Source organism: Hyperolius riggenbachi, chromosome 4 (genome assembly GCF_040937935.1).
Source record: "Hyperolius riggenbachi isolate aHypRig1 chromosome 4, aHypRig1.pri, whole genome shotgun sequence".
NCBI classification, from domain to species: domain Eukaryota; kingdom Metazoa; phylum Chordata; class Amphibia; order Anura; family Hyperoliidae; genus Hyperolius; species Hyperolius riggenbachi.
The window spans coordinates 295,817,359-295,961,537 of NC_090649.1; the positions used below are offsets into that span (position 1 = coordinate 295,817,359).

The following is a 144,179-nucleotide window of genomic DNA, read 5'->3' on the forward strand; positions in this document are numbered from 1 at the left end:
GGGAAGCTGGTCAGAGTTGATGGGAAGATGGATGGAGCCAAATACAGGGCAAACTTGGAAGAAAACCTCTTGGAGACTGCAAAAGACTTGAGACTGTGGCGGAGGTTCACCTTCCAGCAGGACAATGACCCTAAACATAAAGCCAGGGCAACAATGGAATGGTTTAAAGAGTAACTGTCAGGCAAAAACAAGTAATTTTGATCTATGTTCCCCTGTGTTAAACAGTGTGGAAGGAAGCCAAATATCAATACTGAAGTTAAAAAACTCTCTTACTTTATTGTGGGCTGAATAGCAGCCTTCCTTATCTCCAGGCTGTTTAGGAGGACGCATCAGACTGTAAAAGCCGCAGTCAGCCTGCAAAGCAGTATGGGAAGGTCTTACTTCCTCTCTACTGCCCTCCCTGCACCACCCCTTCATTTCCCTATCCAGCCCTGCTGCAGCCTCATTGGCTGGTCCCTCTCTCCTTCCCTCCCCATCCAGACACCCCGAGTGACAGCTGGGGGCAACCCCCCTAAATCCTACCCAACCCCCCCCCCCCCCCCCCCCGCGAGTGACACCCGCCCGCGATCGGCGGCATCCCCCCCGCGAGTGACACCCGCGATCGGCGACACCACACAACCGCGCCCCCCCCCCCCCGCGAGTGACACCCGCGATCGGCGGCACTTCCCACCCGCGAGTGGCACCGCGATCGGCGGCATCGACCCCCCCCCCACGAGTGACACCCGCGACCGGCGGCACCCCCCCCCAAACGACCGTCATCGCAATCGCTCGCAAAACCACCGACATCGCAAGCAAAACAACCGACATCGCAAGCAAAACGACCAACATCGCAATCGCAAGCAAAACGACTGACTTCACAATCGCAAGCAAAACGACTGAAATCGCAATCGCTCGCAAAACGACCAACATCGCAAGCAAAACGACTGACATCGCAATCGCAAGCAAAACGACTGACATCGCAATCGCAAGCAAAACGACTGACTTTGCAATCGCAAGCAAAACGACCGACATCGCAATCACTCGCAAAACGCCTGACATCGCAAGCAAAACGACCGACATTGCAATCGCAAGCAAAACGACCGACATTGCGATCGCTCGCAAAACGCCTGACATCGCAAGCAAAACGACCGACATTGCAATCGCAAGCAAAACGACCAACATTGCAATCGCAAGCAAAACGACCGACATCGCAATCGCTCGCAAAACGACCGACATCGCAAGCAAAACGACCGACATTGCAATCGCAAGCAAAACGACCGACATTGCAATCGCAAGCAAAACAACCGACATCGCAATCGCAAGCAAAATGACCGACATCGCAATCACAAGCAAAACGACTGACTTTGCAATCGCAAACAAAACGACCAACATTGCAATCGCAAGCAAAATGACTGACATCGCAAGCAAAACGACCGACATCGCAATCGCTCGCAAAACGCCCGACATCGCAACCGCCCGCAAATTGAATGACATCGCAATCATCCGCAAACCCCACCTGCGACTGACAACGCAATCGCTCGCACAGCTCCTCCCACCCCAACTGACAGCGAGATCGCACGCAACCCAGACATGATCGCTCCCCGCTGAGTGCCTAATGCACACGATGCGTTTTCCCGCTCGATTCGCGGGTCGATTAGATTATTTCCAACATGCTCGATTCGGATTTCGATCGTTCCTGCCGTCGATTTGGCATAATTAACATGTTGGAAATAATCGAATCGATCCCGATTGACCCACGGCGGCACAACCCCCCCCCCCGCGAGTGACACCCGCGATCGGCGGCTCCCCCCTCCCGCGAGTGACACCCGCGATCGGTGGCACCCCCCCCAAAGACCGTCATCGCAATCGCTCGCAAAACCACCGACATCGCAAGCAAAACAACCGACATCGCAAGCAAAACGACCGACATCGCAATCGCAAACAAAACAACTGACTTCGCAATCTCAAGCAAAACGACTGACATCGCAATCGCAAGCAAAACGACCGACATCGCAATCGCTCGCAAAACGACCGACATCGCAAGCAAAACGACCGACATCGCAACCGCAAGCAAAACGACTGACTTCGCAATCGCAAGCAAAACGACTGACATCGCAATCGCAAGCAAAACGACTGACATCGCAATCGCAAGCAAAACGACTGACATCGCAATCGCAAGCAAAACGACCGACATCACAATCGCTCGCAAAACGACCGGCATCGCAAGCAAAACGACCGACATTGCAATCGCAAGCAAAACGACTGACATCGCAATTGCAAGCAAAACGACCGACATCGCAAGCAAAACGACCGACATCGCAATCGCAAGCAAAACGACCGACATTGCAAGCAAAACGACCAACATCGCAAGCAAAACGACCAACATCGCAATCGCAAGCAAAACGACCGAAATCGCAAGCAAAACGACTGACTTCGCAATCGCAAGTAAAACGACTGACATCGCAATCGCAAGCAAAACGACCGACATCGCAATCGCAAGCAAAACGATCGACATCGCAATCGCAAGTAAAACGATCGACATCGCAATCGCAAGCAAAACGACTGACTTCGCAATCGCAAGTAAAACGACTGACATCGCAATCGCAAGCAAAACGACCGACATCGCAATCGCTCGCAAAACAACTGACATCGCAAGCAAAACGACTGACTTTGCAATCGCAAGCAAAACGACCGACATCGCAATCGCAAGCAAAACAATCGACATCGCAATCGCAAGCAAAACGACCGACATCGCAAGCAAAACGACTGACTTCGCAATCGCAAGCAAAATGACTGACATCGCAATCGCAAGCAAAACGACCGACATCGCAATCGCTCGCAAAACGACCGACATCGCAAGCAAAACGACTGACTTCGCAATCGCAAGCAAAACGACTGACTTCGCAATCGCAAGCAAAACGACCGACATCGCAAGCAAAACGACCGACATTGCAATCGCAAGCAAAACGACTGACTTCGCAATCGGCCGCAAAACGACCGACATCGCAATCGCAAGCAAAACGACTGACTTCGCAATCGCAAGCAAAACGACTGACATTGCAATCGCAAGCAAAATGACTGACATCGCAATCGCTCGCAAAACGACCGACATCGCAAGCAAAATGACCGACATTGCAATCACAAGCAAAACGACCGACATTGCAATCGCAAGCAAAACGACCGACATCGCAAGCAAAACGACCAACATCGCAATCGCAAGCAAAACGACTGACTTCACAATCGCAAGCAAAACGACTGAAATCGCAATCGCTCGCAAAACGACCAACATCGCAAGCAAAACTACTGACATCGCAATCGCAAGCAAAACGACTGACATCGCAATCGCAAGCAAAACGACTGACTTTGCAATCGCAAGCAAAACGACCGACATCGCAATCACTCGCAAAACGCCTGACATCGCAAGCAAAACGACCGACATTGCAATCGCAAGCAAAACGACCGACATTGCAATCGCTCGCAAAACGCCTGACATCGCAAGCAAAACGACCGACATTGCAATCGCAAGCAAAACGACCAACATTGCAATCGCAAGCAAAACGACCGACATCGCAATCGCTCGCAAAACGACCGACATCGCAAGCAAAACGACCGACATTGCAATCGCAAGCAAAACGACCGACATTGCAATCGCAAGCAAAACAACCGACATCGCAATCGCAAGCAAAATGACCGACATCGCAATCACAAGCAAAACGACTGACTTTGCAATCGCAAACAAAACGACCAACATTGCAATCGCAAGCAAAATGACTGACATCGCAAGCAAAACGACCGACATCGCAATCGCTCGCAAAACGCCCGACATCGCAACCGCCCGCAAATTGAATGACATCGCAATCATCCGCAAACCCCCCCTGCGACTGACAACGCAATCGCTCGCACAGCTCCTCCCACCCCAACTGACAGCGAGATCGCACGCAACCCAGACATGATCGCTCCCCGCTGAGTGCCTAATGCACACGATGCGTTTTCCCGCTCGATTCGCGGGTCGATTAGATTATTTCCAACATGCTCGATTCGGATTTCGATCGTTCCTGCCGTCGATTTGGCATAATTAACATGTTGGAAATAATCGAATCGATCCCGATTGACCCACGGCGGCACAACCCCCCCCCCCCCGCGAGTGACACCCGCGATCGGCGGCTCCCCCCTCCCCCCCCCCGCGAGTGACACCCGCGATCGGCGGCACCCCCCCAAAGACCGTCATCGCAATCGCTCGCAAAACCACCGACATCGCAAGCAAAACAACCGACATCGCAAGCAAAACGACCGACATCGCAATCGCAAGCAAAACAACTGACTTCGCAATCTCAAGCAAAACGACTGACATCGCAATCGTAAGCAAAACGACCGACATCGCAATCGCTCGCAAAACGACCGACATCGCAAGCAAAACGACCGACATCGCAACCGCAAGCAAAACGACTGACTTCGCAATCGCAAGCAAAACGACTGACATCGCAATCGCAAGCAAAACGACTGACATCGCAATCGCAAGCAAAACGACTGACATCGCAATCGCAAGCAAAACGACCGACATCACAATCGCTCGCAAAACGACCGGCATCGCAAGCAAAACGACCGACATTGCAATCGCAAGCAAAACGACCGACATCGCAATCGCTCGCAAAACAACTGACATCGCAAGCAAAACGACTGACTTCGCAATCGCAAGCAAAACGACCGACATCGCAATCGCAAGCAAAACAATCGACATCGCAATCGCAAGCAAAACGACCGACATCGCAAGCAAAACGACTGACTTCGCAATCGCAAGCAAAATGACTGACATCGCAATCGCAAGCAAAACGACCGACATCGCAATCGCTCGCAAAACGACCGACATCGCAAGCAAAACGACTGACTTCGCAATCGCAAGCAAAACGATTTACTTCGCAATCGCAAGCAAAACGACCGACATCGCAAGCAAAACGACCGACATTGCAATCGCAAGCAAAACGACTGACTTCGCAATCGGCCGCAAAACGACCGACATCGCAATCGCAAGCAAAACGACTGACTTCGCAATCGCAAGCAAAACGACTGACATTGCAATCGCAAGCAAAATGACTGACATCGCAATCGCTCGCAAAACGACCGACATCGCAAGCAAAATGACCGACATTGCAATCACAAGCAAAACGACCGACATTGCAATCGCAAGCAAAACGACCGACATCGCAATCGCTCGCAAAACGACCGACATCGCAAGCAAAACAACTGACTTCGCAATCTCAAGCAAAACGACTGACATCGCAATCGCAAGCAAAACGACCGACATCGCAATCGCTCGCAAAACGACCGACATCGCAAGCAAAACGACCGACATCGCAACCGCAAGCAAAACGACTGACTTCGCAATCGCAAGCAAAACGACTGACATCGCAATCGCAAGCAAAACGACTGACATCGCAATCGCAAGCAAAACGACTGACATCGCAATCGCAAGCAAAACGACAGACATCACAATCGCTCGCAAAACGACCGGCATCGCAAGCAAAACGACCGACATCGCAATCGCAAGCAAAACGACTGACATCGCAATTGCAAGCAAAACGACCGACATCGCAAGCAAAACGACCGACATCGCAATCGCAAGCAAAACGACCGACATTGCAAGCAAAACGACCAACATCGCAATCACAAGCAAAACGACCGACATTGCAAGCAAAACGACCAACATCGCAATCGCAAGCAAAACGACCGAAATCGCAAGCAAAACGATCGGCATCGCAATCGCAAGTAAAACGACCGACATCGCAATCGCAAGCAAAACGACCGACATCGCAAGCAAAACGACTGACTTCGCAATCGCAAGTAAAACGACTGACATCGCAATCGCAAGCAAAACGACCAACATCGCAATCGCAAGCAAAACGATCGACATCGCAATCGCAAGTAAAACGATCGACATCGCAATCGCAAGCAAAACGACTGACTTCGCAATCGCAAGTAAAACGACTGACATCGCAATCGCAAGCAAAACAACCAACATCGCAATCGCTCGCAAAACAACTGACATCGCAAGCAAAACGACTGACTTTGCAATCGCAAGCAAAACGACCGACATCGCAATCGCAAGCAAAACAATCGACATCGCAATCGCAAGCAAAACGACCGACATCGCAAGCAAAACGACTGACTTCGCAATCGCAAGCAAAATGACTGACATCGCAATCGCAAGCAAAACGACCGACATCGCAATCGCTCGCAAAACGACCGACATCACAAGCAAAACGACTGACTTCGCAATCGCAAGCAAAACGACTGACTTCGCAATCGCAAGCAAAATGACCGACATCGCAAGCAAAACGACCGACATTGCAATCGCAAGCAAAACGACTGACTTCGCAATCGGCCGCAAAACGACCGACATCGCAATCGCAAGCAAAACGACTGACTTCGCAATCGCAAGCAAAACGACTGACATTGCAATCGCAAGCAAAATGACTGACATCGCAATCGCTCGCAAAACGACCGACATCGCAAGCAAAATGACCGACATTGCAATCACAAGCAAAACGACCGACATTGCAATCGCAAGCAAAACGACCGACATCGCAATCGCTCGCAAAACGACCGACATCGCAAGCAAAACGACCGACATTGCAATCGCAAGCAAAACGACTGACATTGCAATCGCCAGCAAAATGACCGACATCGCAATCGCTCGCAAAACGACCGACATCGCAAGCAAAACGACCGACATCGCAATCGCAAGCAAAACGACTGACTTCGCAATCGGCCGCAAAGCGACTGACTTTGCAATCGCAAACAAAACGACCAACATTGCAATCGCAAGCAAAACGACTGATATCGCAAGCAAAACGACCGACATCGCAATCGCTCGCAAAACGCCTGACATCGCAAGCAAAAGACTGACATCGCAACCGCAAGCAAAACGACCGACATCGCAACCGCCCGCAAATTGAATGACATCGCAATCATCCGCAACCCCCCCCCCCCCCCCCCCCCGTGACTGACAACGCAATCGCTCGCACAGCTCCCCCCACCCCAACTGACAGCGAGATCGCACGCAGCCCAGACATGATCGCTCCCCGCTGAGTGCCTAATTCACACGATGCGTTTTCCCGCTCGATCCGCGGGTCGATTACATTATTTCCAACATGCTCGATTCGGATTTCGATCGTTCCTGCCGTCGATTTGGCATAATTAACATGTTGGAAATAATCGAATCGATCCCGATTGACCCGCGGATCGAGCGGGAAAACGCATCTTGTGTACCGAGCATAAGACCAGAGACTGGTAGGAGTGTCTGAGGGCTGGGACTTGGGAGGGCTAATGTATAATTAATCAGGAAGCAGGGTAAGTGAGGATATGACATCACAATTGGCTTCAGACAAGACAGACAAACATGGAACCTGCCATGAGCTGTCAGGAGCATCATTCTCTGCATATACTATATAAAAATTCTGTGAAATCCAAACGTGGACAGTGAAATGCATATGTAATGTAAGTACAGCCAGTATTTAGCTACTGATATATGTGTTTTTTTGTCTTTGAGACCCTATACCTAACAGCTCCTCTTTAAAACAAAACATATCCATGTGTTAGAATGGCCCAGTCAAAGTCCAGATCTAAATCCAATTGAGAATCTGTGGCAAGATCTGAAAACTGCTGTTCACAAACGCTGTCCATCTAATCTGACTGAGCTGGAGCTGTTTTGCAAAGAAGAATGGGCAAGGATTTCAGTCTCTAGATGTGCAAAGCTGGTAGAGACATACCCTAAAAGACTGGCAGCTGTAATTGCAGCAAAAGGTGGTTCTACAAAGTATTGACTCAGGGGGCCGAATAATTACGCACACCCCACTTTGCAGTTATTTATTTGTAAAAAATGTTTGGAATTATGTATGATTTTCGTTCCACTTCTCACATGTACACCACTTTGTATTGGTCTTTCACGTGGAATTCCAATAAAATTTATGCATGTTTGTGGCAGTAATGTGACAAAATGTGGAAAACTTCAAGGGGGCAGAATAGTTTTGCAACCCACTGTATTGCAGGTGCTCCTGCGCCACAGCCAACAGGCTTGTTGGCTGTGGTTCAGAGGAGCTAGCGCTGGAATGGAGGGAGAGAGGACGACGGGTAAGCCTTATTAGCATCCAGAGGCTGCCCCCTACCGAGGTAGTTATCCCCATGTGGGTTTCTATTTATTAGTGTCTCTTTAAGCAAAAGGGCTAGTGCAATGAATAACAGAGTACACTATTCTGTTTGGACTTGATAGACAGATGTCTTTTTTTTTCAACTAAACTAACTATGCAACTAGTAATAACTAATCAGCTAAGAAGTATTGACAGTACTTGATGGTGCAGGACCCATAGAGGTACAGTTTAAAAAGACCAGTTGAAAGTAGTCATAAATAACATGGTGAAAGAGGTACAATTCTATGAAGAATATCTCCCTAAACCATCAAAGAAGCACTTAAGCCACAAGGCCCAGGAAAACAAGAGAAAACGGAGTCTAAAAATTGCATTCCTGCAGACAGTTGCACACAGTGCTTAGAGAAAGAGTCCAAAAAACAAAACAAAAAAATGATCAGGAACTGCCAAATTTTTTGAACACATATACCATAAATGCCAAGAAATTCACAACAAGTTACAACTCAATCAGAGAAGAGCATAACAATGCTGGAGGCGCCCAGGTATGTGAAATAGTGTTTAAAAAAAGTGTTGGTCTTACCTTAAAGTGTACCCGAGGTGGATATTAATGTGTAAAATGGGACACAGAGACATGTTCACTTTCTAATGCCAGGCCTCTGTGTCCCCTCCGTGCCGCAGCTTGTCAGTAGATAATGGTGAAAGGGCATCCCTTGCAGTAGAGGCACTCCTGCGTAATGCCCCTTACCTGCCCCTCAGAGGCTTCTCACTGGCTCTCCTCCGCCCCCTTCCCTTCCACTCAGTGCTCTCGGAGGTGCAGCATCGTAACCTCGGGATCGTGGCCATATTTTTTTTTACAACGAAAAGAAACTGAAGTAAAATTTTAAAGGGTTTCATCAGACAAAGAGATTATGTTCAGGCAAAAGTTTCAAGTTGCAGCTGTCAGGATAGAAGTGGTTAGCAAAGGAGTTTAGGTTAAAACTATTCAAACTAAGTTGCTTTTAACAAAAGTTGTTTGTTTAATATGTGGTTTTATTCAGTTTTATGCAATCATTTATTTTTAGGCATTATTATGTACTGTAGTTGGCATTAAACACATTAAACGCAAAGCGTGCAACACAAGGAGTGCAAGTATTTTATGGTTTAGGCTGTTACCCGACTGTTACAGTTCTATTTTCAAGAATGTTTTCTCTGATGTGTTTCTTTTGCTTCTAATAATGCTTGTAAATGGGCAGCACCAGCCCACAATGATCCAAGTACATCTTTCTCAACCCTCAAAGCATCTTCCATTAACAATTCTCTTCCAGAGACCATCAATTTCTTCAGTGCTCTGGTCACCTCTGCTGCTCCTTTAGTGTATGATGATATCCATGTTTGTGCTTCCTCCAGTGCACCATCAGCACCACAAGATAAGACCTCATCAGCCAGGCCTATGTTTAACGCCAATTCAGGATGAAGTCTAACCGCTCCACTGAGTAGCTTCAGGGCATGTCTGCTCTCAATAAGCTGAGTAAATCTATTTGCTCCTCCCCAATCTGGAACCAGTTCCATGTGTTTATGCACAAATCGTATTTCACTTCCTTCTGTCATCAACCTGCAGAATAAAAACATTATAAACAGTATTTTTTATAATAAAATATTTCGAATTTTGAATACTTCAGTACTGTATTTTCACAAGTGTAACCATTAAAAGATCTCCGCATAAAAATGTATTACACTGTTACAAAGCAATAGTCCAAATGATAAAAATATCTTCATTTGTTAAACCTAAACTATGAGCAGATGTAAAATAAACCTTACTTTGCACACAACTTTATTTACACATAGCTGCAGCACAAATTCATGCCACAATTCAATTTTCCTATACAATTGTTAAATTGTATAGAAAAAAAAGGAAAATGGATCGATTTGGTTAAATCGTGTATGGTCACCAGAAGGCTACCACTATACTAATTATATATATGTAGCCCCTTGCCAGGGCCTTTATTGTTGCCTGCAACCCCTTGCAATTTCTGCAGAACCCTAAATAAGGGTACCCTCAGATGGTCTTCTACTTTTACCTAAGTGGTAAGGGGGGGGGGGGGGGGGGGGGCGCCATATGCATGTACCAGTAGAAATACTCAGCAGTAAATTCGAAAAACAAATTTCCCACTGGGGCTTTACTTGAATTTCCCTGCCGAATCAGTATTCCACATGATGTACAAACAGGAAGCAGCAGTGGAATTTTACATAAGCCACCAACAGGGCTCCTAATCAGTACCGTGGCGACAAACTGGCATGCAGCAGTCTGAAATTAAACTAGTAGAACAGAAGACTAGAAAATCCAAATGAATTGCGACGTATGGTTGCATGCATTTTTTGCTCAACACAGTGAGATTCCATTCATTATATATGGATCATAGGATCGCAACCACATCGGGGAGAATCACCTAGCAATGCAGTACCGTGCGATTCAAAGGCCAGTTGCGTTGCACCCAGTGCAGAATTGTAAATCAGCCCTTACAGTGGCTAGAGGAGTTTTGAATATCCTTATCACTTGCTTGAACTTGCTGAACCAACCCTAGATAGGAGGTACGTCTAAAGTTTTATGCAAAAAAAGAACAAAAAAAACCCCAAAAAAACCTTTTAAATCTCAGTGAACCTTTAATGATGAAAACGTGGAAGGTACCTGAAATCACATGCTACACATAACTCAGCACCTTCGGCCTCTGCTTTCCCTTCAACTAATGCAACAGTAATGATAGGCAACCTAGATAGAATAAAATCATGTTTTAGTACATATCCTTTCCATTAGCCTCTTCAGAAGCAGAACATTTTTGCACCACTTTCATTTTAACAAGAAATGTTAATTTATTGTTTGTTTGTGCTATACATCTGAATTTTTTTTCTGACCAATAGAGCATCCTTTCAGTAATAAAAGTATATGCAGAAAGTATATGTTTTCCATTACAGAGTTACAGACTACCCAGCAAGCTCATGGTTAACCAGAACTCCTAGAAGTGTGTAAGGGACTACAAAGGACCAAAAAGCCCTCTTACTAAAATGTTTGCCTTCTTAAAACAGAAGGTATATGCAATAATTCAGGTTGGAGTGAGTATATGATGTCTCCCACAATGCATCACTGCTGAATATACAAATCATCCTTTCTTGTCCATGTAAGCTAACCACACCTCCAGATCCGCTGGAATGCAATGATGTGTCAGCATGTTATTTGTACAGAGCCACAATAATCCAACATGCATATAGACTGTTTCGAATTGGTTGATCCTCATCAGTGCATGGCGTGGATTCATGTGGCTCTATGGAGTAGTCCTTGAAACACCCAGAGGTACAGAGTACCCAGCAAGGTCATGGTGAACCAGAACTCCTAGTGTGGTAGGGGCTGTTTTAAGAAGGCAAACTTTTGTTTTGCTTAACATTTTAGTAAGAAGGCTTTTTGGTCTTTTGCGCCTCTAAACACTCCTAGGAGTTCTGGTTCACCATGAGCTTGCTAGGTAGTCCTTAACTGTGGGTTTTTCAAGTCCTACTCCATAGAGCCACATAAATGGGCAGCTGAGGTGAGAGCGATATGAAGGCTGCCATATTTATTTCCTTTTAAGCAATCCCAGTTACCTGGCTGTCCTGCTAATTCTCTGCCTCTAATACTTTTAGCCATAAACCCTGGACAAGCATGCAGAAGATCAGGTGTTTCTGACATTATAGTCAGATCTGAAAGATTAGCTGCATGTTTGTTTCTGACATTATTTAGACACTACTGCATCCTAATAGACCAGCAGGACTGCCAGGCAACTGGTATTGTATAAAAGGAAATAAATATGGCAGCCTCCATATATTTCGCACTTCAGTTGTCCTTTAATTCATGCCATGCATTGATGAGGATCAACCAATTTGAAACAAAGTGCACAAGTGAAAAAAGAGCATTGTGATTTACATGTTAATCACGGTGCCTTGCAATCCGCAAATTGGAAACGCAGCTAGTGGAAAAGAGCACGTAGAAGTGTAACTTTAGCCAAACATTTTCATTTTCGCTTTGAATAGCGTGAGTCTCTGCAATGGGTTTTGTTTGGTGGAATCTCTTCTCAGTTTTTGCTACAGTTACACTATCAATGTGAATTAAATGAATATAAATGTATTCACTGGGGGGCAAAGAAAGCAATAAAAACATATTTAGTACTGTGGAAATGGGTAACATCAATAGTGTTCCCAACTAAAATGTTCTTCAGTTACAGTTTTGTCAATTAAAACGCACTTGAACTGTGAGGGCTATGGAGGCTGTCAAATTTATTTCCTTTTAAACAATGCCAGGCTGTCCTGCTGCACCCCTGACACTAATGCTGGGCATACACGGAACGTTCTTGTGCCGGTATCGAGCCAGCGGCTCGATGCCGCCGCGTCACCGCTCTTCCGCACGGATCGATTGCCGCTCGTCCCCGCGGAAGCGGCTAACGAGCCGCTCGTTTCTTGACATTGTTCTCCCCGCCGGTATCGAGCGCAGTATCATCAGGCTCGATTGATAAGCCTCCCTCCTAGAGAAATGGGGGGAGCAGGCATATAGCTAGAGAAATGGGGGGAGCAGGCGGCATATAGCTAGAGAAATGGGAGGAGCAGGCATATAGCTAGAGAAATGGGAGGAGGAAATGGGGGGAGCAGGCATATAGCTAGAGAAATGGGGGAAGCAGGCATATAGCTAGAGAAATGGGGGGAGCAGGCATATAGCTAGAGAAATGGGGGGAGCAGGCATATAGCTAGAGAAATGGGGGGAGCAGGCATATAGCTAGAGAAATGGGGGGAGCAGGCATATAGCTAGAGAAATGGGGGGAGCAGGCATATAGCTAGAGAAATGGGGGGAGCAGGCATATAGCTAGAGAAATGGGAGGAGCAGGCATATAGCTAGAGAAATGGGGGGAGCAGGCATATAGCTAGAGAAATGGGGGGAGCAGGCATATAGCTAGAGAAATGGGGGGAGCAGGCATATAGCTAGAGAAATGGGAGGAGCAAGCATATAGCTAGATAAATGGGGGGAGCAGGCATATAGCTAGAGAAATGGGAGGAGCAGGCATATAGCTAGAGAAATGGGGGGAGCAGGCATATAGCTAGAGAAATGGGGGGAGCAGGCATATAGCTAGAGAAATCGGGGGAGCAGGCATATAGCTAGAGAAATGAATGGGGGGAGCAGGCATATAGCTAGAGAAATGGGGGGAGCAGGCATATAGCTAGAGAAATGGGGGGAGCAGGCATATACTATCACCTGTGCAAATCAAAAAAAAAAAAAAAAGTGAGTGCACACCAATATTATGCCTGTAAGCCAGTAATTAAAAATAACAATAGCTTGTGAATACATTCACTATCCTGCGGTGCAACATCCAGATGAGAGACAACAGTTCATACATATATTCAAGTAGAAAGTAAATCCAGGAGCAACACGCTGGCTGTTATAAACACACTTCTCATAAGCTTTAATCAACACAACTTCCAAAGGCAAAAACAGCAATTAAAATCTATAACACTTATCGACAATGCAGATTGTAAGAGAGGTGTGGAGGAGGTCGATGGTTGTTTTGCCCTGCAATGTGGGCTTTTTTTAATTGCTGTTTGTGCCTTTGGAAGTTGTGTTGATTAAAGCTTATGAGAAGTGTGTTTATAACAGCCAGCGTGTTGCTCCTGGATTTACTTTCTACTAGATTATATAGACTATCACCTTTCCTGATGCCCACCGCTCCCCCCGTACTCCTCTCTGCCCCCACGGCTCACCTAAAAGCCCCCCAGCAGCCTCTTCTGGGTCGCAGAGGTCGGGCTTTACTGCGCAAGAAGCTGGCCGGGCTGCACGCACCCTGGCACTCACACCAGTGGCCGGGAGCACGCTGTGCATGCGTATGATGTTCTCTGCATGACGTAGTGACATCATACACATATGCAGAGCACCCAGTCAGTGCCAGAAATGAATATGGCAGCCTCCATAACCCTCAGTTCAGTTGTACTTTAAAGTGCTGCCAGATATAGTGCCCTATTGCTGTTCTTCCACCATAGTGTCCTCAGTAATAATGCCCCCCTCCTCCTTCCCATATAGGGCTTCCCCTTACAGTGCACCCAGGATAGTGCCCTAATTTGTCTGCCTTTATAGTGCCCCTTTTATAGCTCCCTCAATTACTGTGACCCCCTTATAGGTAAAAAAAACATGGTATTTCCCTCCCCATACTACCCCGTTTTAGTGTCGCCAGTGTCTTCCCCCACATATTGCTGCTGTTTTTGTGATCCCAGTTAGTGTCTCCGCCATGTAGTGACCACTGTTATTGTCTTCCCAGTTTCTTAACCCCCCCATAGCACCCACATTACAGTGGCCTCACCTTGGCCTGCAGAGCTCTTGTGAAGCATGTTGCTTACCTCCCAAGGTCATCCCTGATTGCAACCACCTTACTCAGAAGCAGCCACCAACAATCTTTCAAGTTCTAAGTGTGGCAGCTCTTCTGCTCCTTGTCACTGCTGTTATGCGTTACCATGATGCCAGGAGTGGGTAATTGAGTTGGTGCATCAGACTCAGAACTTAAAAGATCGCAGTTGGCTACATCTGTGCAAATTGCAACTAAGTAGGGACAGCTGAAGAAGGTATACATACATTCTGTTTTCCTGATAGCTATGCAGTCAGGAAGGCAGCCTGGGGCACCCAAACAATGATGCCAGTGGGTGTTACTGATCCTTACTGTGTGAGCATACAGCAGGGTGATTTGTGGTCAGCAAGGATAGTCCTGTTTTACAAACTATTTACAGTTACATAAAGGAGCCTGATGGAACTAATGCTTCACAAGAATTTTCAGTATAACAATAAATATAATATACTAATTAACTGGAGTAACTCTTATACAGTACTTTTTTTTTCCAGTAACAGTGGTACAAAGTGAACATCAGTAATACCTCTGCAGTCTTGTAAGAATGTCCTGCATTAGCATCCATATCTTCAACTCATCCTATAGAAACAACAAAAAAACACAGCTGTTGCATAAAAAGATAAAAGTAAATGTATGCCATTTTTAGGAATGCAGTGTAGTGGTAGAATGCAAAGTCCACAGCCCTACATCAGCAATCACATTTCATTTTAATGAAGTTGCATGCAAATACTGATTGGCGTCTGGAAAGTTTAAGATGGCCACAAGCAGACTTAAAGTATTCCTGAACTGAGAGGGAAATGGAGACTGCCATATTTATTGTTATTTATCATATTATTGCCTGGCAGTCCTGTTGATCTCTTTGGCTGCAGTAGTGTCTTAATCAGACTCCTGAAACAAGCATGCAGCTAATCCAGTCCGACTTCAAGGGAACCTGAATGAGAGGGATATGGAGGCTGGCATATTTATTCAATTTTAAACAATACCAGTTGCCTGGCAGCTCTGCTGATCCTCAACCTCTTATACTTTAAGCCACAGACCCTTAATAAGCATGCACATCAAATGTTTCTGACAAAATTAGCTGCATGCTTGTTTCAGGTGTGTGATTCAGACACTACTGATGCCAGAATGAGCTGCAGGATGGCCAGGCACCTGGTATTGTTTAAAGGGAAATGAATATGGCACCCTCCATATACCTCTTGCTTTAGGTCCACCTTATAGTGTACCAGAGATGAAAATAACAACATAACTGGGTCTTCTGCGCAGAAGGCCATGACTGACGCGGCTAATTCTGTTACTGGGGCTGATCACGGCTGAACGGCAGACCGCGGGACTCAGACTGAACGGCAATGGGGCTGGAGGAAGCCCCGGGTAAGTATTAAATCTTGCGTTATTTTCATCTCTAGGTCAATTTAAGGAGGCCATACACGAATAGATTTTTGCCCAATGTGGCAAACAGATCAATCTCGCTCTGATCTGATCTGTGAGGGATTGATTCCCCCATACACTGCACAGATTTTTACTTAGTACAAATAATTACTTAGTATTTATATAGTAAAACATCCTCTGCAGTGCTGTACAGAATACATTGTCTTGTCACTTAAAGGCCTGTACCCACGTCACGACCATCACAGCGGATCTGATCTTCAGCCACTTCTGGTTCCTGGACGTGGAGGCTTACATCCACACTAGCTGCTCTAAAGGTTGCTGGACGTGAGGCCCACGTCCAGCACTAAAAGCTGCCGCCGTGATCGTGCTTGTGCACACGCGCCCCCCCGTTGCTCGTGCAGTCTTCCAATATTGAAAGATTGCTGCTACCAGCCTCCATATACCTCTCGCTTCAGGTTCCCTTCAGGGCTCATTTCCACTATTGCGAATGCGCATGCATTTTTCGCATGCAAATTCGCATAGCAGTACAAGTGAATGGGACTGTTTCCACTTGTCAGGATTCCTTTGCGTTTTTCTGTGCAGAAAAAATTCGCATGGCAGAGCCATCAGAATTCGCATACCGCATACCGCTATGCGAATCGCATACAATTTATTTAATAGGAAATTCGGATGAGGTTTGGGTATGCGAATTTTCATGCGAATTCGCATAGAAACAATGGAAAAGCACACCAGCACTGCCATGGTTAAATTCGCATACATCGTCATCCATGCGAATTCGCACGCGAATTCGCATTAAAAATCGCCTTGTCCCGCATGCGAATTTCGCATCCGCATGCGAATTTTTACCGCGGCGATTCGCACCGCACAAGTGGAAATGCAGCCTAATAGGAAATTCGCATGAGGTTTGGGTATGCGAATTTTCGTGCGAATTTTCATGCAAATTTGCATAGAAACAATGGAAAAGCACACCAGCACTGCCATGGTTAAATTCGCATACATCGTCATCCATGCGAATTCGCATGAAAATTCGCATGGACCCGCATGCGAATTTCGCATCCGCATGCAAATTTTTACCGCGGCGATTCGCACCGCACAAGTGGAAATGCAGCCTCAAGCTTCATGCATTCACTGAAATATGTCACCCTAATGTTTGTTAGTAGATCGCCAAGGCAGCAGTTTGGGGAATGCATGTTGGGCAGTTACAGCTGAGCCATGTGTGCTGTTGCATGGAGAGAAAAAGAGGGATGATACTGAATATGCATGCATCATCCTGCCACTTGGGCAACAGGGAAGGCAATGTTGCACATTTGTCACTTGTTTTAAGATATGTATCTCTGCATTGTAAGGGAAAGTGATTATTATTCCATACAACACCCAACACATTATCTGCCAACTTTTGTATGTGATAGCAGGGCGTCATCCCGGATTTCACCTGGGGTGAATCTTCTTATGTCATCTCAGGATAGAGTAGATTGGTCTGGTGCTGCAATTGACCTATTTAATTGAGGGAGTGATAACTCTTTCATATTGGAAATTATTCTAAAGGAGAAGAGGTGCTCACAACTAAGGGTTAATCAGGAGGAGAAGGATTCAGCACCTTTCCATAGACCCCAGGATTGTAAGGGCTCGTTCCCACTATCGCGAATCCGCATGCGTCCAACGCATGCGGATTCGCACATGTAATGCAAGTGGATGGGCCTGTTTCCACTGTAGCATTGTTAAGGTGCGTTTTTTTCAGCGGTAAAAAAACGCACAAACGAGTCAACGAATTCGCCTGCGAGTGGAATGCATGCGAATCGCCGCTAATGTATTTAATAGGGAAATCGCATGCGGCTTTGTCATGCGGATTTCCCCGCGATTTCGCGTGCGATTTCGCATGCTTTGCTATAGAGCTTTACTCTGGCAGTGACATGGTTAAAATCGCCTGGCTCCTTGCCATGCGAAATCGCATGCGAAATCGCGGCTAAACCCGCATGTGGAAACGCAGCCGCATGCGATTTCTTCTGCGGTGGAATCCAGGCGATTCCGCACCGCTACAGTGGAAACAAGCCCTAAGTGGTTATCATTTGTCTGCCCTTATTTATCTAGGGGAAGGTGTGAATGTAATCAAGTGTGACTCTGTAAACTGTTTGACATTTCTCCCCTTTCTCCCTCCCCACCACTGATGAAACTTTTGTTTGCTCATTGCTACTGCTAATTATAGCAATCCTTATCTGGCGCCCACTGGCATGATTCAGATGTCCCCGGCTCTGTGTATCTGGGGGATCCACACAAGGATCTTTAGGCTGCTAAGTCCTCTGCCAATAGGTGGTTTCAACTCAGGCCCCTTTCACACTGGTGTGTTGCGTTACCTTGTTTTGCCGCAGGGTAATGCTTCACCAAAGAAAGTCTATGGGGCATTTCAAACCTGGCGCGATGTGATACGATCTGCCGGATATGCCCGAGTTAAAGCAAAAGCAACAGCGTGTTTTTGGGCAACATGCATGGTGACGGAAGTCATGTAAGTTAATGGAAATGCAGAAATTTGAAATGTTTTCACGTTCACGTTGTGGTTTACATGTGCAGAAGCGTATTTTTTCAATACACTTCCACGCAATTCTTCTTTAAGCCACAAGAAGTGAGCGCTAGAGAGCCTTAGTTCCTGCTTGGTTTGCAGCCAGAAGGAAGATTGCTGCGGCAATCCCCGTAGGCTATTTTTAGCATTGCAGTGTGATGCGATCATTGCACCACACCGCTCTTGTACCGCCAGTTACCAAGTGTGAAACCAGCATAAGAGGTAGGGTCTATTATTCCATTCAATGTTATATTTCAAAGTACCCCTGAACTAAGTTTATAGTTTTCCAGTTTGCCATGTATGTATGTCAGCGGTACTGTGGCACATGTGACACGCCCCTTTGTGGTGTAGTTTCCGCCCCTTCACTTGCTCCTGACATTAACGCTTCCCAGCTCTCACTGTGCACTGTGTCCCAGTGTGAGCACTAACTTCCAGTGTTGTCACCATTTTGGTCGTGACAGCGGAAAATTCGAACTGTGGCGGAACGGGATCTTGAACAGAGGAAGACAGCGAGGAGATTCAGCAGATTGCAAGTAATGCTGCAATTTTTTTACAGGTGGCATTCGATTCTTGATAGGGCGGGGGTTTCCTCAAATACCCCAGAAGCGCTGCAGACCCATCTCACACAGGGTCACTGACAAAGGGTGAGTGCCCCATCTTAAGGGGAAAGTGGTGGCTATTACCAATGGCAGTTTTATAGATGAATTAAGGGGATAGTTTCTTAGTTAATGGCCAACCTCCTATGAGCAGGGCCTTTACTGCAATGGTCTACTGGGTCCCCCAATGAGTTCATCAATAAAACAATTTTACAAAAATTACAAAAATCATATTATTTCATGTAATATGATAAAGAGCTTAATGTGATATGTAGGAAATAATCATGCGCTCCCCCTTGTCCACAATGATCACACTTTGGGGCGTGGCTTGAGTGACGTCAACTCGTACATGCGTAACGTGTGACACGTACGCCAGCAAGTGCAGCCGAGTGGCGTCACTGCTGTGATCCCCGGCGCGGCGTTTTAATCCATTAGCAGCGGCGTGGAGGGTAATCTTAGACGGCGGGAGGCAGCCACCCGGGAGCTAAGTCCTCTTAGCCTATATTCTTGTAATCCATCCCGCTGCCTTACGAACAGCTTGTTTTTAACTTTTCTATTGAAATAAAAAGAGGTAATGCACGAATAGAGGCGGGTCCTCTTTTTTGTTTTTATCTCCATATTTCACACGATTGGGAAGGAGAGCCCAGCGGAGCCCAGCAGAGGTTGGAGGATATCTAACAGCCAGAGAGGCGACGGGGGGGCCAACAACCCACGGAAGTGAGGCTTGGTCACTTGAGACCTTAGGATCTGGTGAGTCTGTACCCGCAAGGGGATCTGCACTTGTATATTTTATCGAATGTGATCATTGTGGACAAGGGGGAGCGCATGATTATTTCCTGCATAGACTATCACCAGAGCAACCTGGCATATCTTGCAGCACCCCCACAAGATTTATTTTGGAGTTGTCAATTAAGTGTAACCTGAACAGTATAGGCCCAGAGAGGTGTTTAACATTATCTGAGCTTATTTCTATTGTGAGCGCTGAATTTATTTTTTCCATTTAATGTGATATGTATCCAGGTGGTTGAAAAGTGGAACAACTGCAAACAATTAGAGCCCCTGCTTCATGTATCCACCAAATCCTAATTGGTTGCTCTGGACAACTGCTTTACATGTAGTTTTCTGTGAACCTGTCTTGATAAATCCGCCCCATCGTTAGAGACATTGCATATACAGTAGATGTTATCAATGTATCCAGTTTGTTTAGTGCTGGATTAATAGCATGAGCCAGATTATTAAAGCAAAACCTTCACATGTACACAAGCCTGCCCATCAGATAACCAGCAGACCAAGAGGCAAACAATAATAGCCTTGCCAATTCACTTAGCTAGAGACAAAACCAGATGTACTTTATCATTTGCATGCCATTAATGCCCAAATTGTCAGATGAACACATTGTAATTGTTCTTCATCAGCAGTTGCAATATCCTTATGTGGATAGATATTGTTACTGAGCATACCTGTGGGTTGGCAAGAATTTTAGCTAAATTGAAGTCTCTCCCAGAAGAGAAAGTGTTCTCTGATCCATAAATAATGAGTCCTTTTCCTTGTTCCCACTTCTCCAGATCTGAAATCCATTCTTCTAATGCTATTATCATTGTTCCTGTAACATACATTTAGCATCTGTTAAAAAAGCACCATGTATCACCAACAAGAAAAAGACAATAAAGGTTGTTACCTAATACAACATGGCTAAAAGCAGATATGACCATGAAACTTATAGTACAGGTCAAATTATGCAACTGTTATGTGAGAACAGGCTAGCAAAATTAGTTCAGGCTGAACCTGCTAATAGGACATTGTACATGACTATCTCCGTTACCAGTGGAGATTATATTGTGAGCGCTTCTGAGGGCTGGTTCACACTCAGGCACTTTTGGGGAGCTTTTCAGCACTTTGCTGATTGTTGGCAATCAGCAAAGCGCTGTGACTAGTGTATCCCCATGGAATCATTCTCACTGCAGCGTTTGCAATTTACATAAATCGCAAACGTGCAGCATGCAGCATTTTGGCAGTGACCGTGATGTGATTCATGGTCTCTTAAACGGGAATTGCAAATCATCTCATTGATGCCGGCGATCACAGGGACCTGAGGGGGAATGAATGGGAACGAAGTTCCCATTCATTCATCTAACGATCAGCAGTGGAAGCAGTGGTAACAAGTGAGTGGGAGGGAACGCGGCAGCACGATCGCTCCTGCATTTGAGAATGATCACTGTTTTTAAACAAAAATAGTGATCATTCTCACTGTACAAGCACGGATTGGCTCAGGAGACTTCTGTCCCCTGCCACAATCCCCGTCTCTGGGACCATCGCGATCGCGGGCTTCCGCCTGCACGATCACGCGCGCAGCCCCACAAACTGCACGGACATGAGTCTCGCATCCCTGTGGCTGTAGCCGCAACAGCCACGGATGTGAGACACATGTCCATGTGGCTGTAATGGTTAAAGGAAAACTGAAATGAAAGAACATGGACGCTGCCATATTTATTTCCTTTTAAGCAATACTAGTTGTCTGGCTGTCCTGCTGATCCTCTGCCTCTAATACTTTTAGCCATAGACCCTGAACTAGCATGCAGCAGATCAGGTGTTTCTGACATTATTGTCAGATCTGACAAGATTAGCTGCACGCTTGTTTCTGGTGTTATTCAGACTCTACTGCAGCCAAATAGATCAGCAGGGCTGCCAGACAACTGGTATTGTTTAAAAGGAAATACATATGGCAGCCTCATCTACCTCTCACTTCAATTGGCCTTTAATCTTTGTGAAAATGCCCATTGCATGCCTTTGGTGAAAATAAATTTTTGCATGGATGCCGATACAGTTTTACACATTTACTCATTTATGCGAAAATATGTTCAAAACACTTAGCAAATTCCATAAGATTAATTTGATGGATGCATGTCATTTTTCACTGGATAACTACAAAAATAATTTGTTAGTACCCATAATCTAACATTAAATAAATAATATGCTTGAATAAAGGTACATTTAATTTAAGTTAACAGCAGAAAGTGCTGCATGTGCATTTGCTTGCTACATACAGTAGATTAACCACTTAACATCTCAGTCGTTTTCAGCTTATGCATCCGAGCAATGTTCACCTCCCATTCATTAGCCTATAACTTTATCACTACTTATCACAATGAACTGATCTATAGCTTGTTTTTTCCGCCACCAATTAGGCTTTCTTTGGGGGGTACATTTTGCTAAGAGCCACTTTATTGTAAATGCATTTTAACAGGAAGAATAAGAAAAAAAATGAAAAAATTCATTATTTGTCAGTTTTCGGCCATTATAGTTTTAAAATAATACATGCCTCCATAATTAAAACCCACGTATTGTTATTGCCCATTTGTCACGGTTATTTCACCATTTAAATTATGTCCCTATCACAATGTATCGCGACAATATTTTATTTGGAAATAAAAGAGCATTTTTTCCGTTTTGCATACATCACTATTTACAAGCTTATAAAAAAAAAATAGAGAGAAATATTTCATCTTTACATAGATATTTAAAAAGTTTAGACCCTTAGGTAAATATTTATGTGTTTGTTTTTTTTTTTATAGTAATGTTTTTGTTTTTTTTTATTAAACATTTTATGTGGGCATTTTTGGGAGGGTGGGATATAAAAGTGTTTTATTTGGGGAAATATTGGTGTAGTGTAATCTTTTTGGGTATTTACTTGTAGTTTTACTTTTTGGCCACAAGATGGCAATCTCGATTTTTTTTACATGACGTCACTCTAAGCGTACAATGTACGCTTAGAGGGACACAGCTTCAGAAAGAGCGAAGCTTCCGAGAGAAGCTGTCGCTTTTTCAGCGGGGGAGAGGAATCAATGATCGGGCTCCCTAGCCCGATACATTGATTCCGTGGCTACCGACTCCGCGGCCGGGAGTGCGCGTGCACGCGCGCGATCGGCCGCGGGAGCGCGCCTGTCCTCCTTGACGGTTTTATACGTCAAGGAGGACAAAGTGGTTAAAGAGGAACTGTCGCAAAAATCTTAACATTTAAAACACATACAAATAAGAAGTACATTTCTTAGTGAGTAAAATGAGCCATAAATGACTTCTCTCCTATGTTGCTGTCACTTACAGTAAGTAGTAGAAAACTGACATTACCGACAGGTTTTGGGTTAGTCCATCTCTCCATAGGGGATTCTCAGCATGGCCATTAGTCTTTCTAAAGACGCTCCCTGAAAAAGATTTATACAAAGATGCTGGCCAGCCTTCCTGCTCACCGCACACTTTTTTGGCAGTTGGACAGAGCAACTGCCATTTACTAAGTGCATTTTGAAAATAAGGAAATCCCTGTGAACCCCCCATGAGGAGATGGGCTAGTCCAAAACTGGTTCGGTCAGTTTTCTACTACCTACTGTAAGTGACAGCAACATAGGAGAAAAGTAATTTTACTCTGGAAGAAATGTACTTCTTAATTGTGTATGTAGTTAATTAATGATCTAAATAAATAACATTGTGCTGATCAACAAGCTGTCCCAGCTCCATGTCTGCTGGACTTGCCCAGGGTTCAGAAGACATAGGACTGGGACAGCAAGTTGATCTGGCATTTGGAGTCCAAGGAGTGCAGCGATACCGGGATCGGCCAGACGGCCATCACACGGGGTTGAGCCCATTAAAATTCTGGGCGCATTTTTATTAGACCGAATGTGGTGGGCCTACCACATGGAGCAGATTTCATGCTCCCTGAAGTCTACTACCATACGATTTAACTGTATCTGGGCGGACTGTGGGTCCTCCCTCGCTAGTGGGGAAGGACCCAATAGTGCCTTCCATTTGCAGTTAATGTGGGGTATACATACCAATCCCAATCAACTCTTATTACAGTATATCCTTTTTCCCAAACTCCTGTGACAGTTATAAATGACCATACCAGAGAACGCATTCATTTGAACAGGATTATGTATGCACAACTCTGCAATTCCATTTTCTCTTTTCAAAAGTTTCACTGATCCTCCTGAGAACTGAGCAAGTTTCCTCTTGATTTCTTCACCATGAAAACCATGGCTGCTGTTATAGAGAGACAGCGATCTGTGGAGACTCAGTATGGCTGCTGCTCTGTTCAGCGTACATCTCCATATGGAAGCTGCCATGACTGCAAATAAACACATAGAAAATTGAAATATTAGGATCTGGGAGTTTTCGGTGAAGATAACACGTTAACATTTTGATTCATGTTGTGGTATAAAAAAAATGTATACATTTAAATTTACATGGGATACAAACTATTGATGACTGTGTACTTTTACTGCAATGCATGGCAGTGCATGGCCATTGTGTTTCTATAGAGTTGATTCACAAAACGTACCGTTATCTTACTTGTTTTTCATCTTATCTATAAATACATTGTCAGCACTTGCCAAACAGCAAAATCTCTAAAATGAGTTAACATTGATTATCTTAACTTAAATATTTCTTTCTCAACTCAATTTTATAGTCTCTTTTTTTGCTCCTTGGACATTAAAGTGGACCTGAACTCTTGCACCGTACAGAAGAAAAACACCCTGTAAACAGGGAAATGCACCCTGTAAGTATTTAGAGAATTTAGCCTCTCTAATTCCTCCCTCATCTGTGACTAATCAAAAGTTGTAATTTGATCACTCAGCTGTGTCATCTGGCTGCTACGGCAGAGAGCTAATTGGTACACACTGGATGTTATCAACATGTCTGCTTCCATGAAAGCAGGTGAAGTAGAAATACTGCAGATTTATTACAGAATTTGAATCAGCTGTAACAAAGAAATGTTTTTCTTTAAAGGTAAGTATGTTGTTTTTGGCCACTAGATGTCCCGCCACTTTGTCTTCCTGTGCATACTGTTAGTTAGCTAATAAGAAGTAATGTGTATGTTTTTACTTTCAATTGGTCAGTGACCACAGCATCTCATTGATACCGGTGGTCATTGATCACAGGCACTTAGATCAGTGAATAGGAACGGTGTTCCCATTCACTGATCTGTGTAATAACGGGCGGCAAAACTAAAGCGTGGGAGAGCATACACAGGTGGGTGATCGCGGGGGCACGGGAACTGAAGTCCTATGAGGCATAGATATACTGCCTCGGATGGCATAAGTAGTTAATGAAGAAAGGACTAATATAATAAATTAAAGTTCATAGGCTGTCCTGATGCATTTTGTGGTCACACACAAACATCTTCAGAGGAACAACAAGAGCAAGTTTAGTAATAAATATATATTAGATGGTCAATAACAACCAGTCAGCAGAGGCACCATTTCCATGATGACAGAGATAAAGCTCTGATTTATTTATCCTTAAATAGACAGAATTTTTTTTTATAAAAATGAATAAATAAAAAGGAAACACAGGAAGGTTCTAAGCAGAATTGGTACCTTATGCATTTGCACCTTATCTGCTACATGTTACTTCTGTGCCTCTTGACCCTGAAGAATGACATTAGGGTATGTAAAAATTCCATACAGAAATATAAAGGGGAAAAAAGACTGAATCTGGGTTTTATAGATGTTTTCAGAATTCTACTTGCCTGCCCACATAGTATCAATTGTAAAGTTTGGTGGTGGATGAATGTTTTGAGCTGTCTGTAATTGTTTGGGTTTTGCTCCTTAATTTTAGCAAAGTTGCTGATTTTGATAGATTCTCTTCCAGCTGTTCTTCCGGCACCAGCTAATGCATCAAAAACACGCAAAAAGGCCCAACAACGGCTGTTATTCCTGCACCATCTGAAAAAGTTTGGCATGTTTCGTGCCCGTCTGACTAACTTCTACTCTGCCTCCATCAAGTCGGTTCTCTGCTCCTCTATCATTGTATGGTACGTAGGCACCTCCTCTAGGGACAAGCACAAGCTACAGAGAGTCATCAAAGATGCAGAGAAGATCATCAGGACTCCTATCTCAAGACCTCCTGTAGGACTCCAGACTGCAATCCAGGGCAGTTAGGATTGTACATGATCCCTCCCACCCTGGTAACCACTTCCTCAACCTACTCCCATTGAGTTGTTGCTTTAGTACCATTTCCATCAGGACCTTCAGACAAAGGAACTCTTTCACCCCCCAAGCTATCCTGACCCTTAACTCAGCCCCTTTCCCCCCACCCAATTTCAGCATACCCCTCCCCGTGTAATGTAAAATGTAATGTACAATCTACAATGTAGACTACAATGTGTAATGTAAACTGTAATATGTGGCTATCCCACCTCCCTCTGTTATGTGTACCCATGTGTGTGTTTGCCTATGAAGGTCAGCTGTGCTGTCTGTGCCAACAACAATTTCTTGTACAATATCCTGTACGTACTTGGTGAATTATATTCCCTTCTGATTCTGATATCAACACAGCCCTGCCTCAACACTCCAGTATCACTGCTCCTAGGAATACTAATTCCCCCACTTCAGTATAATATACAGTAGGCTGTACTAGAAACCAATATGTAGACTTTAACATATTCATATGGGGTAGAAACAGTTATGCAAAGGTTTCAGCATTTGTGTAAGAGAGTCAATGATCCCACAACATGTTAGTGGAACAGGGAATATGATTCTTTGTCACAGTGAACAACTGAGGACATCTCCTTCATCTTATATCAGGTTAACTTTAGTGCTACAGTATTTGAGAGAACTGTATCCTGCCAACTTTGTTACAACAGCAGTCTGAAGATTATTTGCAGTTTCAATATAACAATGCTCCTATGTACATGAAGGTCAATCATAAATTGTCTATAAAAAAGTGGATGTAAATCCTTGCAATTGTGGACACACACCAGACAAACAACAGATGAGTGCAATGGTCAGACTGCCAGAGCACAGCAGGCAAACTTCAGTGTTTTGCAATCAACCAGTATTTCTACTCACAATAACCTGAAAAAAAAATCCATTTTATTCAGGGATGAAAAATTCATTTAAAGAGGAGCTGTCAGCCATACTATCTCAGAAAAAAAACACATATATAGGTAGATAAATACTTGCTCTACTTACAGAACATATGTATGGCACTGTCCACGTTTTGCGTTTTAGTGATTTTTCTACAGTAAAAAAAAGAAAATCCTTCTTAGCATTTCCCATTTTAAGTGTGGCTATTTTGAAGCCAATTCTGATGTCATTTTCTCCCTTAGTCTCCTCAGCCTGATTTGCCCGCCCTCCACTATAGAAAGTGCATTGTCTCAGTATGAGAAATATTGGCCAGTCAGAGAGGAACAGAGGCGTGGAAGGGGAAAACAAGAGGGAAAATGGCTTCAGCCAAATTCAGCCAATCAGGCTGCATTAGTTAAGTCTGAGGGGAAGTACAGAAGCAAAAAAGGACAACCCAGCATGTCCTGCAACCTCCTTTTTGTGTACCAAATTTTGTGTGTCCCAAATAAGAGTCAGTAAACTGGGGAATGATAGTTTATCAACAAGAAAAGTAATAGAGATTTTAACTTTTGGTTTGCCTGGTTAGAATCCTTATTACTTGTTTACCAGATAAAAATAAAGAATTGATTTTATGCCCAACAGTTACTCTTTGTAACTTCAGTGGTAAGCATGATGCAGTAAATAAATAATAGTACTCTTTAATTGTCTTCCATAAGTTAGTCCATAAGGATAGTCTTTGGAAGATTTGTTTTTAGGGAGGAAGCTGTATTTGATTATGTAGCAACCTATGAAAAGTATATTTATAGGCATCCCTTATTAGTTTAGTTAAAGAGAACCCAAGGTGGGTTTTAAGAATACCATTAGGACACAGAGGCTGGTTCTGCATACAATGACCAGCCTGTGTTACTATACTGTATCTCCTAAGCAATCCAATCAGACTGATGGGAATATCTCCTAACCAATCTAATCAGATTGATGGGATCAATCCGAAAATCTGATCGATTTCATTTAATCCAATCCGATTGGTTAGGAGATTTTCATCTATTAGAAGTCCCGAACAACTATTCATACAAATGATCGGAAACAAAAGATCGTTCGGCAAATTGTATCATTAGTGGCCACCTTAAAATCTCCAAAAAGAGACAAACTGCACTACTGACGCCATCAAATAAATGTAATGACACATATATGGGACAGAAGAGCTACAGCCTTTACTCAGACCGCAATGGCTGTTTAGACATATATACAAAGAAGAGGAAGCTATGCTCATTCTGCTTGGGGATCATGATTAATTAACATGATTAAACTTGTGTAAGAATGCATATTACAAACAATAATGAAATGCTCTGGGAAACAATGTTATAAAAAAAACAGCTACTCCTTGATAGTACAGGACGCACAGGAGAACAACTGAGGGTGATCTGTATTAGACAGTGCTGATAGACCTTTTTAGAAAGAAATCATTCTCAAGATGGGAAGACCTCCCTAAAGTCTCCCATACACTATTCAGATTTCAATAGATCAGGCAGACAATTGATATCTCCCAGAAATGGATGGTTTACCTGGACACCACAGATATTTAATAAGATTTCAGCAAAAACCTGTTCATTTGATGAAGTACAAAACTATATAGCTACAGCTCACCCCCACCAATCCATTAGCTTCAATGCTTTAAATACAACCAATTACAAACTAAACATCCAATAGTGTGTAGCAGTTATACCCCCTTCAAAAACTGGACATCTGAGTGGCTTACTTCTGCTGAAAGATCTTCTGCCACTGGCACAGTATGGAAAAGACGCACTGAATGTACCGATGACTCAGATATTCACAGTAGCCAATCTCCACATTAAACCTCAGGCTATGTGGAAAAAAAAAACAGACAAACCACCAGACAAAAGTAAAGTTAAAAGGCTGATCAAACCAGATTTTGGCTTACCTCTTGAAAAAAGTGTGACTGATCACTTGTTAACATGGGTGTTTTGTGGTAACAAACTAAATGCAGTGCGTTGGGATGCAGAAAAACATTAAGAAAATCTGTAAGAAAAAATCCCCCCCCACATCGGGGGATACTTACCTGAGGAGGGGAAAGCCTCTGGATCCTAATGAGGCAAACCCTGTCCTCCTCCAAGCCAGAGAAGGTAAATATTGCCAATGCAGTAGCGCTTGTGCCACAACTGACACCCTTGTCGGCTGTGGTTTTCGGGTGCTTCCAGTCCTGGATCGTAGGGACGGAGGAGGACGGGAAAGCCTCATTAAGATCTAGAGGCTTCCCCCTTCGGAGGTGTGTGTGTGTGGGGGGGTGTTCTATAGACTGCACCGGCCAAACTGTGAACACCGCATAGGTATTACATTGCAGTGGCGATGGTCCGCCCGTTACATCCCATCGCAATGCGCCACTCTGAATGTAGCCTACGGTTCAGTAGTGCCTCTTTCTGACATTGCTACTTCTTTGATGCAGATTTTCAAAACGATAAAGTGTACTGACCTACTCAGATTGGTCCATTAAGCTTCTATCCACAGGGTTTTTAAATACAAAAATGCAACTAGAAAAACTGTGCAATCAAAATTCTACCAAATTAATGTTTAGTTTTTTCAACACAATGATAAAAACTAATTCCTGAAATGGGTAAGGCATTCCATCTGTCACTGTCCACAGCACTGTACAAGTGATGTGGGAACCTAGACTGAAGCAGACCACAGACGTATCGATATCTGCCAGATCGAATCTGCTAAAAAGTTATAACACAATGAGCTGCATTAATCGGTTAGCAGCAAATATTGATAGATATTATGAATGTGTGGGTATTGGCGGCAGATTGGTGGCCCATAGGGTTACACTGTATCGATTCCATAGATTTTCAGTCTAAAAGTGTATTGCCACCTTTAATCATATGTGAGAAAGTGTAAACAGATGAAAAGCTGCAGTGTGTGCTATGTATGCTAAGCGTGGAAAGTTTTGCTTTCGGGGTCATAAAAAGAGGATTAGCATATTCAGTAGTGATGCATCATGGGAGAGCTTTCTTGCTCACTTAAAGCTAAATAATTGGAAATACCTTGTTTTAAAGAGACACTGAAGTGAGAAAAAAAATATGATTTAATGAATTGTATGTGTAGTACGGATAATTATTAGAACATTAGTAGCAAAGAAATTATTCTCATATTTTTTATTTTCAGTTTTATAGTTTTTTTTTTTATAACATTGCATCATTCTCTAATATTTGCAGTTTACACACTACTCAGCGTTCTAAATGCTTTTACAGAGCAGGCTAGTGAACTTTAGAACTGTCCTCTGCAGAATAAAAAAACAATACAGTGCCAGACACTTGAGATAATAAGCTTCAGAAGACAGAGCTCTATGCGACTTTTAAAGTCGTGCTCCACGACCTCAAGGCCTCCTTTGCATAGATAAGATAAGAACTGGAGTTTCTTAACTCTTCCTGTACTGGAAACAATATTAGACTTATAGTCTCTGCAGAAGGTAGCGCATACACAACAATCACTATACGGGCAATCTCTAGAGGTTAATGCTATCTTCAAAAGTCTATGATGTTCCACGTCTGCCAAAACAAGCAATATAATCTTCACAGGTTCTGTGCTGTCTTCCTACTACCTTCACCAACACCCTGTGAGCAGACACTCACCAGAATGAAAGACCTCCACTCAGGTCTATTTGCGCTTTGGGACACTTCGGGACACTTCGGGACATCCCCCACCACACCAGGATAATGCTTGTCACCACAGACCTTCTTTTCTTTGCTTGAAAAGCAGAGTGATCTCCGACTCCCTCATAAGTATGACCTCAAAACAAATGCCTCTCATAGTGTAAAACCATAAACAATTATTGTAATATAAAAATCGTTTGCACTCAGATTTCTTTCTTTAGTTTTCAGCACAGAGTTTGGTTACAGGCTCTCCACTCCTGCTGCAAGTCAGGACGCGGCTCGTTCGCCCTCCTGGATCCCAGCTCTCACTTCTGCATCCAAAACCCCGCCTTAAATGTTTATGGTTTTACACTATGAGAGGCATTTGTTTTGAGGTCATGCTTATAAGGGAGTTGGAGATTACTCTGCTTTAAAGCAAAGAAAGGAAGGTCTGTGGTGACAAGCATTATACTGGTGTGGTGGGGAACAGCCCTAAGTGTCCCAAAGCGCATATAGACCTGAGTGGAGGTCTTTAATTCCGGTGTCTGCTCACAGGGTGTTGGTGAAGGTAGTAGGAAGACAGCACAGAACCTGTGAAGATTATATTGCTTGTTTTGGCAGAGGTGGATCATCATAGACTTTTGAAGATAGCATTAACCTCTAGAGATTGCCCATATCGTGATAGTTGTGCATGCGCTACCTTCTGCAGAGACTATACATATTTTTATAGAAGGGGCAGCTCCGACTTATTATGTGCTTAAAGTCAGGGCTGCTCAAATCTGATCCGGGAGACATCCGGATAGTTCTATCCGGATACCTCCCAGTAAACCTGTGCGGGGTGGGCGGGGGGTTTCGATCTTACCTGTCTGACGTCTCCGGGTTGAAGGAGGAAGTGTTTGTAATCACGTGACACACATGAAGTGCATCGTGGGAGGAGCCGAGGGACGGACGAAGAAGACGTCAGACAGGTAAGATTGACCCCCCCAGCCCACCCCGCACAGGTTTACTGGGAGATATCCGGATAGCAACTATCCGCATATCTCCCGGATCCGGATTTGAGCAGCCCTACTTAACCACTTAAGGACCGCAGTCTTTTCACCCCTTAAGGACCAGAGCCTTTTTTCCATTCAGACCACTGCAGCTTTAATGGTTTATTGCTCAGTCATACAAGCTACCATCTAAATGAATTTTACCTCCTTTTCTTGTCAATAATACAGCTTTCTTTTGGTGCTATTTGATTGCTGCTGCGATTTTTACTTTTTATTATATTCATCAAAAAAGACATGAATTTTGGCAAAAAAATGATTTTTTTAACTTTCTGTGCTGCCATTTTTCAAATAAAGTAAAATTTCTGTATACATGCAGCGCGAAAAATGTGGACAGACATGTTTTTGATTAAAAAAAACCCCATTCAGTGTATATTTATTGGTTTGGGTAAAAGTTATAGCGTTTACAAACTATGGTGCAAAAATTTAATTTTCCCATTTTGAAGCATCTCTCTCATTTCTGAGCACCTGTCAGGTTTCATGAGGTGCTAGAATTCCAGGATAGTATAAATACCCCCCAAATGACCCCATTTTGGAAAGAAGACACCCCAAAGTATTCACTAAGAGGCATGGTGAGTTCATAGAAGATTTTATCTTTTGTCACAAGTTAGCGGAAAATGACACTTTGTGACAAAAAAAAATAAATAAAAAAAAGTTTCCATTTCTGCTAACTGGTGACAAAAAAAAATTAAATCTGCCACGGACTCACCATGCCCCTCTCTGAATACCTTGAAGTGTCTAGTTTCCAAAATGGGGTCATTTGTGGGGTGTGTTTACTGTCCTGGCATTTTGGGAGGTGCTAAATTGTAAGCACCCCTGTAAAGCCTAAAGGTGCTCATAGGACTTTGGGCCCCTTAGCGCACCTAGGCTGCAAAAGAAATGTCACACCTGTGGTATCGCCTTACTCAGGAGAAATAGCATAATGTGTTTTGGGGTGTATTTTTACACATACCCATGATGGGTGGGAGAAATATCTCTGTAAATGAGATTTCTTTTGATTTTTTTACACACAATTGTCCATTTACAGAGATATTTCTCCCACCCAGCATGGGTATGTGTAAAAATACACCCCAAAACACATTATACTACTTCTCCTGAGTACGGTGATACCACATGTGTGACACTTTTTTGCACCCTAACTGCGCTAAGGGGCCCAAAGTCCTATGAGTACCTTTAGGATTTCACAGGTCATTTTGAGGCATTTATTTTCTAGACTACTCCTCACGGTTTAGGGCCCCTAAAATGCCAGGACAGTATAGGAACCCTACAAGTGACCCCATTTTAGAAAGAAGACACCCCAAGGTATTCCGTTAGTAGTATGGGGAGTTCATAGAAGATTTCATTTTTTTTTCACAAGTTAACGGAAATTGATTTTTATTGTTTTTTTCACAAAGTGTCATTTTCCACTAACTTGTGACAAAAAATAAAATCTTCTATGAATTCCCCATACACCTAATGGAATACCTTGGGGTGTCTTCTTTCTAAAATGGGCTCATTTGTGGGGTTCCTATAATGCCCTGGCATTTTAGGGGCCCTAAACCGTGAGGAGTAGTCTAGAAACCAAATGCCTCAAAATGACCTGTTAAAATTCTAAAGGTACTCATAGGACGTTGGGCCTCTTAGCGCACCTAGGTTGCAAAAAAGTGTCACACATGTGGTATCGCCGTACTCAGGAGAAGTAGTATAATGTGTTTTGGGGTGTATTTTTACACATACCCATACTGGGTGGGAGAAATATCTCTGTAAATTAAAATGTTTTGATTTTTTTTACACACAATTGTCCCTTTACAGAGATATTTCTCCCACCCAGCATGGGTATGTGTAAAAATACACCCCAAAACACATCATACTACTTCTCCTGAGTACGGCGATATTACATGTGTGACACTTTTTTGCAGCCTAGGTGCGCTAAGGGGCCCAACGTCCTATTCACAGGTCATTTTGAGGCATTTGGTTTCTAGACTACTCCTCACGGTTTAGGGCCCCTAAAATGCCAGGGCAGTATAGAAACCCCACAAGTGACCCCATTTTAGAAAGAAGACACCCCAAGGTATTCCGTTAGGTGTATGGTGAGTTCATAGAAGATTTTATTTTTTTGTCACAAGTTAGTGGAAAATGACACTTTGTAAAAAAAACAATAAAAATCAATTTCCGCTAACTTTTGATAAAAAATAAAATCTTCTATGAACTCGTCATACACCTATTGGAATACTTTGGGGTGTCTTCTTTCTAAAATGGGGTCACTTGTGGAGTTCCTATACTGCCCTGGCATTTTAGGGGCCCAAAACCACGAGGAGTAGTCTGGAAACCAAATGCCTCAAAATGACTGTTCAGGGGTATAGGCATCTGCAAATTTTGATGACAGGTGGTCTATGAGGGGCCGAATTTTGTGGAACCGGTCATAAGCAGGGTGGCTTCTTAGATGACAGGTTGTATTGGCACTGAAGTGCAGGAATGTTCTCAAATCGTGACCTGGACATGGCAATTAAGTCGTACCAGCAGTGATCAGAAAAAAAAATTCTGTCACTGCAGTGGGGCGGGTGAGGGTTTTGCCGGGTGATCAGAAGCCCGCAGGGGGCATATTAGGGCCTGATCTGATTGGTAGCAGTGACAGGTGGTGACATGGGGTGACGGGGTGGTTGATAGGTGATCAGTAGGTGATTGCAGAGGAGAATATATACAAGCAATGCACTGGTGAGTTGATCAGAGGGGGTCTGGGGGGCTAATTGAGGGTTTGGGCGACTGATTGGGTGCCCGCAAGGGGCAGATTAGTGTCTGATCTGATGGGTAGCAGTGACAGGTGGTGACGGGGTGATTGATGGGTGATCAGTGGATGATTAGAGGGGAGAACAGATGTAAACAATGCACTTTCGGAGGTGATCTGAGGGTGGGTCTGCACGCAATCTGAGGGTGTGGGTGGGTGATCAGGTGCCCACAAAAGGCAGGTTAGGGTCTGATCTGATGGGTGGCAGTGACAGGTGGTGACAGGGGGTGATTGATGGGTGATTGACAGGTGATCAGTGGGTGATTATAGGGAAGAATAGATGTATACAGTACACAGGGGGGAGGGTCTAGGGAGGATCTGAGGGTGTGTGTGGGGGGGGTGTTCAGGAGCCCCCAGGGGGCAGTTTAGGACCTAATCTAAAAAATAGCGTTGAGATAGTGACAGGGAGTGATTAGGGGGGTGATTGGGTGCAAACAGGTGTCTGAGGGGTGGGCAGGGGGGGTCTGATGGGTGCAGTGGGCGATCAGGGGGCAGGATCAGTGTGCTTGGGTACTTACTAGGAGGGCTGCAACCTGCCCTGGTGGTCCCTCAATCACTGGGACCACCAGGGCAGGAGGCAGCCTGTATAATACGCTTTGTATACATTACAAAGCGTATTATCCGCTTTACATGCGGCAGATCGGGGGTTAACAACCCGCCGCCGCTGCTAATTGGCTGGCGGGTTGACGCCGCGGGTGGGCACATCCAGCGTGCGATCCCCGGCCAGCTAGTCCGCAACGAGCCTCCGCCGATCGGCGTATTGCGGTCGTTGCGGGCTCCACTTTGCCGCCACCCCTACCGGCAAGTGGTTAAAATCACAATCCAGTAAAATATATATATATATATATATATATATATATATATATATATATATATATATATATAGATATATAGATCTATCTATCTATCTATCTATCTATCTATCTATCTATATAGATCTATATATATATATATATATATATAGAGATCTATATATATATATATATATATAGATCTATATATATATATATATATAGGTCTGTATATATATATATATATATATATATATATATATATATATATATATATTATATATATATATATATATATATATATATATATATATATATATATATATATAGATCTATATATATATATATAGATCTATATATATATATAGATCTATATATATATATATATAGATATATATCTATCTATATATAGATCTATATATCTATCTATCTATATATATATATATATATATATATATATATATATATATATATATATATATAGGTGGTTGGGAGGGGATCAAGGGATACATGAGGTTAAAAAGTCTTTTTTTATACTAAAATCGCACAGCCTGTCACGGCTGCAGGCTGTGCGTCTCTCCCTGTCACACAAGATCCACAGTGACAGGGAGAGGGAGGCGGAGAGGGAGGCGGAACGGCAACTATGTTGCCTTTCGGAGGGTGATCGCTGTGATTGGCTCACAGCGATCACACGGCAGGGAGCCAATCAGTGACGGCTCCTGCCGATACCCGGAAGCCTTAGCTGTCATAAGACAGCTAAGTGCAGCCTGTTCGGTGCGCACGATCGCGGCGGGGAGCGGCGGCGCCGGTGATAGAGATCTACGCCCTGCCAGCCAGGAGCCCATCAAAACAAGGCGTAGATCTCTATCACCTCGGTCCTTAAGTGGTTAAAGTACCTATTTTTATAGTGTAGCGCTTTTCTCCTTATTTGTTTAATATTAGACTTATGTCTCTGTTCCTAATGTTTTATTTCTTAGCTGTACTACACATACAAATCATTATATCATATATTTTTTTTCACTTTGGTGTCTCTTTATGAAGGCAAATTTATATTTATCCGCTACCTCATTCATTTAGTAGACTCTGACTCTTTGTGATCATATGCACTTTTGCACGCCAGATGTGTCCATCAGTCACTACTTTTTTCAGCTGTTGCATAGGCATGTTCATAGCTTCAAATACTGTATGCTGTCTATCCATCTTAGCCTCTGTCTTCCTCTTCTTCTTTTGCCCTCGATTATTCCAAGCATCAAGAATTGCTCAAAGGAATCCAGTCTTCACATATTGTGACCAAAGTACTTGAGTTTTAATTTTAGTATCAACCCTTTTAGTGACCACTCTGGCCTTACTTCTTTAAGTATTAACTAGTTAGATCTTTTATCATTCCAAGGTACTCTCAGTAGCTTTCTCCACAATCCCAATTCAAAAGCATCAATTTTTCAACACATTATTTATAGTCCAACTGTCACAGCCATACATTACAACCGGGAAGACCGTAGCTGTAACTATCCTGATCTTTGTTGGTAAAGAAACATGTCTATCCTGCAGTATTCAATATTCAGTATGTCCAAATTTACCATAGCTCTCCTCCCAAGCAACAAGCCTTTCTTAATCTCATGGCTGCTTTCACCATCTGCCGAGATCTTAGTTTCAGCCATCAGAGTGGTATCATCAGCATATCACATATTGTTAATATTCATGCCGATTATATTCATAGTTTGTAGAAAATAAGTCACAAAGCACAGCTTCCCACATAGGCATCTTCCTTTTATTAAGAAACTAGCTGACCTAAGCCCGTTTAAAAATGGGCTCCAGGTCTTTCACTGTCTGCCCTGCACGAGCGCACCAGCCCGCCGTGAACGCTTGCACCCATTCACCATGTACGCGCAGCCCGCTCGGCCGGCCACCTCCTGCCCCATCCTGCGTCCTGTCCCAATGGCTGTATCGGTGCAGGACATGCGCAGTAGCGCAAAAGCACTGACACAGGACACAGGGGTTTTATATATAGAGATTCCATGAACAAAGCCAAGGCGTAGTGTGTGTTGTTAGTTGATGGGATTGTCACAACATGTGAAACAGTCTTGGTCACTGTATGTTGTAAGTGTTGGGATTTTTCTATAATGTGTACATGAGCATATTATCTCTCATAGGGGTTGATGTACAACATCACTCTAACACTGCCATGCACAGACAGCCCAAGGCAGTATTACCCTTATTTCAAGCAGCAAGTACCTGAGTAGCAAGTACCTCCGGAGCCAGTGCGCGTGACGTCATCACGTGCGGAAGTTTACGGCGGGGACGCTGGAGAAACTCGTGGGGGAGCTTGGCATTAACGGGGACCTTCTGTAGAGCGGGACGCTGCTGGGAAACCGTATGGGCTCCAGACGATCTTCAGCATTATCGTCTAGATAAGCTTACCTCTTTCTTCTAGTCTGTAAGTAGGCTATCGGCGCGAGAAGCGCAGATGTGGAATGTAATTGTGCTTACATACTGCGCAATGAGGAATTTTATTGTGTTTTGTTTTTAAAGTTTTTTATGAAGAATAAATGCATTTTTCTACTGAGCTGGAGGTTGTGATTCACTGAGGGCCCTGGTGAAACACAGTGCTGAGCCTGAGACCCACCTGATAACCGAGGTGGTCAGAATCTGGTGAGCCCCTTTGATGTTGGTGGAGGGTGCACGAGTGCAGGCACTTTGTTCACACATCTGGTTGGAATTAGGATTGTAAATTGGAAACTGGATTACGCGATGTGGAGTGTTTTCTTTGTTATAGGTCACAAAGGAGAGCGCAGTGGAATCATTATACATATCTGCTTCATATTGAGGATACCCCCACAGCGAACTCTGTTGTATAAACTGGTGCTATAAGGATTCTGGTATTTATGGACTTTGCTGGATAAGAGTGGCGCAGCCAGTTATATTATACATAAGCATTAGTTTATTGTTTGTATGCCTCATAGCCACTGGATATAGCACCCTGAGAGCCCCAAATCTCTGTCTGCTAGCATTATAACACATTGTTGTGGAAAAAAAGGCCAACTTTATTACTTGCCTAAGCTTTTATTTGTTGTGTTGTGTGTTGATTGTGTATATGAGCAAATGTTTTATGCATTTTTAGATGTGTATTGTGTTTTATATGTATCAGTTTGGGATAGTTTTCCTTTTTTACACAGTATGAAGGTTTGATGGAGTTTATTTTGGAAATATTTCTATAACATCCTGCTCTACTATACTATATACAGTACTCAACTTACTCCTGGACTTTTAAATGCTGACATGTCTCTTGATCTGTGTCCCATGCTGATGACAGCCAAAATCCGTTAGTGTAGAATTTACAGCTTCAGGTTCCATTTTCAGACACTAGTCCATTCACTCTAAAGGAATGTACATACTTTAACTACTTGCTGCATGCCGTGCAGTATATTCACGGCCCTTTAAAAAAGACAGGATGCAGCAGGGCCGTGAAAACAAGTCTGCAGCGGCATGCAGCCGCCACTCGCTCCCGTTCGCGCGTGCGCGCGCACCGCCGTTACCGCCGCTTAGAGGGGAAGTTAATGAATGGGACCGCAGGTCCCATTCATAAATCTAAGTCCCCGATTCAATGAATACCAGCGTCTACGAGACGCCGGCATTCATTCTATCTTCCTGTGTTACACAGCCACGGATTACTTCCGATTCACGTGCTTACGTACGTGAATCGGAAATGACGACTGAGGACATCTTGTGGCCAAATAGTATATTGCACCAAAATTGCATTTTATTTAATAAAAATCCCCACACTGACTGATATAATTAACTATTTCCCTCCCACACCCTCCCATAATACCCAAACTTTTTTTTTTATTTATAAAAGGGGGAAAAAAAATTTCATCAAAAAAAAAAAAAGACAACTTTACTTACGGTAACGTCTTTTCCAGTAGTCAGAAGGACAGCACCCCTGGTGAGACTTGTCTCCCTCCCAATCGTGGACAGGAACTGCAAAAGAAAAGATTTGCATAACAAATTGGCAGCCATACATAAGCCACTATCTTACCACCAGTAACTCAGTTAATACAATAGATGACACGAACCGCATAGATGCTTACTTACATAATTATTATTCCACCCAAAAGAAGGGCGGGTTGCAGGGGTGCTGTCCTTCTGACTACTGGAAAAGACGTTACCGTAAGTAAAGTTGTCTTTCCCAGAACGTCATTGGACAGCACCCCTGGTGAGACGATGTACAAGATATAGGATCTAGGGAGGGACTACTGCCTGCAGCACCTTCCTTCCAAATGATAAGTCTGCTGCAGCCGAGATGTTTAGGCGATAATGTTTCACAAAAGTGTTCTGACTTGACCAGGTAGCAGCTCTGCATATCTGTTCTATAGATGCCCCTGCCCTCTCTGCCCAAGAGGTTGATATTGCTCTTGTAGAATGAGCTCTGATTGGAGAGATTAACTGCTTTCCTTGAACCTGATATGCTGATGTGATAGCCTGTTTTATCCATCGTGCCAGCGTTGCTTTGGAAGCTTTGTTGCCTCTTTGTTTTCCAGCAAAAAGGGTGAACATAGCGTCAGTTTTCCTCCAGGAACTTGTTCTTTCCATGTAGTGTATAAGACATCTCCTTACGTCAAGGGAATGGAGTCTCCTTTCCTTTTCATTACTAGGATTTTCGCAAAAGGAAGGCAGGAAGATCTCCTGATTTCTGTGAAAAGAGGAAACTACCTTGGGTAGAAAGGCTGCATCAGGACGTAATGTTATTCTATCCTCCGAAATGGTGCAGTAAGGCTCTCTAATAGATAGTGATTGTAATTCACCAATTCTCCTGGCTGAAGTAATTGCCAGCAGGAAAATGGTTTTTAAGGTAAGAAATTTTTCTGAAATTTGCGCTAATGGCTCAAACGGAGCCTCACACAAACCCTGTAAAACAATGTTTAAATCCCAAGCAGGTACTTTTGTTTTAATTGCTGGCTTAAGTCTCTTTAAAGCCTGAAAAAAAACGTACAATTAGATTTTCTTCTGCCAGCCGTTTTTCTAAAAACACACTAAGAGCAGATACCTGTACTTTCAGGGTGCTGATACTAAGACCTTTCTTATATCCACACTGAAGAAATTCCAATACGGACCTAAGAGATGCATTGTTAAAGGATCTTTCCCCACACCAATCGTTAAATATTCTCCAGGCTTTTTGGTATATTTCTCGAGTCACTTTTTTCCTACTCTGTATCAAAGTTTCTGATAATTCATCTGAAAACCCTTTGGACTTCAGGATGCCCCATTCAGGTTCCAAGCTGAAAGGTGAAGCATGTGTAAGTTCGGATGCCATACTGGACCCTGAGATAGCAAGTGTGGCAGAGGAGGAAATATTATCGGATCTGTTACTGCTAGTGCCCTCAGTGACGTGAACCATGGTTTTTTTGGCCACAGTGGAGCTATTAAGATTACTCGAGCCTTGTCCTGTATAATCTTCTTTATCACTCGTGCTAGCAACGGAACTGGAGGAAATGCATACATCATTACTTCCCCCCAATTGATCGAGAAGGCATCTACTTTCCATGGTAGATCTTCTGGAAACAGGGCACAAAATTGTTGGCATTTCGTATTCACTTTCCTTGCAAACAAGTCTATTTTTGGGCAGCCCCATTGTAACGTCACCTGCTGGAATATTTCCTGATCTAATGACCATTCGTTCGCATCCAACCTCTTCCTGCTGAGGTAGTCTGCCAGTTGGTTTGAGGTTCCTTTTAAGTGTGTCGCTGTTAAGGATGAGAGATTCCTTTCTGACCAAAATAGGATCTTCGTCGTCTTTTCCCATAAGGATTGACTCCTCGTACCCCCTTGTTTGTTTAGGAAAGCCACCACACTCTGATTGTCTGTCCTTATCCTCACATGTGACTTCTTGATTTGGGGCCCGAAATGTAGTAAAGCTTGCCACACTGCTTGCAGTTCTCTGTTGTTTGATGACTGTGAACTGATCGTCATACTCCAGGCTCCCTGGGCCGGTTGAGAATTGAAGTGGGCTCCCCAACCCCATAAACTGGCGTCGGTTGTAATTGTATTCTGATGAGGAAAACTCCACAGACGACCTGGAGATAGATGATCCAGCTGTTTCCACCAAAGCAGAGAAGCCTTTGTACTCTGTGGAATGACGATTTTCTTGTCAAGTGACGTCATAGACCTGTTCCAAGATTTTAGTATCCACATCTGTAAGAATCTTGCATGGAACTGCCCCCACTGGATTGCCGGAAAGGAAGAAGTTAGAAGACCTAGAAGTGCCATGGCCTTTCTTAGCGATATGCTTCTCAATTTCTGAAACGAGAGAACATTGTCAATAATAGTACTGATCTTCCTATCAGGTAACAACAATTTCTCCTTTCTAGTAGAAATAATGAAACCCAAAAACTCTAAGGATTGGAAAGGGACTAGGGCAGACTTTTCCCAATTAATCAACCAACCCAAGTCTTGGAAGAAGCTCAAAGTTGTAGATATCTGATCAAAAACTGATTTCTCAGAAGACCCCCATAATAAAAAATCATCAAGGTAACCGACAATATTAATCTGTTTTAACCTGAGAAGGGCTAGTACCTCAGACATAACCTTGGTGAATAGCCATGGAGCTGAAGATAATCCGAAAGGTAAGGCATTAAACTGAAAATGTCTTACCTCTCCTTCCATCCACACGGCGAACCTTAGGTATTGTTGGCAGGACAAATGGATTGGCAGATGAAGATATGCATCCTTCAGGTCTAGAGATGCCAAGAAGTCGTCTTTCTGTAAGAGATGAACTACAGATCGGATATTGTCCATCCTGAACTTTCTGTATTTGACCCTCAGATTTAGTTTCTTTAGGTTTAGAATAAATCGATAGGTTCCCTGAGGTTTCTTCACCAGGAAGACTGGAGAGTAGAATCCCTGTTCTTTTTGGCATGCTGGAACCTGACGAATTACCCTTTTCTGAAGAAGTGACCTTATTTCTGATTGAAGGGCTATTCTTAAAGATGGGTCTTTTGGACAAGGGGTTAGGACAAAATTTTGAGGGGGAGGCTGCTCGAACTCTATTTTGTAACCTTCTAATATTATATTCAGTAACCACTGATTGCTGAACAGTTGTTGCCATCTTTCGAAATAGTTGGTGACTCTCCCCCCCCACTGGAATGATGGCGTCATTGCTTGTTTGTCTTTTTGGTATTAGTAGAGGTATTGGGGGGTCTTTGTTGTCTATAAGGGGCCCATCTTCTACCCCTGGAAGATTTGTTATCCGCTTCATTTTTGGCGGGGGCCCGAAATGGCCGCTTATTTTGAAAAGGGCGCTTCCTTGGGAAATTCTTATTATTATCCGCCGTACGATCTAGTGTATCGTCCAGCTTTGAACCGAACAGCAGATTACCTTCACAGGGGATACCACAAAGCTTAGATTTTGAGGAAGTATCCCCATTCCAGGTCTTAACCCATACTCCCCTTCTAGCCGAGTTGACTAGCGCCGTGGTTCGGGCTGCCAACTTTACTGTATCATCTGCCGCATCAACCATGTAATTTGAGGCATTCGTAATTTTGGGGAAGTCGTTAAGAATTTCTTCCCTAGAAACTCCATTAGCAATCTTAAATTGTAGGTCTGATAGCCAAGTTTTCAGAGAACGACTAACTGCTGTTGATGCCACAGCCGGTTTGAAAGTTAATGAAGCCGACTCCCAAGCCCTACGCAAAACATTATCCATTTTTTTGTCTATTGGATCTTTTAGGTTACCGAAGTCTTCAAACAACAGGTCTGATTTTCTTGACACCCTGGAAAAGGAAGGATCCAGCTTTGGCGGAGGACCCCAACAAGCCTGATCATCCGGGGCAAAAGGGTAGCGCTTAGATAAAGATTTGGGCCAAAAGGCCCTTTTCTCAGGATTTTCCCATTCTTTCTTAATCATAGATTTAAGAGTAGAATGGACCGGAATGAATCTAGATTGGGGGTCCGCCAAACTTTCATACATCTGGTCCAGGGGTGTCAGGGGTTTTTGCTCTGATCTAATACCCATTGTTTCATGCATGGAGGTTAGGAGATCTTTCATTAAATCTGGGGAAAAAGCAAATTTCTGTGATTTCTCAGCTTTTTCCATCTCTTCACCCTCAGATATCTCCTCTAATGCAGATATTTCCCCCTCAGAGAGTTCTGAGCCCCCGATCATCTGTCATGGATAGCATCCTGGAGACCTCTCCTCTGCATTCCCGTCCGGGACAGGAAACTGAACTGAGTTACTGGTGGTAAGATAGTGGCTTATGTATGGCTGCCAATTTGTTATGCAAATCTTTTCTTTTGCAGTTCCTGTCCACGATTGGGAGGGAGACAAGTCTCACCAGGGGTGCTGTCCAATGACGTTCTGGGAAATATAAGTAGTTACCTTAGGGACTGAACTTTTTAAAAATGTATGTCAAGGCAGTATATTACTATTAATTTTTAATTTATGGGCTTGTAATTAGTGATGGACGCAAAATTGAAAAAATGCACCTTTATTTCCAAATGGAATATTGGCGCCATACATTGTACTAGGGAAATTTTTTGAACGTTGCAATAACCGGGACAAAAGGGCACATAAAATGTGTGGCTTTTATCCACAGTAGAATGTTTTATTTTAACACTATAATGGTCAAAAACGGAAAAATAATGCATTTTATAATTTTTTTTTCTTATTATTCATGTTAAAATGCATTTAGGATAAAATAATTCTTGGCATACTGTACACCCAAAGAAAGCCTAATTGGTGGCAAGAAAAACAAGATATAGATCATTACGCTGTGATTAGTAGTGATTAAGTTATTGGTAAAAGAAAGGGAGGAGCGCTGACAGGTGAAAATTGCTCTGGTCCACAAGAGGAAAAATGCCTCAGGTGTCAAGTGGTTAAACCAGTGGTTCTTATCCTGTGTTTGAAGAGTTTGAATGCATGTGTGAAATTTCAGGGTTTCTGTATCTGCAGAAACATGGCTTTAGACAATGGACAAACAAAGTTATTGTTTGTCATTATTTCAGTCTTCAGTTTATTGTCTATACAGACATTCACAGTCTAAGATGGGAAGACCCATCTTGGGTCTTCCCATTTCAGACTGCGAAAAATGGCAATGTTGGAAATTTTCTAGCGTGAACTTTACTACCTGCTAAGCACCTGACACTCATACAATTATTCATTTTCCAGTAAATTAACATCAAATTGCAAGTGTAGGTAGTTTTTATAGTAAGGTATATTTGCCGGGGGAGAGATGGATTAAATAAATAAATAATAAGAACACATACTGGATTATCCCCAAGATAAAAGTGTCCTGCCCTTCCCATACATACAGCACACACCTATGCGCCACTTTCACATACAGCATCATGGCAAATATAAAACCATAATTACCCTTCAGAAATTAGGTATCCTCACATGCCCAATATTTTAAAATAACATTTTACAGTACAAGATACATTTTAAATAGGTGACTTAGTAGATGATTTAGTGCAAGTCTCCAATTCATCGTTTTGAGCATTCACGTTATTTACTGTTTCACACATCAACGCAGTTTTTGCATCCACAAATGTTGTTACTTAGTAACTAAACACATTGTCATTTTATGTTCCATAGCATTTTGGGAAATGTTATTATTTGTATGCCAATAGCAATTTTAATAGATTGATAGAAAATGTGATTTTGATAAATATTGGTGCAATGGCCAGGGCATGGATTAAACTCAGAATACATATATTAATTCTATGGTAATTTTGCTTGCAGAAAATATATAATTGGAAGGGGGGGGGGGGTGGAAACTACCAGTCTGTAATATGGTATCTTGGGGAATGAGACAAATGGTCTTGGCTATCTGAAGTAAAAAATGTGAGATGGGCCTTGACAGCAAAAAGGTTAATCAGACAGCCTTCTGTAGAACAGTTCAGTTTTCATCAGCATTTTCCCTAATTGTGCTTGGTTCCTTTTGATAATGCCTGTAAATTGGCAGCACCTCCCCACACTGTTCCAAATATGTCCTTCTCAGCCCTCAATGCATTTTCAATCAAGTTCTCTCTTCCAGACACAATCACTTTCTTCACTGCTCTGGTCACCTCCACTGGTCCTTTGGTGTATGATGATATCCATGTTTGTGCTTCCTCCAGTGCACCATCAGCACCACAAGATAAGACCTCATCGGCGAGGCCTATGTGTAGTGCAAATTCAGGATGAATTTTAGCAGCACTGCTAAGTAATTTCAGGGCATTTCTGCTCCCTGTAAGCTGAATTAATCTTGCTGCTCCACCCCAACCTGGAACCAGGCCCATATGTTTATGTACAAATCGTATTTCACTTCCTTCTGTCATCAGCCTGCAATAGGAAAAATGAATTAGCAAAAGAAAGATATAAAAGTACAGATGTCCTTCTATATACCTTCAATGTATCTTTTCTGCATTGTCCTAATTAGTGCTGCTTTAGGTTCTGGGACGTAGAATCTACATCCTGCATTAAAAACCGCCACCTGCTGCCGCGGGTGCACGCTCGTGCTCAAACGCGCTCCCACGCGTGCACTTGATTGTGTACGCTCTTGCACGTGTACGTAATAGTGCACGTGAATGGTCCTGTGAATGATAGTTGCTAGCTACTAGCAACAATCATTCAATAAAGTTAGGGGGGAAAAAGTTTTTAAAGTTAAAAGAAAAAAAAATAAAAGTGCCATGGTCCCAATAAAATAAAAAGTATATTTTTTAATCCCCAGTTGATTTTTAACCCCAACCTAGCCTATTAACCCCTGCAATACCCATACCTGTTTATAAACTTTCAAAGACTGCCGCCTGTAGCGATATGATGCGATTGCTAGGGCGAAAGTTTGCTCTACAGATGTATCGCTCTGCCATTGCCTAGCAATGCATCTGTACAGCAAAATGTTGCCCTAAATAACGCATCCGATCACCACAAATGCACAGGCTGGGAATAACAGTCCACCACATGCTCAGTTAGTAATAAAATATGGCATATGGGGTACCGTTTTAGTGGGGAAGGGACTAAGATTTCATTTTTTTTTTGTGGGACGTGTCATGTGAAAATTAGGGAGGGTGAAAAATGAAACAATTGGTATTTTCTGCATTTAGGCCTAATTTTTTCCCATAAAATGACTATAAAATCGTTTTGTGAGAAGAATATTACCCAAAGAAAGCCTAGATTTCACTGAAAAAAAAACAAGATCTATATCACGAAGATGGCATAAGTAATTCAAAATAATTTTTATTGCTCTATAAAAACGACACAGCTAAAGTGTCAGAAATGTCTGGAACCTTAAAGGAGTACTGTAACCTTTTAAAAAAAATGAGTTCAATTAACCTGGGGATTCTACCAGCCCCGCAGATGTCCTGTGCCCGCGAAAGGACAAAACAATCTCCCGGTCCCCCGATATGGCTTGCTTCCGGTATCTGCGACTTTAATGTCGCAAACAACTGCACTTCCTCACTCTCACTGATGTCGCTGGAAGCTCCCTGCACGCAAATACTGTAAGTGAGCTGCGGCAGGAAACTGGGAGATCGTTTTGTCCTGCCGCAGGTACAGGACATCTGCGGGGGGACGGTAGAAGCCCAGATAAGTTGAACTAATTTCTTTTTTTTTGTAAAGGTTGCATTACTCTTTAAGGGGTAAAAACCATGGAATGCGAACCAGTTAAATAAACAGTAAGGTGGAAACCAAAGAAACATACCTGAAATCACATGCTGTACATAGCTCAGCTCCTCCTCCTAGTGCTTTTCCTTGAACTAGTGCAACACTAATAAGAGGCAATCTGAAATTAAAAAATAAAGCATACTTAGTTTACATCAAGCAACAAACGTTGTGAAGAAGAATATTCAATTTACTTTAGATGCTTTCCTTGCATTGAAAGACATCCATAGCTATAATTACTAGGTAATGCCCAGTGGTGTTGATCCAGGGATTTTATCTGATTGCCACCTGGAGCCGGGAAGGAATTTTTTCCCTTTTGGGGCTAATTGGACCATGCCTAGTAAGGGTTTTTCGCCTTCCTCTGGATCAACGGGGATATGTGAGGGAGCAGGCTGGTATTGTACTTTATTTTCTGGTTGAACTTGATTGACTTATGTCTTTTTTTAACCCAAATAACTATATTTACTATATGTACTTATCCAACTGTTTCACATAAAAAAGTCCCTGCCAGGCTGCCCACATGCCATTACGCCTGTGTTTCTGGACAACTATGTGAAGAAGTTTCTATTTCATCCTCTCTGTATTTATGATACCAACATTGCATCAAGATAACAATAAATATTTGCGTAAACATGGAACTTCCTCTCCCAAATACTGGTTTGAGTAATTGTGAGATTTATATTCACCTTCCCAGTAGAAGAGGGTACCCTTTTCCTATTTCCCAATAAAATATTTAGGGAAAAGAACAAGTACTATGTACTGGAAAAAAGAGTGCAGCTGTTTTCTTGTTCTTAATTCGTCTTCATGAATATAATGTTCCCTTTCCCAGCTACTATTATCTGTCCCTTTAAAGGAAACCAGAGCTCTGATAAATAAAAAGATTTATATATACCTGGGGCTTCCTCCAGCCCCATCCGCTCAGATCGCTCCCACGCCTCCCTCCTCAGTCTTCCCGAAGCTTGGGTACCGGATCCCCGCACTTCTGTCAGTCGCGGCCAGTCTGACGTAAGTAAAGTGCGCTGTTTGCGTATCTCTCCAGCAGCCGCTAAGGATACGCAAAGAGCGCACTTCTCCTGCGTAGACTGGCTCCGACTGACGTCAGTGACGGGACCCGGTACCGAAGCTGCGGAAAGACTGAGGACAGTGGCATGGGAGCGATGCGAGCGGATGGGGCTGGAGGAAGTCCCAGGTCAGCCTAAATCTTTTTATTTAGCAGAGCTCTGGTATACTTTAAACACCCAGGATCAGGAACAGGTTTTTGAAACCATCTTAATAATTTAGTTTGGTTTGGTTAAAATATGATATAGTTGAAATACCTGCTGCACTAATTCATAGATCCTGCTTTCCTCCTTACTGACCTATTGCTACCTACTCGCTTCCAGGCAGTGTAATGCACTTTAGTCACATAAGTATACAGGCAAGAAAATGTGTGATTTGTTAACTGAAACCATGCCTCTTTACTGACTCAGGCCTCTTGCACACTGCGCGCGATTCCGATTCCGCTTTTTAATCAGTTTTTACATCCAATTCAGATTCTGATTTGCAGTTTGCTCCCTGTACACTGCAAATCGGATCCTGAATCGGATGTAAAAACTGATTAAAAAGCGGAATCTGAATCGGAATCGCGTGCAGTGTGCAAGAGGCCTTACAAGGCTGTCAGTCTGTAGGCTGAACCAGTGCAGTTTGCCATACTATGTTTTGACGCCTCTATACAGCCAGTGAAATTTCTTGGCTCACTAGGGAGAGAACAAGTGGTCTGGCACTGTAGTTTTAATTGATAGTAGCAAGTGTACAGGTATAGACATAAATGGTGAACATAAAACTTCAATTGAACAATGAAGGTACTTATCGTGCTGCTGCTGTGGTGTGGGAGATGACTGTGGGCGCCAGTGGGTGCACGGCCTTACGACCGTTTCACAATGGGGTGAGCCTTGCTTCTTCTGAGGCCTTAGTGCACAAAGCCCTCCGAAGAAGCAAGGCTCACCCCATTGTGAAACGGTCGTAAGGACGTGCACCCACTGGCGCCCACAGTCATCTCCCACACCACAGCAGCAGCACGATAAGTACCTTCATTGTTCAATTGAACTCTTATGTTCACCATTTATGTCTATACCTATACACTTGCTACTATCCATTAAAACTACAGTGCCAGACCACTTGTTCTCTCCTCAGTTTGCTGATTCATACTGGTTCACCACGGTCTAGCGCACGTAGGTACCGTTGAGGTTTGAACACCAACAGCTGTCTATGCAAATGCCAGCATCCATGTGCTTACACTGAGTGCCTGCCTCCTCTCTTTTGACTCTGGAAAATTTCTCGGCTCGATGGCTACATTGTATAATTTGAGTGCTGGCATTCAAGGATTGGCTACAGTGTATTATTTGAGTGTTGGTGTTCAAGGATTGGTTACAGAGTATAATTTCAGTGCTGTGCTCAGCTATATAGTAGCCTGAGGGTTCGTTCACACCAAAATTCATAAAACGCAACTGGAAATGCGTTTTGCGTTTTGTGATTATTTACTGTGTTGGCCTCAATCGAATTGACTTTTTAGAAAATTGGAAACACATTCAATATAAATGCATTCCCCCGATTCCAATTGTAAGTTTACTGTATTTGCGTTTGGAAAAACACAAGCCTTTTCAAAAACAAAACGGAACACAGCTGATGTGAAAGGGCCATGAGTGTCAGCACTTAGCTATGGGCAAGGGTGAAGACGATGGGAAGTGATTATTGGCTAGGATTAGAGGTTAAGGTCAGCATCATTTTAGGAAAGTTAGAGTTAGGAGTTAGGTCTCGTTCACATCAATAAGCGCAGATGGCCATGCAATCGGAACGCAACACATACGATCACGTGCCATCTGCACCGCTATACACTGCGCTGCTGATTTCATTCACTACAGTGAATGGGTCAGCGCTGCGATTCCTGAAAAATGTACGCAGCCGTGCAATAGCGCATCGCTTTGGTGCGCAGCACATATGCAGCAGAAGGGCTGTCTATGCACTTTTACCGTTCTTGCGTGTCGCACACCATATGCACTGCTGAAATGCACATGGCAGTGCGTATAGTGGGAATGAGGCCTTAGGGTGGGAATATGGAACTGATGGCTAGGATTAACCACTTGCCGACCAGGGCTGTATTGGCTGAACTGTGCTGTGTGGGCTCTCCAGCCCGCAGCACAGATCAGTATTATGCCAGGGCGATCAGACTTCCCCCCTTTTTTCCCCACTAGGGGGATGTCCTGCCGGGGGGGTCTGATCGCTGCCGGCCATCTGCGTTTTGCGGGGGGCTCCTCAAAGCCCCCCTCCGCAGCCATTTCCGCCCTCTGTCTCTTTACCTCCCTCTCTCCGTAATGCGCAGGACGGAGTTCCGTCCTGCGCATTGAAGGATAGGCTTCCGCCTATCAGATACCGGCGATCCCCGGCCAATCAGAGGCCGGGGATCGCCGATCTGCCTTACGGCGCTGCTGCGCAGCAGCGCCGTATGATGTAAACAGCGGGGATTTCTTCTCCGCGTGTTTACATTTTGCCGGCGAGCCGCGATCGGCGGCTCTCCGGCTGTTCACAGAGACACCCTCCGTGAACTGACATGGAAAGGCCGATCGAGCGGCCGTTTCCATGGTAACCCGCAGACGACCAGTTTACGCCGATCGGCGTTAGCTGGTCGTCAAGAGGTTAGGCATAACAAAAAGATTTGTATGGGTCAGGGGTTGGTATAGTGTCAGGAATGAGTTTATATTGGTGTAGGAAGTTAAAGGACACCTGAAGTGAGAGAGGTATGGAGGCTGCCATATTTATTTTAATTTAAACAATACCCGTTATCTGGCAGTTCTGCTGATCTCTTTGGCTGCAGTCTTTTAAGACTGGGCTACCAGAAAGGTTTTATTTAAAAGTGGATGTTAGGGTTAGCCAAATCGATGATGAAGAGGATCTGTAGGGGAAAGGAAATAAATACAGAAGAAGAACAAAAATACATGAAGGGGGCATTATAAAACCAACAGTAGAGTGTCGCAAGGGGGAATTGGTGCCATAAATAACAGACTCCAACATTATATGTACTAGACTCTAAAGGCTTCAGGCTGGCTGTAGCCTTGCACCGTGTCTAAAGCACTCGCCCCTGAACAGTCACCCGAGGGATTGAGTCCCAGACCTTGTGGGCGACAACATATGTGTGTGTACACACTTTTAAGCAGTCAGCTGGCCAGATAGGGTGTTTAGAATAGCTGTAGCTGAAACTTATGAATGAAATTACAATATTTAGAGTTTCCACCATAATGCAACATTATGGTATTCTACTTAAGTATGGAGAGAGCATAACTTTGTTAGTGTTACATTTGTACAGGTTGAACAATACCTCTGCAGTCTTGTCAGAGTGTTCTGCATGAACATACACATCTTCATACCATCCTATGGAAACAGCACAACAGAACAGCTCTTAGATAAAAATATCAATTTCAGGGGCTATTCAAAGAGGCAATGCAATATGTCCCCAAAACTACATGCAGCGTGCAAGTGTACTAATAAAATACAACACGGGGAGCACCATCCCCTATGATCAATATGCCACCCTAGATATATAAAACAAGGGGTGGATCTGTAATGTGCAGAACGGTCAAAAATACAGATAACATACCAAGAGCACAAAGCAATGACCTCAAAGAAACCGCACCAAAACAGTTTTGTTTTGGTGCGGTTTCTTTGAGGTCATTGCTTTGTGCTCTTGGTATGTCAAGTGTACTAATAAATCATAAAATCTGTTTAATTACTGCAAATACAGTATTAATGCACTTATCGTTGCACTGTTTTTTCAGATGACCATACTTGTATTAAATCTTGCTTTACATTAACATGTTCTTTTCCAGCAACAATATCCTTGAAACTGCATTCAAAACCATCATCTTAGCTTTGGATACTGTGATGAAGAGTTAAAACCTGTGAGGATTATCTTATTGTTTGGGTCACAAATGGCATGATTTCCCTTCACATCCTGTCACACGGAATGTTATAAAAAGGGAAAGTGGTAACACCTGGCAGCAATAAAAACCTTTTAACAGTTTATAATTTTAAGTAATAACGTTCTCTAAGCAAACTTGGCAGAGGATCTAAACATTATTCTATGCAAAACTAATTTAGTTTGGTTAACATTTTATGTCAACGCTCTATTGTAATGTACTAGCTTAAAGAGGAACTCCAGCCTAAACAAACATACTGTCATTAAGTTACATTAGTTATGCTAATTAAAATAGATAGGTAATATAATCACTTACCCACCCTGTTTTAAAAGAACAGGCAAATGTTTGATTTCATGATGGCAGCCATCTTTTTGGTTGAAAGGAGGTGACAGGGAGCATGAGACACAGTTCCAACTGTCCTGTTTCCTGAGCACCTCTCCCAGTTGCTAGGCAACGTGGATAACAACATAGGAAATCCCATCATGCTCTGCACAGCATCAGGGAAAAAAAGCCCGGGCTTTTTTTCTTTGATGGGTGGAGCTCAGCTAAAAATGCAGTTACAAATGATGCTTTGGTAAGAAAAACGTTCTGATGCTGTGAAACTGTTAAAGAAACACCAAGCCTTTTCAGTTCTGCTGAGTAGATTTTTAGTCCGGAGGTTCACTTTAAAGAGAGCCCGAAGCCAATTTAAATACTGTATTTTTTGGACTATAAGACTCACTTTTTCTCCACCAAAAGTGGGGGAAAAAGTCACTGCGTCTTATAGTCAAAATGTAGGGAGTTCCTGACTTGTAAACGCCTGCCAATACGAACCTCCACAGTGTTCTCCCCAGAATTTTATTCCAGCCGGGTGGCATGAAAAAGTAGCCGAAAGGCATGAAAAAATTGCCGGGTGGCATGAAAAAATTGCCGGGTGGAGCAAGATGAGAGAATGCAGGGCTGGCACGTCTCTGCTTATAGCAGAGGAGGAGTTAAGTAGATAACAGCCGGGTGCTAACCAAAACTAGCCGGGTGGAGCATCCGGCTAAAAGAGCCTGGGGAGAACACTTCTCCAACCTGCCGCAATGTCGGAGACTCCCTGTACTGTGCCCATGCAGAGGAGGACACAGGGGGACAAACAGAGGACATGGGGACACAAAGGGGCATAGAGGAGGACAGATACTGACACATGGGGGACAGAGGAGGACACAGGGAGGTACAAGGGGGCATGAGGTACAAAGGAGGCATAATCCACCAGATGCTCCTTCACCATGGATGTACCAGGTTTAGTATATTCCCCCCCCCCCCCCCCCCCGTTTTTTGTCCTCTAAACCTAGGTGCGTCGTATAGTCCAAAATATACGGCACTTGTTTTTACCTGCTATTTGTGTTAAGGAATATGACCAGTGCAAAATGCCACATTCCCATGGCAGAACATGGGCTTTTATACACCCCAAATCCCTGGGGCAAAAATCTGGGAGCGCTTTTTGGTAGAGGCAGAGCTTTGCGCTGTAGCTCCACCTCAGCTGGAGTCAATCTCTGCCGATCGTTGCCTCTCCCTGCCCCTCTCAGTCTACTTTCACTGAGAGGAGCGGGGAGAGGCGGAGATCCGCAGAGATTGACTCCAGTAGAGGCAGAGCTACAGCACAAAGCTCTGCCTCCCTGGGCAGCAAAATCCACAACCTGGAAAGTTGTGGAATTTTGTCATGGGATTTAGGGGGTATAAAGCAGGGGCGTAGCATTAGCCCCTGCAAGGGATGCAGGCGCAGTGAGGGCCCAAGCCTGCTAGGGGGCCCAGCCAGGGCTGTTTTTAGAAGCAGGAGGTGGGTGCAGCACAGAAAAGGGGGCAGTGGGCACACAGCAGTGGGGAGGGGGCCCAACTCTCCTCTCTCACCTGTGGGCCCTGCAATGCACTGGCTCCCGTCCAGGGGGCGGGGGGCCCCATCCAAAGTTTTACAGGGGAACCCAGTGATTTCTAGTTACGCACCTGGTATAAAGCCCTCGTTCTGCCACAGGAATGCTGAGTTTCAGCAATGGTCATATTGCTTTTGGGAAATAGCAGGTAAAAACAAGTATTTAAATTGGCTTCAGACTCTATTTAAAAACCAAAGTTGTTAAAAAGACCCAGCAAAAGGAAACCTGTCTGATCATAAAGCAGCCCTTGATGGAAATATATAAAATAAACTGTAAACATTTATGACAGCCATGCTGGTTTGCTAACTTCGACTTCGGCCCCATTCATAGTGGCACATTGAAGTTCAGAATAATGGCCGCTCTGTAACGTTGCTCGCCACACTGCAATGCACCACCAATGCATCCTTCACAGTGTGATGGGTGCGTTTCGGTGTACTGAAGCGCAGCATGCAAAACACACACATTACAACAAAATTACAATGAAGCATACTTTTCATTGACTGTATGTGACTCAACACACAGGCAACTTGTGGAGCCGCATTCCCAATCCATTGCGTTCACACCACGAACGAACACAACACAGCGGTCACTAAGAATGTGGCCTTAAAGTATGTATAAGGATGGATGTATCTGGATGTAATACTAAAAAAATGTTCACTGCAGTTGGGCAAACTACCACAATAGCACATAAGCTAGATCACAAAGGCTTCTTTCGCACTGCATTCTTTTTGATCCAATTATCAAAACATTTGCAGTTTGCTGATCGCAAGGACACCTGTGCAATAATGTAAACCATGATGCATCATTCCCACTAGTGCGATTTTCTTGTGATCTGGAAAAACACACATTCTTGGTGCAATGCCATTAAGCCCCATTCAAACGGATTTTGCAATCACATTAAAATCGTAAGAGTGAGTGAGAAGCAAAACCAATTGCGTTCTTCCTGTGCACTGTGCATTTTATAGTGCTAAGAAGCTAATGCATCCTTCACTCAATTTCTGATGTGACCCAAATGTACCAAGTCTAATAACAGCCCATTTCTTAAGGTGCCCATTAATGGTGTGAGTTTTACTGAATGATTGCTTTTTTGATCAGATCAAAAGAAAAGTTCGTTTTTTTTACTTGATCCATAGCTTTAACAGATTCAAACTACTACCGATATCGAAACCAGTTGTGATCGTATTTAAGGAAAAATCCACCATGCTCTTTAATGAAATGATCGATAATGCAAACATTCAGAATTTACCAGGACCACCAGCTTCTCTGTTTTCATACAATACGATCTCAATAAACAGATTTTAAAATATGACCATTTCCTTACAGTTGTACCATTAATGGGCAACTTAACAAATCCAGACTAATTTTGCTGGCTTTCCCCTGATGGCCACCCTCTGCAAATCAGCAAATGGATATTTTTAATACACATTGTGACATAAAGTTAGGCAGTTTATTTATGCACACTTAGGATGTAGGAAATAGGACCAATTAAATATGATCACCTTTACAAAGCATACCTGTGGGTTGGTGAGTGCTTTAGCCACATTCAAGTCAGCACCAGAACAGAATGTGTTCTCTGCCCCATAAACAATGAGTCCTTTTCCTTCCTGCCAATTCTCCAGATCACAAACCCGTTCTTCTAACTCTATCATCATCATTCCTGTAACATAAGTAAAACGTCTCCAGAATCATTTGTGGACAACAGATGAGAAGACAATAAACACACCACAAAAACAGTATAATAAAATAAAACTTTGGGGCAGATTTGGCAAAACCATTGCAAGCAATACTGGAGCAAAGCTGGGTCAAAACTGAAGCAGGGGGGGGGGGGGGGGGGAGCCCGTTCAATTACTCCGCAGGCCTTTACAAACCCCTTGAAAACGTGAGTGCAATGGTGTAATAAAATATAGTGGTTTTTAACAAGCTGCGCAATGAGGATGTATTATTGTTGTTGAGGTATACTGCTTGGAATCATGTCCTGATGATTTGATTGATGGAGATCTGAGGAAAAGGAGGCAAGAGAAGCTCGAGGGTGAGGGGAGCCTGCAAATACCCCAAAAGTGTATTAAGGCCTATGTAATCCAGGCCCTCCGCTGTTGGTGAGTGTGGATCTCACAGGGTGAACTTGGTGGAGGTGTAGCGGATGGACTTACAGTACTAAGGAAGCGCTGTTCTTATGTTGAAAAGTGAAACTGCATGGAGTACCTGTGACTATGCATGAACAAGTCTGAACTAGGCATGCACGGGTTTCAAACCGCTCGTACCCAGTAAGTCAAAGTGTGCATGCATGAAGGAAAGAGGATGTGCACTAGCACTTTCTTACACTGGCAAAGCAGCATTTGGAACTTGCACATGTTCAAATCAGAATCACTTGCATCTAGCTACGGAAGCTTCTTGGGGGCTATAGGGGAAAAGGGTTGTGGAATGGGGAAAAGAGACCAACCAAGAAGACAACGAGCAGCAGAGAGAGTGCTAGAGCAATGTAGAGTGTAAGTACTCTGGGTCCTCACAATTTAAAAATTTCAGCAGTTGTCGCTTCAAGTGAGTTATAAAGTACAATCGGTGCTACCCTTGTTACGAGTAATGCTTGTTTTTCTACGGTAATAAGCATTACATTACTTGCATAACACGCATTACCACAGCAATTCAAACATTACCCATGTAATGCAGGTTGTGCTGACTGCGTAACATGTGCTAGTCTAGTGGCATTAGTACTGGTGAAATTGCAGTACTGTATGATAGTGCATCAACCCCAATATACTATGCAGAAGAACGTCAACAGAAATGTTCTCAGTAGCTACAAGAAATCAAAGCAAATCTTACAGAACATGTCAGGTGATGATAGGGACCTCATTGAGCATCACGTACCCACACTTCTCTTCACTCTACACAGGCTAGCAAAGGAAACTGAAAGTAGTTCTTAGGCCCAGTGCACACCAAAACCGCTAGCAGATCCGCAATACGCTAGCGGTTTTGGGAGCTGATTTCAGAGCGATTCTAGGTATGTTTAGAGAGGTTTTCTAAACATACCTAGCGGTTTTGGGTGCGTTTTTGTGTAGCAGATTACACATATTGTTACAGTAAAAGCTGTTACTGAACAGCTTCAGTAACAAAAATGCCTGGCAAACCGCTCTGAAGTAGTGTTTTTCAGAGCGGTTTGCGTTTTTCCTATACTGTACATTGAGGACGAAACGCTTCCCGAAATCCGCAAACGCGCAGCAGGAGGCGCGTTTGCGGCTTGGCAAAAACCTCAAACCGCCGGTGTGCACCATCCCATTGCAATACATTAGCCAAGCGTTTTTCCAGGCGGATGCGGCCGGCGGATCGCTCCAAAAACCGCTCGGTGTGCACTAGGCCTTATTTAAGTTATATATCTTATATGCTGCCTGTCAGGGAAGTTCTTTGACAGAGGTGCCAGAATATCATTGCCAATGCTGAGCAGAAAACTGCATAGCTGAATATTCCTGCCCTTACCTGAAAATGCATTCATTCGAACAGGATTATGTATGCATAACTCTGCAATTCCATTTTCTCTTTTCAAAAGTTTCACTGATCCTCCTGAGAACTGAGCAAGTTTACTCTTGATCTCTTCACTATTAAAACCATGGTTTCTGTTATAGAGAGACAGCGATCTGTGGAGACTCCGACTTGCTGCTGCTCTGTTCAGTGTACATCTCCAAATGGAAACTGCCATGACTGCAAACAAATGCATGAAAAAGATATCTTAATATTACAGTCTAAGAAGATATGCTTAAAGAGAACCTGTACTGAGTAAAATTATTTAAAATAAACACATGAGGTAACTTCAAATGAACATTACATAGTTACCTTGCCATCAGTTCCTCTCAGAAGCTCACCATTTTCTTCTTACAGTGATCCCTTCCAGTTCTGACAACATTTTGTCAGAACTGAAATATATCAGTTGCTGTCAATTGTATATCAGTTGCTGTCAGTTACAGCTGAGAGGAGAACTGATGTGTCCATGTTTCCCTATGGCTCAAGTGGGCGATGTTACAGTTTAACAGTGTGCTGACCAGGAAGCTGTTATGGGGTAATAGCCATTTTCAAAATGGAGGACGGAGAATTCCATTGATCACAGTGGACAAACAGGACGCAGGAGAGGAGAAAGAGATTGAGGAGTAGACTAGACAGGAGGTAAGTATGACTTGTGTATGCTTATTTTGACTTTTAATGTTCAGTTCAGGTTTTCTTTAAAGTGTACCACTGGTCATAGAACTAGGCCAATAAGCCTATTACTAGGGATGGCAATGCTTAGGAAAACTTATGGAGAAGCATGTGATCAGCTGATAGATTTGTAAGGTTTTTATTTGCTGTGATGACTTCCTGGTTTAAAACATGATCAAGACCAGCAAATCAGAACCTTACAAATCTACCAGCTTATCAAACTGATCACATGCTTCTCTATGAGTTCTCCTAAGAATTGCCATCCCTACCTATTATTTGTGCATATTGTTTTTGCTATAATCTGAAATAATGACCCTCAGAATCTTAGAAATTCTCTTTACACGTTTTCACCTGTCAATTTTGTAAATTCTAAAAGAGACTATGTAATTTGCTTGTGGATGTGGCTTTGTAAACCTGCAAACAATCAATGGGGAGAGTGGAGATGAGATCATTCAGCTATGGAGGTGCTTCTGAAGGCTGCCACTGCCAGACTACGCTACGTACACAACTTGGAGAACCAAAAACAATCAATTGCATGTACAGATGTTCCCTGATGTTGCTTGCCTCTTCTCCAACAATCAGGTACAGTGGAGGAAATAATTATTTGACCCCTCACTGATTTTGTAAGTTTGTCCAATGACAAAGAAATGAAAAGTCTCAGAACAGTATCATTTCAATGGTAGGTTTATTTTAACAGTGGCAGATAGCACATCAAAAGGAAAATCAAAAAAAGAACCTTAAATAAAAGATAGCAACTGATTTGCATTTCATTGAGTGAAATAAGTTTTTGAACCCTCTAACAATAAAAGACTTAATACTTAGTGGAAAAACCCTTGTTTGCAAGCACAGAGGTCAAACGTTTCCTGTAATTGATGACCAAGTTTGCACACATTTTAGGAGGAATGTTGGTCCACTCCTCTTTGCAGATCATCTCTAAATCCCTAAGGTTTCGAGGCTGTCTCTGTGCAACTCTGAGCTTGAGCTCCCTCCATAGGTCTTCTATTGGATTAAGGTCCGGAGACTGACTAGGCCACTCCATGACCTTAATGTGCTTCTTCTTGAGCCACTCCTTTGTTGCCTTTGCTGTATGTTTTGGGTCATTGTCGTGCTGGAACACCCATCCACGACCCATTTTCAGTTTCCTGGCAGAGGGAAGGAGGTTGTCGTTCAGGATTTCACGATACATGGCTCCGTCCATTTTTCCGTTAATGCGATCAAGTTGTCCTGTGCCCTTAGCAGAAAAACACCCCCAAAGCAAAATGTTTCCACCCCCATGCTTGACGGTGGGGACGGTGTTTTGGGGGTCATAGGCAGCATTTTTCTTCCTCCAAACACAGCGAGTTGAGTTAATGCCAAAGAGCTCTATTTTGGTCTCATCAGACCACAGCACCTTCTCCCAGTCACTCACAGAATCATTCAGGTGTTCATTGGCAAACTTCAGACGGGCCTGCACATGTGCCTTCTTGAGCAGGGGGACCTTGCGAGCCCTGCAGGATTTTAATCCATTGCGGTGTAATGTGTTTCCAATGGTTTTCTTGGTGACTGTGGTCCCTGCTAATTTAAGGTCATTCACTAACTCCTCCCGTGTAGTTCTAGGATGCTTTTTCACCTTTCTCAGAACCATTGACACCCCACGAGGTAAGATCTTGCGTGGAGCCCCAGAGCGAGGTCGATTGATGGTCATTTTGTGCTCCTTCCATTTTCGAACAATCGCACCAACAGTTGTCACCTTCTTGCTAATGGTTTTGTAGCCCATTCCAGCCTTGTGAGGGTCTACAATTTTGTCTCTGACATCCTTGGACAGCTCTTTGGTCTTTCCCATGTTGGAGAGTTTGGAGTCTGCTTGATTGATTGATTCTGTGGACAGGTGTCTTTTATACAGGTGACTAGTTAAGACAGGTGTCCTTAATGAGGGTGACTAATTGAGTAGAAGTGTCTAATCACTCTGTGGGAGCCAGAACTTTTAATGGTTGGTAGGGGTTCAAAAACGTATTTCACTCAATGAAATGCAAATCAGTTGCTATCTTTTATTTAAGGTTATTTTTTCGATTTTCCTTTTGATGTGCTATCTGCCACTGTTAAAATAAACCTACCATTGAAATGATACTGTTCTGAGACTTTTCATTTCTTTGTCATTGGACAAACTTACAAAATCAGTGAGGGGTCAAATAATTATTTCCTCCACTGTAAGCCCCAAAGTCCTTGGTTGTTGCAATTGTGCTGGAAGCAGTTAAGATTGATTGTTTTTGAGCAACAATTATCTTAGGCCTGTACAAAGCACAAAGTGGAATTACAGTCTGGCATAAGATACAACTAGAGATTTGCCTCACAACTTCCTATTTCCTATATGGATATATGACCTGCCTTTGGCCATAAGTAAAGTCAGAGAAGACTCCCATCTTTCACTAACAATCACAATAATTTATTACAGGAAGCAGCTATTTTACATAATAATGTAATGTCAAGTTTAATTACCATCAGCACAACTTGCACAAAGAAGCTGTGTATTATAACTTGAGTTTCATCCCCTGCACTTGGAGAACAACTTCATGGCAGCCTGAAGAGCCCACTGGGGCTTAGTGTGCCTTAGTGACTGGTAAGGTTCCCAGGGAAAAATAAAAGTAAACCTATCAATATTTCCAGGAGTCATAGGGAAAACAGAAAAACTGCTACATAACCTACTCATTTATGTGTATCAGATTCAATGTCCGCCCTGGTGGGAGGGCCCTTAAAGCGGTATAAAATCGTGACATAATATTCAATAAAAACATGTTTTCCTACTTTTTATATGCCATACGGTTATCATATTTGCATTTGTGCATAAGTATTACTATTCATTTAGAAATTACAACTTCTCAAAAGTACAGTTTTTTGCATTGAGAGCTGCCTTTGCATTTTATTTATAACTGCTTTTATTCATGTTGTATTGAATGCAGAAATGCTTTGAGTGTCTGTCTGTGTCCAGGAGCTTCTGCACAGTCAGAGAATGTGTCACATTCCTCACTTGATACAATAAGTAAACACAAGATAACATTATCTTCACTTCGGATGCGTCCAGATTTCTCTGCACTGAACTTTCAAGGCCTGTGTTTAACTAATTGAATGCTGTTCTAGTAAAAAAAAAATGGTGGTAGTATAAAATATGCTGTTAATATTTTTGTAGAGCAAAGAAGACTGATCACAAGGAAAAATTGCTACATAACAGTTGTAAGATGTCCTGCCACGCCCTGTCCTATTGCACACATTCGACTGTATAGCCTAATTATAGGTTTCAACTGGGACGTGGAGTCAAAGGAGCTTAAAGTGAACCTTAAGTGTAAAAAATAAATTGAGTTTTACTCACCTGGGGCTTACCTCAGCCTCCTGCAGCTGATCGGTGCCCAAGACGAGTCGCTCTGATGCTCCGGGTCCTGCTGGCGGCCACTACCGGTTTCGCCGTCAGGCTGGGGATCGCGGCTGATACTACGCGTTGCCAGCCAAAATAGCACCCCTATGCGGCCATATGTAATGGCCGCATAGGGGTGCTATTTTGGCTGGGAACGTGTAGTATCAGCCGCGTTCCCCAGCCTGACGGGTCCTGACGGCGAAACCAGAAGTGGCCGCCAGCGGGAGCCGGAGCATCAGAGCGACTCGTCGTGGGCACCGATCAGCTGTAGGGGGCTGAGGTAAGCCCCAGGTGAGTAAAACTCAATTTATTTTTTACACTTAAGGTTCACTTTAAAGGAGTCATCAGGGAAAATGTAATAAAATAAGTGCTACTTACCGGGAGCGTCCTCCAGCCCCAAGCTCCCAGCATGTCCCTCGCTGCAGCTCTCCCCGCAGCCGTTCGCCGCGCTGTCAATCACCGCCACGTGGGCCGGAGCGGGCTGCGCAGGCGCAGTAGTTCTGGAGGTCGGCCTGACGTCATCACCGGGGACCGGGAGCGAGCTGCAGCGAACGACTGCGGGGAGAGCTGGGGCGAGGGACATGCTGGGAGCTTGGGGCTAGAGGAAGCCCCCGGTAAGTAGCACTTATTTTATTACATTTTCCCTGATGACTCCTTTGAGCTCCTTTGACTTCACATCCCAGTTGAAACCTATAATTAGGCTATACAGTCGAATGTGTGCAATAGGACAGGGCGTGACAGGACATCTTACAACTGTTATGTAGCAATCTTTCCTCGTGATCAGTCCTGCTCCATTGTGTCTCTGTATGGGGTAAGAAGGCCACTTTGTTTACATTAGATGCTGACTAGCACAGTCTTCTACCTCCTATTTAGAATGTTTGTGAAGTACCGATACTTAAAGGGAATCTGAAGTGAAAATAAACTTATGATATAATGATTTGTATGTGTAGTACTGCTAAGAAATAAAACATTATTAGCTCAGATATGAGTCTCATATTGTTTCCAGTACAGGAAGAGTTAAGAAACTTCAGTTGTTATCTATGCAAAGGAGCTCATGTGAGCTCTGCGACTTTATAAAGTTGTGGACAGCACTGTCTTTTGAAACACTTATCTCAACTGTCTCTCATTGGGATTTACTTACAAAGTGGTGCTAAGTGTTAGCACACTTTATCACGCCAAAAACGGCTCTGCGCTCGGTGTGCCGGAAAGATCGCGCGGTGCAACGTTAACGTTGCACCCTTTGCGTGAAAAGTGACCCCCGATGCCCTGGAAACGTCGCACCCAGTGCAACCATAATGGCGCATAGGGTGCGACGATAACGTCGCATGGACGCCTCTTTAGGCGTGCTAACTAGGTTAGCACCAGTTAGTGAATCAAGCCTATTGTTTTTTCTTTGTTTATGTTTTTTTTCTGCAGATAAAAGTTCAAAGGGTCACTAGCCTGCTCTGTGAAATCATTTAAAGAGACTCTGAAGCCAATTTAAAAATGACTTTTTACCTTGTATTTGATAGGCATGCTTGCCCGTTAAAACGTCGCCATCCCGCGGCAGAAGGCTTTTTTACCCCCCAAATCCCCTGGGGCACATTGCAGGGAGCGCTTCCGTGAGATGCAGAGCTTTTGGCTGCAGCTCTGCCTCTATTCACGTCCATCAGTGCGGATCGCCGCCTCTCCCCACCCCTCTCAGTCTTCCTTCACTGAGAGGGGTGGGGGAGAGGCGGCAATCAGCGCTGATTGACGCACATGGAGGCAGAGCTACAGCCGAAAGCTCTGCCTCCCTGGGCAGCAAAATCCACGACCAAGAACAGGGGATTTGGGGGGTAAAAAAATCTTTGTTCTGCTGCGGGATAGTGGTGTTTTAACAGGGGAAAACATGCCTAACATAGATAAAAGGTAAAAAGCCATTTTTTAAGTGCCTTCAGTGTCTCTTTAAAATGCTGAGTGTACTGTGGAAACTGCAATTATTAGAGAATGATGCAATGCTATAAAAAAGCTACATAGCTGAAAATAAAAATATGACACTATTTTCTTTGCCACTAATGTTCTATCAATATCCGTATTACACAACCAATCCATTATATCATGAGTTTTCTTCGCTTCAGTGTCACTTTCATTTTAGTAAACTTCACTGCTTCTCAGACCAGGTAGCCCCCCCCCATGACAGAACATGTATATGCACACACTGCTGCAAGTGCTAGGTACATATGCTCCATTAGAGCTGGTTCACACTGTGGCCTGAAGCCAAGCGGCCGCAAAGACCAAACTGCTGTGAGCAGAAGGTGGCTGTTGGTCTATGTTTCCCATTGTACCGGGATGTGGGCAGATATACTTTAGATTGAGCCACAATCTAAAGTATATCTGTCCACCTCTGGGATGAAAGAGTTATAATGGGGAGTCCTGTCAGGGTTAGAGGTCCACCACTCCTCCTCGACAGTCCAAAGCAAAAAACGTTCCCAATAGGACTCGACCCTGCACAGATGTATATCTAATCCAATGCATTTGAGAAAGGGCTTTTGCCCGAAACTTCATGCTGTTGCTATGCTCTTGTACTACTGTCATTGAAATGCAATAATGATTGGATATACATCTGTGGAGGGTCGAGTCCTACTGGGAACGTTTTTTGTTTCCCATTGTACCCTCAGCTAGCCTTCAGGCATGCCTGTAAAGCCTCAGCCCCGACATGTGTAGAGGGCTTGCTTGACAATAATTTAAAAAAAAAATGTATCATTCTAAGTGGCAGTTATCCTAGGGTGTAACCCTCAACTGCCCTCCCTTTGTAAAACTAAGATGTACTGTCCCACGCAACTGTCACTGTGGACCATCATGCTTTTTATTTCAGGTTCTATTGGAGGGGTTCCCTATGTCTATGATATGAACGGAAGGTATTGCAAGTTTGTGACAAGACTGCCTTTCATATTGTATTCTGCCCTCATTAGCTGTAGTGCAGAAGAAAAGTGATTGCACACTGGAAATCCACGAGCAGTACTGGCTGAAATCCCTTCTGTCACCATCAGTTATATTCATTTAAAACCTTTCGCAGTTCCGAACACCTCCTACAAGAGAACTCACCTCAGTGCAGCCTGATTATATGCCCGGGTAAAACTAACTCAGTAGAGAAGGTTCCTGACCTGCAGCGACACACTCTGTCTCTGCAATCATACAGGAGTTCTTGCTGCTGCTCAGCCACTCTGCATGTGCCTGTACTATAAGCCAAGAAAATGCTGATATAAATTACCTCCTTTTTGCAGCAGAATCTGAAGATATATTATCGCTAACTGAAATTCAGGAGTCTGCTAAGGGGAGGAAAGGGGTTGGTGCTTCTCCCATCCCCATCCATTCATTTTGCATGGTCCACAGCTATGCTGAAATCAGGCTTTGATACGTTAAAATTGTATTTATCATAGGAATAGACGTGTTTCCGACCATTATAAGTGCTGGAACCCACTAAAGCGATTTTGTAAGCGTTTAGGGAGCGATTCAAAACTCTCAGCTGTTAATGAATGGGCCAAATTCCACTGGAGCGATTGCAATTACTAAAATCGCAAACGCAGAACATGCAGCATTTTTAGCAGTTAGCGTTTCTGCAATGTAAAGTATATAAACGCTGGCGTAATCGCTTGTCAAATCCTATACAGAGTGATTTTGCTAGCGTTTTGAAGTTACTGCACACTATAAAAAAATACAAATTAATTGAAAGGACCAATCAGAATTAAAAACGCTTATAGCTACACAATCGCTGACAAAACGCTTACACTTTTTAAAATCGCCAGAAAACGCTCATGAAATCACTTACAAAACACTCATACAAAACACTAGCGATTAGCGATAGCGTTTTGTAGTGGGTCCCAGGCCTCACAGTGTGTACATAGCTCCCAACTGTCCCTCTTTTGGAACCCAGTCCCACTTTTTTCCTCATTTGTCCCGCTTTCAGGACTGATGTACAGATCTATATAAATATATGTATTTTTCTATTGAAAACTTTTTTTAATTGACTCTAAACTTTATTCCCATCCTTTAAATGTATATATTAAATGTATATATTTCTATTTTCATGTGTTCATGTGTTTCATATGAAGGAAAATAAACCACGATAGAAAGGAACTATGTGGTCTCAATTATAAAACAACATATTTTTCTTATGAAATCTTAATGGTATGTGTGACTAGGGGTGTGTCGGGGGCATAATTAGGTGTGGAATGGGTGTGACTTAAGTGTCCCTCTTTCTTATCTCCAAAAGTTGGGAGGTATTGGGTGTGCCCCTTTGTGAAAGCCACTGTTGTCCAAGTAATTACCCAGAATGTCTAGCATTTAATGTATTAGTGGTATACTCAATTTTTATATAAAATATTTTTTTCCATTCACCATTTTATTTTTATTTTTTTTATTTACTTAGGGGTAGTACCACCAAGTAGATAAAAAAAATCAAAATGGTGATTGGAGAAAAAAAAGCATTTATATAAAATGTAAGTATACCAACTTGGTTCTTTGAGTTTGGAACCTCATCCCAAATTCTTCAGATCAGAACCTTCATGCAGACAGCAGCAGGGGGTGTTCACTCTAACTTGTCGCTCCATGTCCCGTTTCACATCACTCCAATACGTCCTCCTTCTGGCTTTGAAGTATATGAGAGCTGCAACGCATGATGGAGCGCAGCAGCCAGTAGCGACAACAGGGGTGAGTTGATACCCCTTGCTGCTGTCCGCATGTAGGTTTTGATTGGAAAAATTTGGAATGAGGTTCCAAATTTGAAGAACCCGAAAGCGTCAACATTACTTAGGGCCTGGGCACACTGTAACATTGATGAAAGGATTTCAGCAATATATATTAGTGTGTGTTACACAGCTTCCCTCAAGCATCAGTGGCACAGTGATTTCTCAACCTACGTTCTGAAGACGCACTGCTGCATGTATTTTGTGTGTAATGCAGTGTTGTCCCACTCAGTATAGTTGAATGTCGACAGCACAGCAACAGAAAGCAAATGTTTGTGGAAAGTGCCACCTGCATTGCAGAGAGACCTATTTATAATGGTGGCCATGAGCTGATTGACAGAAAAATGCTTTTATTTCTGCATGGTTCTTAATCCTGATCACTGCTTTCACAAAAATGGCAATGAGTATAAATGATAATAATAATTCTAGTATTTGTATAGTGCTTTTCTCCTGTTGGACTCAAAGTGCTTGTGAGGTAGTGTTGCTATCACGGATGGTCGTGATCACGGGTACGTGATTCACGGCCATTTGTACGCAACACGAAGGCCGTGATCCGCATCAAATCGTGTCAAATCCGGATCACGGCATGCGTAAAAAAATACGGGTCATGGCCCGTAATCACGGCTGTGATGCGGCCATGATTGCGGATTTTTTCAAAATATGTCACTGGGCCAATCAGAGGCCCCTGACGCAGGCTAGAGCAACCAATCACAGGAGGGGAGGCATACGTGTATATATGCACGCATACAGTATCCGGATCACATCCAAGCGCATTGTTACGCATACGGGAAAATAAGGACATGTATGTACGCATAAAGTATCTTCCCTCTTTCCACACGTACATTTTTACGCATGCGGGCATACAGGTACGCATAAAAGTATCGGGTTCACGGCCGTGTATGGTAGCCATGCGTAGCCGCAGAAAAGACGGGTCGGGCCGAGTATGCATAACAAAAATACGGGTCGCAATCACGGGTGATCCGGATGCGGCACCAATAAAAACGGCCGCATTCGGATCCGTGCTTAAGGGGTATCCGAGCAACACTGTTGTGAGGCAGCAACTAGAGTGCACAAGCAGTAGCAGTGTTAGGAAGTCTCACCAAAGCTGGCTTAGTGAACAAGAAGAGCTGAGATTTCAACCCAGGTCGCCTATATCAGGTTTTGCCTATTTTCAGGACTTTTCCCACGAGCCTTTCTACAGCAATCCCAAAGTGTAAAAAAAAATTAAAAATAGAAAAGTTAGATACCGTACTTACCTCATTATTGGGATACCTCTGGATGGTCCAGAAGCTTACCAGATCTTAGCAGATCTTTTTCTGATGCAGCGCTGGGTTCCTCTATACTTATTAGACTTAGTGGGTCAAATAGACTTGGTCTGGCTGTGATCACTGCAGTAAATGAGCACATCTGCTTTTTTATAATTTTTTCACACTTCAGGATTGCTTTAAACTAAATGTGAAGTGGCGCAAAAAGAAGGAAGATGGATACTCACCTATGGAGAGGGAAGACTGGATCCCCCATAAAGCTTTCCTGGTCCCCGCTCGGTCCTCTCCTTCCACTGCTGTCTCCTGGTGAAGATACATGCTTTCTGGACTCCATGGCAATCTCCACTCCTGTCTCTAAGTACTTCCGAAAGACAGAGCATCTGTACTGCGTGTGCATGAGCCTGGACTCGGGCTGCATATTTGCCCAAGCCTAGCAAAAAACGTCACCAGGGTCTGGAACTATGGGATGGAGAGAGAACCGAGAAGGATCTATGGGATCCAGAGCCTTCACCTCTTAGGTAAGTATGTAACTCCTTTTTTCTGCCCCTTCACATTTTCTTTAAGCCTCTTACCTCTAAGCTGTCTGGTATTGCCCACGGGACTGGAGCTGTGCCATCTGAACAATATCAGCCCACATGGTGGCCAGGGTGCTTTGAAAAATAGCCTATCTGATATCAAGGAAAATGGGCTTGTCTCCACTTATGGTGGTTTTATGGTGAAATCTGGAAGAGGCCCACATCCCATTTCGCTCTCCCATGAGGAATGCAGGGCTAGCAATTGACTGATGCTCCTCGGTTGTCCTACTAAGTGTATAGTGGTCACCAGGGCCCGTACAGAGAATTCGGTAGTGGAGCGACTCACCTGTACCAGCCTGCATACTCCTCCATCAGTATGGCCTAGTGCACACCAAAACCGCTAGCAGATCCGCAAAATGCTAGCAGATTTTGAAACGCTTTTCCTTCTTTTTCTGTAGCGTTTCAGCTAGCATTTTGCGGTTTTGTGAAGCGTTTTTGGTGTAGTAGATTTCATGTATTGTTACAGTAAAGCTGTTACTGAACAGCTACAGTAACAAGAAACGCCTGGCAAACCGTTTTGAAGTGCCGTTTTTCAGAGCGGTTTGCGTTTTTCCTATACTTAACAATGAGGCAAAAACGCCTCCGCAATCCACAATCTGCAGCAGCCCGGGAGTATGCGTTTTTGCAAAACGCCTCCCGCTCTGGTGTGCACCAGCCCATTGAAATACATTACCCAAGCGGATCCGCACCCGCAAGCTGATCGCAAACCGCAGCCGAACCGCTCTGGTGTGCACTAGGCCAAAATGTTTACCCTTTCTTCAGCGCTGCTGGCCGCATCTTCTCAGTGACCCGGCGACATGTTACATGGGCTACACATACGGTAGGTCACGTGGTCTAAGTAGAAGTCAGTTAAGACTACACCACTATACCATCTTTTTTCCCTGCATGAGTGTGCTGTATGAGTGGTGGGCGTGTTGGGGCTGAGCCAGCTACCATATAGGTTGACATTTTAATGTTACATTGTTTAGCAAATGTGTTGCGTTTTACAACTAAAATAGATTGTTCCTTCTCTATACCCTAACACTTTATTAGATTTGGTTAAAGAGGACCCAAACCAAACATTTTTTTAATTCAAAATATTTAGTTGCACCACTCGTCTCTGACACATACAAAGATAAATAAACACTCCTTCAAGCCTATGAGCATTTCAGTGCATGCTTTTCACCCATCTCTTTCCATAACTAGGGTAATACAGGTGGCAGCCATTAGCAATTCCTCCTTTGCTGGACACCACCTTCTCCACCAGTTTGCCGGATTCTGTCCTGGCAATATGAAAGGAAGGGAGGGGTTCCTCCAATAAATGTAATATATTTTATATTCGTCATCATGCAGCTGAAAAAAGGCTGCTATTTATTATTATAATTTAGAAAATTGATTTTATTTCTGAAATCTTGTGGTTTTAATTTGGGTCCACTTTAAGGCTATCCTGCTGTACTGCTCCCGGTCAGTGGCGTAGCTAAGGAGCTGTGGGCCCCGATGCAAGTTTTACAATGGGGCCCCCCAAGCACTCTATACATAGCAATTGATACGGTGCACCAAAACCTGCCAATGGCAACTACAGAGTCAGAGGTGCAAGGAAGGGATGGGAAACAGTTTGTTAATGATTACCACTATTTAAAGTATCTATAGAAGTGATTATTATGAGCACAGGACCAATAGAGAGCTAATACTGTAGTTGAGGGAGGGCCCTTCGGGGCCCCTCTGGCCCAAGGGCCCCGATGCGGTCGCTACCGCTGCACCCCCTATTGCTACGCCCCTGCTCCCGGTGTGTATGAAATGGAAGACTTGTCAAAAGCTATCTTTGGTATGAGCACTAATAGTAACTATATATTATGCACATTAATTATGATGCTATCCCCACCCTTTAGATTGTAAGCCTCTGGCAGGGCCCTCTCCCTTAACCACCTTAGCGGTATGGACGAGCTCAGTTCGTCCATTACCGCCAGAGGGTGCCGCTCAGGCCCTGCTGGGCCGATTTTAATGAAATAAAGTGCAGCACACGCAGCCGGCACTTTGCCAGCCGCGTGTGCTTCCTGATCGCCGCCGCTCTGCGGCGATCCGCCGCGAGCAGCGGCGAAAGAGGGTCCCCCCAGCCGCCTGAGCCCTGCGCAGCCGGAACAAATAGTTCCGGCCAGCGCTAAGGGCTGGATCGGAGGCGGCTGACGTCAGGACGTCGGCTGACGTCCATGACGTCAATCCGCTCGTCGCCATGGCGACGAAGTAAGCAAAACACGGAAGGCCGCTCATTGCGGCCTTCCGTGTTACTTTTGGCCGCCGGAGGCGATCAGAAGAACGCCTCCGGAGCGCCCTCTAGTGGGCTTTCATGCAGCCAACTTTCAGTTGGCTGCATGAAATAGTTTTTTTTTTATTTAAATAAAACCCTTCCGCAGCCACCCTGGCGATCTTAATAGAACGCCAGGGTGGTTAAGCTAAGTACACATGTACGATAACAATCGTTCGAAAACGAACAATAACGACAATCGGACCGATAATCGTGCGTTTCAAATTTTCCAACGATCGTTTTTTTGGACGATAACGACCGTTATCGTTCAATCCGACCGATCCAACCCGGCGTATTTTTTCTAAAGATAATCGTTCAATCGTTGCAGTGTGTACAAAGATCGTCCGATAATGATTATCTGTGGAGTAGTACGCATGTTCTTATTGCCTGTCACAACGTCACTCCCGTTTGCGCACGCATTTTTTTATCGTTCGTCGTTCAGTACTTTATACTTATATCGTTCACGTGTGTACACAATCGTTCATTACGAACGATCTTTTCGGTCTAATTTGAATATCGTGTAAACGTCACTAATCGTTCGTAACAAACGATCTTTATTGTACGTCTATACGAACCCTTAGTGTTTCCAGCTTGATTATGCAATCTTACTGACAATCACCCCTTTTGTGGACTAGAACAATCTCAATTTTGACCTGACACTGTATTATCAAATAATTTGCATGATCTTGTTTTGTTGTGAGTTTCCTGTATGTCCTACCTTGTATGTTAACCCTTTTATCTATTATTATTATTATTATTTAGTATTTATATAGCGCCGACATATTACGCAGCGCTGTACTATATATATATATATATCTTGTCACTAACTGTCCCTCAAAGGACAGTTGCAGTGTAAGTACTGTAGTCTAGGGCCAATTTTGTTAGGGGGAGCCAATTAACTTATCCGTATGTTTTTGGAATGTGGGAGGAAACCGGAGTGCCCGGAGGAAACCCACGCAGACACGGAGAGAACATACAAACTCTTTGCAGATAGTGCCCTGGCTGGGATTCGAACCAGGGACCCAGCGCTGCAAGGCGAGAGAGCTAACCACTACGCCACCGTGCTGCCCTATTGTGCAGCGCTGCGTAATATGTTGGCGCTTTATAAATACAATAAATAATAATAATATGATATACCTGTGTTTTTACAGGTCAGGATATTGTCCTGAAAATCCAGAAGAACCATCAGTCCAGACCGAACCTAAAACAACTACAGCTGCTTAAAGAGAACCCGAGGTGGGATTTTATTATGCTAGTGGGGCACAGAGGCTGGTTGTGCACACTAACACCAGCCTCTGTTGCCCCATGGTGTGCCTCCAGGACCCCCCTGCGCGCCGCTATACCCCCGCAGTGCTGTCGACATGCAGCGTGTCGCCAGCACAATGTTTACCTAAGCGCTGTCTGTCAGCGCCGCTCCCCCGCCTCCTCCGTATCGGCGCTACCCGCCTGCGTCACTTCCCTCCAATCAGCGGGAGGGAAGGGACACAGGCGGGTAGCGCCGATACGGAGGAGGCGGGGGAGTGGTGCTGACAGACAGCGCTTAGGTAAACATTGTGCTGGTGACACGCTGCGTGTCGCCAGCACTGCGGGGGGTATAGCGGCGCGCAGGGGGGTCTTGGAGGCACACCATGGGGCAACAGAGGCTGGTGTTAGTGTGCACAACCAGCCTCTGTGCCCCACTAGCATAATAAAATCCCACCTCGGGTTCTCTTTAACAGTGGTGCTCAGCAGAGCTCGAATATTCGAGTAGCTCGAATATTCGAGCTCTTTTTCAGCTATTCGAGCTCGGTATTCGAGCTCCGAATAGCTGCAGCTATTCGAATGGGCTATTCGAGTAAACGCGAATAGCCCATTCACTATTCGAGCTATTCGAGCAAGCGGCGCTATTCGAGCTCGAATACCGAGCTCGAATAGCGTCATAGCCCAGATTGATGTCCTTAGAGCCAATCAGAGGGCTCCCAGGCCCTCTGACGGCAGCCAATCACAGAGGGGGACCCTGGCCAGCCCCTACCCTATAAATAGCGGCCGCCATGTTCCGTTTCTCCGTCCTTGCCTGAGACTTGCATAGAGAGAGAGTTGCTCCTTTGTGCTTTGACTTAGCAAGAGCTCTATTGTGGTCATTTACCTAGCGTTTTTGCTCACATACACCTCCTATACACACCTATATTGTTGTTAGTTAGATAGACATTGTATTTTAGTTAGTAGCTTTTGTGTTACATAGAGACAGGCCAGCTGCTGCAGGCAAGCTTACAGCTTTAGGCCTCAGGGCCTGCCTGTGTGGGCAGCTGTCCTCCTGTCCTCTGTTAGTTTATTTCTCGTTAGTATTAGACAGTATTAGATAGTATTAGACAGTATTTCTGCTGTCCTTTACTACTTAGTGATTGTATTTTGTATTGTAGTTATATACTGTAACTGTACTAGGATACTCACTGTCACTGTTCATAGGCTACTAGCTCCTGCGTGTGCTTGCACTCACTGTCTGTGTACACACACTCTATTTCCTTCTGAATAGTTATATACTGTAACTGTACTAGGACACTCACTGACTGTCACTGTTCATAGGCTAGCTTCTGCGTGTGCGTGCACTCACTCACTGTCTGTGTACTGTACACACACTCTATTTCCTTCTAAATAGTTATATACTGTAACTGTACTAGGACACTCACTGACTGTCACTGTTCATAGGCTAGCTCCTGCGTGTGCGTGCACTCACTGTCTGTGTACTGTACACACACTCTATTTCCTTCTGAATAGTTATATACTGTAACTGTACTAGGACACTCACTGACTGTCACTGTTCATAGGCTACTAGCTCCTGCGTGTGCGTGCACTCACTGTCTGTGTACTGTACACACACTCTATTTCCTTCTGAATACTTATATACTGTAACTGTACTAGGACACTCACTGTCACTGTTCATAGGCTACTAGCTCCTGCGTGTGCGTGCACTCACTGTCTGTGTACTGTACACACACTCTATTTCCTTCTGAATAGTTATATACTGTAACTGTACTAGGACACTCACTGCATGTCACTGTTCATAGGCTACTAGCTCCTGCGTGTGCGTGCACTCACTGTCTGTGTACTGTACACACACTCTATTTCCTTCTGAATAGTTATATACTGTAACTGTACTAGGACACTCACTGACTGTCACTGTTCATAGGCTACTAGCTCCTGCGTGTGCGTGCACTCACTGTCTGTGTACTGTACACACACTCTATTTCCTTCTGAATAGTTATATACTGTAACTGTACTAGGACACTCACTGTCACTGTTCATAGGCTACTAGCTCCTGCGTGTGCGTGCACTCACTGTCTGTGTACTGTACACACACTCTATTTCCTTCTGAATAGTTATATACTGTAACTGTACTAGGACACTCACTGACTGTCACTGTTCATAGGCTACTAGCTCCTGCGTGTGTGTGTGCACTCACTGTCTGTGTACTGTACACACACTCTATTTCCTTCTGATTACTGATTGATTATTGTAAATTCTACTTCCTGACAGTTACTACTTACTTACTGTAGTAGGGACACTCACTCAGTCACTGTTCATAGGCTAGCTCCTGCACGTGTGTGCGCGTGCGTGCACTCACTGTCTGTAGTGTACACACACTCTATTTCCTTGTGATTACTACTGATTATTGTAACTTCTAGTTGTACTTCCTGACTGTTACTACTTACTTACTGTACTAGGGACACTCACTCACTCTCTGTTCATAGGCCAGCTCCTGCGCGTGTTTGCGCGTGCGTGCACTCACTGTCTGTAGTGTACACACACTCTATTTCCTTGTGATTACTACTGATTATTGTAACTGCTAGTTGTACTTCCTGACTGTTACTACTTACTTACTGTACTAGGGAGTCGGGACACTCACTCAGTCACCTCACCCACCAACCCACTCCATTAAAGTACCCCACTTTTCACCCGCCCTTTTCAAAAACTTTTGTGTTTACGCCCAAAACATCGAAGATGTCTGGAAGTGGCAGCCAGCGCGGTTTGGGCAAGGGGAAGGGCAGCAAGGGAATCAGGAGGAGAGGGAGCAGCATTGTGGCAAGGCGCGGGCGCGGCCGCGCCACCATGCACAGTTCCGCAGCAGCGTCAGTGGCTAACATTCCTCCCATAGCCACTGGCCGTGGACGCCTTGGGCGCCGCCCAGCAGGAGCATCTGCAACTCACGCTGCAGAGACACAGCAGCAGCAGCAGCGTTTAGCACCTGCTCCGATTTTCCTCCAGCCGGGTCGGAAACGTCCCATTGAGGAAAAGGATGCAGACACTGTGGTGCAACTGATGACGGAGGATGCGCAGCCCGCCATCAGCTCTGCATCCGAGGCCTCCACCCTCACCACCACCACCACCACCCCTGTTCGCAGCAGCCGCCCAGCAGGGCCTGGGGAGGAGGCCAGTTCACCGTCACAAGTTGGCGACCTGTCACTCAGCAGTATTTTTACCCCAGGCACCATCAGGGTATTGTCTGCTGTTGTTGGCGATTTGGAGGAGGAGATGCTGATGGGCACTTTGGGGGATGAGGGATTGGACAGCAAGACTGTGGCGACAGTCAAGCAGCCCATCCATGCATCAGGAGAGAAGTTTGGGGGGTCATCATCCCAGCAGGACATATTTCAGGAGGGGGAGGATGATGATGACACGGTGACAGACAGAGACTGGGTGCCACCAGCTCCAGGGGATGTCGTCATCAGCAGCTCTGAGGAGGAGGAGGAGGATGCGCTTGTGGGCCTTGCAAGGAGGCGCATCATTGCAAGCATTGGCAGCAGTAGGCAGGTCCCACAGCCTGCTGGTGTCTCAGGCTCAGCAGCAGCAGCAGCATCTGCCAGTACCACCACCAGCCGCACCCAAGCCCCCCCCCCCCCCCCCCAACCACCACAGGGAGACAGGCAGCAGCGGTTCCATGCCGTAGGGGGTTGTTTTTGTCACCAATCTGGCGTTTTTTCACCATGCCCACTGTGTACAGCAAGTACGCCACTTGCAACCACTGTCAGCGGAAGTTGAGCAGAGGTGCAGACCCCTTAAAGTTCAGCACCAGCTCGCTCATCAACCACCTTGCTGCGAAACATTTCCACCAGCATGAGGAGTTCCAGAGGCTGAAGGCATCTGGTGCTGGCAGTGGCACCACACCCATCACTGCACAGCCTTCAGCAGCAGCAGCAACAGCAGCCACCCGCCCTCCTGCTCCTCCAGCAGCACCAGCAGGAGTGCGGAAACGCACTGCTCCTCCCCCCTCTGCAACTCCTGCCGCCGACACTGAGACCTGTTCTGGCAGCCAGTCCTCAGTGGCCTCCTCTGCTGTGTCTGCTGATTCCCGTGCCAGCAAAAGGCCACGCCAGAGCCTTTTGAGCGAGTCCTTCCAGGGGGTGGTTAGGGCTCTGCCTCCCAGCAGCCGTCGCGTGCGGCAGCTGAACGGCTTGCTGGCACGGGCCATGTGCTCCCAACTCCTGCCGTACACGCTTGTGCAGGAGGGGAGCGACATGCGTGCGCTGCTTGCTTGTGCAGCCCCAGACTGGCAGCTCCCCAGCAGACACTTCTTCGCCCGCAAGGCCATTCCTGCACTGCACCGCTTTGTGATGGCCAATGTGGAGCGAGGGCTGGAGCACGCGGTTGGTGAAAGGGTCCACGTCACCATGGACTCCTGGAGCAGCCGCTTCGGGACAGGCCGCTACCTGTCTTTCACTGTCCACTGGGTCAGCTTGGTGGAAGGGGGTGAGGATGGGAGAGCAGCAGCGGGCACAGCAGCAGCAACACAGTGGGTGGAGCCCCCCCGCAGGGTCAGGGGAACTGCAGCAGGTTCCTCCAATCCTCTGCCATCCTCCGGCACACCTGGCCAAACCCCCCGCCTCAGCAGCAGCGTGAAGGCCCGCCACTGCCAAGCGCTGCTGCACTTGGTCAGCCTTGGGAAGACCAAGCTGACGGCAACCCATGTGTTGGCCAAACTCCAGGAGCAGGAGAGGATTTGGCTGACCCCCAGAGGCCTCAGAGTCGGAGAGGTGGTGGCCGACAATGGGGCCAATCTGGTTGCCGCAATAGACAGGGGAAACCTGACCCACATCCCCTGTTTTGCCCACGTGCTGAACCTGGTGGTGCAAAAGTTCTTGCGCACCTACCAGAGGATGGGCGAACTGCTGGAAATGGCAAGGAACGTTGTGCGTCACTTCCGGCGCTCGGCTGCAGCCTGTGCGAGCCTGGAAGACGTGCAAAAGGAGCTGGAGCTGCCACGCCATCGGCTGATCCTTGACGTTCCGACTCGCTGGAACTCCACCCTGGCGATGTTGGAGCGTCTGGTTGAACAGAAGCACGCTGTCAACCAGTACCTTGCCCTGGCCACTGTTTCCGCCGCTCAGAGAAGGGACAAGACCAGCAACATCCCGTCCATCGTCCCCGATGATGACTGGGGGCACATGCAGCAGGTGTGCTTAGTGCTGGCTCCCTTTCTGCAGGCCACTAACATGGTGAGCAGGGACCATGCTATGGTCTGCGAGTGGGTGCCCCTGGTTTGTCTGCTGAACAGGGCCCTCGATGCTTTGCTGGAACAGGGAGCGGCAGCCTTGGACCAGCAGGAGCGGCAAGCAGCTGCACAGTCCACCTCTGAGGGGGAGGAGGAGGAGGACTTGGTGGAGGTCCCTGACCTTGCTGCTGATGAGGGGGATCAGCACAGCGCAGCTGAGTTGGTGCGGGGGTGGAGAGAGGATGAGGCGGCAGAGGAGGAGGATGAGGAGGACAGCACTGCCGTCGATGTGCCAGCACACGTGGCCCGCCTCTTCCCAATGGCAGCGCACATGCTGGCGTGCCTGCGCAAGGACCCCAGGGTGATCCAGATGAAGCAGAGGGAGGACATCTGGATCAGCATGATGTTGGACCCACGCCTCAAGGGGAAGTTGAGCCAGTTCCTGCCGCCTGCAGGAGGAGACCCAGCGCAACAAATAAGGAGCTTGCAGCAGGCCCTTGTTGAGCGCTTGGAGGAAGCCTTCCCCCAGCCTTCCACCCCCACTGTCCAGCAGCCAGCACAGAGGCAGCAGCAGGTGCCTGCATCCAGCAGCAAGCGCCCCACAGACCTGCTGTCTCTCAGCCACGAGCTCTACAGGACTGTAGAGGCTCCGGCAGCAGTGACTAGAGAGGAGGTGCATGATGCAGCAGCATCCTCCTCCGGTCACAGCCAGCGCCTGACCCGCATGGTGGCTGACTACATGGGGTCCTACAGCGGGCTTGACAGTGATGCCCCTGTTGATCCCATGGAGTATTGGGTCAAGCGCCTGGAGATCTAGAGCGAGCTGGCGCAGTACGCCCTGGAAGTGCTGTCCTGCCCCCCTTCCAGCGTGCTGTCCGAGCGCTGCTTCAGTGCAGCTGGTGGCGTGGTCACCGAGAAACGCCCACGTCTGTCTCACAAGTCTGTGGACAGACTGACGTTTCTCAAGATGAACCAGGCGTGGGTGGAAGGCGAGTTCCTGGCCCCTGTTGTCGGCGAGAGGGGGACATGAACTGGCTAAGAACCATCGTTAATGTGCCTTACCACCCTTTACCACCTCCTGGCTCCTGCTCACTAAGCCAGCCTGGTTCAGTTTGACTATTACGTCGCCTGCAGCCACACATTTTACACCTACAGTGGGCTGCTGTGTACTGCCCTTCTGCTGTCTGTCTGTGTTTCCCACTGCCAGGGTACACAGAATTACATTCTGCTGCCACTCTGCCACCAGCTATTACGTCCAACAATAGCTATATATCTGTGTAATTGGTTTTACAAACAAAACCAAAAAACCATTAAAAAAAAAAAAAAGGTTTAATTTTTCTGAGGTGCCCGGGTTGAAAACTGTGTTGTCCCAGTTGTGTATTGGACACGATGTGGGCTGCACGACCGCTGTCTGGGACCTCCTGTTGTGTTTATTTACAGCCCTGGTATCACCGCTAGGTACCAGGGCTATTATGTCACGCTGCCTGCCTGCTGCCACACTCACACTACTCCTCCATTCCTCCTGCTGCTGCTGTCTGTCTGTGTTTCCCACTGCCAGGGTACACAGAATTACCTTCTGCTGCCACACTGCCACCAGCTATTACGTCAAACAATAGCTGCTCACATTACTTTTCCATTCCTCCTGCTGCTGCTGCTGTCGGTCTGTGTTTCCCACTGCCAGGGTACACAGAATTACATTCTGCTGCCACTCTGCCACCAGCTATTACGTCAAACAATAGCTATATATCTGTGTAATTGGTTTTACAAACAAAACCAAAAAACCATTAAAAAAAAAAAAAGGTTTAATTTTTCTGAGGTGCCCGGGTTGAAAACTGTGTTGTCCCAGTTGTGTATTGGACACGATGTGGGCTGCACGACTGCTGTCTGGGACCTCCTGCCTGCTGTGTTTATTTACAGCCCTGGTATCACCGCTAGGTACCAGGGCTATTATGTCACGCTGCCTGCCTCATTGACTGCCTGCTGCCACACACTCATCCTCCTCCTCCTGCTGCTGAATTTACCTTCTGCTGTCTGTGTGTTTCCACTGCCAGGGAGCACATACAATGGCGCTTCCAACATGCGTGCGCCACCAGCTATTTGTTACGCTCAAAAATAGCTGCATTTCTTTAAAAAAAAAATTTGAAAAGAGAAATAAGTGAAGAAGAAGACGATATAGAAGAAGATGAAGAAGAAGAAGATGAAGAAGAAGAAGAAGAAGAAGAAGAAGAAGAAGAAGAAGAAGAAGAAGAAGAAGAAGAAGAAGAAGAAGAAGAAGAAGAAGAAGAAGAAGAAGAAGAAGAAGAAGAAGAAGAAGAAGAAGAAGGAGAAGAAGATAATGAAGAAGAAGAAGAAGAAGATGAAGAAGATGAAGAAGAAGAAGATGAAGAAGAAGAAGAAGAAGAAGAAGGAGAAGAAGAAGAAGATGAAGAAGATGAAGAAGATGAAGAAGATGAAGAAGAAGATGAAGAAGATGAAGAAGAAGAAGATGAAGAAGATGAAGAAGAAGATGAAGAAGAAGAAGATGAAGATGAAGAAGATAAAGAAGATGAAGAAGAAGATAAAGAAGAAGAAGATGAAGAAGAAGAAGATGAAGAAGATGAAGAAGAAGAAGATGAAGAAGAAGAAGAAGATGATGATGAAGAAGATGAAGAAGATGATGATGAAGAAGATGAAGAAGATGAAGAAGAAGAAGAAGAAGAAGATATAGAAGAAGAAGATATAGAAGAAGAAGATATAGAAGAAGAAGATATAGAAGAAGAAGAAGATAGAAGATGAAGAAGAAGAAGAAGAAGAAGTATATACAGTACTGAACAAAATTCTGGACACAACTTCTCTTTTCACCTTTTTTTTTTAAAGGAACATCCCCACATAATCACTTGCTGTTGTTACTTGGAAAAAAAGATGTTTCTTGCATCATTCACCCTCAAAACAAGTGTTGGAAGCTATTTAAGGCCAATTCGAATAGTCAGCTCGAATAATGAGCTCGAATACCGACTCGAATAGTGAGCTCGAAGTCCGAGGTCGAATCGAATAGTAAAAATTATTCGACTCGAATATTCGACTGACCTCGAATAATTTACTATTCGAATTCGACCAAACTCGAATTTTAAAAAGGGGTATTTGAGCACCACTGCTCTTTAATAAGTGCAATAATGGCACCAGTCCTTCTATTCAGGCCTAGTTTGTTATGCTAAACAGCAGTGTGTATTTAGGTGTTAAAATTATCATCTATTCCTTTCTTAAAGGAAATGTATAGATTTCCATAAAGCACATTGTGCTGAGAATAGCTCTGTGGTGCCCCCTCCTGTTAGAGTCACTCTAGGCTTCTGCCTGGTTTGCCTATGGCTATAAAATTGTCCTGCCTATGCTAAGTTTTGCTATTTTGTCCTTTCCATATACTGTATTGCAGGGACACGTTAACATATAAATCACATACTGGCAATCACAGCTCAAATATGAACCGATGGCTGTTAATTGTAATATGTAAATTACACTTGTTTCCATGACACTATTAACTAGGGTGGAGCAGCAGAGACACCTGGATTTACAGAGAAAAACACCTTTTTTGCTCTTAATTCACATTGATCAGTAGCTGGTCTAATCTCAATGCTAGGTCCCTGGTTTGAATCTCAGCCAGGACACTATCTACATGGAGTGTGTATGTTCTCCTTGTATTTGTGTAGGTTTGCTCCAGGCACTTCAATTTCCTCCCACATCCCAAGAACATACAGAGAAAATTGTCTATCCCCTAATATTGATCCTAGACTACGATGGACAAATGACTATGGTAGGGAATAGATTTTGAGCCCCTCTGAGAAAATGTAGTGACATGAATATATACTCTGTAAAGTGCTGTGGAAGATGTCGGTGCTATATAAATACTTATTAATAAGTATAATAAATGTAAAATCTTCATTATTAGATTTTGTCATAAACAATATTAAATTATGAGCATTTCCCTCAGAGAGGCTCACAATCTAATCCCTATCATAGTCATATGTATCATAGTCATATGTCTATTTATGTATCCTGTAGTGTATGTATCGTAGTCTAGGGTGAGGAGGAAATTAGAGCGCCCAAAGGAAATCCACGTAGACACAGGGAGAACATACAAACTCTGTGCAAATAGTGCCCTGGCTAGTATTCGAACCAGGAACCCAGCACGCAAGCCAAAAGTGCTAACCACCAGAGCTGGGACAAGGTCCTCCAGCACCCAAAGCTGAGACCTCAAAGTGTGCCTCTCTATCCCTCCCACCCCAGCCATCACACACTGATTGCTATTAGTCTAAGAGGTGACCCAGGGCCCCCAACCCCCCAACACCTTAATTAGAACCCGAGGTGGGTTCTAAGAATGGTAATTGCACATAGAGGCTGGATCTGCATATACTGCCCAGCCTCTGTTGCTATACTGCCTGAGAACCTGCACAAACCAACTAGCTCCCATCCTCACCTCTCTCTTCAACAGATCACTATCAGAGGGGGGGGGGGGGGTCCCCTCCTGCTTCAAAAGGTCCACGATCATACCAGTCCCCAAAAAACCAGGGAACATGGAGCTCAACAACTTCAGACCCGTAGCCCTGACCCCCGTCATCATGAAAGTATTCGAGAGGCTGGTGCTGGCCCACCTGAAGCACTCCACCAGCACCCTCCTCGAACCAAACCAGTTTGCCTACAGGGAAAACCGATCAGTTGACGATGCCATCAATGTCAGCCTAGCATACATCTTGGAACACCTTGACAGACCAGGGGCCTACGCTAGGGTCCTTTTCCTGGACTTCAGCTCGGCTTTTAATACCATCTGCCCTGACATTCTGATCGACAATCTTGCGCATCTCGAGGTAGATCCCCCCCCCCCTCTGCAGGTGGGTAAAGGACTTTCTCTCCAACAGAACTCAACGGGTCAAGCTTGGCAGTCACATCTCCAGCGAGAGAACCACTAATGTCGGTGCACCGCAGGGCTGCGTGCTGTCTCCACTCCTGTTCTCCCTGTATACCAACAAATGCACCTCGACCTCCGACTCCGTCAAAGTTATTAAATTCGCAGACGATAACACGCTTATCGGCCTCATCGACAGAAACGGGGAGGACCCCTATCGAAATGAAATTGCGAAGATCTGTAGTTGGTGCAAGGACAACAATCTCGTTCTCAACACGGCAAAGACCGTGGAACTGATCGTGGACTTCTGGAAACTCCCCCTGCCCCTCTCCCTGTGTTCATCGACGGGTCTGAGGTCTCCAGAGTTCAAAGCGTACGGTTCCTCGGCACAACCTTAACAAGCGACCTCAAATGGGAGCAGAACACTACTAAAACTCAGAAGAAAGCACAGCAAAGGCTATTCTTCCTGCGCCAATTGAAGAAATTCGGCATGTCACGGGAACTGCTTACCAGCTTTTACACCTCGACCATCAAATCCATCCTCTGCTGCTCCATCATCGTCTGGTATGCCGGCGCAACTGCTAAGGATAAATACACACTCCACAAAGTGATAAACGCAGCAGAAAAGATCATAGGCGCCCACCTGCCCTCGCTAGATCTCCTCTACTTCATGAGAATGAAGACAAGGGCCTCCAAGATCCTAGTCGACCCCTCCCACCCGGGCAGACGCTACTTTGAGACCCTTCCACTGGGTCGCCGGTTCAGATCCATCCCCACCAAAACCACTAGACACATGAACACCTTCTTCCCCCAAGCAGTCCACCTGTTGAACTCACTAAACTCAAGACCCCCCCCCCCCCCCCCCAACACTGGGACACCCTAGCCCCCAGGGCAACCCTCCCCCAAAGCTATAAATTCTGACCCTCCCAAGACTCTAACTGTGCTGCTCTATATATTTGCGTGTATGTTTTGCTTTGCCTTGCTTATGTCTGCCGGGCGTTATATTTCTGTCATATGTTATATATGTTATATGTTCCTGAACTGCCATTGCCATGTGAACCACAAGCAATTCCGGGCTCACTAATCGGTGTGCTTGGCGACAATAAAGATGATTCTGATTCTGATCCCCCCCACAGGCCTCCCTGCGCTCTGCTTGTCCCCCATAAATCCGGCTGTTTATCTCTGCTCCCCCGCTTCCTCCATAGCTCTGGTCCCCGCCCCCGTCTCTTCCCTCCAATCAGCAGGGAGGGAAGGGACGCGGGCAGGGACCGGCGCTATGGAGGAAGCGGGGGAGTGCCGAGACTGACAGATGCAGAGATAAACAGCCGGCTGCGACACGCGGTGTGTCGACAGCTCAGCGCATGATTGAGGGCCTGTTTCCACTTGTGTGGTGGGAATCGCCGCGATAAAAATTCGCATGCGGATGTGAATTTCGCATGCGGTTGTATGTGAATTGTCATTCGAATTCACATACGATTTCGCAGGGATGGCGATGTATGCAAATTTAACCATGGCAGTGCCTGTGTGCTTTTCCACTGATTCCATGCGAAATCGCATGTGAATTCGCATGAAAATTCGCATACCAATGCCGCATGCCGAATTCCCTATTAAATACATTGTATGCAATTCGCATAGCGGTATGCGGTATGCAAATTCTGATGGCTCTGCCGTGCAGATTTTTTCTGCACAGAAAAACGCAAAGGAATCCTGACAAATGGAAACAGTCCCATCCACTTGTATTGGCTATGCGAATTTGCATGCGGCAAACGCATGCGAATTCGCGATAGTGGAAATGGGCCCTTATGGGGGACAAGCAAAGCGCAGTATAGCAGTATAGCAACAGAGGCTGGGCAGTATATGCAGACCTAGCCTCTGTGTGCAATTAGCATTCTTAGAACCCACCTCGGGTTCTCTTTAAGGTCTAGTTATCTGGCTTGCAGTCAGTGCCATGTATCCCCTTTTCTTATTTCTCTCTACTTCAGACACAGTAGGGGAATGATAGCTGAATGAGTTGTGCGCCCCCTCCTACACTGCGCCCTGCCCTGCTAACCACTACACCACCATGTGGTTATGGAGTATATCTAACATAAATATTCATTGAAGGATCCATTAGAGTGATGGTGTTACCTACAGCCATCTTTTAGAAATGGCACATACTATAGTTATGTTGAGTAACACTGTATCAAGTGACAGTTTAAAAATAGATAGAAATCCAAGAATTACTGAGGTTAAATGAAAAGGAGAGCCCAGTGATGAATATGAATAATGGCCTTTGGGTTAAGCTATTAGGAGATAGATTGAATACTTTGGTATTATCTAATTCTATGAAGTGAATGAGACAAAAGTTATACTGATCAATTATTAGAAAGTTAGTCGATAGTTGATGAGTACTATTACAATTGTTTTATTATAGAGCTATTTCTGAGTGTAGAATAATGAAGCCATCTTCTTGTTAATTCTCTTTTTCCACCACAAGATGGAGACATATGACGAGCCATACAGCACTAAACTAGAAATTATCTAATGCGGTAAAATGTTGAGTTTCCTAAAGTTGTTAGTATGTCAGAAGATACCAAAGTCTGTGATTGTGTGTAAACACAGGACCCTTGTGGAGAAGTGAGAGCCTCTGCATTATTCTGTGAGACAGAAGTTCTCCCAGGAGCAGGCTATGGAAATGAAGGGACTGCAGAGCTAAATGTGAACTGTCCCTACATTCTGCATTCATTTGTCATTCAGGGCTATGTGCCAAGTGTTTCAAGCCATTAAGTTTAACACTTATGGCAGACCAGAAACTGCAGATGAGAATGCACCCAGTGCCACTTCCCAACATTGTGTATTTGGGATCTTTTGTATAATACTCGCAGCTTGAGAAGGGCCAAAAACATTATCAAAGACAACACTCACCCTGGAAATGCCTTGTTTGAGCTTCTTCCATCAGGTAAACGTTTTAGATCAATTCGCACACACACAAACAGACTGAAAGACAGCTTTTTCCCATCCGCCATAAACTTGATAAACTCTGAATCCTCTCTGAAATAATTAACACTGTGTACAAATTGTTTAAACATCTGTAATACCTGGCATACTTGTATAATTTCTTCTCTTCCTTGTTACTATCACTATGTTCCATATATGCACCGTGGGGTTGTCATGAAAAGTAATTTCGTTATGTTACACAATGACAATAAAGTGAATTGAATTGAATTGATCTGGGACCACAAACAAGGAATGCTGCAGACCTTCACAGACAGTGTTGGACTGGGAGGTGGGAAAGCTGGAGAAATCCACGAGCTGGCCAAGCAGCAGTAATCAGGTGTTGCTGCTCACAGTGAAGACTTGCTGCAGGTTTCTGTTGGGAGAGACAACACAGGGTTGTTGATGCTTGGCCAGCAAGTGGATTTCCTCAGCTTTACCAGCTCCCAGTCCGACACTGTTCAAAGACATTTCCCAATTGTGTCACTATGCAAAGCAGATGAAGTAGTCTTCCCGGTGCGATGACCCCTACCCCATTGTGTACAACCTGCGATTTCTCCCTGGTGCTTCCATGCGGTTGTGGGCAGTGGCTTAGTGTGGTGATTGAGGTGCGTGCGCACAGCAATCCATCGGTGCATGCTTACAACCTTTGATTAGTAATATAGATAATGCATACAGCATGGTAAGTCTTCTCATTAAACAATGGGGTATGCTTGCAAAAGAACAGTAAAAGTTTGGTTTGTGCAGGAGCCCTTTCTCAAGTGTGTGTGAACCACCTGAAATGTTGTGCTGGTTCTCACTATGTACTCTTTTGAATAAAGGAAAGTTAACCTGACTTAAATAGTCAAGCCTGAGTCATTGTTCCTAGTTGCTGTAGTTTGCAAGGGTAGTGGACTATACTGATTGACTCAGTTGCTTCCGCACAGTGGCGTAGCTAAGGAGCTCTGGGCCCCAGTGTGTTTTGGGGCCCCCCAAGCACTCTATACATAACAATTGATACAGTGCACCAAAACCTGCCAAGGACAACCACAGTGTCAGAGGTGCATGAAGGGGATGGGGAACAGCTTGTTAATGATTACTACCATTCAAAGCATCTATAGAAGGGATTATTACAAGCACAGGACCAAAAAAGAGCTAAAACTGCAGTTAGGAGAGGGCCCTACAGGTCCCCTCTGGCCCAAGGGCCCTGGTGAGGTTGAGACCTCTGCAACCCCTATTGCTACGCCCCTACTTTCACAATATATCCTACACATACACTGCTGTAAATAGACTGTCATTTTTTCACCAGGGTGAAAGGGAAGGCGGGGCCAGGCGGCGGAAGTCGAGTGATGTGGAGTCTTCGGGATGGCTTTTTGGGACAAGACACCGCAGGTAACAATAACTTTTTTTTTATTTTCAGCAAGGCTGCGTGATTTTGTAAATCAGTCTGTAGGTCCGCTTTAATAAACCAGTGTTTTCTTTATGCAGTAGCTCTGCTGAAAAGTAAATACAAGCCAAAACACTTGTATCTATCTGCAATGTACTAGATGGCGCTGCTAGACTGAGTTCCGTAATATTTATATATATACAGAGACAATCCTTCCACCTGCTGCTTCCTAAATTGCAGTGAAGAGCCCCTTGTCTTCACTGCCAATTGGCCACACAATTAATTTCAAAAAGTAGGAGCGCAGGTATTAGACTTTGTTTGATTTTTATTTTCAATAAAAAAAAAAAAAACCTGCAACATACAGATAAAAAAATCATCTACCAAGAACCATTAATTCCCACATACAATCCATCCAACACATACACACATGGGAGTTTGCGGTGTCTATAAAAAGGATAAAAAATGATAAAAAATAAAAAATCTCTATAAAAATTCTCTGCAGAGAATCATATATAGGAATTGTCCACATATGTGAGAAGACGTATATATATATATATATAGAGTTGATCCTGTATGTGATGACCATGTGTGACAGTCAGGCCACGTATTTTTGTCAATTCACCTAGAAGGATAAAATTGTATACATGCGTTTTGGAGACCTCTATAGCCAGTATACCTTGGACAAGTAATGGTAGCTGTATAAATTCGTGGATGGAATCCCTCCAATACCACTCCACATTACCTGCCTCCTCCGTAATACTGGATTGGTCTCACACTGTCCCCGCTGTCCCTGCGGTGTTCTCCGCTAGTGTTCAAGTTGTAACACTGTCAGTACGTACGCCCGTACTGGCGTTTCAGCTTACGGTCCAGCTGGCTGCACAACTCTTCCTGGTGTGACGTCACCTGTTCTCACTCTCGCGATAGTTCCTATTCACCCGCTGTGCAGTCCTTCTCACAATAGGAGGAAGTATATTGGTGTTGCGTTCCACCCTGGTTCCCGATTCTTTCCTGGTTCTCAAAAATGCTGTATATGTTTGTGTAACACAGGAAAATCAAGCGGTGGTTACAATTTTCGATCCAGGTACTTTGAGAAAGTCCTTGGGGCGCCCCTCCAGACCTCAGATTGACATGTTTCGACAGATTCAATTGTCTTCATCAGAATCAGTACCAGGTACTGATTCTGATGAAGACAATTGAATCTGTCGAAACATGTCAATCTGAGGTCTGGAGGGGCGCCCCAAGGACTTTCTCAAAGTACCTGGATCGAAAATTGTAACCACCGCTTGATTTTCCTGTGTTACACAAACATATACAGCATTTTTGAGAACCAGGAAAGAATCGGGAACCAGGGTGGAACGCAACACCAATATACTTCCTCCTATTGTGAGAAGGACTGCACAGCGGGTGAATAGGAACTATCGCGAGAGTGAGAACAGGTGACGTCACACCAGGAAGAGTTGTGCAGCCAGCTGGACCGTAAGCTGAAACGCCAGTACGGGCGTACGTACTGACAGTGTTACAACTTGAACACTAGCGGAGAACACCGCAGGGACAGCGGGGACAGTGTGAGACCAATCCAGTATTACGGAGGAGGCAGGTAATGTGGAGTGGTATTGGAGGGATTCCATCCACGAATTTATACAGCTACCATTACTTGTCCAAGGTATACTGGCTATAGAGGTCTCCAAAACGCATGTATACAATTTTATCCTTCTAGGTGAATTGACAAAAATACGTGGCCTGACTGTCACACATGGTCATCACATACAGGATCAACTCTATATATATATATATACGTCTTCTCACATATGTGGACAATTCCTATATATGATTCTCTGCAGAGAATTTTTATAGAGATTTTTTATTTTTTATCATTTTTTATCCTTTTTATAGACACCGCAAACTCCCATGTGTGTATGTGTTGGATGGATTGTATGTGGGAATTAATGGTTCTTGGTAGATGATTTTTTTATCTGTATGTTGCAGGTTTTTTTTTTTTTTTATTGAAAATAAAAATCAAACAAAGTCTAATACCTGCGCTCCTACTTTTTGAAATTACTTGTATCTATCTGAACAAACACCATGGATAGTCCTGAAATGTTCAAAATGTAATTATTTATTTTTGTTGGGAGCTGAATGAACTAGATTTTATGTCACACTGACATGCCTGTGGTGTAAATTTCAGACTTAAAATGTAACCCTTTAGATTAAAAATAAGATCATGAGACTGCAGGAAAAATTGATTTACCATTGTGACTACATATACAATTAATTATCTGAAGTTTATTAACAGGTCAAGTTTGTTATATCAAGAGGCTGCTGATACTAGTTGTGTTGTAGAATTGCTACTTTTCTTTCACTGATGTGGGAGACTAGGGGCTAAGGGGGCCCATTGCTCTCTCTCCCCCTTTATGTGAAACAGCGTAGCATGCACATACTTACATTGCTGCAGTTTCTCTCCTCCCTCTCCCCTCTGCAGTTCATCAGCATGCACCAGCGTTCCTCCGTAGGACCCTGATGCATTTTCACATGGCATTGTAACCTTACAGAGGAAAGTTGGTGCACTCTGTTGCTCTGCAAAGTGAAGAGGAGGGAGCTGAGCACGCTATGCTACTCTCAGTAAGGGGGGCTTGGGGGTCACAGATGCAGGTCACACTTGGGGGCAGGTTTTTTAAGCATGGGGACCCAAAAAGCTGTCGGGGGAGGGGGGGGGCATGCACCCTAGTTACGCCCGTGGTGGGAGACTCTAGAGAGTAGGGATTGAGGAATCAATTGAATCAGAATCATCTTTATTCACCAGGGATGACGATTGAGGTACCCATAATTATTAGTGGCTCAAACGGCCTTGGTAGTACATACAACAGACTTAGCATTTACAGACAATGGAAACAACTTGAGAAACACGTGTTAGAAGCATGAAAGTCAAAGATTGAAAATCTAGTCCAGGATGTGGGGCAGCATTGCCCAGGGTACCTAAAAATCATTGTGTATTGCTAAGTGTTGTGCTGTTTCAGGGGCTAGGGTGCTGCAGTAGGACATACCTGGCAGAGGGGCGGATCTCAAGTTGGGGTAATAGTTGCTAAGCATGTCCCATTGTGTTCTATTGGGCCTGGAGTTCAGCAGGGTGACTGCTTAGGGGATAAAGGTACTCCTGCGCCTCGAGGTTCTGGAGGGGATGGAACTGTAACGGCGACCCGATGGGAGGAGCTTGAAGAAGTGACTGCCTGGGTGGGAAGGGTCTTGGGAGATCCTGGTGGCCCTCGACTTCATTATGGTCATGTGGAGGAGGTCAAGAGGTGGCAGGGGTAAGCCCATGAGAGTAATTTCTGCAGACAGAGCTGGTCTGTTGATTTAGGCAGGGACTTAGTAACTATACCTGTAGGCAGGGCCGAGGCAGAGGCTGGACATGCTGCAGCCTCTTAGCGTTGGGCTAGGAGGGCGCTGGGAAGAAGACCAGACTTCTATCCACTCTCCCTCCTGTCATTCATTGCTACTGCTCCCCAGCAAAGTACAGAGCACAGCAGCCAGTGGGAAAAGATTACCTACGCTATTCACTCACACCTTGCCTGATCTGCGGGCTCCAGTCCGGGCGCTAGAGGTCCAGGAGGCAGGTCTCTTCTCTCTTCCTTTGTCTGTCCGTTCACGTACTTCCTGTATCAGTGTATCAGGAAATACATGAGCGGTGGCACTACAGAGCAGACAGAAGAGACCTGCCATCTGGACCTCTAGCGCCCTGAAGTCCTGAAGGGGAAGGTTAGCGGGGATTGCGCGCGGATACATGCTCCGTCAACAGCGGCATCGCCTTTAGCTGTAAAAAAAGAGGAGAAAAGATGGGCACAACTGCATAAAATACCCTTTATTGTGGCTGGGTAGACACAATGCCTATTAGAGAGGATCGCCCTGATTGGCCATGGGGGGGATGGAGGTAGGGAGTAGAGAAAAAAAAATAGACACATTTATTTAAAATTAAATAAAAAAAAAACTGCCTGCAGCAGTGATCAGAGCCCACTAACAGAATTCTTTGTTGGTGGGCAGAAAAGGAGGCAAGATTCATTTGTGTGCTAAGTTGTATGGCTCTGCAGCGAGCTGTTAAAGCTGCAGAGCATTGAATTGTAAAAAATAGCCTGGTCACTAGGGCTTATTACACTCACTCTGGAGCAGAACTGGTTTTGCAGACTTCTACAGCATCATAGCACTTGGGGAGGGGTAGAGAGGTTGGGGGCTGGGCTCTGTACACAAGTCCTGAATAGGGACAGTCTACAAATCTTTATCTACAAAACTTTGTATGATTCGTTATCAGTGGCTGAGCAGATGCAGTCATTAGAACAATTGTACAGAGAATAGAAAGTTTTTTCTCTCCGAGCCCAGACTCCTCAAGCATCACTACAGGACACTGCACTTGGGGAGGGGTAGAAAGTCTTGGGGTAGAACAGCGCTGTACACAAGACCATGGACTTGATTGCTTGCTCTGAGTTTTACGCAATGTTTTACGTGACTGCAGTTAGCTAATTGTTGCTTGCTTGGTTTTGAATAAATTATCTTTACTGCAGTCTCTCTGTACTACATTCCAATACATTCTGTTTTTCAAGTTGAACATTTTATCTGTACACCAATGTTGTTCAAATACAGTAGAAAACTCTTGTGCATCAGCAAGATTGGAGCTTAGACATTCTTTCCTGGTGTGCTACAGATTCATAAAGATACATCTATGGGTTTATTTGAGAAAATATTCCTAACCACCCAAGACACTTCCCTGGTATATTGCTAGTGCATGTCCTGGTTAACATTTGCTTCCATGAATGAATTTGCAGTACTGTGTCATGCTGGCTCCGGTTGTATAAACACTGCCTTGCTTTCAGCAGTGTTTCTTCCTTGTTAAGTGTCATATCAGCATATCCTATCCTTGACAGGTTTTTACATTACATATATCCTTATTTAGTAAAAAGCTAAAGAGAAGTAGCAGAGGGCATTCATTATATAGTGGCAGGTTTATTTAACACAGGCTGTGTCAAGGTAACAACTGGAGCAGGAGAAACCTGAAATAAGTAAATCCAGATCCCTTGTTCAGCTGTAAATGTATTCCACCTACTTTTAAACAGTATTACAAAGTGGATGTAAAGTAATAATGGTAGCAAGGTATTATTGAACTAAGGAACAAGTTATTCCGTCATTTCAACTTTACATTTGGGAGCTGAATCATTAGCTGCTCTTAAATACACATATAGTCATGACTTATTTACATATGTGTGGAAGAATATTCACAACTTAGAAAACACAATTCTGAGAAATACTGTGCACCAAGTGATGTGCTGTTGCTATCATTGCAAAGCAACATAACCTCAATTATCTGTCATTTCTACAAAAACTCATAACTGGCAAAAGAGCAAAATGAAAATTGTAGCATCGCTGCAAACACGATTTTCACTATTACATTGATCCCATTTGCTACAGTGATTTGTGACAGTAGTTTCAAAACTAATAATAGGCCAATCGCAAAAGCAGGAATAATGCAGCGCATTTGCGATTGGTGGAAAATCTAAGTGCACTGCTGGAAAAAGGGCACCGCAATTACCATGTTAATTAAAGAGAACCTAAACTGAAAATAAAAAGTCAAAATAACCATACAAATGTCATACTTACATCCTGTGTAGTCTACTCCTCAATCTCTTTCTCCTCTCCTGCGTCCCATTTGTCCACTGTGATCAATGTATTCTCGGTCCTCCATCCTCCATTTTAAAAATGGCCATTACCCCATAACAGCTTCCTGGTCAGCACACTGTTAAACTGTAATATCACCCACTTGAGCCATAGGGAAACATGGACATTACCTTGCACATTCAGTTGTAACTGACAGCTGCTGATATATAACTGACAGCAACTGGTATATTTCAGTTCTGACAAAATATTGTCAGAACTGGAATGGATCACTGTAAGAAGAGAATGGGGAGCCTCTGAGAGGGACTAACGTTGATGTTAGTATGTAATATTCATTTGCAGCTACGTCATGTTTTTATATGAAGTAATTTAACTCGCTTCAGGTTCCTTTAAGGTGCAGTTGCAATAAAAAAATTGCGTGGGATCCAAACACACAAGCAAAATGCAGCTAGTGGAAAAGGGCCCTAAGAGCTGGAATGCATTGCAGTGAGCTTTAGCACAACACACAACTTGTGTGCAAAGCAGGTGAAGGAATTTTCCATGAACTCCCTGTGGGTCAGTTTCCTTATACAGTAGAGACTCGGTTATCCAGAACTCATCTAACCAGCAGTCTCAACCAACCAGCACAAATACTCACAGTGGTGAAGGCAAACTTGGCTGTTTGTGGGCTCTGCTGTGCTTAAAGCGGAATATAACCCAGCATTTCATCTTTGCTCTAAAACATTATTTACAGCATATTATATGCAACCAGAATTTTTTTTTTACTAGACCAGGATTTGAAGGGTTACACACAGAGCTTGAAAGTTCAGTGCAGTGAAATGCAGACGCAACTTTAGATAATGTTGTCTTGTGTTTACTTAAATGTATCAAGTGAGGAATGTGACACATTCTCTGACTGTGGAGAAGCTGCTCAACACAGACAGAGAGTCAAAGCATGTCTACCTGAATAAATAAATTAATAAAACCAGTTTTATATTAAAATGCATAGTCAGCTCACAAAGCAAAAAACTGTACTTTTGGGAACCTATAACGTCTAAATGAATAATAATACTTATGCACAAATGAAAATATGATAACCGTATGGCATATAAAAAGTAGGAAAACATGTTATTGAATATTATGTCAGGGTTTTAAACCGCTTGGTTTGGGGTGAGCTGGACCACAGAGTGAAGGCAAAAGGGCCAACAAGTGCTAAGCATCTCTGGGAACTCCTTCAAGACTGTTGGAAGACCATTTCAGGTGACTACCTCTTGAAGCTCATCAAGAGAATGCCAAGAGTGTGCAAAGCAGTAATCAAAGCAAAAGGTGGCTACTTTGAAGAACCTAGAATATGACATATTTTCAGTTGTTTCACACTTTTTGGTTATATACTATACTTCTCCATTTGTTAATTCATAGTTTGGATGCCTTCAGTGTGAATCTACAATGTTCATAGTCATGAAAATAAAGAAAACTCTTTTGCTGCGTACACACTGGCGACTACGGTCGTTTGAAACAGCTAATTAACGATCGTTCCCGCCGACAATCGGGGAAAAAACTTTACCCAACGATCATTAACACGAACGACAAAAGAACGACATCGGGAAGATGGAAATATCCAACCTGACGGATTGTATCTACCGACAATCGTTACAAAACTATAGTGTGTACAGACATCGGCCGAGAACGATCGTTACAAGGGCCAATGCGCCTGCGTTGAATCCTGCCCAGCTTCAGTACTTCCTTTGTAGTAAAGATTGTTACATTGCTCATTTCAATTAAACTTTGTTTTCAAGTTAACAATCATATATTTGTATCTATTGTAACTCCATGTCAGTGTTTTTTATTTTATTTTATATAAATATGTACGCAACATTTCCTTCTGATCGTTCTTTTCTGCGAGAACGATCGTTAAAATGTGTATGATGATCGTTGCATCCCATCGTTGCATTCCAATCTTTCCAATATCGTTTGTCTGGTAACTATCGTTCCTTGCAAACGATAGTTATTGCAAGTGTGTACGTAGCATTTGAATGAGAAGGTGTGTCCAAACTTTTGGTCTGTACTGTATGTATTTTAGCTGTAATCTTTTTTAAGATGCACTGCTGCATGCATTGTTTTGTGCATTGCAGACCCAACACATAAAAAAGCGTATGAAAAACCATGAGTTAAAGCAAGCACCTTAAAAGTGTGTGTAAAAGCCATAGCCGGCCTTTGATATGAGCGACCGGAGCGGTCGCTTAGGGCGCCAGCTTCCAAGGGGGCGTCTATAGCTGGTTACCTATACTGAGGACACCTACACCTGATTTCCTATACTGAGGGCACCTATAGCTTTACTGAGGGCTCCAACACCTGGCTACCTTTACTGAGGGCTCCAACACCTGGCTACCTTTACTGAGGGCTCCAACACCTGGCTACCTATACTGGAGGCACCTACACCTGGCTACCTATGGGGGGATGGAGACCTTCAACTGACTTCCTATACTGGGGCACCTATGCTTGGCAACCTACATTGAGGGCACCTACACATGAGATCCTATACTGGGGGCACCTATACCTGGATACCTATCTATACTGAGTCTGAGGGTGTTTTGGGGGGGGGGGGGCGCACTGCAGCTATAACGCGTGGTGCAAATTGTCAGTGCTGTGCTATCATTCTAAATGGGGGAAAGGTGGTTAACTGTCCCACTGATTGTTTTTATTAATATTCTTGAAAGGTTCTACCCTTCCTTTTTAAGTGTATTTTTTTTTGGGGGGGGGGGGGGGGGGGTTGGGCACAAAAATCAGGTTTCGCTCAGGGCGCTGTGAAACCTACGGCCGGCCCTGGTCAAAGCTCATCCATTAAAATGCCTGTCAACCTAGCTTGAGGCTCTTAAGGTGCGTACACAAGCACTACCGCCGGCAACGACGGGTCCTCCGAACCCTCCCGCTGGGCGGACGTTCAGCCAATAGTAGCACGTGTGTACGCGCTGTTGGCGGACTGATAAGGCTGTTTCTGAACTATCCGCTGAGCGGATCGATCAGAAACAGCATTATCAGTCTGCCTGACAGACTGTACACACGCACTACTGTCGCTGGAACGCCTGCCCGGCGGGAGGGTCTGACGGACATTGCCTTAGTGCGTGTGTACGCACCTTTATTCTGTCAACCCATACTAAAGCATTGTATGCAAATCAGATGTGTTTGGCATACACTATGTGGGGAAATCCAAGATATTGCGTGCTTCTAAAATGTTACATTGAAAATTGCAGATAGCTGCTGTTTGCAATGAGGTCCATAGACTTTCATTATGTGTGATCTCACGAGTGTTACCTGCAGGAAATGCTCATAATTCTAACAAGTGTGCTTCCAGCCTAAGAGAAACAATATAAATAAGCTACCCAACTCTAAGCTAGGAAACTTGTTTTACACTCTTGGAAAATATGTTAGTTCTCTAATTTAATTACATTATATTTCCACAGATAAAACTAGAAAGACCCATAAAGCATCTACCTATTTTAATGCCGTTCTCTGTGCTTCTGTTTCTGAATTTGCTATTAATTGTCATTATTAATTGTCATTAATAACATCTAGATACTGATAGATGCTGAAATATTTTTTCATTCACAGTATTAAAGTATTCAAAATATGCAGTTTGTTTGTTCATTATAGCAAATAGGCCACAATGAAAGTTGTGGATGTGTAGGCCAACCACTTACAGATAGACCTCTTTTACACAGGAGGCTGAAGGTGGCAAATTCACTGCCTGTCAGCTGTTCCATTACACTGTCTGGCTGCCTGTAGCACTTAGTACAGGTGGTGGATAGGTGGTGTCACACCTGAGTACGGCTGTGGCTGTGCTTAGATGTGACATGTCTTAATTTTCTGCTTGGATGAGATGTCTTCATTTTCAGAATTTGTTCCTGACAAAGTTTCCACAGAGGCAAGCCATTAAAGTGAATTGTATTCTGTACCATTGTAGGTTCCCTTTTGTTTTAAATGCAGCCTAGTAAGGCAAATGGGCAAGTTTGCATTCCCCTGAGGATTTGGAGTCTTTTTGTAGAATATTGTGTCCCACAAAAATCTCTGGTGATTACGATCACCTTCCAATAAAACAACTATGATTATGGTTATACTTGGATACACAGTAGGAGTGGCACATCCAAACCAGCAGCTAAAGGAAGCAGAATGGCTGCTCAGGTAGATAAGTGGAAGCATTTCTCAACTCCTTCCTCTCAGCCCCATGGGTCAGAAGAGGATGACGTCTGAAATATCAAATTCCCTGGTGAACTATATTTTTAGTGCATAATTCATTTTGCAGATGGAAGAACATCCTGACAGGTTCCTTTCCTGATGCATGGGCACATTATCTTACTGATTTGTTTACATGACACCTTCTCTAAGGTTATTCCAGTCTTTCAAATATTTGCCTTCTGGAAGGATCCGTATTCCAAACCTGAAATTATAGTTATAATCCCCACTAGGCAGTGGCGTAGCTAAGGAGCTGTGGGCCCCGATGCAAGTTTTACAATGGGGCCCCCCAAGCACTCTATACATAACAGTTGATACAGCGCAGCAAATATTGCCAATGGCAACTACAGTGTCAGAGGTGCAAGAAGTAGATGGGGAACAGTTTGTTAATGATTACCACTATTCAAAGTATCTATAGAAGTGATTATTATGAGAACAGGACCAATAGAGAGCTAATACTGTAGTTGAGGGAGGGCCCTTCGGGGCCCCTCTGGCCCAAGGGCCCCGATGCGGTCGCTACCTCTGCACCCCCTATTGCTACGCCCCTGCCACTAGGATTTTAAACACAATATGCTCAGCTTTTTCCTAAACTGTAAAAAGCCTCCTGATAACTGGCAGAGAGAGTCCGAAATGATTAGGTGCCTCATCTGTGCTTGGTGTGATTTGCCTTCTTAAAACAGAAGAAAATTTGCAAATTCAGCTTTAAGTAAACATTTGTGGTTACCTATAATGTACCACTACTGAATATGCAAATTATTTCTTTATGCCCCATGTAAGCCGGGCTAGCATCCAGAACCGCTGGTGAATAGCAAGCCTATAGCTTTAAATTTTACACAGCCACATCAACCCCACATGTACATAGCCCGTTTCAGGCTTTTGGTCCTCTTCAGTACATGGCAGGGATTAATATGGCTGTATGGGATAGGGCTGTTGCCTCATCTAAGAAAGGATCTCTGGCACTACATTGTGCTGAGTAAGGCCTCTTTTCCACAAACTGTTGATAGGCAGTGAAATGCCTCTCAAACTCTCACAACTGCTCACTGCTGCCTGGTAACTGCTCGCTGCTGCCTGGTAACTGCTTGCTGAGCACACAGCTTAACAGTCAATGGAAAGGAGGCCTAACTCTGACAATTTTGTTTACCGTATTTTTTTGCTAACACTCAGAGTAAATACACCAGCATACCCAACCACCTTAGACAGGCTTCAACACAATGCTGTTTGCGTCGGGCTTGACATCTCATCGTGATTTGCGAATTGCGAGCAGTGATAATGTATTACTAGCTCTAATAGGAAGTAGAAAGAAAGGAGACAGGGTGAAGACAGGAAAAGGAGATAAAAAAAGAAAAAAGGGAGAGTGACAATGAAAAGAGAAGAGAATGTAGTATTTTGTAGATAGCGACAAGTATACTCCTTATTCACCAGCATGGCTAATCCTTAAACTTATCTAACCAAAATTCATAGAGCCATAACCATCTATTCTGTGAACTGAGGCAAGTCAAACTGGCATCAGAAGAATTTGGGATCTCTAGCGCTAAGAATTTGTTACATTAGTTCAGCCAAGCAGTTAAAGCGGTGTAAAACCCTGACAAATTCAATAATAACATGTTTTCCTACTTTTTATATGCCATACGGTTAGTGGCAGTAATATGACAAAATGTGGAAAACTTCAAGGGGGCCGAATACTTTTGCAAACCACTGTAAGTATTATTATTCATTTTGAAATTATACGTTCCCAAAGTACACTTTTTTTTTACTCTGAGACCTTACTTTGCATTTCATTCATAACTGCTTTATTCATCATCTAACTTAAGCATAAATGCTTTCTGATGCTTTCTGATTGTCTCACTGTCTTTAGGAGACCGGGCAGTGTCAGAGAAGGTTTTGTTTACATTCCTCACTTGATACAATTAAACACAAGATAACATTATCTACAACTTCGAATGCGTCCAGCTCTGCTGGCAGGAAAGCTTCTAAGGCTCGTGTTAACCCTTTGAATGCTGTTTTAGTAACAAAAAATGCTGGTTGTATATAATATGCTGTAAATAATCTATTAGAGCAAAGTAGAAATGATGGGCTTCATTCCGCTTTAAATTTGGAGTTCTACCTGTCCCCCAGTTTTCCACAATCAGTTTTTAGTCCACCAAGGTTGAAAAGAATAGTAGGTCCCTGGGTAATACGGGCTGAAAGTCCTGGATAAAAATGACTGATTGAAGTTTGTTTTCACTGAGCAGAGACTCTGTATACCTTCATAATCACTGTATTGAGGAGCAGGTCCACCATATATGAGCAGAATTTGGAGTCAGTTGGGAGCATCTCCAGCAGGTAGAGGCATCAGATTTATGGATTTTACCAATGGTGTCTGGAGTAGCGTAACGACACATAACTATTCTGCATTGCATTAACTGAAGGGTTGTGTTCCTAGGAACAGGGCCGGAGCTACCATAGGAAAAAATGGGCAATTGCCCCAGGGCCCCAGAGCCAGTAGGGCCCCCAAGGTGCCCCTCCCCATCTTAACTGTTGCTCCTCAGGGACTCTGCAGAGTCTGTTAAGTTGGAAGGTGATTGGGGGAGGGTCAGCAGCTGGCTCAGGGGCCCAGGAGGGAAATTTGGCTGCAACAAAGGGCCTCTAATGATGCTTTTTGGTCGGGAGGTGTCTGTTGGGGGGCCCCCAGGCTAATTTTGCCCTAGGGCCCAATTGTTACTTGAACCGGCCCTGCCTAGGCTAGGCAAACAGACATTTCCAATAATGCTCAACGCTGCTCAAGGTTTTATCATGTAGAGTGGTTTTTAGTTCTTTCCCTCATTTTACTTTAGACCTATTAGGTGGGGTATCTGTACAGCCCAGCACAGATCTACATAGGAGGGACACTCTACTTCTGCCAGCCTATGACAATTTGTGTTCAGTCTTGTCTTTGCACTTATCGTTGTTGTTTGATTTCAGTGTAGAATTTCCTATTTGGGGAATTTCTGTATAGGATACATACAGTATATATAAAGACTAGTATTGTATAATACTGTGTGGTACTGGTAATCTGAAATGCAAGATTAATTATCTGGGCAAGATCATTGAGAATGTGAGAATATTATATAAAGTTAACCATATTTTCCAAAGAAATTTTCTTCAATCATATGATAAATAAATATAGTGAGACAATTTGTTTCATATGATCCAGGACAAAAACATAGCTATGTGGTGAGTCATCAGGCTCCCTGTATACCCCATACAAAAGATAACAGTTAAGAAGTAAACATCACATTGGCCTAATTAACTTTGGCTTGATTATTGGAGAAACTTACTTTAGAATTAAAATTGAATTGACTTATTCTGTCCTGGTCTGAGAAGATAGCTATCACCACGATGAGTGTCTTGCAAACTCTCCCAGTACAATTGGGCCCTGAATTTGTAAACAGGCTTCTTATTCAGGTTATTGTATGCATTTATATGGGTTAATGTGTATCCAAGGTAAGCCTTAGGTTAAAGTTTTGTTGGGAAAGAAATAGTAAGCTCAAATTCAAAACTGAAAGTATCATGTTTAACTATGTCACATTACAGTCCAAATAAGATGTGTAATTATAGATTTTTGTATATAATAAAAAACGATTCTGTCCAAGAAGTTCCTGGTCATTTACTGTATAACCTAGTCATAATGACATCCTAAAATATAACCTTTATTAGCTCTCTTCAAAACAAAGATAGGCTCTATTATAAGCTATAGATTGCACTACACTCACTTTTTGCATACTATTACTCTATGTATTAATGTTGTATCCCTGACAAAGCCTCTCAAGACTAAACACGTTGGATAATTGGTGGGGGTGAATTTCATGTGGATTTTTGTAGGGAGCCAATTTAGTAGTCACTAAGGGCCCTTTTCCACTAGCGCGTTTGCGCTAGCTGAATCGCAAAACCGCTAGCGATTTTACAATCGGTACGGTTTGCTTTTTAACATAGGAATCGCGGTAGGTCATTTCCACTACCGCGATTCGTTTTTTACTTGATCGCGATCGCGCCGCGGAGCGACTTTTGCCGCGATTTTGCTATGCAGTGCATAGCATAGCAAAATCGCGGCCGCAAACGTCGGGAAAACGGCGGAATTGCGATTCAGCAATCGCTAGCGTTCAGCGCGAACGCTAGCGACTGCTAGTGGAAAAGGGCCCTAACAGTTGTGTGTGCTGATTACCCAACAGTGCTACACTGAGGCAGTGATCTATAGCAGGGCTTTTCAATCTATTCACTAATTGTACCACTTTTATCACCTGAAAATTTAGAAGTACCACCCGTGGCCCTGCGCAGTAGAGCGGACCCGATCAGGCTCGGCTGTTTCCACCAAAATCAAAGCGGAGAGCTGCTACGCCGTATGCGGGTATGCTGACAAGGAGATCTTTGGGTGTCCTTTTGCTGGATCCCCTCTACTGTGGAGGAACGTGGAAGCCTCTTTAGCCCCCGAGGTCTTCGCTGTGCTGCCCTACAGAATAGTTCAGACCTCAGATCTGCAGTAACCCAACTGTCACTGTCACTGTGCACCGATTGCCTGGCTGTCTCTTCACCACTGATCTGAGGTCTGAAGTATGCCGCAGGGCAGCACAGCGGGGAGCGAACGAGGGGAGTTGAAATTTGTGGAGGCAAGATGGGATGATGACAAGTGGCAGACAAACCTGGTGTGTACCACCTGGCCAACAGCAAAGTACCACTGGTGGTACGCGTACCACAGGTTGAAAAGCCCTGATCTATAGAGCCTGTAGCAAGGCATTGTGGGAGAAATACACTTATATTCTACATTCTTTAGTTACTAATAAGGGATTTTGGAGAGTAGATATAGACTGGGGAAGTAAACTTAAACCAGTTAGTTCTTTTCAACCTACTCCCTTAGATGACACATTCCTCCTTATGTTTGTTTGCCTTGCTAGATTTGTTTTAAAAAGAGCTGAAAAAGGGGTTATGTTTTAGGATTTAGATTGTCATAACAGTCACGTGCTTTACCTTTATGTTTTGAGTGCCCTTATCTTGCTTTTCTGATTTACTATATAGTATGAGGATTAGTGTTGGGCGAACATCTAGATGTTCGGGTTCGGGCCGAACAGGCCGAACATGGCCGCGATGTTCGGGTGTTCGACCCGAACTCCGAACATAATGGAAGTCAATGGGGACCCGAACTTTTGTGCTTTGTAAAGCCTCCTTACATGCTACATACCCCAAATTTACAGGGTATGTGCACCTTGGGAGTGGGTACAAGAGGAAAAAAAATTTAGCAAAAAGAGCTTATAGTTTTTGAGAAAATCGATTTTAAAGTTTCAAAGGGAAAACTGTCTTTTAAATGCGGGAAATGTCTGTTTTCTTTGCACAGGTAACATGCTTTTTGTCGGCATGCAGTCATAAATGTAATACATATAAGAGGTTCCAGGAAAAGGGACCGGTAACGCTAACCCAGCAGCAGCACACGTGATGGAACAGGAGGAGGGTGGCGCAGGAGGAGAAGGCCACGCTTTGAGACACAACAACCCAGGCCTTGCATGAGGACAAGAAGCGTGCGGATAGCAATTTGCATTTTGTCGCCATGCAGTCATAAATGTAATACAGATGAGAGGTTCAATAAACAGGGACCGGAAACGCTAACCCATCACAGATGTTCATTGTTCATGTTACTTGGTTGGGGTCCGGGAGTGTTGCGTAGTCGTTTCCAATCCAGGATTGATTCATTTTAATTTGAGTCAGACGGTCTGCATTTTCTGTGGAGAGGCGGATACGCCGCCGATCTGTGACGATGCCTCCGGCAGCACTGAAACAGCGTTCCGACATAACGCTGGCTGCCGGGCAAGCCAGCACCTCTATTGCGTACATTGCCAGTTTGTGCCAGGTGTCTAGCTTCGATACCCAATAGTTGAAGGGTGCAGATGGATTGTTCAACACAGCTACGCCATCTGACATGTAGTCCTTGACCATCTTCTCCAGGCGATCGGTGTTGAAGGTGGATCTGCACGCTTGCTGTTCTGTGTGATGCGGCATGGGTGTCAGAAAATTTTCCCACTCCAAGGACACTGCCGATACCATTCCCTTTTGGGCACTAGCTGCGGCTTGTGTTGTTTGCTGCCCTCCTGGTCGTCCTGGGTTTGCGGAAGTCAGTCTGTCGGCGTACAACTGGCTAGAGGAGGGGGAGGATGTCAATCTCCTCTCTAAAGTCTCCACAAGGGCCTGCTGGTATTCTTCCATTTTGACCTGTCTGGCTCTTTCTTCAAGCAGTTTTGGAACATTGTGTTTGTACCGTGGATCCAGAAGGGTATAAACCCAGTAATTGGTGTTGTCCAGAATGCGCACAATGCGTGGGTCGCGTTCAATGCAGTCCTAGGCCGAAGAGGTCATAGCCTAGGGTCACAAAACCTGTTTATTTGGGCAATTTCAATGGTGGCGAGTCTGACGTACATAAATCGCAGCAATGGCCGTTAGCAACGTCTGAATCTCACGAAATGTCTCATGCAGGTAGAAGACATATTGTTAGACTTGGGCTCCAAAGATGGGTTCCCTACATCTCTGCAAACCAGAGTTACAGGGCTCCAAATTTGGTAAAATCCCCCATAGGCTTTCATTGGGCCTCCTATTTACAGTTCCAAAATCTCACATCTTTTCAAAGGGCAATTACTCAGCAGTGGCAAATTTTCTAGCATTGTAGGGACCCTTAGGGGGAACATGACTGGTGAGTTTCGGGCCCCTAGGCCGAAGAGGTCATAGCCTAGGGTCACAAAAACCTGTTTATTTGGGCTATTTCAATGGTAGTGATGGTGACGTACATAAATCGCAGCAATGGCCGTTAGCAAAGTCTGAATCTCACGAAATGTCTCATGCAGGTAGAAGACATATTGTTAGACTTGGATTCCAAAGATGGGGTCCCTACATCTCTGCAAACCAGAGTTACAGGGGTCCAAAATTGGTAAAATCCCCCATAGGATTTCATTGCCTCCCTATTTCACTTTCCAAAATCTCACATCTTTTCAAAGGGCAATGGCTCAGCAGTACCAAATTTTCTAGCATTGTAGGGACCCTTAGGGGGAACATGACTGGTGAGTTTCGGGCCCCTAGGCCGAAGAGGTCATAGCCTAGGGTCACAAAAACCTGTTTATTTGGGCTATTTCAATGGTAGTGATGGTGACGTACATAAATCGCAGCAATGGCCGTTAGCAAAGTCTGAATCTCACGAAATGTCTCATGCAGGTAGAAGACATATTGTTAGACTTGGATTCCAAAGATGGGGTCCCTACATCTCTGCAAACCAGAGTTACAGGGGTCCAAAATTGGTAAAATCCCCCACAGGATTTCATTGCCTCCCTATTTCACTTTCCAAAATCTCACATCTTTTCAAAGGGCAATGGCTCAGCAGTACCAAATTTTCTAGCATTGTAGGGACCCTTAGGGGGATCATGACTGGTGAGTTTTGCCACTGCTGAGCCATTGCCCTTTGAAATGGTGTGAGATTTTGGAACGGTAAATAGGAGGCTCAATGAAAGCCTATGGGGGATTTTACCAATTTTGGACCCCTGTAACTCTGGTTTGCAGAGATGTAGGGACCCCATCTTTGGAATCCAAGTCTAACAATATGTCTTCTACCTGCATGAGACATTTTGTGAGATTCAGACGTTGCTAACGGCCATGGCTGAGATTTATGTACGCCACCATCACTACCATTGAAATAGCCCAAATAAACAGGTTTTTGTGACCCTAGGCTATGACCTCTTCGGCCTAGGGGCCCGAAACTCACCAGTCATGTTCCCCCTAAGGGTCCCTACAATGCTAGAAAATTTGGTACTGCTGAGCCATTGCCCTTTGAAAAGATGTGAGATTTTGGAAAGTGAAATAGGGAGGCAATGAAATCCTATGGGGGATTTTACCAATTTTGGACCCCTGTAACTCTGGTTTGCAGAGATGTAGGGACCCCATCTTTGGAATCCAAGTCTAACAATATGTCTTCTACCTGCATGAGACATTTCGTGAGATTCAGACGTTGCTAACGGCCATGGCTGAGATTTATGTACGCCACCATCACTACCATTGAAATAGCCCAAATAAACAGGTTTTTGTGACCCTAGGCTATGACCTCTTCGGCCTAGGGGCCCGAAACTCACCAGTCATGTTCCCCCTAAGGGTCCCTACAATGCTAGAAAATTTGGTACTGCTGAGCCATTGCCCTTTGAAAAGATGTGAGATTTTGGAAAGTGAAATAGGGAGGCAATGAAATCCTATGGGGGATTTTACCAATTTTGGACCCCTGTAACTCTGGTTTGCAGAGATGTAGGGACCCCATCTTTGGAATCCAAGTCTAACAATATGTCTTCTACCTGCATGAGACATTTCGTGAGATTCAGACTTTGCTAACGGCCATTGCTGCGATTTATGTACGTCACCATCACTACCATTGAAATAGCCCAAATAAACAGGTTTTTGTGACCCTAGGCTATGACCTCTTCGGCCTAGGGGCCCGAAACTCACCAGTCATGTTCCCCCTAAGGGTCCCTACAATGCTAGAAAATTTGCCACTGCTGAGTAATTGCCCTTTGAAAAGATGTGAGATTTTGGAACTGTAAATAGGAGGCCCAATGAAAGCCTATGGGGGATTTTACCAAATTTGGAGCCCTGTAACTCTGGTTTGCAGAGATGTAGGGAACCCATCTTTGGAGCCCAAGTCTAACAATATGTCTTCTACCTGCATGAGACATTTCGTGAGATTCAGACGTTGCTAACGGCCATTGCTGCGATTTATGTACGTCAGACTCGCCACCATTGAAATTGCCCAAATAAACAGGTTTTGTGACCCTAGGCTATGACCTCTTCGGCCTAGGACTGCATTGAACGCGACCCACGCATTGTGCGCATTCTGGACAACACCAATTACTGGGTTTATACCCTTCTGGATCCACGGTACAAACACAATGTTCCAAAACTGCTTGAAGAAAGAGCCAGACAGGTCAAAATGGAAGAATACCAGCAGGCCCTTGTGGAGACTTTAGAGAGGAGATTGACATCCTCCCCCTCCTCTAGCCAGTTGTACGCCGACAGACTGACTTCCGCAAACCCAGGACGACCAGGAGGGCAGCAAACAACACAAGCCGCAGCTAGTGCCCAAAAGGGAATGGTATCGGCAGTGTCCTTGGAGTGGGAAAATTTTCTGACACCCATGCAGCATCACACAGAACAGCAAGCGTGCAGATCCACCTCCAACACCGATCGCCTAGAGAAGATGGTCAAGGACTACATGTCAGATGGCGTAGCTGTGTTGAACAATCCATCTGCACCCTTCAACTATTGGGTATCGAAGCTAGACACCTGGCACAAACTGGCAATGTACGCAATAGAGGTGCTGGCTTGCCCGGCAGCCAGCGTTATGTCGGAACGCTGTTTCAGTGCTGCCGGAGGCATCGTCACAGATCGGCGGCGTATCCGCCTCTCCACAGAAAATGCAGACCGTCTGACTCAAATTAAAATGATTCAATCCTGGATTGGAAACGACTACGCAACACTCCCGGACCCCAACCAAGTAACATGAACAATGAACATCTGTGATGGGTTAGCGTTTCCGGTCCCTGTTTATTGAACCTCTCATCTGTATTACATTTATGACTGCATGGCGACAAAATGCAAATTGCTATCCGCACGCTTCTTGTCCTCATGCAAGGCCTGGGTTGTTGTGTCTCAAAGCGTGGCCTTCTCCTCCTGCGCCACCCTCCTCCTGTTCCATCACGTGTGCTGCTGCTGGGTTAGCGTTACCGGTCCCTTTTCCTGGAACCTCTTATATGTATTACATTTATGACTGCATGCCGACAAAAAGCATGTTACCTGTGCAAAGAAAACAGACATTTCCCGCATTTAAAGGGGAACTTCAGCCTAAACAAACATACTGTCATTAAGTTACATTAGTTATGTTAATTAGAATAGATAGGTAATATAATCTCTTACCCACCCTGTTTTAAAAGAACAGGCAAATGTTTGTGATTCATGGGGGCTGCCATCTTTGTCATGGGGGCAGCCATCTTTTTGGTTGAAAGGAGGTGACAAGGAGCATGAGACACAGTTCCAACTGTCCTGTGTCCTGATCACCCCTCCCAGCTGCACACGCTAGGCTTCAAATGTCAAATTAAAAATGTAAAAAAAAAAAAAAAATTGCACCAAAACAGCAGAAAGAGAACAACATCAGAAATCCCATCATGCTTTGCACAGCATCAGGGGAAAAAAGCCCGGGCAGTTTTCTTCTGTACAACTAAAAATAAGGCTTGTATAAGAAAAACAAAGTTCTGATGCTGTGAAACTGTTAAAGAAACACCAGGTCTTTTCAGTGCTGCTGAGTCGATTTTTAGTCTGGAGGTTCACTTTAAAAGACAGTTTTCCCTTTGAAACTTTAAAATCGATTTTCTCAAAAACTATAAGCTCTTTTTGCTAAAAAAATTTTTCCTCTTGTACCCACTCCCAAGGTGCACATACCCTGTAAATTTGGGGTATGTAGCATATAAGGAGGCTTTACAAAGCACGAAAGTTTGGGTCCCCATTGACTTCCATTATGTTCGGAGTTCGGCCATGTTCGGCCCGAACCCGAACATCTAGATGTTCGCCCAACACTACACGTGACCCGTTCGGCTAAATCACAGCGCTAGCCGAACGTTCGGGTAACGTTCGGCCATGCACTCTTAGTTCGGCCATATGGCCGAACCCGAACATCACCCGAACAGTGGCGAACACTGTTTGCCCAACACTACTGAGGATCATCAGAAACAGTTGTATTTTGGGGAGGAAGAACAACCCAGATCTCAAAGTAGGCAGTTCTGCTGGAACATAATGATTCTATGGTCATTCTTCAATGCAGTTCTGAAACAATTTCCCTGATTCTCAGCCTGGGTTAGATACAGTGAAAGGAAATTCCTGCCCAACATTTTTTTTCAACCTAGGCTATGAAAAATAAACCTCATTGTAATTGTAAGGTTTGCTTCAACGTGACACAGCTAAAATATTTGGGGCGTCCAATTCCGATATTAGGTCCATGTTAATTTGAGTGGTTTACAATTTCTAAGTTAGTTATGTAGTACTTTGCATAATTGTCATATTCTTATTACATAAGCTTGAGCTGACAACACTACAACTAAACAGACGGAGGCAGAAAATAAAGATTTAATCATCAGTCTATGATTCAAGAAACTTGCCATGTTCTTCCGTTCTGGCTAACACTCTGTCTGCCCTGTAAATAGCTAGAGTGCTTCGTATGTACATTGGGTGCTAGAAGTTGCTCCATTTAGATGTGACAAGGTCGTCAGCGTGTGAAGTTATTCCTTTTGTGTGACTTCAAATGTGGTGGACACAGATAAGATATCTTTGCTGTGGCTCCAACAAAACATGACAGCAAGCATGGCAGCAAGCATTCCAGCTTCTCCTCAGGAAACCATCATTCCATCTGAACTTAACCACAGTGGGATATTTGAGATGAGAGGCTCATGCCTTGTCACATCCATTCTATATTGGGGAATATCTGTAATAAAATACCCAAGCTACTAATGGAAACACTGACAGCATACTCAATCTTCCTTAAACTTTGAAACGTTAAGTACAAATTTGAGTGTTTTAATACATTCATATCTGGCTTGAGAGATGGGTAGCACTGATAATGGCCCTAATTCAATTCACTTTTTCTCCTAAGTTTTCTCCTAGGTGATATCTTCACATTTATTCAATAAAATGCCTTTTAAGCCACCGGCAAGCAAGAAAATACTTACTAGAATAATTTTGTCAGTACTTTTTCACATACTTTTTGGTACTTTTTCAATTGTAGAATTCTAAAAAGTTAGGGAAAATATCTTCTAGGAGAAAGGGAGAATTGAATAAGGGCCATTATCATCCAGGTTATCATCACAATGAGTATGTATGTGCATCATAGTTATTGCAAATCACAATACCCATGTTCACAATGTACTATTCTTAACGAAGACCTCAGCACAACCTTGTCTTTTCCAAAATTTGCTCTGCACTTTATACTGACAAAATATTTATGGTTTCAGTTTTACTATAAGAATGCCTTTTTTAGTTGCTGCGGTCATTGACTACAGTGATAGTTTCAGCATCAAACTCCCCCCACATACCAGGATTTGCTGCAGGATGATTTGAGTAAAGGTTTCCATAAGAGGCTCTGCATCATTGTCATTGTTTTTGTGATTTTTTTTTTTTGTTATTGTTATCTCTATGTCATGGCAATTTGTTAGAGTTCACTGAGATCTTCCATAGATTTATGACTAGGTAAGACTTCAGTTACCTACAGTATATCAAGTTATCACATGATACATGTCACTAAAGCATTGAACATTAGTAACATAGAACTAAGTGTCACATTTTTATTTTTAGTTAAATGACATTTTTAAGATTAGATTCTAAACAGCAGCTGTGAAGTCTGCTTTAAAACCAGCCATGTTGAGCTGGAAAAAAGAAACTGAAGTAATGACCCTTTGAACTTTCCTAGACTAAAACCTTATTATTTTAATTTTCCCTACCAGATTGTAGTCTTTTGCCTTCTATTTACTTTTCAGAAAACTGACAATTGACAAGCTGTTCATCAAGCTCATTTGCAGATTACAATTCCATTTTTTAAACATTTCCTGTACTGAAAAACAGAAAGGGATTTTAGACAAATTCTTAAAGCGGGATTGTCACCATTAAAATCAAATTTCAACAGCAACTGGTCTGAGTGTATTAAGTGATAAAAATGCTAATCCTGCATTCAAAACTTTGAAACTTTTTCTGCTGTTATGGTTTACAGTTATCACATACCTTAGGAGCACAGGCCCTTTAATAGCCATTGCAATTCAGTTGCATGCTGGTGGTTCTTTTTATCTTTAATATATCCCTCCTCTTCTCTTTATTTCCATGCCTAGCTGAAACATGATCCTCTGCTCACTTGTGTTTACAAGCAAGGCTGAGGTGACTCAGCGATTGGAGGAGAAAAGAAAAAAAGTTAAGGGAAGAAATTACATCAGTATTTAGTCTCAAACTGTGGGCAAAAGACATGGTTCCCACCAGGAACAGAATTCTCTTAACCAGCCTGGCGGTATGGACGAGCTCAGCTCGTCCATCACCGCCGGAGGCTGCCGCTCAGGCCCTGCTGGGCCGATTTTCATCAAATAAAGTGCAGCACACGCAGCCGGCACTTTGCCAGCCGCGTGTGCTGCCTGATCGCCGCCGCTCTGCGGCGATCCGCCGCGAGCAGCGGCGAAAGAGGGTCCCCCCAGCCGCCTGAGCCCAGCGTAGCTGGAACAAAAAGTTCCGGCCAGCGCTAAGGGCTGGATCGGAGGCGGCTGACGTTGGCTGACGTCGATGACGTCACTCCGCTCGTCGCTATGGCGACGATCTAAGCAAAACAAGGAAGGCCGCTCATTGCGGCCTTCTTTGTTTATTCTGGGCGCCGGAGGTGATCGGAAGAACGCCTCCGGAGCGCCCTCTAGTGGGCTTTCATGCAGCCAACTTTCAGTTGGCTGCATGAAATAGTTTTTTTTTTATTAAAAAAAAACCCTCCCGCAGCCTCCCTGGCGATCTTATCAGAACGCCAGGGTGGTTAATTTACTATATACAATTTACTGAAATCAAAACATGGACAGTACAATACATGTGTTGTGTAAGTAAAGTAGTATTTATCTACTTATATATGTTTTTTTTCTCTGGCATAGTATGGCTAATCCTCCTGCTTTAATAGGACTAGTACCATATGTACCCATGTTTATGTTATCATGTCACTTCAGGCATGCTTTGAAAAAAAGACAACTGACAGTTCTTTCAGACATTTTTTGCATGACGCTTAGGGACTTAATTTCAGGTCTTGTAAAAGAACAATTCTGTGTTATAAAATGAAGAGTAAATGGCATCTTTTAGCTCTATCTCTTAGCACCACATTACATTGCACTCTGTTTTGTCCTCTCTGCATTTTAAAAAATATATTTGTCAGTATACAGTTACACTTGGCACATTCTGGGGGCTACTTGAGTGTACATTTTACAGTCTAGACAAAAGGCATGCCGTAAAGCCATGCAGAAGCTCCCAACACAAACCATTCCCTAAGATCTCTGGAATGAAAGTAGTGATGACCATATATTCTCTAAACATAGTTTGTGAACCTAGTAAAACTCCCCCTTTAGTAGATTACAACTACCACCTCATGTGACAGTCTGTTTTGACTTGCAAGGTGGCACGGGACACCCCAGTAAGTGAAATGATGTCATTGCTATTTTGTTAACTGTACTCCTGCTCAGTGATGCACTGCAACAACCTGATAAAATGTAGAGAAAGAAACAGGAATTCAGCCGACTTCAAGTGGGAGTTGGCACATATGATAATATATCTCTGTGTATATCAGAGATGCCTATCACAGATGTAAAGCAGTAATAGTTCTGACACCACTTTACAGGCCTGCTAATGGATCTGTCTGACATCCACAAAAACGATGCTGGGAGTACCCATTCATTGCATAACTCCCTGTGTACAATATTAATATTTTGAGACTGTATGGGGGTGAGATGATTACCCAGGTACTGCCTTTTTGTGTCCCTCCAAAATAATCTTTTGGAGTTCACCCACATCAGTGGGGAACACCTCTGAAAAATGGCCTAATATCATAAATCATCTGCGGTCCAGGCTGACCATGGCACTGGTACCAACAACATAAATCAGTCTGGTAGAACTGTTCTGCAAACAGGTTAGATTATAGCAAGTTATGTAATCACCATCCTTGTTACCAGGAAAGTAAGTGTGTGTGTGTGTGTGTGCGTGTACCTCCCAACTGTCTCAATTTGACCTCAACTGTCCTGGGTTGGGAGGTATTCCATGCATCTGTATGGTGCATCTCGGCTTGGCTTTCCAGTGCTCTCTGTAGTGAATAAAGTGTCCTCCACAGCCTACTATATAATTTATACTAACTTTGTCCTCTGTAGTATAAAACCAGCTATCCAGTTCCCCTTGTATATTATTTTGACTTTACAGAGTCCCCTGATGTGTACACCAGCGTTCCAGTTTCCTCTGTGGTATATTTTACCTTTCCCATGTCTCCTGTAATATATCCCAGCTGTCCAGTGTCCTCTGTAAGTTATCTTATGGTTCATACACACGGGTTACAACTCTCGCCACAACCACGTGGCACGCGCGTGTTGCGGCGACAGGTCCCCCCCGTGTGTATAACGCGCGCACCACGAAGCGTCGCTAGTCAGAGCTGTCGCCAGGCGATTGGCGTGGCCATTCGCCGGCAACAGCTGTCGCCGCAACTGTCCGCCATGCGTACTGTGTGTGTATGCGGACTAGCGACAGCAACCCTTAGACCATGGACGGAGCTTCCGGCGGGGGGGAGGAACCTTCGGCGACAGCTTCTGCCGCATCTTTTTCCCTCTGTGTGCCGTGTGTATGGCTGCTGCACAGAGGAACCTGGCGACGAGCTGTCGCGCGCACGTCCCCGGTGTGCTAACGACAAGCTACAGCGGTAACCCGTGTGTACCCAGCATTAGGTTTCCAGTGAGGTCTGTAGTGTGTGTATCCCAGCTTTTCAGTGTCCTCTGTAGTGTCGTGCAACTTTTTACCATCTTCTGGAGTGTATTCCACATTTGCAGTGTCTTCTGTAGTGTATCAAAGGATTAAAGGGCGCTTTTGGGAAAACAAACCAGGTCCCCACAATTAGGTACAAAAGAGAGGGTACTACTACCTCTCCTATCTTGCTGCTATCTCACTAGGTTGGGGTACCCCTATCCCTCAACTCCGTTAAAAAACTTATATAGTAAAAAGTAAGAAGCGCCAGATATTTACCATAACCATAACCACAGTATTTATTATGTTCAAATATTAAAGCAGTAGATATATAAAATATGTCCTTATAATTCTTACATGCATGCATTCACACCAATACCAATCCCCCTTCTAGCACACGGGGAGTATGCTGATGAGCTACTGAAAAAAATGATGATAAAAATATGTGTAATAAAAAACTCTATAAATTCAAATATCAAAATCACTTATATCCATTGAAAAATAGCGCTAAAAGGTCTCTGTAGGCTGTGTGGGGTAACTCCACATTACATCCGGTCCTCCTAGTGCATTAATCCATATACACCACTGATACTAACAGTCTATTGCTTCTGCGACTATATTCTTCTTATCAGAAGGGAGCTGTTATATGGAAATCCAGAGGAATGTTAGGAGTGTGTAATAGTCCCTGTCAATCTCCCCATCCACCGGCCTAAGCTGCAGTATTAAATGAGTTTTACTCACGTATCCAGCTTCTTTATTACCAGGCTACTTCGGGTGGGGGCCACTCCAACGTACCTCACCAGCCTCCCGGCACAATTGATGCGCCCTGTACGGAAGTCCGATCTCAGTCTCTTTGCTGCTAGATCCACGCAGCGTACACCAATAGCACTTCCGGTTCAGAGGTTCAAGCGTTGATGTAGCTTCCTTGCGTCCCAGCGCCTGCTGCCACTTCCTTGCGCTTCAGTGCTTGCCAGCCACAAGTTAACAGTTGGTCAGAAGTTTTCACGGCTACACAGTGTATTCCAAATGATCTTATGGGGCGCCCCAAAATGATCCTATTGACATGTTTCGACACTCTCGGGTGTCTTCATCAGAATAAATTGGAATTACACCAAGCAGTGGTCGCCATCTTCTTATAGTGTGCAGGCCCCTCCCCTCTATCCTTCCCTTAAGGTGACAGGATCCAGTTAAAACATTCCTTACATTTAATGCTTCTGTCTAGTGACAGCAATTGTTTGTAAATCAAAAAAGGATAAAAAAGATATACTATAACAATAATGAAAAAATGTATACATATATAAAAAGATAAAAATTTAGCTTCTAAGGGTACAATGGTTAATTTGCATATATTCAGCAGTGGTGCTCTGGGAGACATCTCGAGCTCACACCAACCTGAATTATCGCAAATTCTTTCTGTTTTAGGAAAGCAAATTTTTGTTTTTCTTAACATCTTAGTAAGGGGGCTTTTAGGACCATTGTAGTCCCTTACACACTCCAATGAGTTCTGGGTCACCATGAACTTGCTGGTTAGTCTGTATATAAAAAGATGTTATTAGGTTTAAAAGTATATATATGTACACATATATACATATATAAAAAGAGCAACATCAGCTTCTCCCCTGCCCATCAGCAACTTCCCCTAAACTCTTTCACTCCATTATAGTTCCCCCATTCTCTCACATATCTACTTCAAAAAACCAAACAGTTCCATCTCCTCATTAAGACCCTTAGGGGACAGGGTGTCCAGGTTAAACATCCATTTACTTTCCGCCCTGGACATTTTAGCAATGTAATCCCCACCCCTTGAGTCCCTATGAATTACTTCCAGCCCAAAAAAGATAATATCTCTTACTTGGCAATTATGCCACCTTTTAAAGTTTTCTGTAGTGTATCTCGGCTTTACAATGTCTTCTGTAGTGAATGTGAGTTTTCCAGTGTCCCCTGTAGTGTATTCTGGATTTCCAGTGTCCAGTGTATCCCTGCAGTCACTGCAATGCTTCTTTGCCTATCCTGCAATACAATTAAGTCTACTTGTTTCTCTGGCTACCTAGAAGTACAATAAAAAGTCTTCTTGTTTCTTTGCCTACCCTGGGCAAAATACTTTGTAAATCTAGAATTAATTTATTAATATTTTTCTATATGGTGGCTCTTTTATGCTGGGTACACACTATGAGATTTTATGGTCGATTTACTGTCAGCTCGATTATTTCCAACATGTCCGATTTGCTTTCCGATCGATCCCTGAGCATTTTCCGATTGTTTTCCTATTAAAGTTAACGGAAATCGATCGGACAATGCTCGGAAATCGATCGGAAAGCAAATCGGACATGTTGGGAATAGAGATGTGGCGAACGGCGAACATCTCTGAATCCCTGGGGGGTTTACTACTTCCGGGTCGCTCTGACGTCACGCTCATGCGCAGAGAGTGCCCAGCAACAGGAGCACGATCTAGGACGCGCTCCACCGGGCAGCGCAGGCGTACTACTCGGGTCAGAGCGATCCGAAAGTAGTAAACCCATCCAGAGATGTTCGCCCGGCGAACCGTTCGCCACATCTCTAGTTGGGAATAATCGATCTGACAGTAAATCAACCATAAAATCTCATAGTGTGTACCCAGCATTAAATACATCTGGTGTGTGAAAAAGCTGAGACACCAGCTGTGGGGGCAGGAATGTGGGTGTAGCATGCAAATTCAGGACTTAAATTGAACTGAAATGCAGCATAGATTTAGGCAAGGTATGTAGAAAACAATGTTTAGCAGTAGCAAGAGAAAGGAAAGAGGCATTGGAAAGCTGGCAGAGGGCAGAGGCATTTGAGCTGGAGTGTGGTGTGGGCATCATAGTAGCATGCTCACAATGTGCAATGCTAGAGCCCAGGGTTGAGTCTCAGTCTGAACACTATCTACATGGAGATTGTATGTTCTCCTTATGTTAGCACACATTTCTTCCACGTACTCTATTTCACTCCCTCAGCTCCACAAAAACATACTGATGATGACTATGGTATTGGCATTGGAACATGCCTATGGTAACAGGGGCAAACCCAGGATTTTAAGGGGGGATTCCTGAAAGGTCTCCCTCAGCCACACACAATACAGTATAATAATATGGTAGGACATCATGCTGGGTACACATAATGCAATTTCTCGTACGACTGACAGGATCTGACAATCATTTCCTAAATGTCTGATCTGTTTCCTATCGACAACCGGATTGATCAGGAGACGATTGGATACAGATAATAATGAGGACAGCTGACATTGGTAATGAAGAGGAAAGTGAAGCATTCACACATCAGGTCACAGGGCTGTGCTCATATCTGACTCTGTTAAAGGGAACCTAAACTGAGAAGGATATGTTTTTTTCCTTTTAAAATAATACCAGTTGCCTGCCTCTCCTGCTGATCCTGTGTCTGTAATGCTTTTAGCCACAGCCCTTCAACAAGCATGTAGATCAGGTGCTCTGACTAAGGTCAAACTGGATTAGCTTCATGCTTGTTTCTGGTGTGTGATTCAGCCACTATTGCAGCCAAAGAGATCAGCAGGACTGCCAAGCAACTGGTATTGTTTAAAAGGAAACATCCATATCCCGTCTCAGTTAAGGTTCCCTTTAAGTTCTCCAGAGCTGCACCATGCTCTGTACACATGCTGCTGCTCTATGCTCTTTACACACCCTGCTTCTCCATGCTCTGTATACACGCTGTTTCTCTATGCTCTTTACAAACACTGCTGCTCCATGCTCTGTACACACACTGCTGCTCCATGCTCTGTACACACGCTGCTGCTCCATCCAAAGTCAACTGTAGCAGGGAAAGAAAGGGGGTGGTGCTGTGAGGTGCAGGATACCTGCAGACATTCTGGTGTCTGAACTTGTGCCTATCCCTAGATACTGCACCGGCCCTGCTCTGGGGGGGGGGGGGGGGGGATTCTGGGCAGCTGTGATCCCCCCGTGTTTGCCAATGGGTGAGGACTAAATTGTGAGCTGCTTTGAGATACAGTTAGTAGCATGTCTATGCACTTTGTAAAACACTGCTGACAATGAAGCACTATATAAACACGTACTACTGATAATAATAGAAATATTTTGGCTGCAGAGGAGAAACATCTGCAAACAACAGGCAGCCCCCGTACCTTCATATTCCCTGGTAATTCTTCATAATTGCATTAAATTAGGGTGCAATTTCGAATGTGTTACATGTATTTATAAATACAGTTTGCATGCTAATGTAATGCAAACTCTAACCCAATCAAATATACTTCCTGCCAGTTTAGATTGGACCAATTCCAAGCTGCATACAATTTGCATTTCATTTGCATGCACGATGGAATTGTGAGGATCTCATTGACCATCTCTATTTATAAGTATGCTTATCCTTTAAATTGCATACTTCTGTATGTTATTTTCAAACTCAAAAGCATCCATGGCCATGACAGGATTGTCTTGTGATACAAAAATGCTCAGATGGACCAGACAATAAACTCATCACTGTTGGTTTCTTATGGCCTCCAGCATGTAGATGGAGTGGTTGTGCAAGCCCAGTACTCTTGTGTATTTACTAAGGGCAATCAGACATACCGGTGCCTCCACTGACACTGAAAATGAATTTGGCCAGATCCAGTCATTTTGGTTAAATCTACAGTACATGAAATTTCCTGCTGCGCTAAAAGCTATCGGTTCCCTCCACTCTATTTTGAGGATTTCATCAAGGTTGTGATTAGGCAGGTTGGTAACTTTACATCAAATTTGCTCGAAAGCAAAATTGTTTTGTATTGGTCTGAATAGCACAACAGTCAGGGACGGAAGTGCACTTGGGGACACTTATCTGATACCAGCACTGGTAGGTTATTCTTCATATCTTTCTATCTGCGCACGTTTTTGACTTTACAGCGTCTCGGAGGCAGTATTTATCTGTGACTGATTGACTTATTTTCAGTTTATCCTGCGAGAGGTCTATGTATTCTTTAATGATTATTGCTGTACAGGATCTTCTCAAAAAATTAGTATATTGTGATAAAGTTCATTATTTTCTGTAATGTACTGATAAACATTAGACTTTCATATATTTTAGATGCAAATACACACAACTGAAGTAGTTCAAGCCTTTTATTGTTTTAATATTGATGATTTTGGCATACAGCTCATGAAAACCCAAATTTCCTATCTCAAAAAATTAGCATATTTCATCCGACCAATAAAAGAAAAGTGTTTTTAAAACAAAAAAAGTCAACCTTCAAATAATTATGTTCAGTTATGCACTCAATACTTGGTCGGGAATCCTTTTGCAGAAATGACTGCTTCAATGCGGCGTGGCATGGTGGCAATCAGCCTGTGGCACTGCTCAGGTGTTATGGAGGCCCAGGATGCTTCGATAGTGGCCTTAAGCTCATCCAGAGTGTTGGTTCTTGCGTCTCTCAACTTTCTCTTCACAATATCCCACAGATTCTCTATGGGGTTCAGGTCAGGAGAGTTGGCAGGCCAATTGAGCACAGTAATACCATGGTCAGTAAACCATTTACCAGTGGTTTTGGCACTGTGAGCAGGTGCCAGGCCGTGCTGAAAAATGAAATCTTCATCTCTATAAAGCTTTTCAGCAGATGGAAGCATGAAGTGCTCCAAAATCTCCTGATAGCTAGCTGCATTGACCCTGCCCTTGATAAAACACAGTGGACCAACACCAGCAGCTGACATTGCACCTCAGACCATCACTGACTGTGGGTACTTGACACTGGACTTCAGGCATTTTGGCATTTCCCTCTCCCCAGTCTTCCTCCAGACTCTGGCACTTTGATTTCCGAATGACATGCAAAAGTTGCTTTCATCCGAAAAAAGTACTTTGGACCACTGTGCAATAGTCCAATGCTGCTTCTCTGTAGCCCAGGTCAGGCGCTTCTGCCGCTGTTTCTGGTTCAAAAGTGGGTTCATGCTTCCACCTGCTGAAAAGCTTTATGGAGATGAAGATTTCATTTTTCAGCATGACCTGGCACCTGCTCACAGTGCCAAAAGCACTGGTAAATGGTTTATTGACCATGGTATTACTGTGCTCAATTGGCCTGCCAACTCTCCTGACCTGAACCCTGTAGAAAATCTGTGGGATATTGTGAAGAGAAAGTTGAGAGACGCAAGACCCAACACTCTGGACGAGCTTAAGGCCGCTATCGAAGCATCCTGGGCCTCCATAACACCTGAGCAGTGCCACAGGCTGATTGCCTCCATGCCACGCCGCATTGAAGCAGTCATTTCTGCAAAAGGATTCCCGACCAAGTATTGAGTGCATAACTGAGCATAATTATTTGAAGGTTGACTTTTTTTGTTTTAAAAACACTTTTCTTTTATTGGTCGGATGAAATATGCTAATTTTTTGAGATAGGAAATTTGGGTTTTCATGAGCTGTATGCCAAAATCATCAATATTAAAACAATAAAAGGCTTGAACTACTTCAGCTGTGTGTATTTGAATCTAAAATATATGAAAGTCTAATGTTTATCAGTACATTACAGAAAATAATGAACTTTATCACAATATGCTAATTTTTTGAGAAGATCCTGTATAGTTCATTGTTATTTTTATTGTGTTGTTCCAATTGCCATTTTCATTTAGGAACACTAGTGTTAGTATTGATTATACATTGGTTATTCCTGTCCAGTGTTTCCTAGATTTTTTGTCATGTACCAAATCACTTGACTATTGTATCAGAGTCCCCCAGTGTTTGTTACCCAATTTTTAAATGTTTTTATTCCTTGTGTTGTAGTGTTTTCAATAAAGATCATGCTTATGAAGCTCTTGCATCTCATGGAGTTTATATTATGGCCCATACAGATGATCTTCTCTTTTCGGTTCTATACAGTTTATTTGTATCTGATGGGACACTTATCATGGTGTTGTACATTTAATTTAGACTCATTTTTTGTTGTTGGTAACAACCCCCATACAGTATATAATTACCTTTTTAAAATAACATTTGAGTTCTAAAGCTTAGGAGGGGACACAGTAAACATACAGTAAACATGACCAGCTGTATTGTAATTTTACATATGCAGAAGCTGTTCTGTTTACTTACAGCAGCTGGTTGGAGGGTTGCACGCAGAAAATAAACTCTTTATTCAGTAGGGAAGGGGGGCTCAATCTCCTTGGCGCCTGCGCACTGGGGCTCTGATGCATCCATCAGCCTCAACGGCACCGAGAGACCTCACCATCCACTACACACTTCCTTGGCTGAGGCGGCTGACGTCACGTGGTGTTATCATGTTAGGTGCCTTGATTGACAGCGGGTGCTGGACCGAGAGATGCGCCCAGCCCGCATCTAGAAGCTGGACTGCCTGGGATACTGGAGTGAGAGTCTGCGTGCTGGCTCGCTCGCTCTCACTTCAGTCATGGCAGTTTCCCTCCAGCGCCACACACCTCCTCCTTAGTCATCTCTCCTCCTCATAGTCAGTAACCGCTGCCACCCCCACCTGACCTGTAGTCACAGTCAGAGCAAAGCAAAGTAGGCGGCTGCAGACCTCCATAGTGAGTGGATTAGAAGAAAGGTCAGACCGGCACCATCCGCAGTATTAAATGCTCTTTTAATGAAGAAAAGATTCCTCAGATTTTTTGACGAGCTCTTCCCAGGAGGGCATTTCCGATCACCCGTCAAGCGCAGGAGGCAGCGCAGGGGCGGGCGGAGGCGACGGCAGCATCAGAGAACGGCTTCGGCTGCGTCAGAACAAACCTTACAAGAAAACAACATAGTTGTCAATATCTTATCAGTGGTTCTCACCCCGTCTCAGTCATCTGCTCTTAATCATGGATTATCGTTTGCACCGGTACATGACCCTGATCGACTTGAGGTTGATATTGATCTCCAGAGGTTCTTTAGATCAATCAAGTTGAAATATTTTTTCTCTATGCCCCGTGAGTTTCCAGCTATGATACCATCTAGTGATATTGAACTTTTGCAACTGCAGGATACAGGGTTAAGTGTGAAAAGTAATTTTCAGCCTCCCTCCTGTCAAGTGATAGACATCTTTATTAAGAAAGTTCAAGGGGAAGTGGATACTCTGCTATGAGATATCAGAATGATGGGACTGTCTATATCGAATAACATCTCTAAACAAGAACGGCTGGCTATTGATGAACTAGCAACTAACCCTGCTCTAACTATTAAGCCCGCCGATAAAGGCGGGGCAATTGTGGTAATGGATACCAGCATGTACCGCCAGGAAATTTTGAATACAGATGTCCGAGCAGACCACCTATCGGAGATTACATAATGATCCCCTATCAGAGATACAATCCAAAAGTGCAGGAGTTGTTACATCAGCTGTGGAGGAGAATATTATTGACTCTAAGTTGGCCACTTTTCTTATTCAAACGTATCACCAGTGCTATACACTTGTCCAAAAATGCATACGTGTTTAGAGAATCCTCCCGGTAGACCCATTGTAGCCGGTGTAGAATCAGTTTTTGCACCAGTAGCCAGATATCTAGACAAAATACTTAGACCGTATGTCATATCACAAAAGTCATATTTGCGGGACACTCCCATGTTTCTTGGGATCCTACGTAGTATGCAGCCTATTGTTGGAGATTACCTGTTGGTGACGATGGATGTGGAGAGCCTCTACACCTCCATCCCGCATGATGGGGGTGTGGAGGCCGTCCGCTATGTGTTAGAGACTGCATCAGATTTCGATGCTAAGCAAATAGACTTTGTATGTACACTACTAGATATTGTGTTATCATTTAATTACTTCAGATTTGAGGATGACTTTTATATGCAAATTAGGGGTACAGCGATGGGGTCGAATGTGGCCCCGTCCTATGCTAATATTAACATGGACACATATGAGGAGATGTACATCTATTTGAATAAATTATTCCAACAATATGCCCTACAATGGTTTAGATATATTGATGACATCTTTTGCATATGGGCGGGGCCACATTTGACTTTTCAAGCATTTGTTACAGAAGTGATGGAACAATGTCAGGCCATTAAGCTTACTATCCACAGTTCAGAAACTCAGGACCGTTTTTTGGATACACTTGTTACCAAGAGGGGGGACCGGTTGGTCACCGATCTCTATGTTAAGCCGACGGATGTGAACTCCCTGCTTCATTTTGGGAGTTTTCATCTGTGGGCTACTAGGAGGTCGGTGCCCATTAGTCAGTTTCAAAGAGTACAGATGATTGTGGCAGAGGGTGACACTCGAGAGATTAGGATGGATCAGTAGCAGGCTAAGTTTTTAGAGAGAGGATATCCACTTGACATTGTGAGCCAGGCTAGGGAGAGGAAAATAGGTGAGGGAATAGTCAGAAGATCTCGTAGACAATTACATAATAGAATTCCCTTTGTCTCTAGATATAACACAGCCAGTGAGAAAAAGAAAGAAAAGAAAACACTGGTACTTGTTGTCTGAGAGTTTTCCACAGATACCACAATTTATTAATTTACCTGTTTTTTCCTATAGGAGGGCCCATAATTTACGTGACCGGCTGGTACACGCTGATACTCAGTGAACAGCCAGGTCAGCAACACTCTCACGGCGAGGTACGTTCCCATGCTTGAATTGCGTACACTGTAATTCTGTAATTAAAGGGGATGAAGTGATTCATCCCTACCGCGGTACGAAATTCAAAATTAGAGGGTGCTATACCTGCGACTCAATGTTCGTCGTATATACTTTGAAATGCCCATGTGGGCTTTTGTACGTTGGTAAAACCACGCAAAAATTGAAAAAGAGACTCATCGCATAAACATGCAATCCGTGAGAAGCTGACTGATCAGGCTGTTCCTTATCATTTCACTCAGGCTAACCATAATGTTAGCCAACTTAGGTTTATGGTCCTAGAACAGGTACCCCCCCTCAGAAGAGGGGGTGATCGTATTAAGAAGCTATTGTGGCGTGAGGCTCATTGGATTAAGACCCTTGACACCATGGAACCCAGGGGCCTTAATCGAGAACTTGATCTTTTGCCGTTTATTTGAGTAATATTTTTATGTCCCTAGATTTCATGGTGACTGGTCCGTCTATTACATGTAATTTATTATATCCTGGTCTCACTATGCCTTAATATTTATTTTAACACCTGTTGATTATGATTAGTGTTCCATTTGCTGCTTAGCCTCCTTATGCCTATATGTGCGCATTATCTGTGATATATGTTTACTGTGCTGCAGATAAATGTTTGGTTGCCGTGGTTACTATGAGTAATACTGGCGATCGCGGCCGCCGCGATCTATGATGAGTAGCGCTGACATTGTCAACGCTCTCATCATTGGCTGCTGGCTTTAGTGGGCGGTGGAGACGAGGCACGTCACACCGACCCACGTGACTCCTGACGTTTCCCAGCAGGTCCGCCGGGAGGAAGGCGGAGCTGGTGATGATGAAGGGGGTAGCCGGAGCCTGGAGGTGTTCTCTGAAGCGGTGTCCGTGTATCTTGAAATAGTGTAGGTGAATTACCTCTGTGAGGGCACCCAATGGGATCCCACTAGCTTAGTTCTCCATCAGGTCCAACTTTGTATGGACCGTTGTGATTGGGCATGAGTATTCTTTATCGCTATTGGTGTTTCCCAGCCTATATATGCTATATATAGCAACCTAATATGTGATGTATTGTAAATGATATCCAGCCTAGCTTGAGAAAGGAGTTGCTACTCCGAAACGTTGCTGTCATGGCTGTTTTTCTTCATTAAAAGAGCATTTAATACTGCGGATGGTGCCGGTCTGACCTTTCTTCTAGCAATTGTAATCTGGGGTGCTGCCAGATGGGACTGAGGCACATCAACTTGCTTAAAGAGGAGCAGTGCTTCACCATTACTTCAATTAGTGAGTGGATTAGAGGCACATCATGGAGGGTGACAAGTGCAGTTTGCCTGTAACCTGCCCCACGAAGTGTAGCAAATTTTGGTACCCTAGTCCTGGGCCTTGGGGCCTTCCCACAAATTCCGGCCCTGACAACAGTTTCCACTTTAGCAATTCAATACATTTTGATTAGATTAACTTAGAAACCTTTTCAAAATAACTCTGCTTTTTGTGATATTTAAAAACAATCAGTTATGCGTGATGGAATGTTTGATCACAAAACTGATGGAAAGAGGAATTTGGTTCCAGAGGATGATTAGCCGATAGGCCAGTATTTGTTCATCATCGGTAAAGATGAGTATCTTCTTGTTCATCATTATAATATGCTAGCTGATCACCAATTACTCATAAAGATCTCTTTCCAGTTAATTCTGAGTTATCTAATCACTCTAGATTTTAAATCTTTCAGTGACCAGGGCACTTAGATTTCGTGGTTGAGTTCACACCCAGGGCATTATACAGCAAGGTCAGGCAAATGAACACTGTTGAGTGTTGACAAGTCTCTGGCTATAGCTAGTGTTACAGTGAAGTGACAAGAAGGTTAAAAGATCAACTGTATCAAATGGAAATGTCCTTTCTGCATGTTGTTATAGCAAAAGAAATGTAACACCATTTTAAATATTGGAGTAGAGTTTTCAGTGTCAAAATCTGCAGTGTAGTTCTGTCTATCTATCCATCTGTGTCTATCTACCGTCTGTCCCTATTCATCTACCCCTATCTATTCTTATCATAGAGGTTAGTCATGGGTTAACTGGCGTGTGATTGGTCTTAAGGTTTGTACAAACGCTTGACTAAAGTCAGGCAATAACGACCACCTCAACAGATAATCAAGCGTGTGTACTCCCGACCACCGCTCCGCAATCGATCCTTCTGGCGGAAAGAACTTGGCCGAGCGACAGCCAACTCCTTTGTGCACGCCCCCCCAAGCATGCCGTGTGAAGTCATTGTCTTTCCACCCCCCTCATAGCAACAGAATGCATTTGTACAGGCTGGCCCAGCTATGTCGCCCAAGGGGATCGGGTCCCGAACCCGACAGGTGGCATGAGGTGTGTTACCACCTTTAGACAGATCCCATTTTATTTTATTTTTTTTTAAGAGAACTTGGACTTCCACCAGATAAAGAGCTGAGGGGATAACTTACAGTATTATTCATTACTAGCTGGTGGCACGCAAAACAGAGCCCTACATGGACGTCTTAACACAAATTCCCAGCAGTGACCCCCTACACAAGCTTAAAATACCTAAAATGTGTGTAAAAAAATGCCTGTCCTTACCTTGATTTTGAAGTTGTGGTGTTGTAATCTCTCCTTCTACCCCGCTCCCCTGTTACTCTGAAACACTGCACAGCAAAAGACAACTAAGGCAAGTCCCTAAGGCCCGGTGGGTGTCCAGGGCCATGGATGGCAATTTTTCTGACCCAAATTACCCATCTTAGTACACCAAGGAAGCCAGTTTTTATTCACATCAAGCTATTAGGTAAATAATTCTAGTATACCGTCGATATTTATTTAGGGATGGTTTTCTGCAAAGGGCAGATGAAAGCTGCTACCCATGACGAAGTGCACATGGAAGAGGATCTGCACATAGAAAGAGGAGGAGGGCTATACCCCCTTCCCGACCACCTAACGCTGAAAGGTGTCGGGAAGGTGGCACCCCAGGACCGCCTAATGCTGAAAGGCATCAAGTCCTGGGGCAGGGTTTACAGGAGATCGCGCTGGGCCAATGTGCACGCATCCCCACTTAAGTGATGGAGCTCCGCTCCATCATCCGTCTACCAGCAGAGATCGCCGCTAGGAGACTGTTAGACAGCGAAACCTCCATCTATTTACATTGTACAGCACTGCGATCTACTGCAGCGCTGTACTGGGGACTGCCGTGTGACATGGCTGTCCCATAGACAGGCTCTGATTGTGATCACCTCTCATAGGCTGATGCCTATGAGAGAGGATCACCCTGATTGGCTGGTGGGGGGAGGGAGGGGAGTAATGAAAATAAGTAAAAAATAGACACATTTATTTAAAAATAAAATACAAATAAAAAAAAAAATAAAGAAAACATCACAGCAGCGATCAGAGCCCACCAACAGAAACTGTGTTGGTGGGCAGAAAAGGGGGAGAATCACTTATGTGCTACGTAGTATGGCTCTGCAGCAAGCTTTTAAAGCTGCAGAGCACTAAATGTAAAAAACAGCCTGGCCACTGGGGGGTGTAAGCCTATGGTCCTCAACTGGATACAAGGGAAATAGGGGTTTCCACTTAAGGCAGCAAAGCATGGCTGCACATCATGTAGGTGGAGCGGCGTGGCTGCACCAGGAAGACTGAATTTTCTGTACTGTATATGGAAAGCTGGGGCGGCACTACATGAAGGAAGGCAGTGCAGGCTGCATATAGAAGGAGGGGCCGCACAAGACAGTTGGTGCAGGAAATCAAAAACTAAAACCTAGCTTTGTGAATATAAATTTATAACACACATTATTACAAAAAAAATAATGTGCTATTATTTAAGGACCCTTACATGCAGCTATGATTAAGTCAGAACTACTGTATATTCTTATTGCATATGCAATGAGCATATTTTGCACTGGGATGGGGGGTCAATTGTATTCTGTTTATTGTGAATTTTTTTCCCTCACTTCTTTACAGCACGAGGGTCACAGACTGAACATACTTGACCCAATCTTGGCCCTAAGGAATGCTGAACTTAGTGCTTACTGAGAACCGACAAATAGAGTGATACATACTTTGTTAAAATGACTCTGACTGTCCTGCCCACTCTGCAAATTCAGATAACCTAAGGAATACCTCCACTTAGCACTAGAGTGATGTAGTTATAGGCTGGGGAATTCCCCCGGCCTATGATTGGCTGCTGGAAGTCACACAGAATTTCTCTACACAATCCTTAGAGATTTTAAAAATGAACAATCATGATTGGTCCACACCAGAGTGACTCTAGAAGTTGAAGAAAAAAAACTCATAAAAACCTCCACACAGTACAAATCTTCTAAATCAGGGAAATTGTGCATTGGATCTCATGCTAGTGATGCAATGACAGGTTCATCTCTGTGAGGAAGACAGGGCTCCGAGTCAGACTTGCACAGCAGGCACAGTTTAAATATATGTTGTGAAAAGACAGACTTGTAATATTCCATGAGGATATGTGTCGCAAGGAGCCCTTATCATCATGGTGGTATCCATTCTGATGCAGGCATCAATAAGTTTGCCATTTTCAAATCAGTATTATAACAGCATGAAAATAAAACAGACATACAGTACTTAAAGAAAACCTGTACTGAAAATTAAAAGTCAAAATAACCATACACAAGTCATACTTACCTGCTGTGTAGTCTATTCATCAATCTCTTTCTCCTCTCCTGTGTCCTGTTTGTCCACTGTGATCAATGGAATTCTCCGTCCTCCATTTTGAAAATGGCCATTACCCCATAACAGCTTCTTGGTCAGCACACAGTTAAACTGTAACATCGCCCACTTGAGCCATAGGGAAACATGGACACATCAGTTCTCCTCTCAGCTGTAACTGAGAGCAACTGATATATAACTGACAGCAACCGATATATTTCAGTTCTGACAAAATGTTGTCAGAACTGGAAGGGATTATTGTCAGAAGAAAATGGTGAGCTTCTGAGAGGAACTGATGGCAAGGTAACTATGTAATGTTCATTTGAAGTTACCTCATGTGTTTATTTTGAATAATTTTACTCAGTACAGGTTCTCTTTAAACTATAATGTTTGCATTGCACGCATGTTAATTAAATGAAGTTCATGATTGTGGCCCTGAAAATTTGGGACAATGGCGACCCAAACTTTACTGTATGTATAAGTATGAGCCTGATTTTCACTGCTGACTGTGTGTTTTCTGCCAAGACCACAGAATAGGTAATACAATGGCTTGAATAGCAATGCAAAAGGTCACATAAAAAGCAAAAGAACATTCTTAGGTGTCTGCAAACATTAATATATTTATTGTTTCAGAGAACACTTTATTCATACAGCCATATAAAACTCAATGCAGATCACAGAGAATTAAAGGCACCAAAGCTTGGTGGTTTTCAAATCTGACCACCCCTATTTTACATAAAATTAATAAATAGATTAAATGGATAATGCAGTGTAGTTTGAACATCAAATACTCACTCTGGACCAAACATAAAAAAACGTTAATATGCCAAGCGGTCTTAGTTGCATCTGGAGACAACATAGTGATATCATTATTTTGTAAATGATAAAGAAACCCTATTCTGCATGAGAACTGAGATAGATCTCACACACGGAGGAGGAAAATGTTAGACATGTCACTGACTTGTGAGCTAAAAAGAAAACGCACCAAGAACTAGCTCTTACGCAGTGTGGAGCATCTCTCTTCCTTGGCTTTGTTCCTTTATCTACTTTGAAGCTAGAGAGTAAAAATGTCTTCAGCTTCCTACACAAAAATGAGCTGTGATCTTTAATACAAAAAGGGAATTATCCACAAACATAAACGGCCACTCAGTTCTTTCTTTAATTATTGAAGGAAATTTACACCACCTGACTTACAACAATGCCTCTTACACCATCAGCATTTTAGAAATACACTCCATCAGAGCACAGCACGATGTTAACTTAATCAAAGCATGGATGTAATTTATGGTCAGTAACTGGAGATGATGAAAACATATTTGTAGGTGCATAGTGTAGGATCACTGGCTCCACAGCTATCATATGTCTTGGAGCTACCGATGCAATATTTATGTACACAAGCTGATGCCAAAATCCAGGCTACGCTTAGAGCTGTACTCCTAATATATCAATCAACAACGTTTACCCATTGGCTAAAAGATACAAAGATCATGCTAACGGGGTATTGATGGCAGTAACACGTGTCAGACCTCTCTCCCATCTACAGTTTACAGACACTCCAAAATAAACATAACAAAAAAAAACATCCTGTATTTATTACATCCTCTATTTCACTGGAAAAATGGATCAGACAATAGAATTAGGACTACTGTGACGCTACAGTTTGGCAAGTAACACTGAATGGTCCTATGCAACAGAAATAATAAACGTTTGGAATGGCTCTGCACCATAGAAAGCCATGTTATAAAATAAGCAGTATAACAAACTTAACTACTCTGGCAAACTACAGTAGATTTCATTCTAAATCCATGTGTTTCCCGGATGACTAAACATCATTGAGTAGTTAAGAGCAACAGTACCAATAGGCCTCTGATTAAAGTCATACAGGATCCATCAAGTTAAGTAGATTAGGTTCCTGACATCTACTGAGAAGAAACTCAGTTAAATCCACAATGGAATTCAATAAACTTCCATGAAAACCAAGAAGATACCATATAATACATATTAACTGAGAAACATGCCTTTGACTGAAGCCAATGTATATGTTAATGAGATTGTTTCTTCAGATGTATACAGTAAAAAGCATCATTAGCAGGTTAATAGAAGAAAGTGGCAAGTATATTAGATATATTGAATTTTTATTTGACAAAGAAAGAAAGCTAAGATTCATAAGAAGTGTATGGCCTGCAGTATATATGTAGTCATTGCCCCTGCAATGTTAGAACTTAGTACATGGCATACTTTGAAACATGCAAGATGGTCATGTGACATGCATATGACATTTACAACTGCTGAAAAGATTTAACAAAATGGAACTGTACAAATGTTTACTTCAATTTACCCAATAAGAACCACCCCTATAGAACAATAAAGTAATATAAAAATGTACAGAAATATGTTTCTGCTAGTCATAAAACACTGAAGGCTAGTATAAAGTAGTTTAAAAGGCCAGTCCATCAAATTGAGTTTTCTAGCTTTTTGAGGACACTAGACCAAGCCTGGGCAAAGTTTACATGGCCCGGGCCACATGCTGCGGACCACATCCCTAAAATAGTTTCTCTCCTCCCTCCATGCAAAGTCGCGAGCGGGTGATAAGCGTGGGTTACCACTCACCTGATCCAGCATTGCATCTCCATGGCAACAGGGCATCACGTGACATGCTGTCAGGATGTGTCAGTATATTACAGGCTGGCTGCCAGCATGTCATACGCTGGCACGTCATAACGACGACTCTGTAGGGAGGGAGAGGAATCCGGTCACCTAGCAGTGGAACGGATTTACAGTGCATGCAGGTCAGTTACGGCCCACGAGCCATTATTTGCCCAGCTCATCCAGTGATTTTTTATGTCTACTGCTGCACTTGGCTGCGAGATGTCTCCTGCAGTGATCATCACATCAGAACACCTGTCTTAATTTTAAAACATCTTGAATTTGTTTTATATTGCAGGGAACATAGCAACAAGAAAGGAAATAACTAACAACTTGCTCCTATGCAGTCAGCAACATAAACAGACATTACCACAGTAAAGGGATCTATAAACAAATTATACAAGAGAGGTAAGAAACTAATGAGGATTTCCTGACACAAAATAATCCCATGAATTCATTGTGGATGGACTAACCCTTTAAAAAAAGGCAATATTCTAAAATTCTCATTAAATAAATATGAGTTCCAACAGCACATGTTAAAGGAACATTACTTTTGACACAGCTATGTTTAAAAATGCACACCTCATTAATATGTCATAGTCATCTGTTCAGCCTCTGTTTAGCAGGAATGTGTTATAAAGGTTCTAGTACAGCTGATGTTTAAAATATATATTTCTTCTGTATGGTTTGTTTATTTGATTTATATCCCAGTCATGGAAAAGGCTGCACATTAGTTGAGAGTTCTGGGAAGCCAGAGGTTAGGCGGTTTCATTATTTAATACATTTTATTATAAATGGACACTGATAGACTGGGTGCCTGTTCATTTCAGAGTGAAACATCAGCAAAGATAACATCTCCTAATGTCTATTTCTCTGGTTCCATTAGATGCCCAAAACGTTCCTTTTCCCTCAACAGCCTAACCTAAACCTGGACCCCAGCCCTGTTCTTAGCCATAACTTTCCCATTTTCAAAATATAAAAGTAACAAACTATTCTTTAGCATTATCCTTTTTCTCCTTTTCCCCAGTAACTCTAACTGAAATCTCAGGCTTAATCTCAACCACTATTGATAGAGGGGCTCATGTTTTTAACAGCTTCAACACAGGCACTTTTGTTGTTGTTGAACTGACCTGAGGAAAGTGGCAAGTACCCATGAAATGCGATGTCTTAAACTTGTGCTGAATAAAAATGTTTACAAACAACACGGCTGCTGTCATTGTATCACAGGAAGAAATAACCATATTCTAAACTTTAGATAAGATATATAGACAAGTTACTTGTTATAGTTAGTTTTTCATCTCAGATCCGCTTTAAGAAACTTTGGGCATGATGCATGAAAGGCAGGCAGTGCACAGCCATTTTATCAGTCCCAACACCAGGGGAGCACCGCCTGTTGCCCTATTAGCACCACATGTGTTACCTGGGTAATGTGCATATTGCTATGGTAACAAGTCACCATAGCAATGAACAAAAGCAAAATTACCTTTCGTGCATCAGGCCTCATATGTAGTTGTTCCATCTACTGAAGTGTTTTAAAATATGATTTCTGACTGTCTGCTTCTGGTTGCTACACATCAGTGATCTTTGCATTGGCTTATGCAAGGATTTGTATTTTACTTGTCTTGAGTAACTGTTCATTTAACATGTGAAAAGGAAATATAATGCATTTATATTTTAAGAGCTTCTTAGATGATGAACTTGCATTTCTAGACCATCATTAGCTGCCTTTCAGATACACTGTTATCCTTTACCCACTATATTTCACATCAAGCAAAGTGCCATTCAGTAATGTTTGTTTTTTCTTTTTCTTACAGGTGTGTCGCCATCTTCCTGCACTTGTGCCTTTTGTTTATTTGTTAACAGTTTTTACTGCTGTACAGTTTTGGAAGTCAGTACATAATTGAGAACCAGCTTCATGGTTTTTCGTCAAGCTTTCCAATTCTGCTGGAGAAGATGTTAATGTGTTGCTCTTCTCACAGGAGGAGACAAGGGGGGAGATTTTGCTGAAGCCCATCTTGACGGTGGACGCTGATTTGCTGGCCTTGCAGGGCGAGAAAACCCTTTTCCATCTGATGATTTTGTCACAAACATCTACAACACAAAACATTCATGAAGTGTTAGTACAAGTGAAATGTAATATACCCATATTTGTGTCCAATGTAGATATTTAAACATGCTTTTTCCAGGGCTACTTGTTCACATCTAGGGCCTTTTCAGCCTTTTTTCAAGCGCAGGCGATTTTCAAAAATCGCCCACAAAACGCTTGTGCAATGATTCTCTATGAGAAGGTTCATTTCAGTGCGCTTCGTCTGTACCATTTTTGTGGCGATTTTGCTCTAATACCGCTCTAATGGAAGGTATAGAAACAATCAATTTTTGCGGCGATCACGTTCATGTTTTTAAAGGGAAGGTTCAAGCAAAATAAAAAAATGAGATTCACTTACCTGGGGCTTCTACCAGCCCCATGTAGCCATCCTGTGCCCTTGTAGTCACTCACTGCTGCTCCAGTCCCCCGCTGGCAGCTTTCTGACCTCGGAGGTCAGGGCCACATTGCATACATTTTTACGCATTCCAGCTAGTGCAGGAACAAAAATTTACGTGTTTCACCACTAACGCGTAAAAATGTATGTGTTAATGTTCCTGCACTAGCGGGAATGTGTAAAAATGTACGCAATTTGGCCCTGACCTCCGAGGTCAGAAAGCTGCCAGCGGGGGACTGGAGCAGCAGTGAGTGACTACAAGGGCACAGGATGGCCACATGGGGCTGGTAGAAGCCCCAGGTAAGTAAATCTCATTTTTTTTTTTTGCTTGGACCTTCCCTTTAAGAATAAATACATTGTATTTATTCTTTTCCGGGTCAAGGAGTTCACTTCCTGACTGATGTCAGGAGGTGACAAAACGGAATTGCTCTGCAAAATCGCTTACAAAAGTGCTTTGCAAAAATCTTAGCGTGCTGTGGAGCGCCACGAGGGGGGAAAAACGCTAAAAAAATAGAAAATCGCTGCCGTCATTTTGATCTTAGATGTGAACAAGGCCTTAAAGATGTTTTTTCTGTGCACGTAGTAATGTGGTGGTGTTTAAAACCATCTTTGAACATGCTGCCAGGGCTCCCCACTCTTTCAAGCTGACCAATGAGACTTTTCAGCAGGAATAATTCCCTAGGGATCAATAGGAAGCCTCAGCTGAAGACTTTAAGGACCACTCCAGTGAAAAAATTAAGCAGTTAAAATCAGGAAATGCTTTTAAATTCAAAGAAAACCTTGAGAATCCCCCACAAGGAGATAGACTACTCCAAAACCTGTCAGTTTGGTGTGTTTCTTTAAATATGCTTTAGCCAGGGCTTCTATTTTTGGATTGCAGTGGTAACTGTGTTACATAGTTTGGTTGAAGAAAGATATCCATCAAGCTCAGCAAACATTAACAACTTTTTGTTCTTTGTCTTTAGAGGAAATCTCATTGTTTTTAATTAAACCTTTTTTTGTATGGAGTACATGGCCCCTATTTAATTCCCTTTTTCTCCCACTAGGAAAGTATAGGGACTAAAAGAGACTTAAAAGCCCTCCTACTAAAAGCAATGCTCAGTATAGTTTGCCTTCTTAAAACAGAAGGTGATAGCAATAATTCAGCTTTAACTACTAGCCGACCGCATCACGCTGATGGGCGTGGCCGCGGCGGCAGCCCCAGGACCGCCTAACGCCGATCGGCGTAAAGTCCTGGGGCTCTGTTTTGCAGGAGATCGCACGCAGGCTGCGCGCGCATCTACTGCTTGGTGGGCGAAGCGGAGCTCCGCCTTCACTCTCCGCTCTGGGGACTGTTAAACGGTGAAACCGCTGTCTAATTACCCGTACAGCGCTGCGATCTACAGCAGCCTGAAGCCTATGACAGCTGATCATGGGGATTGGCTGGCAGGGGGAGGGAGGGAGGGGGGTTTACAATAATAAAAAAACAACCCTTTTTTTTATTTAAAAAATTTACAAAATAAACAAACAAACATCTGGGGGGGCGATCAGACCCCACCAACAGAGGGGGGGGGGGGGGGGGGGGGGAATCACTTGTGTGCTGTGTCATGTAGCCCTGAAGCTTGGCCTTAAAGAGACACTTAAGCCAGGAAAAAAAATGAGTTTTACTCACCTGGGGCTTCTACCAGCCCCCTGCAGCAGTCCTGTGCCCTCGCGGCCAACCACTAATCCTCTGGTCCCCCGCTGCCAGCTAGTTTCATTTTTGCCGACAGGCCCGTCAGGACTGGCCACGCGTAGGTTTTTACGCATTCCCGACTGCAATTAGTGCTATTGCGGACCGCAACGCGTACAAAAATACGCGTTGCCGCATTACGCACGCATAGATATGTGGCAACGCGTATTTTTGTACGCGTTGCTGGCCGCAATAGCGCTAATTACAGTCGGGAATGCGGAGAAAGCTACGCGTGGCCAGTCCTGACGGGCCTGTCGGCAAAAACGAAACTAGCTGGCAGCGGGGGACCAGAGGATTAGTGAGTGACTGCGAGGGCACAGGACTGCTGCAGGGGGCTGAGTGAAGCCCCAGGTGAGTAAAACTCATTTTTTTTTTCTGGCTTAAGGTTCACTTTAAAGCTGCAGTGGGCAATATAATGAAAAATGGCCTGTCTTTAGGGGAGTTTAACACTGCGGTCCTCAAGTAGTTAAGTGAGCAACTGTGGTTTCCCACAATGCATCACTACTGAATATGCAAATGATCTCCTTATGCCCCTGAAGCCAGGCTTACATCCAGAATCTCTGGTGTATAGCAAGCCTATAGCTTCTAATTTTACAGAGCCACATCAACCCAACAGGCAGATAGCTTTTATTTGGTCTTTTGGCCCTCATCAGTGCATGGCAGGAATTGATATACACCAGCGGTTCTGAATGTAAGCCCACTGCACTACCCTTTAGACTTAAACCTTTAAGACAGTCGTTTTTCTGCAGTGAAAGGAGAATTGATTAGTGCACATGAGAACCCCTGCATCCAATGTTGTCCAGCACCTACCCTGCAAATTAAGTTAACAACCAACTTAACATGGTGTATTTTTTAAGAAGTGAAGAATAGTTAGAAAGACTGCAAGAGTTTTATTTGTATCTGTTTTCTTCCAACTTTTTAGCCCACATATAAAACTAATTGTTAGAGGAGATCTACCCAAGGGTGGAGGAATTTCCAAGTCTGGCAGCTGTCACAGAGCAGGTGGTCCCCACTAGAAATGTATTTCCATCTCCTGTTACCCGGACAAACATAAAATGTTGGAATCCTCCTCTTTTCTATGCTAGTGTCTGTTGTCATAGGGATGGCAACTAAAGGCATAATTTTCCGAAGGGGAAACAGACAATAATAAAAACATTACAGAGGTTCAAACCAGCCTACATGGTAAAAAGTTTTGTCTTGACTTTAACAGCTACATAATGTGGACTTTTCCATTTAGGTAACAAAAACCATTACATGACACTTGCTTAATTCAAATGGTTTTTGTTGGATTCAGTTAAAATTTCAAGTGTAGCTGATAACTGTCATCTAATTAATTTTGGCCAGGTTAGAAACCCAGCACTGATTATTATTAATTGACCCTAAGTTTGTCTCTAGGCTACATACTGCTCTTTCCTAGTCCCAATTCACAGTCACATGCAAATGTTTAGTGAAAGAAAGCACCCATGTTTATAACAAAATGGCCTAAAAAAGTGGTTGAACTAAGCCGAAACATCCAGCCAGATCAACAAGCAAGGAGAAAGTCTAAAGACTCTTATACACGTAGGAGGGCTTTCACCAGGCAGGAATCAGGACTCAATCCCTCAGATAGTTTGCTAGCCCCCAGGCTAGCCCTGCGTTGTATTGCTATGCGGAGGGAGAAGAGGGCTGACGGAAAGCATAACAAGATGAGCAGTGTGAGACTAATGCACCTTAGCCAACACAACTTTTATATATACCGTATATATAATTTCTGTCTGCTCCATACAATACCTGTCACTCCACTCTGCACAGAACGGATCCGTGGTGATTGAGCCTTAAGGTGGCCACACACCATACAATTTTTTAAATATCTGTGCAATTCAAGAATAGCAATCAATTTTTCTGATTGTAACAATTCAAAAATCTGACCAATGTACCACACCCCTATGTTCAATTGTTCCCCCAACATGAATAAAATAATTCAAAGCTCAGAAAAAAATTGATTGGAACTGTACATCAAGTAATTGACAATCTATCACACACCATACAATTCTTGATAAAGTTGGTCTGAAATATCCAATATGTCCAATCTCCAAAAATCGGAAAAAAAGAAGGGAAATCCAATCGGATTTATCAATTGAAAACAAAGAAAAGCGCTTGATTTATCGGGACAACTGATCGTAATTATTGAATTGGCGAAAAATGTGATCTTTTAATTGTATGGTGTGTGGCCACACATCATACAATTTTTTTATTTTGATTTCATTTGAGCATTTCGATCCAATTTTCCAATTGATCAGAAGTTTCAATCAGAATATTCGAAGGTACCACTCACATATGTTCGAGATTGTTTCAATTTCAGGATAAAGGATCAAAAAATCCGAAAAAATTGGTTGGTAAGAAAAATCAAGTGAAAAAAGTGAATTGAGTTTGGTATGTACTGAATAGTTACATACTATTTTTTTCTGGTTGAATATAATTTCACAATCCATCACACACTATACAATTCTTGATAACATTGGTCTGAATTTTCCAAAATGTCCAATCTCAAAAAAATCGAAAAAAAACTCTGGGAAATTCAATTGGATTTCTCGATCGAAAAACAAATAAAAGGTTTCGATTTTTTGGGACTACCGATTCTATTTATTGAATTGGTGTAAAATTGGATCTTTTAATTGTATGGTGTGTGGCCACCCTAAGTGTCCTTTTACACTATATCAGTTGCAGATTTTCAAAGTAATGTCCATGTTTCCTAATAGCTCAATTCACATTATACATGTTTTTTACTGAAAGCTTTTTCCACAATGCACTGCTACGGAAAGTTAAAACGCATCTGTTTTTCAACATATTGTGTAAAAGAGGCCTTAGGCTACATTGGCAGTGGGGAATAGCGGTGCCACATTCCGGAAGCATTGTAACACGTCACACTGCAATGTAATCCCATGTAATGTTCACAGTGCAGGCAGCTCATTACCGCCAAACATTACCGCCAGATTGACTCCATTCTTCACTGCATGCAACGCAATGAGTGTCTATATGATTCCCATAAATTATTGTGAATGTATATATAAGACTGTAAAGTTGTAATCATAATGTACCAGCAGATGCTGGGATAGCCAAGTTCTGCAAAGTGTAGCATTTACTTTAGCAAGAAGTTTTGATTTAGGATGATACCATTTAATTTATTGGCTTAGAGATAAATAAGAGTAAGCATTTCAGCTTTTGAGCTTTCATGAGGCTGTATTTGTTTTAGATAAGCACTAGGAAACACCAGGAGCCCTCAGTGTTTATACTCCAAATGTAAGGGCTGCAGCAGTTTCCTTCAGTCTCAGGCACACTCAGACTCAAAGTATACTTTCTATTTTAAAATGCATGCTTTTCACTGTGAAACATGAAGGTTTAGCATTGCTATGCATTAAAAATAGCTCTGGAATTTATTAGTGTGGGACTGAGATCCATTTCTTCTGACGCTGACGTAAACCCTCGTATACTGAATATCCTGGAGGTTGTGTCACTGACATAGCATAACAATATACGTAGATGGGACAGTCATATTTTTACCTCGGGTAGCTTGAGACTCGCAGCATCCATTCGTGGCTGCCACTGGATGTCATTCTGTGAAACGTGTGCTTTGTGTTCGAGATGAAGCCTTTCCAAGCAATGGCTCAGTGTGTTAGAATTATTAGCCAACAGGAAGTCCGACTGTGTCCATTTGCTGTGAAACTGCTTAGTACCGCTGTAGGAAGCAACATTTTTGGTCTCGTAGCTTTTTAAAAGCTTTTCGACAACTCCGTAGTTGGACCTAGAATCTGCGGACCGTGGCCGCCCTGACAAGTTGAATCTTTTCCAGTTGTGTTCTTGTAAGACATTGTGGAAGCTGCTGGTATTTTGAGGGGGAAATGCATGGCTTAGTGGCGCTGTGGGTTTTGTAGTTTTGATAGAATTATGAAAACTGCCACTAGCACAAGCTTGATCACTGGTCTCTGATATTATGAGAGGGACGCTAGCTTTCTCACTACTTGGACATTCACTCTTCAAAACACTTGATGGCTTTTCTTCTATGGCTGGTACTACATCTAATAAGTCATCTAACACAGAATTTCCCTTGCCAGCCTTAAACACAGTCCTGTTAAACTCATCAATCTTGGCTGCTAATTTGCCATTCTTTATTGTATTAAAATACCTATACCCAGAACCCGCTGTGGAATGTTCTAGCGTCAAATCAGGGTGTAAATTAATGGAACAGAAAAGCTCGTCTTCTGACAATGAGATATTTTGCTTATTCATTTCTGGAGTTAAGCTGTTAGCATTTAAGTTGTTAAACAAAGTGTCTGTCAACTCTCCATCTTCAAGCTCTCCTAGGTCACACAGCCACTGAGCATGGAACAGATCATCATTATGGTTACTCAGACTAAAGTCGGAAACTTGATCCTCAACGCGTAAAGAATTTTGGATTAGATTGGCAGTGGATTTCTTATTCATATCAGGAGGTTTAGAGCTTGGTATGTCCAATGATAATTTCCATGGTGATAAGTCTGGGTCTTGAGATACTAACGGTGTTATAGTTGCGCTTGACGTATAAGCCAGGCTGGGTGAGAAAGCTTCCAATGATTTAGATTTTACACTGTTCACATTATCATATTGCTTGAGTCTTGACATTCTAGGGCAATTCACGGGCTTCCTGTCAGCTTTTATATGCGGTTTGTTCTTGGAATCCCCCTCCCCTGGATCTGGTACAGTCCTGGACATAAGAAAAGGGAAAATATGTTAGCTATAGCATTCATTGTTTCAGATACAGCAATGTTATAAGTAAAATCTTCTGATATAACTTTAAGGCCTCTTTCACAGTGCAACGTTAAAGTCGCATGTTAGAAAATGTTTGAACGTGGACTAACGCACAGCAATACTAAGTCTGTGCAACATTCACAGTGCACACGTTGCGTTTGTGTGTAACGTGTAGCATTATTAGAAAGTGCTGCATGCTGTGCGTTATACACGTTATTAACTGCATTGGTCTGTTTGCACATGCTCAGTAATGACTTGGAAGCATACTTTTCATTGCCTGTATGCTCTACTGTATGCGACGATAACGGAGAATTAAGTTGCGTTGTGAGTTTTTGGGGCGTTGCTTAGTTAGTTTGCATTGCGACTTTAACGTCGCATCAAAACGCAACGTCCTGCTGTAAAGGTAGCCTAAAAATAAAGCTTTTGAGAGAGAAGACATTGTTTAAAACCAACCAACCAATGCTAGATTCTGCAGTGGGAAAAAGCTTAATAACCGTTGTATATCTGCGGAGAATCACAAATTGAAATAGCTACAGCTACTAGAAACCCTGAGTTGAGAACAGACAGGATCTTCACTCCACAAGGTAGACGCTGACTGATTAGTAATTTCTCCGAAATGGTATAATCACAGGTTACTCATCTACAAATACTGGATACTGGCTGCTGATACTCATATAAGCAGCTTTTCTACAATATGTAGTAAGAACACTCTGTGTAAAGCAGACCTTTGGTTATTTTGGAGAAGAAATTGGCATCAAAGAAACATTGAGGCTGCAACTACTCAACTTCTTTTGAAATATCTAGTTGTCTGGCTATAAAGCACGTTATGTAATTGTAAAACTATCAGTAATTCAATGGGAATAAGTAAGCAGGTCAGAAGAGTCTAAACATTTGATGTGCATACTTCTATACTGTGACATACAGGTAGAAATATGATACCCAGAGGACCAGCATTATAGACATTTCCTAAAAATGAACCTGAAAATGGGAAGCAGAGTGCTAAATGTTGTTGTTACAACATAGATCATGTTGTGCATTGCTAGGAGCGTACATGTTGAGTCCCACATATCGAAGTACTTACACATGAGCATTAATAGAGTGTAAAGTCGCATATATTTGGGCTTGCTTCTTTTTGTTTTTCATATAATTAGGAGATTATATAGCTTTGGTCATTGTAGTGAAGGTTTTTGATGCTAATGCTATTCATATAAGAACAAATGACAAAGCAATTTCTAAGGAAATGTGGATATGCAAGAGGCTTATTAGCTGCAAACAGTGACTTTTGCAAAATGATATGGTGGTAAGGTAACCTTGCAATGTATCTTGATACAAAAAGTTGTGGTTGTGCATTATGGTTTAGAGCTGATTTTGTAGTGCACCTCTAGTACAATTTGCTGTTTTATGTACCTTGGCTGTTATGTGCTATGGCATTATTTACCTCCCCCCCATTCACTGGTCCTACCTAACCCCTAATGATTTCCCCCACACCTCCACCACAGCCTTTTGTGTGTATTGCACTACTCATTCACCAGTTCTAACTCTCCCATGCACAGCTCGGCACTGCTCAACCCCATCCTTGTAGGCCGAACGGTGAACATGCAAGCAAGTACAGGTTAACAAACAAGATAGGGACAGTAGGTTTGTTCCTAACCTGAATTTGTCCAACACTGTGCCATCTCTGTCCCCTTTACCTTCTCTATGCCGCCTTGTGCCTCCAGTGTCCCCCTCTGTGCCACCTCTGCCCCCTCCCCATACTGTGGCACCTCTCTCCTCCTGTGCCCTCAGTGTACCGCAGCAATATGTCACTTTACTGGTTTAAGAACACTTTTTGTTTTTGTTTTTTAAATCAAAAGAAAAAACTACAAGGTGTCTTGGATTTTTTTACTTGCTCCCATAGAATCAAATATCACCTTTGGAGTCTGTTCATATCGGCAAGTTGCGTGTTTCGTAAGTTGGGGAATGGGGACTACCTGTATTGCAAACACAAAGGTTAACAAACCAGCCAATCCCAATGTGATGTGTACGGTGTGTGCAGTGTTATTTATTATGTACTGTACTGAGGGGTTGGATTCAGGCCAGTGAATTTTGTTTGCAAAAGAATTGGAGGCTTAAAGAGAATCTGTACTCTAAAATTCTTACAATAAAAAACATACCATTCTATTCATTATGTTCTCCTGGGCCCCCCTTTGCTGTTTCTGCCACTCCCTGCTGAGATCCTGGCTTGTAATTGCCAGTTTTAGGCAGTGTTTACAAACAAAAGACATGGCTGCTAACCAGCATGTGACAGGCTCAGAGAAGCTCAGTCTGTGACTCATACAGAGCCTGCAGGGGGCTTGGAGAGGGTGTGTATAACTTCTATCCTATCACAGCAGAGCAGCACATTCCTGCCTCAGCCGACAAAGGAAAGAAGATTAGATTATATAACAGAGATAATACAGCCACTGTGCAACTAGGAAAGGCTGTAGTAAGACAAACCACATTAGAACAGGTATAGGAACTTATAGGGTAGTAAGAAATAAGGCTGAACATTTTGTTACAGAGTCTCTTTAAACTAATTAAAAGATGCATAAAAATGTTGAAGATAACCAAAGGCTGCATGCAAGATCAGTAAGTGTTCAGCACAATTCCTTTAATGAGTAGAAAAGAGTTGATCGGCACTAGATGCTAATTGGCAGCCACAGATGGGGTTCCTGTGGATACAACACTGCGCCTCCGGACAGGGAATTCCAATAGCAACAATAGAAAAGCAGAATCCATGCACCAATGATGTTTCAACAGTTTCCACGTTTTATTTCATCCCCATCAAAACGAACACATGCACAATACAGGCCGTTTCGCAAGTCACACTTGCTTTCTCTGAGGAAGCAAGTGTGACTTGCGAAACGGCTGTTAGACCGACCTGTATTGTGAACTCAGAACTTCCTCTCTTCTCTAAAAGATAAGCAACAGCATAATAACCTTTAAAGAAAACCATTTCTTTGTTACAGCTGATTGCACAAATTTTGCAATAAATCTGCAGTGAGTCTACTTTCTGCTTTTATGGAAGCAGACATAGGGTTAACCTCCTGTGTTTACAAATTAGCTGCTCAGCTGAGGCAGCCAGCTGACACAGCTGAGAAATCACATTACAGTTGTGATTAGTCACAGATGAGGGGAGATTAGACAGGCTAAACTCTCTGAATACACACAGGGTGCTTTTTCTATCATTTCCTTCTGTCCTGTGCAAGATTTCAGTCCACTTTAAGGTCATTGCTAACCATAGCTTGCTGAGGCCTGCAAACTGCCAAATCGTGTGAACAACACATCAGTTTTATATGACTAAAATGATTTTTATTTAACAAAGGCCTCTTTCTCAAACTACTTTGTGTCTAAGCTAATGTTCTGTCAAGCAAAAGCACAAGGTTAAAACATAACTAGGAAAATGTGATTACTGATATCAGTCCAAAAAGATTTCTTAAATGCATTTTATGAACAGCTTTTGAATATGATACAGCTCCAACAGTATTAATGTTCCTAGATGTATTGCTCTTATAGGTGGACTTAAAAAGTTAAACATCTGGATAAGAAATCTTACTGGGATACATTTGGGTGTGTTTCAGGCCAATTTGTAAGAGCACTGCTTCATCTACAGTAAAGGTTTAACATGTAAACATACAATTCATTTCAGATAATTAGGAAAGGATAACAAATATGTCAAGAGCTCAGTTCCATACGGTTCTTGTCTTGCTTGAATTATTAGTAAATTAGCCCCTGCCTCTTCTCACATAAGATACTGATTTAAAATGTGGCTCAATAACTAGAAGGAAACATTCTGTCCCTTGGTGACAGTCCAATTCTTGTTTGCAGATGATGAGAACCACTACCCTTCTGGCTATAGGAGGGGCTGAGTGGCATGCCAGCTCTTGATTAGGAAGAGCTGTAAGCAGCCACAGTTTCCACCAGAAAGACGGTGACTCCACCATACTTCAAGAGATGGAACCTCTGAAGCAATGGCACTACAAATTCTTTTTTTTTAGAAAATTGGAAATGCATTCATTATGAATGCTTTCCCATGATTCCAATTGTAACTTTACTGTACTTGCATTTGGAAAATCACAAGCCTTTTCAAAAACCAAACGGAACGCAGCTGGTATGAAAGGCCCTTTGGACACAAATCTGAAATAATCATGCAGTCATTGTGATAAGTCAAAACACCTGATCTGCATGCATATTAGTGACAGGAGAACAGCAGGACAGCCAGGAAATCTGCATTGTTTAACCACTTATCCCGCCCTGGGGCGGTATATCTACGCCCTGCAGGACTTCAGTTCCCGCAAAGGGGCATAGATATTCATATTCTAGTTCTAATGCACTGCACACGCGGATTCACACGTCCACAACCTCCCCTACGGCAGTGTAGTAGTACACTGATCAGTTCCCATTCACAGATAAAAGTGCCTGTGATCAATGATCACCGGCATCAATGAAATGCCGTTATTTATAAAATAAAAGTGAAAGTACACAAGTTAGACTTCCTGTGTATTGTTCACAGTACACAGGAATAAACTGGTGGGGGGACATTTAGTGGCCAAATAGTAAAATTACACCCTAATACATTAAATTACATAATAATATATAAATCCCCCATTAAAATTAACCCCTTACTTCACCCACTCTCTCATAGTTAATAAAAAAAATAATTATTATTCTTTCCTTATTATTCCCATTGAAATTCATTTAGAATAAAATAATTCTTAGCAAAACCTACCAACCAAAGAAAGCCTAATTGGTGGTGGAAAAAAAACAAGAAACAGATCATTTTGCTGTTATAAGTAGTGATAAAGCTATTGGCAAATGAATGGAAGGAGTGCTGAAAGGTGAAAATGTCTCTGTTCCATAAGGAGAAAAACCCCTCAGTGCTGAAGTGGTTAAAATGAAAAATATATGTCAGCCTCCATATCCCCCTCACCTCAGGTTCCCTGTACACTGCGGTGTTGATTCCAATCAACATGAAAATCTCTTTACAAGTACACCTGTCCTTTAAATATAAGCTTCAAACAATTTTAAAATCTGTTGAATTCAGATGCTTGCGTTTTATTTTTTACTTTAGAAAAATATAATTTTGTATTAAAATCACAATTGCTTGAAAAATTTCAGAAAAAGAGTCAACATTATAAATTGCCATGTGAACGTATTTTTTCTCATATTATTATTGTCTTCAAGCAGGTCCAGCATCTTTCACAGCACTTTATAGAGTACATAGTTATGTCACTGTGTCCCTCACAGGAGCTTAAATGTAATCCCTATTATAGTTTAAAACCAATATGGTGGGGAGCTGTTGCATCTCATGCCCGGGATGGGGCAGCGTTAACACTATGCCGCATCAGGCTTAGGCAGCGAGAAGTTTGGCAAAGTTTTAACTACAGCCGGTCCCAAACCTGTTAAAGTTGGTTTGCTTTTTTTCCCAGGAACTTACATTTTACATGACATTTTCTCAGAAACATACAAGTGTACCGAGGTGGTATGTAACATAATGATGAGATAAACAGGTGTATGTACAGTGCCAAGCACACAAATGACTAGACTGTATTTATTTTCTCTTTTGTGCCTGAAAAAGCTAAACTTCAGGCATGCAAATAACAGCTTCTGTCTTATTGGACCCTTATTGGATTATAATGTAACCCACACTGATAAAAAAAAATACAGTCATAAAACTTTTTCCTGCAGAGAAGAGCTTCTGAGGGCAGGGTATAGATAAAATAGTTCATATATTTTATCTCTGGGACACCTAATAGACTGCCATTGAGCAGGGACAATAAAGCAATAAATCTACTTTGTAAATGTTTAAACATAAAATAGAACCATGGGATATCTAAAAATAAGTTAATTTTTAGTAGTAGGAGGATAGATACAATTGTTTATCTCATCAGTTTATTTTCCCCTCGGTTCACTTTAACACTGGCAGTACTCCCTTCTCTAAACTCTGGTTTACTTTAGCATTGTCTTCACAGCTATGATTCCAAGCCAAATTATTCTCATAAAAAAACAGAAATGCGTGTGGCAGTGTGCACAAGAATTCTGATTTGCCCTCTGTGCCAGAAAGAAAGCTGAGACTATTGAGTGGGTAGAGCTGAATAGCTTGCACTGTCCCAAACTTTACTTGTTCAAATGTTCTTGCAGTGCCAAGGTGATTACGCAACAACTTAAATTAACTTTATACTGCTAGTTTCAGGAGAAATATTGTGTGTGCTATAGTTGAAAAGCCCTGCAATAGTTCTCTGAAATAAATCCACTTCTGGAAATAGGCCTAAATACACACATCTGCTAATATTCCTAGACCTTACAGTGTGAGAATCGTTCAAATTTGGATCCAAGGGTTATGTATCAAAAATCCTTACAACATCACACCCCGCATGAGGCACACAAATGGGATGTCAGAAAGGATCCATTCTATCTGTTGTGATGAATAAGGGAAAAACCCAACAAATATGACTTTTCTAGACTGCATTGCCATTCATCCAATGAATAGCTCACATCCGCTTCAGGACACTAGTGGGTCCTGCAATAGACCTACAGATGCGGTACCGCACCAGCATATTGTGAACTGACCCTTAAGACAACATATATTGTGATGAAGTAAGTTATATGTACTGTAGATTTGGCACTTTAGCACTAGGCACCTTGTATCCCTGACAAAGCCCCCCATTTAAAGGGGTGAAACATGTAGGGTTTGTATGGGCGATGTATTTATATACATGGCAGCATGAACTGGTAATACTTACCTACACTAGCTCCCAGCCCACAGCACTTAATCACAATTAACATATATGTTCATTAATCAGCACAACCAATGTTTTTAAACTGTCTTATTAAAAATTAAGTTTTAGTCTTTGTCTCCTCTAGAGGTTATAAAAAGGTTATAATTGTGTATTAGTTAAACTCAGATGTGTGTTCTGATGGAGATAGAGGTAGATGCAAGTTTCAAAAGTGAAACTCCAAACAAATGCAAGAACTTGTGTGGAGAAAATGATAATTATTCCTACATCTTTTGTAGAAATGATCAATGAGATGCTAATACGTCTGAGTTTATGCAAATGTATATGCATTTTTATGCAAATATATGCAGCTTGAAAATGGACCAATCCTTGGGTGGGACTTGATTGCTCCATTTTTGTGTGACAACTGTGACATCAGTGTGACAACTCACAGCACTTTAGAGTTTTGGGGGAAAATTCACTAAACTGCGGTATGCAAAATAACATGCGTAAGGTCTTACGCACGAGAAATAGAGCAAAATGCATTGCATGTAATATCTTGCAGTATGCTCTACTCAGCAAAACTTTACGCACGTTATT

The 144,179-nt window shown here is 43.5% G+C and overlaps 3 protein-coding genes across 11 annotated transcripts in view; all 3 read right to left on the reverse strand.

Annotated features, from left to right (window-relative positions):
* Nucleotides 1–9,128: 9,128 nt before the first annotated feature.
* On the reverse strand, nucleotides 9,129–46,870 carry LOC137503873 (ethylmalonyl-CoA decarboxylase-like). 6 transcript variants are annotated; one of them, XM_068231486.1, is made up of 7 exons: nucleotides 30,519–30,832; nucleotides 27,001–27,047; nucleotides 23,931–24,152; nucleotides 20,497–20,639; nucleotides 15,027–15,079; nucleotides 10,786–10,866; nucleotides 9,129–9,711 (listed from the first exon to the last, which is right to left on the reverse strand). In XM_068231486.1, exons 2-7 carry the CDS (start codon nucleotides 27,005–27,007, stop codon nucleotides 9,294–9,296), a joined length of 924 nt encoding a protein of 307 aa, XP_068087587.1. In that variant the 5' UTR covers nucleotides 27,008–27,047; nucleotides 30,519–30,832; the 3' UTR covers nucleotides 9,129–9,293. The 6 variants fall into 6 exon arrangements, with proteins under 6 accessions (XP_068087587.1, XP_068087591.1, XP_068087590.1 ...); XM_068231490.1 differs by lacking the exons at nucleotides 27,001–27,047; nucleotides 30,519–30,832 and adding an exon at nucleotides 46,790–46,870; XM_068231489.1 differs by lacking the exon at nucleotides 27,001–27,047.
* On the reverse strand, nucleotides 44,309–64,411 carry LOC137503874 (ethylmalonyl-CoA decarboxylase-like). Of its 3 annotated transcripts, none has more exons than XM_068231495.1 (6): nucleotides 64,390–64,411; nucleotides 57,062–57,283; nucleotides 55,105–55,247; nucleotides 51,101–51,153; nucleotides 46,790–46,870; nucleotides 44,309–45,432 (listed from the first exon to the last, which is right to left on the reverse strand). In XM_068231495.1, exons 2-6 carry the CDS (start codon nucleotides 57,279–57,281, stop codon nucleotides 45,030–45,032), a joined length of 900 nt encoding a protein of 299 aa, XP_068087596.1. In that variant the 5' UTR covers nucleotides 57,282–57,283; nucleotides 64,390–64,411; the 3' UTR covers nucleotides 44,309–45,029. The 3 variants fall into 3 exon arrangements, with proteins under 3 accessions (XP_068087596.1, XP_068087594.1, XP_068087593.1); XM_068231493.1 differs by lacking the exon at nucleotides 64,390–64,411 and adding an exon at nucleotides 64,224–64,287; XM_068231492.1 differs by lacking the exon at nucleotides 64,390–64,411 and adding an exon at nucleotides 60,248–60,606.
* A 61,425-nt stretch (nucleotides 64,412–125,836) lies between these two features.
* Nucleotides 125,837–144,179, reverse strand: part of KIAA0408 (KIAA0408 ortholog) — a 40,831-nt gene continuing 22,488 nt past the window's right edge. For both annotated transcript variants that reach the window (XM_068231503.1, XM_068231502.1), the window contains exons 6-7: nucleotides 135,622–136,801; nucleotides 125,837–129,981 (exon numbers count right to left, since the gene is read on the reverse strand). In XM_068231503.1, coding sequence (XP_068087604.1) covers nucleotides 129,847–129,981; nucleotides 135,622–136,801 — 1,315 coding nt within the window. In that variant the 3' untranslated portion in view covers nucleotides 125,837–129,846. The remainder of the gene's footprint in view (nucleotides 129,982–135,621; nucleotides 136,802–144,179) is intronic.

Coding starts and splice junctions, on each gene's coding strand:
- LOC137503874 (XM_068231495.1), bottom strand. CDS start 57,281: ATGGCAGTTTCCATTTGGAGATGTACACTGAACAGAGCAGCAGCAAGT. Junction 55,248..57,061: donor TCGAATGAATGCATTTTCAG/GTAAGGGCAGGA, acceptor CTTATGTTACAG/GAATGATGATGATAGAGTTA. Junction 51,154..55,104: donor AAGCACTCACCAACCCACAG/GTATGCTTTGTA, acceptor CTGTTTCCATAG/GATGGTATGAAGATGTGTAT.
- LOC137503873 (XM_068231486.1), bottom strand. Junction 20,640..23,930: donor TCAAATGAATGCGTTCTCTG/GTATGGTCATTT, acceptor TGTATGTTACAG/GAACAATGATAATAGCATTA. Junction 15,080..20,496: donor AAATTCTTGCCAACCCACAG/GTATGCTCAGTA, acceptor TTGTTTCTATAG/GATGAGTTGAAGATATGGAT.